Source organism: Camarhynchus parvulus, chromosome 13 (assembly GCF_901933205.1).
Source record: "Camarhynchus parvulus chromosome 13, STF_HiC, whole genome shotgun sequence".
NCBI lineage: Eukaryota > Metazoa > Chordata > Aves > Passeriformes > Thraupidae > Camarhynchus > Camarhynchus parvulus.
Window position 1 is genome coordinate 2,495,485 of NC_044583.1, and position 138,805 is coordinate 2,634,289.

At 54.0% G+C, this 138,805-nt stretch overlaps 7 protein-coding genes and 2 pseudogenes across 9 annotated transcripts; 2 read left to right on the top strand and 7 right to left on the bottom strand.

Annotated features, from left to right (window-relative positions):
- Positions 1 to 6,524: 6,524 nt before the first annotated feature.
- Positions 6,525 to 13,142, bottom strand: LOC115908832 (protocadherin alpha-8-like). The gene is made up of 3 exons (XM_030957693.1): positions 11,319 to 13,142; positions 10,640 to 11,287; positions 6,525 to 6,554 (listed from the first exon to the last, which is right to left on the bottom strand). The coding sequence occupies exons 1-3, from the start codon at positions 13,140 to 13,142 to the stop codon at positions 6,525 to 6,527; spliced, it is 2,502 nt and encodes an 833-aa protein (XP_030813553.1).
- A 3,170-nt stretch (positions 13,143 to 16,312) lies between these two features.
- LOC115908833 lies at positions 16,313 to 19,004 on the bottom strand (annotated as a pseudogene).
- A 1,936-nt stretch (positions 19,005 to 20,940) lies between these two features.
- LOC115908834 (protocadherin alpha-2-like) lies at positions 20,941 to 25,666 on the bottom strand. The gene is given in 4 exon segments (XM_030957694.1): positions 20,941 to 20,982; positions 23,167 to 23,895; positions 23,938 to 25,254; positions 25,256 to 25,666. Coding segments are annotated over 4 exon segments (2,499 nt in total).
- Positions 25,667 to 31,504: 5,838 nt separating this feature from the next.
- LOC115908836 lies at positions 31,505 to 34,224 on the bottom strand (annotated as a pseudogene).
- Positions 34,225 to 39,074: 4,850 nt separating this feature from the next.
- On the bottom strand, positions 39,075 to 41,693 carry LOC115908838 (protocadherin alpha-6-like). Its single transcript, XM_030957697.1, is given in 5 exon segments — positions 39,075 to 39,128; positions 39,188 to 39,883; positions 39,948 to 40,152; positions 40,203 to 41,167; positions 41,169 to 41,693. Coding segments are annotated over 5 exon segments (2,445 nt in total).
- Positions 41,694 to 59,658: 17,965 nt separating this feature from the next.
- LOC115908758 (protocadherin-10-like) lies at positions 59,659 to 64,141 on the bottom strand. The gene is given in 5 exon segments (XM_030957593.1): positions 59,659 to 60,065; positions 60,276 to 60,364; positions 60,468 to 60,526; positions 61,666 to 62,343; positions 62,345 to 64,141. Coding segments are annotated over 5 exon segments (2,871 nt in total). The 3' UTR covers positions 59,659 to 59,817.
- A 9,191-nt stretch (positions 64,142 to 73,332) lies between these two features.
- On the bottom strand, positions 73,333 to 83,824 carry ZMAT2 (zinc finger matrin-type 2). The gene is made up of 6 exons (XM_030957594.1): positions 83,748 to 83,824; positions 79,784 to 79,877; positions 79,201 to 79,324; positions 78,101 to 78,174; positions 76,220 to 76,365; positions 73,333 to 74,745 (listed from the first exon to the last, which is right to left on the bottom strand). Exons 1-6 carry the CDS (start codon positions 83,763 to 83,765, stop codon positions 74,668 to 74,670), a joined length of 534 nt encoding a protein of 177 aa, XP_030813454.1. The 5' UTR covers positions 83,766 to 83,824; the 3' UTR covers positions 73,333 to 74,667.
- Positions 83,825 to 83,878: 54 nt separating this feature from the next.
- LOC115908651 (histidine--tRNA ligase, cytoplasmic-like) lies at positions 83,879 to 89,544 on the top strand. Of its 3 annotated transcripts, XM_030957404.1 has the most exons (12): positions 83,879 to 84,076; positions 84,165 to 84,284; positions 84,609 to 84,704; positions 85,484 to 85,609; positions 85,754 to 85,861; positions 86,300 to 86,398; positions 86,712 to 86,805; positions 86,942 to 87,069; positions 87,153 to 87,395; positions 88,119 to 88,235; positions 88,546 to 88,692; positions 88,900 to 89,544. In XM_030957404.1, the coding sequence occupies exons 1-12, from the start codon at positions 83,885 to 83,887 to the stop codon at positions 88,954 to 88,956; spliced, it is 1,527 nt and encodes a 508-aa protein (XP_030813264.1). In that variant the 5' UTR covers positions 83,879 to 83,884; the 3' UTR covers positions 88,957 to 89,544. The 3 variants fall into 3 exon arrangements, with proteins under 3 accessions (XP_030813264.1, XP_030813263.1, XP_030813265.1); XM_030957403.1 differs by having other exon boundaries at positions 84,165 to 84,704; XM_030957405.1 differs by lacking the exons at positions 83,879 to 84,076; positions 84,165 to 84,284 and having other exon boundaries at positions 84,576 to 85,605.
- An 85-nt stretch (positions 89,545 to 89,629) lies between these two features.
- On the top strand, positions 89,630 to 102,489 carry LOC115908652 (histidine--tRNA ligase, cytoplasmic). The gene is made up of 13 exons (XM_030957407.1): positions 89,630 to 89,737; positions 90,424 to 90,513; positions 92,137 to 92,256; positions 92,434 to 92,529; positions 93,243 to 93,368; positions 95,997 to 96,104; positions 97,757 to 97,855; positions 98,886 to 98,979; positions 99,117 to 99,244; positions 99,326 to 99,568; positions 100,718 to 100,834; positions 101,199 to 101,345; positions 101,983 to 102,489. The coding sequence occupies exons 1-13, from the start codon at positions 89,660 to 89,662 to the stop codon at positions 102,040 to 102,042; spliced, it is 1,506 nt and encodes a 501-aa protein (XP_030813267.1). The 5' UTR covers positions 89,630 to 89,659; the 3' UTR covers positions 102,043 to 102,489.
- The last annotated feature ends 36,316 nt before the right edge of the window (positions 102,490 to 138,805 follow it).

A 138,805-nucleotide genomic window follows, 5' to 3' on the forward strand; every position in this document is an offset into this window, starting at 1 on the left:
TAAATCCTTCCGTCCATCATCCATCCATCCTTCCTCCCCCATTTTCTCATCTTCCTCCTCCTCTTCACTGTCCTTATGCCCACACATACTCTCTTCCTCATCTCCATTACCAATGTATTTTTCCATTACTTCACTCTCCCCAAGAAGCACAAACACACCATTGGTGACAGTTCTCATTCCTCTCTGGTGTCATCATTCATCTCTCCAGTCAAAGAGCAAACTTCTTGCTCATTTCAGGTCTGTGCCAGACTGACAGATTGCTCTTTCACCTCAGCTTCTGGAAGGAAACCACACTCTTCAGCCTCCATCCTCTCAAGGGAGAGAATTCACAGCCTCTGAAACACAGGCCCAATCCCTAGGTACTTTGACATTGGTGTAAACAGACTTCACTAAGCACAAACAAATCAGTGAATCTTCTGCAGGAACTCAAAGCCATCAAGGCCCAGCACACCAATCCATCCTGAATTCTGAACACCACTGCTTCTGAACACTTTCCATATACTCTGATGAAGAGCTGTTCTTCAGGCCTCACTTCCCACCTGCATGCTGAATACAAATTTCTGGCTTCATATTTCAGGCAGGCCACCACAGTCAGAAATACACAGCAAGAGCGTCCATCCCCAGGGGCAAATTCCCCATGAAATGCCTGCGTGCAGCCTGATCCACAGGGTAAAGGCAACAGAGTCATTTTATTTGTGTCATTTTCTCTAGGAACACACTCCCGACTCAAAACACATCATCTCTGAGAAATGTATTAGCGTCCCTCCTTCATCCGTGCTTGCTGTTATTTGTTTGAACTGTGTCTGGAGAAAGAAGTTAGGATTGGGAGGAGGCAGTGGTGCTCTGCTGATCCAGTAAAGGAATCACAAAATATTTCAAACTGGAAGGCACCCATAAGGATCATCAAGTCCAACTCCAAATCCAGGCACATTGGGTCAATCCCAAAGAAGATACTGTGACTAAAGACATATAAAGGTACAACTGTATTTCAGACTCATCTTCTTTAGGTAGCAGCAACTTACCTGAAGCATCCCTGGCTCCTTCTTCAGAAAATATTTACTATCAATTGAGAGAATTGGTTCTGAAGCATATTTTCTTTTAATGTTATCAGAGATTTCTGGGGAAAATGAATAGGAGAAAATGACCCACATTCTGCAAAAGCCTCTAAATCACTGAACAGAGCACAATTCTCCTTCGTGTACTTTTATCACATGCCAAGTAGAAGAGATCCTGCAAATCTAAGGACATTCTCCCAACCTCAACCTCAGCTTAGAAGACTGGAAAATCCATCTCTCATAGCGATGGTCAGCTACTTGAAACTCTGCTACCTGACAGCTGCCAAAGTTCAGTAGTCTGCATTTCATCCACTGTTACCAACACAAGGCCAATGCAAAAGAAGAAAAAAATTTAAAAAGATGGAATGTTTTGGTAAAAGGAGAGAAGAAAACTAGAAGGTCCCATTCCACCATATCAAAATGCCAGGTCTGGCAAATTTTTGGTTATGGACAGAAGTTTTTCCACTCCCTATCAAGACAAGAGCAGAGATATAAACAAGGAGAGCTTCAGAGAAGTCTGATCAAGAAAGACTGATATTTGGAAAAGCTGCTGTTTCACCAACATCATATTTTCAAAAGCAAGTGATCTAAGTTGTGGATACAAGATGTCTTCACATCTTGCAGGAAGAGCGCAGAGAATACCAAAGACACACAGGACTTCAGAAGGACCTGATAGGATCCCAGGAGAGCAACCCTGGGTGACAGGGGTCTTCACAAGATTTTGCAGTGGATTCCTCTATCCCAAGCTCTGGGAAATGAATTTCCAGCTCAGCAGCTGGAGCTTTTCTTCCCTACTGATAGGGCTTATGCTGCAGAGTATCTCCATTTCCAAAGTAAAGAAACTTCTCCAGTCAAAGTCACCCTCCCCATGACAGAGGACCCAAGCAGTACTCCATGCCACTTGGAGGATTACAGCTGTAGCAGCCAAACTGCCCTACCAAACCAGCTTGCCCCAGCAATAAAACCCACTCTGAGCATGATCCAGGCCTTTGCACATCCCCACCTTCCCTCACAATTCCTTCACAATAAAAAAGAAATTGTGAAAGGATGCATGGCCACAGAATGTCTGGCAGACTGTGTGAAATTCACCTTAAATGTGAAATCCTTTTCAGCAATCTCAGATGGAAACACCACAGAGGTACACATTAGAGATGTTTGAAATTCTGTCATCAGAGTGACAGCTCTGATCCTGATCCAGGTTCATTTTATTTTGAGAGAACCACACCAAATGCTGAAGCACAAGCACAGTCAAAACCGCGGGGGAGAATTCCTACAATAGAAAACCAGAGCTGGGCTGCTCTGTAGATGTGGAGGATTGGTGTGTACATCCAGACACCAGAATGAGCCATGTGTGATAACAGAACTCACCATCTCTACCCAGACTGACCATGCAAGAGCACAAGAAGGGGAAGAAAAGCACAACAACATTACACCCACCCTCTCAAATGCACTTAAATATCACGTCTCAAGAGAAGCACAGTTCCACCATGGCAAGAGCTGTGGAAGCTGCTGTAAGTACCTTACAATACACATGGAATCCAGTTTGCTCAAGTGCCACCCTCCCACAACAACACCCCAAAAACAGCAGCAAAAATGTTCATCAGTCTGCATGTTACCAGTTGTTACCCAAACACATTCCCATTTGTCAAGAAGCACAAGGAGCTGTCTCTGACGGAGATATTCACAACCTCAAAGGACTCCGTAGCTATTTCAATACCATATATTATCTCAAGGTCCAAAAGGCCTCCAACATCAGACCCTTGGAACTTGGGAAAAATCCTGGGAGAAATACTCTGTGCCAATCCTGCCTCCTGCTAGGCATGCTCCATTCCTCACTTTGTAACATTCATTCTGGAGAAAAAGGCATCATCTCACATCTCCTATTCCTCTCTTCTTATGACATGGACCGTGATTTTACAGATTATTTCCAGTTCCCTCAGACAAGTCTTCCCACTGCTCCAGAACACCATCCCACTTTTCACAATGACTCAGTTGGACCAACCAAAATGGAGAAATTACACTCTGCGATTGAAAATAGATTAGACCACAAGTCCAAATCGTCAGCTGTCCCCTCAACTCTTGTAGAGGAAAATGACAGAGGATGAGAACAGAGAAAAAGCACAACTGATCCCGTCAAAGTCAGCACTCTGCAAAGGCAAAAAGGCAGTACACAGTGCCTGGGGGCTGCTGCTAGCACAGCCCCCTTCTTTTGCGCACCTACAAAAAACTCCGGAAGAGAAAACCTTCACAGCAAAAAGTAAGAAAGTTATCTGCAAAGCTGACTCCTTAGGGAAGGGATTTCATTTTAGGGGAAAACAATTCATATCCACGTCAGGACACCTCAGCTGCGGACCGTAAGAACACAGGGGTGCAGCTACACTTTTTCAATATTAATCCTTCCCTTGCACACAGCAAGAATTCTGGGGCAAATCAGGCAAGGACAAGGCCGCGACAGATGGAAAGGCGCCTTTGATTTCCTTAAACACCCACGCCCTCAAGACTCGAGCTCGGGCCTCGGCAATTTGGCCTGGATCACAGCACCGACTGCTCAGGGCACAGAACAAAAGGGGCAGAAGCAGGAAAGAATAAGTAAGGTTGAGCAAGGAATTGCCACTGACCGTGTCGAGGAGAGCGGAGGGCTCCGGCTGCGTGTCCTTGGGCGCGGGGCCGGGGCGGCGGCGGAGGGAAGTTGGGGCTGAAAACCATGAGGTCGCTCTTGGCAGCGCCGTCGGCCACGCACAGGCTCCGGCTGTGGCGCTGCGAGTAGGACCAGCTGCCCACTTCGCTGGCGCACACGAGCGTCGTGGGCCCGGGCCCCGAGAGCACGGCCGCCCGCGGCGCCCAGCGCGACGCCCCGTACAGCACCACGGCCAGCAGGAAGAGGCTGGACACGGCGCAGATGGCCACCACCAGCCACACGTTGGTGGCCGCGCTCGCCGCCGCGGGCCCGAGCTCCACGCCCGCCGCCGAGCGCGACACCGCCGACGACGCCGCCGAGGATCCCGCGGCCAGCGCCGCCTCGTTGGGCTCGAGCAGCGACACGCTGAGCGTGGCCGTGGCCGAGCGCGCCGGCTCGCCGTGGTCGCGCACGACGATCAGCAGCCTCTGGCGAGGCCCGTCCGCCTCGTCCAGCGCCCGCGCCGTGCTGACCTCGCCGCTGTAGAGCCCCACGCGGAACGGGCCCTTGCCCCGCGGCTCCCACAGCTCGTAGCGCAGCCACGCGTTGTAGCCCGAGTCGGCGTCCACGGCGCGGATCTTGGCCACCACCTGCCCCGCCGGCGCCCCCCACGCCGCCCACGCCCACAGCGTGCCCGACTCCGAGCCCGCCCCCGCCAGCGCCGCCGCCGCCTCCGCTGCCGCCACGCCGCCCGCCTCCGGGGCCGAGCCCGCGGGCGGCAGCAGCGCCGGCGCGTTGTCGTTCTCGTCCAGCACGAACAGCTGCACCGTGGCGTTGCCGCTCAGCGGCGGCTCGCCCGCGTCCACCGCGCGCACCTCGAACTGCAGCACCTGCAGCTCCTCGTAGTCCAAGGGCTGCAGCGCCCACAGGCGCCCGCTCTCCGCGTCCACCGACACGTAGCTCGACGCCGGACGCCACCCGACCCCCGACGACGACGACGAGGAGCCCGCGGCGACACCGGCCACGCCCACGCCGCCCTCCCAGACGGAGTAGCTGACGCGCCCGTTGGCCGCCTCGTCCGGGTCCCGCGCCCACAGCCGCGCCAGCTCCGCGCCCGCCGCGTTGTTCTCCCGCGCCAGCACCGTGTACACGGCCTGCGCGAACAAGGGCGCGTTGTCGTTCACGTCCGACACCGGCACCCGCAGCCCGCGGCTGGCGCGCAGCGCCGGCGCCCCGCCGTCCTCCGCACGCACCTCCACCTCGTACTCCGACACCCGCTCCCGGTCCAGCGCCTCGCGCAGCACCAGCGAGTACGAGCCCAAGAACGTCGCCTCCAGACCGAACGGCGACGCCGGCCACACCCAGCACCGCACGCGCCCGTTCTCCCCCGAGTCCCGGTCCGACACGCTCAGCAGGGCCACCACCGTCCCCAACGACGCGTCCTCCGGCACCGGCACCGACAGCGACGTCACCCACACCTCCGGCGCGTTGTCGTTCACGTCCAGCACCTCCACTTCCACGCTGCAGTGACCCGACAGCGGGGGTGTCCCTTTATCTGTCGCTTCAATATTTAATTCATATAAACGAACTTCTTCGAAGTCCAAGGCGCCCGTCAGTCTGATGTCCCCAGTGTTCGCATCAATGGTAAAGAATTCTTTGTTACCGATAGGAGTCGAACATAATATGCTTTAATATAACACTCTCTATTACTTCCTTCGTCCAGGTCCGTGGCATTCATCCGCGTACTACGAGTGTCCCCTCCGTAGCATTCTCTGGTAAATGTACTTTATACACGGACTGGTTGAACTGGGGCGCGTTGTCGTTCGCATCCAGCACCGAGATCACCAGCTCCATGGTGCCCGTCAGAGACGGCCGGCCCCCGTCAGTCGCCGTCAGCACCAACCGGTGCACGGGAATCGTCTCGCGGTCCAGAGATTTCGTGAGTACTAGAAACAGAGACTTACTGCGAGTGTATCAGACGTTTTAACATCGAGTGTAAAATAATCGCTGGGGCTGAGTGTGTAGGTGAGCTGCGCGTTGGCTCCGATATCCGCATCCGACGCGCCCTCCAGCGGGAAACGAGACCCCGGCACAGACAGTTCCGCGATGCTGAGGTTTTTTCGGGCGGCGGGGAAGACGGGGGCATTGTCGTTGATGTCGGTGACCTCCAGCTGCACATGGAAGACGCGCAGCGGCCGCTCCAGCAGCACCTCCAGGCGCAGCGCGCACGGCGCGCTCTTGCCGCACAGCTCCTCCCGGTCGAGCCGCGAGCTCACCAGCAGCGCGCCGCTCGCCCCGCTCACCTCCACGCTCGCCCGCCGGCCCTGCGCCACCAGCCGCAGCCGCCGCGCCTCCGCCTCGCCCGCCTCCAGCCCCAGGTCCTGCGCCAGACGGCCCACCACCGTGCCGGCCTTGGCTTCCTCCGGCACCGAGTAGCGCACCTGCCCGCCCGACAGCGCCCAGGCCGCCTGCAGCACCAGCACCCGCACCACCGCCGCACAACAACGCTCGCCCATCCTTCCTCACGCCGCCGCCGCTGTCGCCGCCGCTGTGGCTGCCGGCCCCGGCCCGGGCCCCGCACGGCTCCCCGCCGCCGCCCGGACGCACCGGCTCTGCTGCCCGGCCCAAGCCGCCCCCCCGCGCTCACAGCCGGGCTCTCCGCCGCACCGGGGCGGAGCCGCCCACACCGAGCCGTTCCTGAGCCTGCAGCGACACCGTGCGCTGCTCCGCCGCCTCACACGCTCCGCGACAGCGCCTGTGCCTCCGCTCCGCCATGGGCGTCTCCTCTGCGGTTTCTTCTTACCGTTCTCCTTTTATATTTTATCCTTTGGACTTTTCCCGCTGCTCTCTTCTTACCCCTTCTGATATCTCGCCAGTCGCCTCTGGAGCCAGACAGAGCAGGAAAAATAAGCCGGATCCACCAACTCGATTTACGTGGCATTAGCGTTGGACCACGGAATATTTTAACCGAGGCGAGGGCTCTTGATAACCAGCTCCACACAGCAATTAGAGGTAAGGTCTTTACGTACTGCTCATCTACTTTGCTGTTATTTTCTTTCTCGTCTTTTTCATCTCCCATTCCTAATTATCTTCTTGTGTAATACTTTCATAGCATCTTTTGCCTTTCTCTTCTCTCATTCGTTTATGTCCTCCATTCTTGCTCTTCTCCATTTCTGTTAACAATGACAGCATCTGTGACATACCAGTAAACTCATCCGTCCATCCATCCCTTCTTCTATTTTCCCATCTTCCTCCTCCTCTTCGTTTCCCTTATGCACACACATACTCTTCTTTATCTCCATTATCAATGTATTTTTCCATTACTTCACTCTCCCCATGAAGCACAAAGACACCATTGGTGACAGTTCTCATTCCTCTCCGTTGTCATCTTTCATCTCTCCACTCAAGGAGCAAACCTCCTCCTCACTTCAAGTCTGTGCCAGACTGACAGATTGCTCTTTCACCTCAGCTTCTGGAAGGAAACCACACTCTTCAGGCTCCATCATCTCAAGGGAGAGAATTCACAGCCTCTGAAACACAGGCCCAATCCCTAGGTACTTTGACATTGGTGTAAACAGACACAAGCACAAACAACCTAGTCAATCTTCTGCAGGAACTCACGACCATCAAGGCTCAGTACATCATTCCATCCTGAATGCTGAAAAAAATATGGAGCAACCACAGCTTCTGAACACTCTTCTTATACTCTGATGAAGAGCTGTTCTTCAGGCCTCACTTCCCACCTGCATGCTGAATGCAAATTTCTGGCTTCATATTTCAGGCAGGCCAGCACAGTCAGAAACACACAGCAATAATGTCCATTCCCAGGGGCAAATACCCCATGAAATGCCTCTGTGCAGCCTGATCCACAGGGTAAAGGCAACAGAATCATTTTATCTGTGTCATTTTCCCTGGGAACACACCCCTGACTCCCAACACATCCACTCTGAGAAATGTGTTTGGGTCCCTCCTTCATCCATGCTTGCTGTTATTTGCTCATACTGTGTCTGCAGAAAGAAGTTAGGAATGGGAGGAGGCAGTGGTGCTCTGCTGATCCAGTAAAGGAATCACAAAATATTTCAAACTGGAAGGCACCCATAAGGATCATCAAGTCCAACTCCAAATCCAGGCACATTGGGTCAATCCAAAGTACAACTGAAATCAGACTCATCTTCTTTAGGTAGCAGGAACTTACCTGAAGCATCCCTGGCTCCTTCTTCAGAAAATATTTACTATCAATTGAGAGAATTGGTTCTGAAGCATATTTTCTTTTAATGTTATCAGAGATTTCTGGGGAAGATGAATAGGAGAAAATGAGACCTACATTCTGCAAAAGCCTCTAAATCACTGAACAGAGCGCAATTCTCCTTCATGTACTTTCATCACATGCTAAGTAGAAGAGATCCTGCAAATCTAAGGACATTTTCCCAACCTCAACCTCAGCTTAGAAGACTGGAAAATCCATCTCTCATAGCAATGGTCAGCTACTGGAAACTCTGCTATCTGACAGCCGCCAAAATTCAGCAGTCTGCATTTCATCCACTGTTACCAACACAAGGCCAATGCAAAAGAAGAAAAAAATTAAAAAGATGGAATGTTTTGGTAAAAGGAGAGAAGAAAACAAGAAGGTCCCATTCCACCATATCAAAATGCCAGGTCTGGCAACTTCTTGGTTATGGACAGAAGTTTTTCCACTCCCTATCAAGACAAGAGCAGAGATATAAACAAGGAGAGCTTCGGAGAAGTCTGATCAAGAAAGACTGATATTCGGAAAAGCTGTTGTTTCACCAACACCATATTTTCAAAAGCAAGTGATCTAAGTTGTGGATGGAAGATATCTTCGCATCTGGCAGGAAGAGCACAGAGAATACCAAAGACACACAGGACTTCAGAAGAACCTGAGAGGATCCCAGGAGAGCAACCCTGGGTGACAGGGGTCTTCACAAGATTTTGCAGTGGATTCCTCTATCCCAAGCTCTGGGAAATGAATTTCCAGCTCAGCAGCTGGAACTTTTCTTCCCCAGTGATAGTGCTTATGCTGCAGAGTATCTCCATTTCCAAAGTAAAAAAACTTCTCCAGTCAAAGTCACCCTCCCCATGACAGAGGACCCAAGCAGTACTCCATGCCACTTGGAGGATTACAGCTGTAGCAGCCAAACTGCCCTACCAAACCAGCTTGCCCCAGCAATAAAACCCACTCTGAGCATGATCCAGGCCTTTGCACATCCCCACCTTCCCTCACAATTCCTTCACAATAAAAAAGAAATTTTGAAAGGATGCATGGCCACAGAATGTCTGGCAGACTGTGTGAAATTCACCTTAAATGTGAAATCCTTTTTCAGCAATCTCAAATGGAAACACCACAGAGGTACACATTAGAGATGTTTGAAATTCTGTCATCAGAGTGACAGCTCTGATCCTGATCCAGGTTCATTTTATTTTGAGAGAACCACACCAAATGCTGAAGCACAAGCACAGTCAAACCGCGGGGCAGAATTCCTATGATAGCATCAGAGCTGGGCTGCTCTGCAGGGTTTGGTGTGGCCATGCAGGTATCAGGATTAAGCATGATGACTCAACACCCCATTTCTACTGAGGCTGACCCTGCAAATGCTCAGGTAGGAGATATGAGGCACACACAGATTATACTCTCTTCCTCATCACATCCTCTTGCAAATCCCACTTGACAATCAGCAGGGAACCATCCTGGCAAAATCAACAGCTGAGGAAGCTGCTATAGATGTGGACTCCTACAAAAGGACTCCAGCAAACTCAAGTCCTACCCTCCTAAAATGCCTTTCACAAAATAAGAAGGAAGTAGTTCATCAAACAACATTCATCATTGTATTTCCTCTTACCAACACATTTTATACAGTAATGATGAATCAGCAGAAATCTCTTTCTGTTCTGGGAGAACTTCATCACCTCAAAGGACATTGTAGCCATTTCAATACCACAAAGCACATTGAGGCCCACAAGGCCTCCAACTCCAGAACCATAGAGTCTTGCAAAAGATCCCAGGCAGAAGCACTTTGTGCCCATCCTGCTTCACAGTTTTCTGTAGGAATCTATCCTTCGTTAATCACTCTGGGACATGAGTTCTCAAGACAACCACATCATGACTCATTCTTGTCTTAAAACATGGTCCATGCCCTTCTCAATGAATTCCACCTTCCTCAGGCAGCTCTTCTGCTCAAGGTCACATTAAAATAAACCTGGGCCTAACCCGGCCACTGCCACACTCACTTTAGTAAACATGCTACAGTTTCCCTCCCTTACAGGAAGGAAAAAATAATACAAGGAAAAAGTGGATAGTAAAGCCCCTACTGCCTTTCCTACTTCTTAATGAGCCTGATGATGGAGCCTAACTACAGAATTGTTGTTTCCACAGGGAGTCAAATAGCTGAAGTCCAAACTATAATTTTGTGTCACATCTCAGGAAAGGAAAGATGACAGTTTTCAATAATAATGCAGACTTAATACCAACATGGTCAGAAATTAGCAAAGGCATTAAGTTAATCCAAAGTGACTGGGGGACTGTCACCACCAAGGCTTGTCTTGTATTCCTGCACCAAAATGCCATTGAAAACCTTCACGCAAAAAAAGTAAGAAAGTTGCCTGCAAAGCTGGCACCTCGGCTTACCTCTCACAGCAATAGGCAGTGATTTCATTCCTGAGTAAAACTCCTGCCCGGCACAGCAAAACTCACCTGCGGATGGTAACTACTCTGGGGTGCCATATTACCTTAATTCTGCTTGCACACACCAAGAAATCGCAAAATCACGAAAGGACAAGGCCGACCATGGAAATGTCCCTTTAACATCCTTAAACACCCACTGCCCTCAGACTGCGTGGGCGGGGCCTCGCTGCAATCAAGACCTACCCAGGGGGCTGGAGAGAGAATGAGCAGAGAAGAAAAGAGGCGGAGAAGACAACAGCGAGAGGCGAACAAGGCAGAGGCACTGACCGTGTCGAGGAGAGCGGAGGGCTCCGGCTGCGTGTCCTTGGGCGCGGGGCCCGACGGCGGCGGAGGGAAGTTGGGGCTGAAAACCATGAGGTCGCTCTTGGCAGCGCCGTCGGCCACGCACAGGCTCCGGCTGTGGCGCTGCGAGTAGGACCAGCTGCCCACTTCGCTGGCGCACACGAGCGTCGTGGGCCCGGGCCCCGAGAGCACGGCCGCCCGCGGCGCCCAGCGCGACGCCCCGTACAGCACCACGGCCAGCAGGAAGAGGCTGGACACGGCGCAGATGGCCACCACCAGCCACACGTTGGTGGCCGCGCTCGCCGCCGCGGGCCCGAGCTCCACGCCCGCCGCCGAGCGCGACACCGCCGCCGACGCCGCCGAGGATCCCGCGGCCAGCGCCGCCTCGTTGGGCTCGAGCAGCGACACGCTGAGCGTGGCCGTGGCCGAGCGCGCCGGCTCGCCGTGGTCGCGCACGACGATCAGCAGCCTCTGGCGAGGCCCGTCCGCCTCGTCCAGCGCCCGCGCCGTGCTGACCTCGCCGCTGTAGAGCCCCACGCGGAACGGGCCCTTGCCCCGCGGCTCCCACAGCTCGTAGCGCAGCCACGCGTTGTAGCCCGAGTCGGCGTCCACGGCGCGGATCTTGGCCACCACCTGCCCCGCCGGCGCCCCCCACGCCGCCCACGCCCACAGCGTGCCCGACTCCGAGCCCGCCCCCGCCAGCGCCGCCGCCGTCCGCGGCCGCCACGCCGCCCGCCTCCGGGGCCGAGCCCGCGGGCGGCAGCAGCGCCGGCGCGTTGTCGTTCTCGTCCAGCACGAACAGCTGCACCGTGGCGTTGCCGCTCAGCGGCGGCTCGCCCGCGTCCACCGCGCGCACCTCGAACTGCAGCACCTGCAGCTCCTCGTAGTCCAAGGGCTGCAGCGCCCACAGGCGCCCGCTCTCCGCGTCCACCGACACGTAGCTCGACGCCGGACGCCACCCGACCCCCGACGACGACGACGAGGACCCTGCGGCGCCACCCACGCCCACGCCGCCCTCCCAGACGGAGTAGCTGACGCGCCCGTTGGCCGCCTCGTCCGGGTCCCGCGCCCACAGCCGCGCCAGCTCCGCGCCCGCCGCGTTGTTCTCCCGCGCCAGCACCGTGTACACGGCCTGCGCGAACAAGGGCGCGTTGTCGTTCACGTCCGACACCGGCACCCGCAGCCCGCGGCTGGCGCGCAGCGCCGGCGCCCCGCCGTCCTCCGCACGCACCTCCACCTCGTACTCCGACACCCGCTCCCGGTCCAGCGCCTCGCGCAGCACCAGCGAGTACGAGCCCAAGAACGTCGCCTCCAGACCGAACGGCGACGCCGGCCACACCCAGCACCGCACGCGCCCGTTCTCCCCCGAGTCCCGGTCCGACACGCTCAGCAGGGCCACCACCGTCCCCAACGACGCGTCCTCCGGCACCGGCACCGACAGCGACGTCACCCACACCTCCGGCGCGTTGTCGTTCACGTCCAGCACCTCCACCACCACCTTGCAGTGACCTGACAGCGGAGGTGTTCCCTTATCTGTACCTTTAATGTGTAGTTCGTATAAAGTAACTGTCTCGTAGTCCAGGGCGCCCCTCACTCTTATCTCTCCATTATTTGCATCGATGCTGAATAGATCTCCTGCTGAGGGCGGTACAATAGTATCAACCTCATATACCAGTTCACCATATATTCCTGTGTCGGAATCCGTGGCATTCACCCTCGCTACAAGCATCCCCTCTGATGCATTTTCGGGCAAAACTACGTTATACACAGACTGGTTGAACTGGGGTGCGTTGTCGTTCACATCCAGCACGCAGATCATGAGTTCCATTGTCCCCGACAGAGACGGCCGGCCCCCATCAGTCGCCGTCAGCACCAACCGGTGCACAGGAATCGTCTCGCGGTCCAGGGATTTCATGAGTACCAGAAACAGCGACTTACTGCGAGAGTTACTGTTTTCTTCCTCTATTCTAAAATGCTCGCTGGGGCTGAGCGTGTAGGTGAGCTGCGCATTCGCTCCGATATCCGCATCCGACGCGCCCTCCAGCGGGAAACGAGACCCCGGCACAGATGATTCTGCGATGCTGAGGTTTTTTCGGGCGGCGGGGAAGACGGGGGCATTGTCGTTGATGTCGGTGACCTCCAGCTGCACATGGAAGACGCGCAGCGGCCGCTCCAGCAGCACCTCCAGGCGCAGCGCGCACGGCGCGCTCTTGCCGCACAGCTCCTCCCGGTCGAGCCGCGAGCTCACCAGCAGCGCGCCGCTCGCCCCGCTCACCTCCACGCTCGCCCGCCGGCCCTGCGCCACCAGCCGCAGCCGCCGCGCCTCCGCCTCGCCCGCCTCCAGCCCCAGGTCCTGCGCCAGACGGCCCACCACCGTGCCGGCCTTGGCTTCCTCCGGCACCGAGTAGCGCACCTGCCCGCCCGACAGCGCCCAGGCCGCCTGCAGCACCAGCACCCGCACCACCGCCGCACAACAACGCTCGCCCATCTTTCCTCACGCCGCCGCCGCTGTCGCCGCCGCTCTGGCCACCGCTGTGGCTGCCGGCCCCGGCCCGGGCCCCGCACGGCTCCCCGCCGCCGCCCGGACGCACCGGCTCTGCTGCCCGGCCCAAGCCGCCCCCCCCGCTCACAGCCGGGCTCTCCGCCGCACCGGGGCGGAGCCGCCCACACCGAGCCGTTCCTGAGCCTGCAGCGACACCGTGCGCTGCTCCGCCGCCTCACACGCTCCGTGACAGCGCCTGTGCCTCCGCTCCGTCATGGCCATCTCCTCTGTTTTTTCTTATTACTGGGCTTGTTTTATATTTTATCCTTTGGAGTTTTTCCGCTGGTCTCCCTTTACTCCTTCTGATATCTCGCCAGCCGCCTCCTGGGCCGCACAGGAAACAAAAGTATTCCGGATCTCCCAACTCTAATTACGTGGTATCAGAGCTGGAATGCAGATTTGTAACCAAGGCGGAGCCTGTTCACAACCAGCTCCGGCCAGCACTTTGAGTCAATATTCGTGGGTAATCCTGATTTTTAAATTTTTTCTCTTTGTCATCTCTCATTCTTAATTCTCTCCCTGTGCCATTCTTTCGTAGCATGTTCTTTCTGTTTTTCTTTCTCTCTTTCCTTCTTTTTTACTCTGTCACCTTCTTCCCTTTTCGTTTATAGTGGTAGTGTCCATGACTTGCCAGTAAACTCATTTACAGTTTGTCCCTTTCTCTCTCTCTTCTTCTACTACTTTCTTCTTTCCTTCTCTTTATCTATATCCATCTTTCCTTCCTTCAGTGCAGTGTTCTTGCTTTCAAATTTCTTCCATTTCCATCCTCTGTTCACTTTTCCCTTACCAAGAAGGGAATTGCCTTACCATCTCTTTAATATTCTTGACATGGTGTATGGACACATTCTTTGGGAAAAGTTCTCATTCCTCTTCCCTTCTGACTGCAAGGAAGTGTTCAGACAAGGCATGATAGCACGCTCCAAATTTCAAAAAGCTTCTCATTGACAAAAAATATTCCACATCAAAACCAGTTAATTAAGGGTACACAGGGCAGATGTCTTCACAAGCAGCAATACCAGAATGCACAGTGCCCTAAGAGATGCAGAACTTCTGGATGTCCTGTTAGGATTCCAGAAGAGCAGCACTGTGTTGTGGGATCGTCCTCACAATATTCTACTGTGATCCTGTATCTTACACCCTGGGAACTGGGATCTCCACAGCTAGGCAGACATTCTCTATTCCCTCCCCAAACCCCAAAGATGTATTCAAATTCTCTCCTGTCCCCCATGGCTGTCACAAATATATAGAGTGCTGCAAATCCATTCTGTGCCTCTTTGACTTTTCCCTCATGCCAGGATGCTTTGTGCCTTTTCAGCAATAGCAGATACAAACAGAGTTATTAAACGTTCTGTGATTAGAGTCTATGAACAATACTGATCCAAATCCCCACAGATCTTCTTCAAAAGATCACACAAAAACCACAAGTGCACTCAAAATGTTAACCGGATGAGAGAATTTCAAGAAAAGAAAACCAGAGCTGGGCTGCTCTGTAGACGTGGCGGTTTGGTGTGTTGATCCAGACACCAGAATGAGCCATGTGCAATAACAGGACACATCATCTCTACCCAGACTGACCATGCAAGAGCACAAGAAAGGGAAGAACAGCACCAGATTAACCCCATCTCTTCAACTGCCCTTAAAAATTATCTCTGAAGAGATGTAGCAATTATCTGCCATGTCAAGAGCTGTGGAAGCTTCTATAACTACCCTAAAATACACATGGAAAGCAGTTTGTAGTGCCACCCTCCCACAACAACACCCCCAAAACAGCAGCAAAAATATTCATCAGTCTGCATGTTACCAACTGTTACCTCACACATTCCCTGTGTCAGGCCAGAGGCAGCACAAGGAACTGTTTCTGATGGGAGATATTCATAACCTCAAAGGATTCTGTTGCCATTTCAATACCATGTATGCTCTCAAGATAGAGAAGGTTTGCAACACCACACTCTTAGAACATAGAAACGATCCTGGGCAGAAACACTCTGGGCCCATCTTTCCTCCTGCTTTCCATTAAGCATCCTCCATTCCCCAGTCTGTAACAATTATTCTCCAGACGAGGATATAATTCCCATTCCAGTCCTCCTATGATATGACCCATTGTTTTACAAATTATTTCAGGTTTCCTCAGAGGAAGCTTCCCAGTGCTCAAGGTCACCTTTCAAACCAGGACATGGTCAGGATCTGCTCAGGGTCACTGCCACATTCATCTCTGTGACAAGGCATAATTTTCTTTCCTACCTCAAGTGACTTTGCTTAAATCTAAAGCCTAATTTAGACTTAAATTAGTTTAAATTAGTCTTTAGTCTAAACTTTAGTCTAAAGGTTTCCCAGCAATGAGAGCACTGTGAAATTCCACACAGATGGCATCACATACATGGTCTGGCAGACGCTGCAGGTGCATCTTGAGCTCTGGGTTGTGAGACCTGAGACCAATATTTACTGGAGCAATCATGTTGGCACAGCTCTCATGGCAATGGACACTGATGTCATGCTGAGAGAGACCAAGCAACACGGTAATGAACTCACCAATACAGTCGCTATGTACTGTGCAGAAGAAATTTTTTGTTGTCACTGTTGTTTAGAAGAGGATTTACAGGGAACTTTTAAAGGTGTTCCAAACGTAAATATTTTAAAAAATACCAAAAAAAGGTCAGTGTTCATCAAGTCACCTGTTCATCCAGAAATGCAAATTAACAACTACACCTAACAAGAACTGTGAGGGAAAACAACCATGAAAAGGCCACGAAGCCTTCCTACTTTCCATAATGACATGAGGACAGAAGTCCAAATGATCATTTTGCCTTGGATTTCTTGTAGAGAACAAATGACAGAACATGAGGCCAGAGAAGAAACCACGTGTGCTACCACCACTGTCAGCAGTCAGCAATGGCAATGAGCAGATAAACAGCGCCTGGCAGACGGTTACCACCACAGCGTAACCTGCACACCTTCAGCAACCTCGAGTGGAAAACCTACACAAAAAGCAAGAAGGAACACTGTCTCAAAAACTGAAGACTCGAGGCATCACAGGACAGCTCTCATCACAACCAACAGAGATTTCATTCTGGGGCAGAAAAATTCATATACACAGCTGCAAATTTCAGGTGCGTACCCTAAGGGGTTACAGCGATATCCTCCCTCTCCAAGGACAAGGCAGCAAATACAAAGGTGCAATTAACACATCTAAGATCCATCGCCTTCAGGCTACGGCGACAGAGCCCGGCTAATAACAGAAAGAGTTTGGGAAATGAGAGACAAAGGACAAAGTGGGAGAGATTAGATGCGAACAAGGCAGTGGCACTGACCGTGTCGAAGAGAGCGGAGGGCTCCGGCTGCGTGTCCTTGGGCGCGGGGCCGGACGGCGGCGGAGGGAAGTTGGGGCTGAAAACCATGAGGTCGCTCTTGGCAGCGCCGTCGGCCACGCACAGGCTCCGGCTGTGGCGCTGCGAGTAGGACCAGCTGCCCACTTCGCTGGCGCACACGAGCGTCGTGGGCCCGGGCCCCGAGAGCACGGCCGCCCGCGGCGCCCAGCGCGACGCCCCGTACAGCACCACGGCCAGCAGGAAGAGGCTGGACACGGCGCAGATGGCCACCACCAGCCACACGTTGGTGGCCGCGCTCGCCGCCGCGGGCCCGAGCTCCACGCCCGCCGCCGAGCGCGACACCGCCGCCGACGCCGCCGAGGATCCCGCGGCCAGCGCCGCCTCGTTGGGCTCGAGCAGCGACACGCTGAGCGTGGCCGTGGCCGAGCGCGCCGGCTCGCCGTGGTCGCGCACGACGATCAGCAGCCTCTGGCGAGGCCCGTCCGCCTCGTCCAGCGCCCGCGCCGTGCTGACCTCGCCGCTGTAGAGCCCCACGCGGAACGGGCCCTTGCCCCGCGGCTCCCACAGCTCGTAGCGCAGCCACGCGTTGTAGCCCGAGTCGGCGTCCACGGCGCGGATCTTGGCCACCACCTGCCCCGCCGGCGCCCCCCACGCCGCCCACGCCCACAGCGTGCCCGACTCCGAGCCCGCCCCCGCCAGCGCCGCCGCCGCCTCCGCGGCCGCCACGCCGCCCGCCTCCGGGGCCGAGCCCGCGGGCGGCAGCAGCGCCGGCGCGTTGTCGTTCTCGTCCAGCACGAACAGCTGCACCGTGGCGTTGCCGCTCAGCGGCGGCTCGCCCGCGTCCACCGCGCGCACCTCGAACTGCAGCACCTGCAGCTCCTCGTAGTCCAAGGGCTGCAGCGCCCACAGACGCCCGCTCTCCGCGTCCACCGACACGTAGCTCGACGCCGGACGCCACCCGACCCCCGGACGACGATGAGGAGCCCGCGGCGCCGCCGGCCACGCCGCCCTCCCAGACGGAGTAGCTGACGCGCCCGTTGGCCGCCTCGTCCGGGTCCCGCGCCCACAGCCGCGCCAGCTCCGCGCCCGCCGCGTTGTTCTCCCGCGCCAGCACCGTGTACACGGCCTGCGCGAACAAGGGCGCGTTGTCGTTCACGTCCGACACCGGCACCCGCAGCCCGCGGCTGGCGCGCAGCGCCGGCGCCCCGCCGTCCTCCGCACGCACCTCCACCTCGTACTCCGACACCCGCTCCCGGTCCAGCGCCTCGCGCAGCACCAGCGAGTACGAGCCCAAGAACGTCGCCTCCAGACCGAACGGCGACGCCGGCCACACCCAGCACCGCACGCGCCCGTTCTCCCCCGAGTCCCGGTCCGACACGCTCAGCAGGGCCACCACCGTCCCCAACGACGCGTCCTCCGGCACCGGCACCGACAGCGACGTCACCCACACCTCCGGCGCGTTGTCGTTCACGTCCAGCACCTCCACCACCACCTTGCAGTGACCCGAAAGGGGAGGGTTTCCTTGATCTGTAGCATCCACTTGCAGGCGGTATAGACGAACATCCTCAAAGTCTAAATCATTCCTGAGACGAATCTCTCCGCTCTTTCTGTCTATTCCAAAAACATCATTTCTATCCTGAGGTAATAGTGTCTCGAGGGAATACGAGATATTTCTGTTCGACCCTTCATCTAAATCCGTGGCATTTAGTTTGATGACTAAGGTGCCGCGTTCTGCATTTTCTGGCAACTGTACTTTATACACAGACTGGTTGAACTGGGGTGCATTGTCATTCGCATCCAGCACCGAGATCACCAGCTCCATGGTGCCCGTCAGAGACGGCCGTCCCCCGTCAGTCGCCGTCAGCACCAGCCGGTGCACGGGAATCATCTCGCGGTCCAGCGGCTTCCTGAGCACCAGGAATAAGGACTCACCGTCCTCCTCGGTTTTTTGCAAATCCAGAGAGAAGTGCTCGCTGGAGCTGAGTGCATAGGAGAGCTGCGCGTTCGCTCCGATATCCGCATCCGACGCGCCCTCCAGCGGGAAACGAGACCCCGGCACAGACGATTCCGCGATGCTGAGGTTTTTTCGGGCGGCAGGGAAGATGGGGGCATTGTCGTTGATGTCGGTGACCTCCAGCTGCACATGGAAGACGCGCAGCGGCCGCTCCAGCAGCACCTCCAGGCGCAGCGCGCACGGCGCGCTCTTGCCGCACAGCTCCTCCCGGTCGAGCCGCGAGCTCACCAGCAGCGCGCCGCTCGCCCCGCTCACCTCCACGCTCGCCCGCCGGCCCTGCGCCACCAGCCGCAGCCGCCGCGCCTCCGCCTCGCCCGCCTCCAGCCCCAGGTCCTGCGCCAGACGGCCCACCACCGTGCCGGCCTTGGCTTCTTCCGGCACCGAGTAGCGCACCTGCCCGCCCGACAGCGCCCAGGCCGCCTGCAGCACCAGCACCCGCACCACCGCCGCACAACAACGCTCGCCCATCTTTCCTCACGCCGCCGCTATCGCCGCCGCTCGGGCCACCGCTGTGGCTGCCGGCCCCGGCCCGGGCCCCGCACGGCTCCCCGCCGCCGCCCGGACGCACCGGCTCTGCTGCCCGGCCCAAGCCGCCCCCCCCGCGCTCACAGCCGGGCTCTCCGCCGCACCGGGGCGGAGCCGCCCACACCGAGCCGTTCCTGAGCCTGCAGCGACACCGTGCGCTGCTCCGCCGCCTCACACGCTCCGTGACAGCGCCCGCGCCGCCGCCCCGCGGATGGCCATCTCCTCTGCTTTTTCGTGTTACGCTGCTCCTCTTTCTTTTATTGTTTTTCCTAATCGCCCACTGGGTCCTTGTAAGTATTTCTTCTTCTTACTCGTCTGAATTTCTTTCCATATATTTATTTTTTCCTCCAATTTTCTCTATTGAATAGTTTTTGTTTTCCCTTCTCTTTTCTTCCTCTTTCTGCTCTTTTATACTTTTCTTTCTTCTTTCTTCCCCGTCTCTTCTTTCTCTGTCCTTCTCTCGTCTTTACCCTCTGTGGCAGGTCTCCAGTCGCTTCCAGCCCCTCTTCTGAGACCATCAAAGTCGGAATGATCATCGATAATTACGGAGCATCAACTCCAGAACGCGCTGCTCTCACCAGGGGTGAGGCTGTTAGGGACCAGCTCCGTTCAGCGTCTAGAGACAAACTTGGTGAGTGCTGGTGCTTTATAGTGTCTTCTGTTCTTTCTTACTTGCCTGCTTACTTGGTTAGCATTTGCATGAATTCCTTCCTTTCTTTTTAATCTTCATCTCCTTATGCTGCTTTCTTTACCTCTTCCCTTTTTTGTACTTTATTCTTTCTAGTTCTCCTTCCCTGTATCTTCTCTTTCCTGCTCTTTTTACTTCACTTCCTGTTCCATTCCCATCCTTGTCACCCTGTTATTATTTTCTACCTGTACGAAAAGACTTTCCAAATTTTTAGAGCTTGTTTGAGATGATGGATGTAAATGTCTTTTTGAAAGGGCTCTCTTTCCTCTTTGCATCGATTCCACAATTTTCTTTTGGTTTTTTCCCCATCACTGTTGTACCCTCTGGAACAGAATCACCAATCCCAGACACCTGGATGTGTAATTACAAGGTGCACCAAATATTACAAACAACTCAAGAGAGTTTCTCATTTCAAAGCCACCACAGCCCAGCACACCAATGATCCAAGAAGGCTGCAAAACTATTGGCAACCACAGCACCCGAGCACTTCTTATATACCTCATGTATTCTTCCAATAAAATCAAGGGTTATTCTTCGTGATTCATGTTGCACCTGCACAGCCAACTAAAAGCTACCAGGGGAATGTCACAGCATTGTCACTGAGAAAATCTACTGTATGCCCAACACATCTAATGCAAGAAAGGCATTAAGGTAATTTCTCCATCTGTCCTTCCTTCCACATGCTCACCCTACGCCAGGTAGCAACAGGAAAAAAATGAGAGCTGGCAGTGGTGCTCCAAACCTACAGGCATTTCAATCCAGACAATATTCAGTCTGGATAGACAATATTCCAGTCTATCCAACATGAAGACACCACATCTGAACAGGAACCAAAGTACATTTGTCTCTCACATACAGCCCTTTCAGGTACAAGTGACTTACCTGTAGCATCGCTGGTGTCGTCTTCCAAAAAAAGAAACATTTTTAGAACAGGAGAATTGATTTTAAGGGACATTATACCCTAAAAATGTAATTTTGCAGCATATTGGACAGAAAAAAAAATACATTCACCAAGAGCTTTGAAAAACAGGGACAGTGAGTAGTACTTCCTTTTGCACTTCTATCACCGGGGAAGCAGGAGGGACACATAAAAGTTAGTGATATTTTCTCAACAGCAGTCTCAGCTTGAGAGAGTGGAAAACCATTCCCCAAGACCAATGCATTACTGTCTAAACATCTGCCATCTGACAGCTATTTCACCATCTGCATCTCATCCACTGTTACACATTGCCACTGTGAGAGAAGAAAAAGGAAAAAAGGGTGAGTGCTCTCTCTCAGACAAGAGAAGAAAACAAATGAACTTGCCACACTGTTCCTGAAATGCCAGGTCTGACAACATCTTGAATACAGAGACCACTTGTTGCCCTCACTAACAACACCAAGATCATAGAAATTACTCGGGCAACATTCTGAGAAGGCTGGCACAATTACACTAATTTCAAAAAGGTCTTGAAATTTTACACAAATTTCGAAAAGATTTCTGAAACATTTAGTTGCTTGTCTTTGTTGGGGAAAGTCGTTGGACTTTCCCCAACAAAGACAAGCAATTAAAGGCGTGTATTGCAGGCACTTTTACAAGCAGTAACATCACATAAAACAACAAAGCTCAAGGATGTGCAAACCTGCTGGAGGCCCTGAGAAGATCCCAGAAGAGCAGCCCTGTGTGCTGGGCTTTTTCTCCAGGTTTTCCACTGGCATCCTCTATGCTGTGCTATTGGAAATGAGACCTCTACACCTAAGCAAACATTCTCCATTTCATCCACAATGACACAGACGACGTTCTACTCAGCATCTCCGTTCCTCTCAGGCAACACTCTTCCCCACTCAAACTCCCGCTCCCCACCGTACAGGTCGAGGCCCTACTTGATGCCATTCGAGGAATCCCTGCCAACCTATCAAACATTTCTCAACTCCAGCAATATGTCCCATCTGTAAATCACACTCTGTATAGCACCTAAGCCTTGGCACCGCTTCACTTTCCCTCATGACCACCACAAAGTATATGTGAAACTCTTCTAAACGACACCTTCAGCAGGCTCTTCCCTCCTGCATGAAATTTACCATGAACATTTTGCTTCATTTTAGCAACCTCACATGAAAATACCACAGAGCTGCACATTAGAATTCTTAGAGATTCTGTGATCAGAACATGATGGGAGTCATCATACATGGATTTTGTTCTTCAAGAGAACCACAACAAATAAGGTAGCACATGCACTCAAACAAACTCAACACAGAGAATTTGTACTGCAGAAATCTTGAGCTGGGATGCTTTGCAGGGTTTGCAGGGTTTGCAGAGCCATGTGTGACAACAGGACACATCATCTCTACCAGGTCTCTAACAAGTCCACAAAAAGGAGAAGTCGAGTGCACAAAGATGGCTGTCACCCCTCATTACATGCACTGAGATAACAACCAAAACGCTGGCAAGCACAACACCATAATGGATTATACTGACTGTGTAGAAGAAATTGGTTTGGGTTTTGTTGGTAAGGGTTATTTTCTGGATAGTTTGTTTGCTTTCTTTTCATAAAAGGTTATTTCTATGGCTTTTGAAGTGATGCTGCTGTTGATATAAATGTTGATACAACATCAAAAGACTACACGGTATTTCCTACTAGTTCTCTGGCCAGAAAACTGCATTCACAACTCGGGGAATGGGAGCAAGGAAACGAAAATTCCACTTTCTAACACTTACCCTTGGAGAAAACTCTTCACTCTGAAAATAATAATTCTAAGCAAAGTAACAAGATCATTGGGAACAGATCATAGGAAAGGCTCTCCACATCTTCCCGTTTCATAAGGTCTCTAGCGTTAGAATCAAATTTGACGGTTTATCCTTCCATTGACTGACAAAAAGATAAGACCCAATTTCCACCTTGCATAAAATTGTTAGAGAGCAGAATCTGAGAGGAGGAAGCCTATTTATGCTAGGAAACAAAACCTGAACACAGGACAGTCCACCAATGCCTGGGAAATGTGAACATCACAGCCTGCATGTCTTTACACTCATGAAATAAAGTCCAGGAAAAATGCTACCCACCAGAGAGAATGCGCATATTTTGCAAAGCTGACAAATCTTATCGCAAGGGATAAGGATTTCATACTATGAGAGAACTTACACACACAACACAAAACCACACCTACGGACAATACGCTCTGCGGAGTGCGCTAATATGTCTATTTCCACTCCATCACCCTCAACATCTCAGAACAAGAGAAAGAGCCGGGTGGCTTCGGCGGGAGAACCAGAGGTAGGATTCTCATCCTGAAGCACTCGACAAGCATCAACCGCCCACGGTGAAGGGGGGCGGAGCCCGGCTCCAAAGAGCCATTGCGCACCGGCGGGAGAGACTGGGCAGAGAAGGGAACAGGCGTTCGTGAAGGGCCTAAAAAGAGCAAAGCAGTGGGACTGACCGTGTCGAGGAGAGCGGAGGGCTCCGGCTGCGTGTCCTTGGCCGCAGGAGCGGGCGGCGGCGGAGGGAAGTTGGGGCTGAAAACCATGAGGTCGCTCTTGGCAGCGCCGTCGGCCACGCACAGGCTCCGGCTGTGGCGCTGGGAGTAGGACCAGCTGCCCACTTCGCTGGCGCACACGAGCGTCGTGGGCCCGGGCCCCGAGAGCACGGCCGCCCGCGGCGCCCAGCGCGACGCCCCGTACAGCACCACGGCCAGCAGGAAGAGGCTGGACACGGCGCAGATGGCCACCACCAGCCACACGTTGGTGGCCGCGCTCGCCGCCGCGGGCCCGAGCTCCACGCCCGCCGCCGAGCGCGACACCGCCGCCGACGCCGCCGAGGATCCCGCGGCCAGCGCCGCCTCGTTGGGCTCGAGCAGCGACACGCTGAGCGTGGCCGTGGCCGAGCGCGCCGGCTCGCCGTGGTCGCGCACGACGATCAGCAGCCTCTGGCGAGGCCCGTCCGCCTCGTCCAGCGCCCGCGCCGTGCTGACCTCGCCGCTGTAGAGCCCCACGCGGAACGGGCCCTTGCCCCGCGGCTCCCACAGCTCGTAGCGCAGCCACGCGTTGTAGCCCGAGTCGGCGTCCACGGCGCGGATCTTGGCCACCACCTGCCCCGCCGGCGCCCCCCACGCCGCCCACGCCCACAGCGTGCCCGACTCCGAGCCCGCCCCCGCCAGCGCCGCCGCCGCCTCCGCTGCCGCCACGCCGCCCGCCTCCGGGGCCGAGCCCGCGGGCGGCAGCAGCGCCGGCGCGTTGTCGTTCTCGTCCAGCACGAACAGCTGCACCGTGGCGTTGCCGCTCAGCGGCGGCTCGCCCGCGTCCACCGCGCGCACCTCGAACTGCAGCACCTGCAGCTCCTCGTAGTCCAAGGGCTGCAGCGCCCACAGGCGCCCGCTCTCCGCGTCCACCGACACGTAGCTCGACGCCGGACGCCACCCGACCCCCGACGACGACCCCGCGGCCCCGCCGCCGCCGGCCACGCCGCCCTCCCAGACGGAGTAGCTGACGCGCCCGTTGGCCGCCTCGTCCGGGTCCCGCGCCCACAGCCGCGCCAGCTCCGCGCCCGCCGCGTTGTTCTCCCGCGCCAGCACCGTGTACACGGCCTGCGCGAACAAGGGCGCGTTGTCGTTCACGTCCGACACCGGCACCCGCAGCCCGCGGCTGGCGCGCAGCGCCGGCGCCCCGCCGTCCTCCGCACGCACCTCCACCTCGTACTCCGACACCCGCTCCCGGTCCAGCGCCTCGCGCAGCACCAGCGAGTACGAGCCCAAGAACGTCGCCTCCAGACCGAACGGCGACGCCGGCCACACCCAGCACCGCACGCGCCCGTTCTCCCCCGAGTCCCGGTCCGACACGCTCAGCAGGGCCACCACCGTCCCCAACGACGCGTCCTCCGGCACCGGCACCGACAGCGACGTCACCCACACCTCCGGCGCGTTGTCGTTCACGTCCACCAGCTTCACTTCCACGCTGCAGTGACCCGACAGCGGGGGTGTCCCTTTATCCGTCGCTTCGATCTCCAGGTCATATGACTGAGTGTCCTCGAAATCCATTTCACCCGTAGTCCGTATTTCCCCGGAATTTTCGTCAATTTTAAAAAGATCCTGAAATTTGGCCGAAACTGCATCGCTAAAAGAATAATATATTTTTTGATTAATTCCCTCATCCTTGTCTGTCGCTGTTAGCTGGAAAAACACAGTTCCCGGGACCGTATTTTCCGGCAGCTGCACTTTATACACAGACTGGTTGAACTGGGGTGCATTGTCGTTCACATCCAGCACCGAGATCACCAGCTCCATCGTGCCTGTCAGAGACGGCCGGCCCCCATCAGTCGCCGTCAGCACCAACCGGTGCACGGGAATCGTCTCGCGGTCCAGGGGTTTCGTTAATACGAGCAGTACAGAGATTTTATTTTCATCTTTGGATTTCACTTCCAAGCTAAAATGCTCGCTGGGGCTGAGTGTGTAGGTGAGCTGCGCATTCGCTCCGATATCCGCATCCGACGCGCCCTCCAGCGGGAAACGAAACCCAGGAGGGGAGTTCTCCGATAAAGTGAGGTTTTTTCGGGCGGCAGGGGAAGACGGGGGCATTGTCGTTGATGTCGGTGACCTCCAGCTGCACATGGAAGACGCGCAGCGGCCGCTCCAGCAGCACCTCCAGGCGCAGCGCGCACGGCGCGCTCTTGCCGCACAGCTCCTCCCGGTCGAGCCGCGAGCTCACCAGCAGCGCGCCGCTCGCCCCGCTCACCTCCACGCTCGCCCGCCGGCCCTGCGCCACCAGCCGCAGCCGCCGCGCCTCCGCCTCGCCCGCCTCCAGCCCCAGGTCCTGCGCCAGACGGCCCACCACCGTGCCGGCCTTGGCTTCCTCCGGCACCGAGTAGCGCACCTGCCCGCCCGACAGCGCCCAGGCCGCCTGCAGCACCAGCACCCGCACCACCGCCGCACAACAACGCTCGCCCATCTTTCCTCCCGCCGCCGCTATCGCCGCCGCTCTGGCCGCCGCTGTGGCTGCCGGCCCCGGCCCGGGCCCCGCACGGCTCCCCGCCGCCGCCCGGACGCACCGGCTCTGCTGCCCGGCCCAAGCCGCCCCCCCCGCGCTCACAGCCGGGCTCTCCGCCGCACCGGGGCGGAGCCGCCCACACCGAGCCGTTCCTGAGCCTGCAGCGACACCGTGCGCTGCTCCGCCGCCTCACACGCTCCGTGACAGCGCCTGTGCCTCCGCTCCGTCATGGCCATCTCCTCTGCCGTCTCTTCCTCTGTGCTCCTCATATTTTTCTTGTCTCCTTTTATTGATTGCTATTTGCTTACATAGATTCTTTTCCTTCCCTCCTCTTCTCCTTCCTTTCTTCCGTCCGTTATTTCTCTAGTTTTCATCGGTTTGCCTTTCCCTTCCCTTTCCCTACTCTTTCCTTTTTAGTCTTCCTGTTCTTTTCTATTGTTTCCTCTCCACATTGTCCTTTTGCTTTATTGCCCTGCCCTAATCTTTAAGACATTTTACCTTCATTTCTTATCTTCGCTCTTCCTTACCCCTCCGGTAATTCGCCAGTTGTCTCCTGCGCCGCGGCGGAGACCATCAAAGTCGGACATATCAGTGGTAATTATGGTTAATCAGCGCCAATTCTGGTGTATCAGCGCCGGGGCAAGGCTGTTCCGGACCAGCTCTTCTCAGCCTGTAAACATAAGGTCGGTGCCTGCTGGTCAGGTCCTTTATCTTCCTTCTTTTTGTTTCCATTCTCTTCTTTCTCTGTTACTTCCTTGCTCCCTTTCTGTCTTACTTTTTCTTGTATAGTCGTCTACCTTTATATATCCTTTTCTCCTTCATTTTCTTCTGCTATTCTTTCTCTTCTGTTTTTCTCTCTTCCCCTTCTATTTCCGGGTTCTTTTTCCCTATTTCTTCCTCATGCTCTTAACAGTCATATTTTTTACTTCCTCTTTCTCATTTTCTTTCCTTATCTCTTATGTGCTTCTATTTCCTTTACTAATATTCTTTCCAAATATTTATATAATACTAGCAAAGAACATGTCCCTTGGAAAAAGTATCATTCCTCTCCCTTTGCAACGGTTCCTTCCATTCCTTCTTTTATTCCACTTCTTCTTTGTCCTCATTCCTTTTTGTTTTCTTTGTTTCTTTTTCTTTGCTTTTTCTTTCTCTCCTCGTTGTGAAGTCTTTCCCTCCCCTCCTCTGTTGCTGCCATCCTTATATATTCTATTGTGTATTTTCCCCTTAAGGAAATGTTTTTAAAATAGCTACACCATCACACCATGAAGCACCAACATGCTTTAACAACAGGGCACTCCCCTTCTACCTCTCATTCCTCGTGACAGGGAATAGCCTTTTTGCTTTCCTCCAATACCATGCACCTGCAGCTTCCTCTCCCTTCAGGATCCATTCCACGTTTGGAGCCTTTAGCCATGCCACGGACCCAAGAAATAAATCAACAAAGCAATCATATAGTAAAGAACAGCTTTCTTACACCAGACAAGAGTCCACCCATTCAGACACCTAATACAAAAAAGGCTCCAGAGTCCAAGTTACCAAGGGAGTCTCTCATTTACAAAATCAAACCCATCAGAGTCCAGCATGATAATCCTCCAAGAACAATACAAAAAAAGCATGATGACACCACATTCCTCCTTTACCTCGATGGAGAGCAATTCTGCCTGACTCATTTTTCACCTGCAGTGCTACTAAAAAGGTCACCAGGGCATTGTCCCTGAAAGCATCCTCTGCATACCCAGCACATCTACTCCTAGAAAAGCATTAAGGTCACTTCTTCATCTGCCCTTCCTTCTCTCTTCTCACCCTGTGCCAAGAAGCAGCAGAATCAAATGAGAGCACAAAACATGCTCCAGACCTATGGGAATTTCAATTCAGGCAATATTTTGTTGATCCAATGTGAAGATGCCACAGCTGAACAGGTGATGCATTGAGAGGCTACATAGAACAAAGGCTAAACAGTGCTAAAGGAATAAAGTAGGAATTTATTAAAAGGCCTTTCACAGGATGCCCCTTGGGCAGTACAAGAACCCGCCGAGGCTGCACCCAAGATGGATGATAGGTCACCAGTTTTCACACTTCTATAAGTTTTGGTCCATTTAAATATTGGGGTTAATTGTCCAATTACAGCTCCAGGTTATGCAGTCCCATCCTCTCAGATTGCTCTCCTCAATTCACTGTTGTTTGCACTTCTTGGGCCAGATCCTGCAACAATGTCCTTGGCTCTGGGGCTGGAAAAGTATTGTTTTATCTGACTGAACTGTGAGGAGAACTTGCTAACAGTTTATACAAAGCTCAGAGTTATATACTAATGCAGTACAGAATCTGGAAAATATGAAAAATGCAGTACAGAATCTGAAAAATATGGAGAATATATCAGTAAAGCTAAAATATATGCATCACAGGAACCAAAGTACACCTGTCTCTCATACACAGCCTTTTCTGGTAGGAGTAACTCACCTGTAGCATCACTGGTTGCTTCTTCAGGAAAAGAAACTCCAGGACCAGCAGTACTTGTTTTAATGGACAGAGTCCCTTAGTGCCAGCTAGAAGACCAAGACCAGGGAGATGACTGATGCCATGTCCCAGGAAAGGCTGGCAGAATGACACAAATTTCAAAAAGTCTTCTCTTTTACCAAGAAAATTCCACATACAAGACAAATGATTCAAGGTATCGATGGCAAGTCACTTCATAAACTGTAATATCACAGGGAACAAAAGAAAACAAGAATACAGAGAACTGCTGGAGGTCCTGAGAAGATCCCAGAAGAGCAGCGCTACGTGCTGGGCATTTTCTCAAGGATTTCTATTGGCATCCTCTATCACAAGGCTGAGAAAATGAGATCTCCACAGCTTACCAGACATTCTCCAGTTCCTCCACAGCAATGCAGGCCGTGTTCCACTCAGCATCTGCCTTTCCCTGGGACAACACTCCTCCCCACTCAAATTCACCCTCCCCATCACACAGGCCCAGGCCTTATTTCGTGCCACATGCAGGATCACTGCTAACAAACATTGCTCAACCCCAGCAACATGGCCTGTCTGTAAATCCCCACTCTGCACGTAATCCAGGCCCTTCCTCATCTTCCTTTACAATCATCACAAAAGACATACAGAATGTCTAAAAGCTCTTCCCAGCTACATGATCTTCACCATGAATTCTTTGCACCTTTCCAGTAATCTTGGTTGAAACACCACAGAGGTGCATATTAGAGTTCATAAAAATTCTGTGATTAGAGCTGTGACAGCGCTGATCCCAGTCCACACAGATCTGTTTCTCCAAGAGAACACAGCAAGTGCCAAAGCACAAGAGCACTCACAGTGTCAGCCATGAGGAACAGCTTGCACAGCATGAACTGGGAATATCATGCAGGTTTTGGGATGTTCTTGCAGATATCAGAATGGTCCACATGTGACATCAGGACACACCATCTCTACTGAGGCCATTGTGCAGTGCACAAGTAAAGGAAGTTGAGCACATAAAGATTACAGCCACGTGTAATAAAATAAATCCTTGTAAATCCCACCTGAGGAGGAGGAAGGAATCATCATGGCAAAATCTACAGCTGCAGAGACTATAACACAAGGATAGCAAGTTGAAGCATTTCCCTCCCACAACATCTTGAAACCTTGAACCTGTAAAAGCTGTTTCATCAAGCAACATTCAGCACTCTCCATCTCACCAGCTCTTACTGTCACTGGCTGGGGGTCTCTGTACAAATCAGAAACAGGACGGGACTGCTGGGGAATGCATCTTGAGCTGTTTGATTTTCCAGTATCAGTCTCATTACATGGTTATGGCAATGGGAAGATGCCACCAGTTCACATTCCAGGCAGCAGACAAAGAACTTAATGTTACAACTTACTTTAAAAGTTTTTTGATCAATCACACAAAGCAAAAGCATATTGACAGTAGTTATATCCAATCAATATAAGCACAGACACCTTTGGTTAAGACAATGCTTGCTTATCTCAAGTACAATACCTGCTTGTATGCCTTAAAACACAATGCACAGAACTCCATTATTAAGCTTAGAACTTCCTAATATCTCCCTAGATATACTTTTCTGTAGCTTAGGGAGTTATTCTAGACAAGCGCTAATACACAGACCATTACTCTATTTGTCCTTACATTTCTACTTCTTCTATAATATTTCTGCTGACGAATCTCATGGCTACTGCTTAGCTCTAATCGCAGGTTTGTTGGCTCTGAGGCCTGTCTTTTGCAGCATTCTCAAAACTGTCTGATCTTAAGGATTCCCACACTTAGCAACACATGGCCTACACCAGGAGCAGAGGCTGGTGGAGGATGTAATGAAGAATGGGGATTTCAGATCAACAGGTAGACAGGGAGATTCAAAAACTTGTCATCTTGTCTCAGCCTTTCCTGTACAAATCCTTCACTCCCCACTTGAGAGCGCGCAGCAGCGGAACCTGGGAGGGACCTGCAAGGGACACTGGGGGCATTTCAGCATCACACTCTCATTACCAGGAGGGCCTCCCACTCCAGACCCTTAGGCAGGAAAGCATCCTCAACAAGAACACTCTTCTGTTCCCATCTTGTCTCAGCCTTTCCTGTACAAATCCTTCACTCCCCCACTCTGAGACGTCTTCTGAAGACAAATATTTAACCCCATGATATTTTCTTATCTGATCCATGTTCTCGCCAAGGATTTTCACTTTCCCCACACAAGTCTTTCTGCTGCTCATGGTCACCCTTCCCATCAGGAAAGGGCCAGGACCTACTCTATACAACATATCACAGTTTCATTTCCTACCACAAGGTTCAACATGACCATTGCTTATCCTTCGCAGCAATCACACACTGTAAAAATCCAGGGACAGTATCATCAACACAGTGTATAAGAGATGCTCTGCTGCTGACACCTCATATCTTGTCATGCTTCTCTACGGGAATATTATTTTCAAAGGTGATGTTGGAACCTCTAAACAGCAATGGCTTTGATTTTGTGCTCCAAGGAAGAACCAAAACTGTGGCAAGGACACTACTCTAATACATGGTACTGCCTATGTAGGAGAATGTTATTTGAGAATTGGTGGGGAAAGGTGCTTCTTGGATTTTGAGGGCTATTTGTTTGTTTGTTCATTACAGAAGTGAAGATTTCCACTGTTAAAGTCCTTTTAAGTCTTGATCATTGATGAGACATTTGATGCAAATTTTGAGAGGACATCAGAAAAGGACAATGTAGTTCACACTACATTTCTGGTCAGAAATGCAAATCCTCGGTAACATGGACATCAGGAAAACAACAAATGAATTTCCTTTTTGAAACAGGTATCTTGGGTCACACTCTTCTCCCTGAACGCTTTATACTACTAACCAGAACAACACGATACTTGCAAAAGATCATAGGAAATCTATAGCCACAACTACCATATTTTCTAAATGAGTCTCATAATAGAACGATAATAGAGAACTTTTATCCTTGAATATCCACTTTTCACCTTGCATCATACCTTCACATGACTATAACTAAAGGGCAGGATGGCAGTATTCAATTAAAAAAATTAAAAAGAATACCAGCATAGTCAACAGTCAGCAAAGGCAAGGAGGTGGTACACAGCGCCTGCGAGTCGGTCACCAACACAGCCTGGCTGTCTTGAACTCCTTTACCCAAACAGGGTGGAAATGCTGCACATAAGAAAAAGCACCCCGTTGCTGTCTGCAAATCTCTCACCGCCGGGCACCTCTTATCGCACAGAAAAGTAATTTAATTCTAGAGCAGAACAACTCACATTTAGGGGACCAAACCTCCCCTGCCTACAGTAACTCCTCGCGAATCATGCCTTATCTATATTCTGAACCCACTCAGAAGGTGCTGGGAGCTCCAGCAAGGGCGGAGAGACAGATGCAAACGTGCCATTGTCATTCTTAAAGACGGGATAAGTACCCAAGATCCCTAATCCGTGGGAACCGAGCCCAGGTTCAAACAGCAGCTTGTCAATAGAGCGGATAAAAGGAGCAGAGAAGGAAATGAAGGAAGGAAAACTGACCGTGTCGAGGAGAGCGGAGGGCTCCGGCTGCGTGTCCTTGGGCGCGGGGCCGGGCGGCGGCGGAGGGAAGTTGGGGCTGAAAACCATGAGGTCGCTCTTGGCAGCGCCGTCGGCCACGCACAGGCTCCGGCTGTGGCGCTGCGAGTAGGACCAGCTGCCCACTTCGCTGGCGCACACGAGCGTCGTGGGCCCGGGCCCCGAGAGCACGGCCGCCCGCGGCGCCCAGCGCGACGCCCCGTACAGCACCACGGCCAGCAGGAAGAGGCTGGACACGGCGCAGATGGCCACCACCAGCCACACGTTGGTGGCCGCGCTCGCCGCCGCGGGCCCGAGCTCCACGCCCGCCGCCGAGCGCGACACCGCCGACGACGCCGCCGAGGATCCCGCGGCCAGCGCCGCCTCGTTGGGCTCGAGCAGCGACACGCTGAGCGTGGCCGTGGCCGAGCGCGCCGGCTCGCCGTGGTCGCGCACGACGATCAGCAGCCTCTGGCGAGGCCCGTCCGCCTCGTCCAGCGCCCGCGCCGTGCTGACCTCGCCGCTGTAGAGCCCCACGCGGAACGGGCCCTTGCCCCGCGGCTCCCACAGCTCGTAGCGCAGCCACGCGTTGTAGCCCGAGTCGGCGTCCACGGCGCGGATCTTGGCCACCACCTGCCCCGCCGGCGCCCCCCACGCCGCCCACGCCCACAGCGTGCCCGACTCCGAGCCCGCCCCCGCCAGCGCCGCCGCCGCCTCCGCTGCCGCCACGCCGCCCGCCTCCGGGGCCGAGCCCGCGGGCGGCAGCAGCGCCGGCGCGTTGTCGTTCTCGTCCAGCACGAACAGCTGCACCGTGGCGTTGCCGCTCAGCGGCGGCTCGCCCGCGTCCACCGCGCGCACCTCGAACTGCAGCACCTGCAGCTCCTCGTAGTCCAAGGGCTGCAGCGCCCACAGGCGCCCGCTCTCCGCGTCCACCGACACGTAGCTCGACGCCGGACGCCACCCGACCCCCGACGACGACGCGAGGGCCCGCGCCGCCCCGCCCACGCCGCCCGCCCTCCCAGACGGAGTAGCTGACGCGCCCGTTGGCCGCCTCGTCCGGGTCCCGCGCCCACAGCCGCGCCAGCTCCGCGCCCGCCGCGTTGTTCTCCCGCGCCAGCACCGTGTACACGGCCTGCGCGAACAAGGGCGCGTTGTCGTTCACGTCCGACACCGGCACCCGCAGCCCGCGGCTGGCGCGCAGCGCCGGCGCCCCGCCGTCCTCCGCACGCACCTCCACCTCGTACTCCGACACCCGCTCCCGGTCCAGCGCCTCGCGCAGCACCAGCGAGTACGAGCCCAAGAACGTCGCCTCCAGACCGAACGGCGACGCCGGCCACACCCAGCACCGCACGCGCCCGTTCTCCCCCGAGTCCCGGTCCGACACGCTCAGCAGGGCCACCACCGTCCCCAACGACGCGTCCTCCGGCACCGGCACCGACAGCGACGTCACCCACACCTCCGGCGCGTTGTCGTTCACGTCCAGCACCTCCAGCTCCACATTGCAGTGACCCGACAGCGGAGGTGTCCCCTTGGTCTCTCGCTTCAATACGAAAATCAAATACACTGACTTCTTCGAAGTCCAGGGCTGCTCGTGAGGTGAATTTCCCCGGTGTTCGGATTGACGGAAATCACATCTTTTCCACTCGGGGGAATAAAGTTCGTCACGGCATATGTCACATCTCTATTAATTCCCTAATCCGGATCCGTGGCATTCACCCGCGTCACCAGCGTCCCCACTGCAGCGCTCTCTGGCAGCTGCACTTTATACACAGACTGGTTGAACTGGGGCGCGTTGTCGTTGTGCATCCAGCACCGAGATCACCAGCTCCATTGTCCCTGTCAGAGACGGCCGGCCCCCGTCAGTCGCCGTCAGCACCAACCGGTGCACGGGAATCGTCTCGCGGTCCAGAGATTTCGTTAAAACGAGTTCGGGTTCAATATTTCGCTCATTCGATTTTTGTAAATCCAGAGAGAAATGCTCGCTGGGACTGAGTGTGTACGTGAGCTGCGCGTTCGCTCCGATATCCGCATCCGACGCGCCCTCCAGCGGGAAACGAGACCCCGGTAGGCGAGTTCTCCGCGATGCTGAGGTTTTTTCGGGCGGCGGGGAAGACGGGGGCATTGTCGTTGATGTCGGTGACCTCCAGCTGCACATGGAAGACGCGCAGCGGCCGCTCCAGCAGCACCTCCAGGCGCAGCGCGCACGGCGCGCTCTTGCCGCACAGCTCCTCCCGGTCGAGCCGCGAGCTCACCAGCAGCGCGCCGCTCGCCCCGCTCACCTCCACGCTCGCCCGCCGGCCCTGCGCCACCAGCCGCAGCCGCCGCGCCTCCGCCTCGCCCGCCTCCAGCCCCAGGTCCTGCGCCAGACGGCCCACCACCGTGCCGGCCTTGGCTTCCTCCGGCACCGAGTAGCGCACCTGCCCGCCCGACAGCGCCCAGGCCGCCTGCAGCACCAGCACCCGCACCACCGCCGCACAACAACGCTCGCCCATCCTTCCTCCCGCCGCCGCCGCTGTCGCCGCTCTGGCCGCCGCCGCCGCTGTGGCTGCCGGCCCCGGCCCGGGCCCCGCACGGCTCCCCGCCGCCGCCCGGACGCACCGGCTCTGCTGCCCGGCCCAAGCCGCCCCCCCGCGCTCACAGCCGGGCTCTCCGCCGCACCGGGGCGGAGCCGCCCACACCGAGCCGTTCCTGAGCCTGCAGCGACACCGTGCGCTGCTCCGCCGCCTGACACCCTCCGCGACAGCGCCCGCGCTGCCGTCCCGCTTTGGGTATGTTTTCTGCCGTGTCTTGCTGTCGGGCTTCTCTTTTTTTTCCATTACGTTTTCCGCTTCCTTTGCACGTAATCTTTCATTTCTTCTTCTTGTTTCTTCACTGCCCTTTTCATTTGTCTTGCTCCCTTGCAATTCCTTCTTTTTAATCATTTTCGTTTCCCTTCTCTGTCCTCTTTTACCTATTTGTCTTCCTTTTCTCTTTCTTCCGTCTCTTTTCTTCTTTTTCTTCTTCGTCATTGTCCTGTCACTCTCCATTCTTTCCACTCCTTTCCCATCTCCTTTCACCCACCTGTATTCTTTAGCCACACTTGCAAGGTCGCCAGTTTTCTCTGGCGCCGCAGAGACCACCAAATGTGGAACGATCAGGGCTTATTACGGGGCATCATTGCTGGAGAGCTGTGCTGCTCCAACCAAGTTGTTCGGAACCAACTCTGCTCAATGTCTACTGATAACTTTGGTGCGTGCTGGTCAGGTCTACGGTCTTGCTTATATTTCCATTCTGTCCTTCATTTCTTACTTTCATTCTGGCTTTATTTTTATTTGCATGGGTTCATTATTTTCTTTTAAATCTTCTTCTCTACTATACGTTTTTTTATTTTTATTTGCATTATTCTTCTTTATTATTTTTTTCCTTGCGTTCCATTTTTTCCTGTCTCTTTTCTTTACTTATTCTTTTTCCTATTTTTTTCCCTCCTTATCCCTGTCCTAGGTCTTTCTATTCTTCTCCTCTTTTTCCATCTTGTCCAAAGATGTTTTTTACCTTGCTCACAACAATATTTTCCAAATCCTCGAAATGCAGTTTGGGAATATCTCTCTTTCTTCTTCTTTTACTGACTCCTTCAAGTCCATATTATTTTTTTAATCTCTTTATTTTTTTCTTCTTCCTCTTCTTTCTTCAGCTCTTCCTCCTTTATCTTCTTTCTTCCTTTCCTCCTTTCTTGCACCTTGACATTGCTTTCAATACTTTCTGCTTCCATACTTATATCTTCTGTTCATTTTTTCCTTCAACAAAATATTTTAAAAATACCTACAGTACCCCTGCCACAAATCACCGACATGCCCTTGGGGCCTGAGTCTCATTTCTCTTCCCTACACCTCCTGTTCATGCGAAGAAGGAGCAACCTGCTTGCTGTCCATGCACCTGCACACTTCCCTCCCTTCAGAACAAAGGACACACTCTTCAGCCTCCAGTGCTCTCAAGGACCCGCAATATCCACAGCAAGGCAGTCAGATGGCAAAGAACAGCTCTGCTACATCAGAACAGCTTCCACCGCCCTCTGACAGGAACGTCAGAGGAACAGCTGCTGAGACATCTAATGAAAGAGTCTCCAAAGATTCCAAACAACACTGACAAGATTCTCATTTGGGAACTCAAACCCATCACAGCCCAGCACAATGATCCACCAATGTCACAAAAGCACAATGACATCACAGCTGAGCAGTGCTCCTACACTTCTATGAAGTGCTCTTCCTCCTGACTCATGTTCTACCTGCAAATCCAACCCAAAGCCACAAATATAACACCACAGCATTGCCACTGAGAATATCTGCTGCATGCCCAACCACATCTACCCCAAAAAAGGCATTATTGTCACTTCTCCATCTGTCCTTGCTTCCATGTGCTCACCCTGTGCCAGGCAGACACAGAAAAGGAATGAGAGCAGGCAGTGGTGCTCCAAACCCACAGGCACTTCAATCCAGGCAGCATTCCGTCAATTCGACCACAGCTGAACAAGAACCAAAGTACATTTGCCTCTCACACACAGCTTCTTCAGGTACAAGCAACTCACCTGTAACATTGCTGGTTGCTTTTTCAGGAAAAGAAACGCCAGGATCAGGAATCTTGGTTTTAAGGGACCATGTTTCTTGATGTTACCAGCAATTGTCTGTCCCTAGCAAGACCAAGACCAGAGAAATAACCCAGGCAATGTTCCAAGAAGGCTGGCATGATACAAATTTGAAAAACCTTCTGTTTGACCAACAACATACCACACAAAATACAAGCATTATTAGGCATGTATGGCAGGTAACGTCACAAGCAGCAATGTCACAGGGAACAAGAGAGTGCAAGAATATGCAGAACTACTGGAGGTCCTGACAGGATCCCAGAGAAGCAGCCCTAGGAACATGGGCTTTTTCTTGAGGTTTGCTACGTATATTCTTTATCCCATGCCATGTGAAATGAAATCTCCATAACTCCTCTCCAATGACATAGATTGTGTTCTACCCAGTATCCACATTTTCCTTAGGCAACACCCTTCCCTGCTAAAATCACCCTTCCCACTACATGGGTCCAGGCTCTATTTAGTGCCACATGCAGGATCACTGCCAAAATATCAAACATTGCTAGAACCCAGCAATATGACCCAGCTGTAAACTCTGCTCCGCGTGTGATTCAATTCTTTGTACATCCTCACCTTTCCTTCCCTGTGATTGGCATAGACAACATATTGAGGGCTGCAAAGCCACACAGCAGCTGGCAGGCTCTCCCCAGCTGCCTGTTCACCACCAGTGCTTTGCTCCTTTTCAGCAACCTCAGGTGGAAATACCACAAAGCTTCATTTAGAGTTCACGAAGATTCTGTGATTGGAATTGTGACAGTTCTGTTCCCAGTCCACACATCTTTATATCATCAAGAGAACCACAGCAAATACCAAAGTACAAAAACACTCCCAAGGTCAGTTGGGTGGAAGAATTTGTAGCACATGAAACCAGAGCTGGGCTGCAGTGCAGGTTTGTACCTGCAAATACCAGAAGGAGCCCCGTGTGACATCAGGACAAATCATCTCTCCTGAGGCCACCTGGACAGGGCACAAGTAGGGGAAATTGAGCACATAAAGATTACAGCCTCATCATGTGTCCTTATAAACCCTACCTGAGGAGGAGCAAGGAACCATCATAGCAAAAGCAATGGATGTGAAAACAACTATGAATGCCCATCACTACACCAGGACAGCAGCCTGAAACGTTCCCCTTCCACAACAGCATTTCTGAAACAAGCAGCTCATCAGACAACCTTGAGCACTCTCCATCTCATCAGCTCTTACCAGCACATGGCCTACACCAGGCAGGCAGCAGGACAGGAGCCTGCCTCTGGTGAAAGATACTGAGAACCTCAAAGGAACATCTGTGAGCATTTCAGTATCACACAATGTCTCATGATCAGGAAGGTGTCCCACTCCAGACCCTTAGGGCCTGGGAAATGGTCCTTGGCAAGAGCATCTGTTCCATCCTGCCTCACACTTTCCTTTAGGGCATCCCCCACTCACCACTCTGAGAGGTGTTCTCAAGACAAACATACAATCTCATTCATGTTCTTTTCTTGCGTCATGACCAGTGGCCTCCCCATAGATTTGCTGCCTCCCAAAACCATGCTTTCTACTTCTCCAGATCACCCTCCAGATAAGGAAATGGCCAGGCCCTATTCAGTTGTCACAGACCACAGTTGCCCTTCCAATCTCAAGGCTCAACACGGTTTTTGCTTATTCTTCCCGGCAATGACAACGTCATAATAAACTCAGGGATGGCACCATCAGTGCATGGTACAGCAGAACCTCTGATGCTGATATTTCATGTTTATAATGCTTCAGCTATCTTAGATGGAAACATGGCAGACCTGGGAGCAAAACTCTTTCTAAAGGTGGTATTGGAACAACTCTACATGGTGATGCCATTGATGTCATGCTCTGAGAAAAACCCAAAATGTTGGTGAGAACACCAGTGTAACACATGATAGTTACTGTGTAGGAGGGTGTTATTTGAGACTTGTTAGGGGGAATAGTAGTTCTTTAGTTTTTTAGGGCTTGTTGCTTTGTTTCTTCATTACAGAACAGATTTCCAGGGATTTTGAAATGATGTCACTGTTGATGCAAATTTTGAAACAACATCTAAACAGGCCAGTGTATTCCATGCTATATCTCAGGCCAGGATCATAAATCCATAACCTAGGGAACAGGTGCAGCAGGAAAAGAAAAAAACTTTCTTCCTTGTTACACTTTCCTTGGGCCATACTCCTTTGGCCCTACACTTTATACTATTAATGATAGCAACGTAATACATGGAAAAAAATCATGGAAATATGGAAATGTTAATCACATCTTCCCTACTTTCTTAATGAGCCTGGTGGTAGAAGGAAAATGGAGAACTTTTGTGTATGAAAATACAATTGTCACATTGCATCACACGATCTCGTGAGCAGAATTAGAGGAGGATAACAGTTCTCCATAAGAAACCAGAATAATACCAGCATGGTCAGCAGATACCCAAGGAAATAAGGTAACAAATGGCACCCGGGGACTGCAAATATCTCAACCTATATATTTTTTGATCCTTCAGCAAGCTCGGATGGAAATGCTAAAGACAACCAGGCAAGACTGTTTCCAAACCTGACGCCTTGGGGCACCTCTCATCAAAAGCAGCAGCGATTTCATTCTAGGATAGAACAGTTTATACACAGAGGACCAAATTACAGCTGCGGACCATAACGGCTCTGGGGTGCGGCAATAATTCTAAATTCCCCCTAAGGGCAGAGGCAAACGTGACATTGATACCCTTAAGCACGCGTCAAGTACTCATCGCTCCCGGCCCGTGGGCAAGGAGCCTGGACTCCCGCAGAGCCTGCGCACCTGGAGGTACAGAAGGGTTGGATATGGGTGAGAGACGAGAGCAAGGTATTGCCACTGACCGTGTCGAGGAGAGCGGAGGGCTCCGGCTGCGTGTCCTTGGCTGCAGGAGCGGGCGGCGGCGGAGGGAAGTTGGGGCTGAAAACCATGAGGTCGCTCTTGGCAGCGCCGTCGGCCACGCACAGGCTCCGGCTGTGGCGCTGCGAGTAGGACCAGCTGCCCACTTCGCTGGCGCACACGAGCGTCGTGGGCCCGGGCCCCGAGAGCACGGCCGCCCGCGGCGCCCAGCGCGACGCCCCGTACAGCACCACGGCCAGCAGGAAGAGGCTGGACACGGCGCAGATGGCCACCACCAGCCACACGTTGGTGGCCGCGCTCGCCGCCGCGGGCCCGAGCTCCACGCCCGCCGCCGAGCGCGACACCGCGGACGACGCCGCCGAGGATCCCGCGGCCAGCGCCGCCTCGTTGGGCTCGAGCAGCGACACGCTGAGCGTGGCCGTGGCCGAGCGCGCCGGCTCGCCGTGGTCGCGCACGACGATCAGCAGCCTCTGGCGAGGCCCATCCGCCTCGTCCAGCGCCCGCGCCGTGCTGACCTCGCCGCTGTAGAGCCCCACGCGGAACGGGCCCTTGCCCCGCGGCTCCCACAGCTCGTAGCGCAGCCACGCGTTGTAGCCCGAGTCGGCGTCCACGGCGCGGATCTTGGCCACCACCTGCCCCGCCGGCGCCCCCCACGCCGCCCACGCCCACAGCGTGCCCGACTCCGAGCCCGCCCCCGCCAGCGCCCCCGCCGCCTCCGGGCCGCCCGCTACGCCCGCCGCCCGCCTCCGGGGCCGAGCCCGCGGGCGGCAGCAGCGCCGGCGCATTGTCGTTCTCGTCCAGCACGAACAGCTGCACCGTGGCGTTGCCGCTCAGCGGCGGCTCGCCCGCGTCCACCGCGCGCACCTCGAACTGCAGCACCTGCAGCTCCTCGTAGTCCAAGGGCTGCAGCGCCCACAGGCGCCCGCTCTCCGCGTCCACCGACACGTAGCTCGACGCCGGACGCCACCCGACCCCCGACGACGACGACGAGGAGCCCGCGGCCCCGCCGCCGCGCCGCCCTCCCAGACGGAGTAGCTGACGCGCCCGTTGGCCGCCTCGTCCGGGTCCCGCGCCCACAGCCGCGCCAGCTCCGCGCCCGCCGCGTTGTTCTCCCGCGCCAGCACCGTGTACACGGCCTGCGCGAACAAGGGCGCGTTGTCGTTCACGTCCGACACCGGCACCCGCAGCCCGCGGCTGGCGCGCAGCGCCGGCGCCCCGCCGTCCTCCGCACGCACCTCCACCTCGTACTCCGACACCCGCTCCCGGTCCAGCGCCTCGCGCAGCACCAGCGAGTACGAGCCCAAGAACGTCGCCTCCAGACCGAACGGCGACGCCGGCCACACCCAGCACCGCACGCGCCCGTTCTCCCCCGAGTCCCGGTCCGACACGCTCAGCAGGGCCACCACCGTCCCCAACGACGCGTCCTCCGGCACCGGCACCGACAGCGACGTCACCCACACCTCCGGCGCGTTGTCGTTCACGTCCAGCACCTCCACCACCACCTTGCAGTGACCCGACAGTGGGGGTGTCCCTTTGTCTGTCGCGTCCACTTGCAGCCGATAGAGATTAACATCCTCAAAGTCTAAGTCACCCGTAAGACGGATTTCCCCACTGGTTCTGTCAATTCGGAAAACGTCTCTTCCATCCTGCTGTGACAGCATCTGGAGCGAATAGGAGATATTACTGTTCGACCCCTCATCCAAATCGGTGGCATTTAATCTGATCACCAAAGTGCCGCGTTCTGAGTTTTCTGGCACCTGTACTTTATACACCGACTGGTTGAACTGGGGCATGTTGTCGTTCACATCCAGCACCGAGATCACCAGCTCCATTGTCCCTGTCAGAGACGGCCGGCCCCCGTCAGTGGCCGTCAGCACCAACCGGTGCACAGCAATCGTCTCGCGGTCCAGAGATTTCCTGAGCACCAGAAATAAGGACTTCCTCCTCCGTTTTTTGTAAATCCAGAGAGAAATTCTCGCTGGGGCTGAGTGTGTAGGTGAGCTGCGCGTTCATTCCAATATCCGCATCCGACGCGCCCTCCAGCGGGAAACGAGACCCCGGCAGGGTGGTGAATTCCGTGATGCTGAGGTTTTTCCGGGCGGCGGGGAAGATGGGGGCATTGTCGTTGATGTCGGTGACCTCCAGCTGCACATGGAAGACGCGCAGCGGCCGCTCCAGCAGCACCTCCAGGCGCAGCGCGCACGGCGCGCTCTTGCCGCACAGCTCCTCCCGGTCGAGCCGCGAGCTCACCAGCAGCGCGCCGCTCGCCCCGCTCACCTCCACGCTCGCCCGCCGGCCCTGCGCCACCAGCCGCAGCCGCCGCGCCTCCGCCTCGCCCGCCTCCAGCCCCAGGTCCTGCGCCAGACGGCCCACCACCGTGCCGGCCTTGGCTTCCTCCGGCACCGAGTAGCGCACCTGCCCGCCCGACAGCGCCCAGGCCGCCTGCAGCACCAGCACCCGCACCACCGCCGCACAACAACGCTCGCCCATCCTTCCTCACGCCGCCGCCGCTTTCGCCGCTCTGGCCGCCGCCGCCGATATGGCTGCCGGCCCCGGCCCGGGCCCCGCACGGCTCCCCGCCGCCGCCCGGACGCACCGGCTCTGCTGCCCGGCCCAAGCCGCCCCCCCGCGCTCACAGCCGGGCTCTCCGCCGCACCGGGGCGGAGCCGCCCACACCGAGCCGTTCCTGAGCCTGCAGCGACACCGTGCGCTGCTCCGCCGCCTGACACGCTCCGCGGCAGCGCCTCTGCCTCCTCTCCGTCAAGGCCGTCTCCTCTGCAGTTTCTTCCTACCGTGGTCGAATTTCTGTCTCTTTTGTCTTTCCTTCTTCTTCTCTATTTCTTGCCATCTCTTCCTTCCTTAGCCTTCTCTAGTTTCTCAGTTGTCTCTTCTTTTATTTCTTCTTTCCCTTTTACTTCCCTTTCTTCTTTCTTCTATTTGTTCTCTTTTTCATCCTTGCCTTATCATGCCCTATCGTTTACTCTCTTTCCCTTCTCTTTCCTTCCTTTTCTGTTCCTAACCCCTGCTCGTCGATCGTTCGCTGCCACCGGCACCGCGGTGAACATCATCAAACAGGAGCGATCAGCGCTAATTATGGACACCAGCGCCGGATGCGGTGTTCTCTGCCAACCGGATCTTTTTAGGCACCAGCTCCATTCCACATCTAGAGGTAATTTCGGTGTATGTTGGTCATCTCGTCTGCTTTTCTCTGTCCTTTCTTCTTCGCTGATTTACAGATCTATATTCCCTCTTATCTTTCTCCTTCAGTTCTGTATTCTTTGGCCATGTATTTGGCGCACTCCCGTAATGTAATTTATGGTTTTATTTTTTTTTCTTTTTTGCCTGCTTTCTTTCTTCCTTTCTCACCTTCCTTTCTTTCTGTGTGCAGTGATACCATCACTGACATGTCACTAAAATACTTTATAGTTTCTTCTGTTCTCTCTTTTTCCATTTATTTCTTCATCCTTCTCTGCTTCTCATTTATTTCCGCATTCTCTCTTTCTTTTTCTCTTCTTTCTCATAGTCTTCTGTTCCCCCGATTCCTTCTCTTCTTCTCTTTTTGCCTCTCCTTTGCCTCTAACCAAGTAATTTTTCATGTGATTACATCACACTCGACAAGGAGTGTGGACTTGTCTTTTGGCAAGAGTCCCCTTCCTCTTTCCTGCCGACTTTCATCTCTCCAGATGAGGAACAAGCTTCCTGCTTTTCTGCAATTTATGCAAGGCAGACAGACTGTCCCTTCCCCATCGTTTCCCCCCTTTTTGGAAGACAGACACACACCTGAATCCCTTATCTCAATGAAGAGAATCCACCTCACTCTGACAGAGCAGACCAAGCCCTAGATATTTTGACATCCGTCCAAAAGGCTTAAATTACACCAAAACCCCAGGGGATTGTTTGAATCTTTCCTTCGGAGATTTAAACCCATCAGAGCCCAACACAACCATCCTCCAAGAACGCTGAAAAAGCACGGGACCAGCACAGCTCCTGCACGCTATTCATACAGCTCGAGAAAGAGCTGCTCTTGCAGCCTGGTGAATGGCAAGCTCTTCTCCATTCCGGCAGACAAGCTGTGCCAGAATAGAGCAAGAACCTCTTTATGCAGGGGCAGAGATCCCCAGCTAGGCAGACGTTCTGCAGTCTGTCATCAAGGACAGCCCACGTGTTACACAGCATCTCCTTTTCTCAGGGAGGACTCTTCCCTACTCAAATTCAGCCTCCCTATGACATATCCCCAATCCCTACTCCGTGCCACTCAGAGGGAAGGATCACTGCCACAGGACGCAGACACTGCCCCACAACAACAACATTCCTCATTAATGGGAAAGAAAAGAAAAGAAAAAATTGTACACTCTCCAATTCTCTATCCCGGCAAAGCCGATTTCGTGGGAAGATTTTCTACCACTATTTGAAGCTTCAGGGCAAAATCGTTTGCATGCCCGCACAGCTCCTGCCTGCCCTCGTTAATATTCACCACCTGCCCCACAGCACCTCCCTAAGGAGCATTAAGGACAGAAATAACTTCTGCTGCCACACGTCTGTAGCTTCTGTATACAAACCACAGCTCAAAACATTACTAAATACGATTGTGTTACTGACCTGTTTATGTTCCTGCTTTATTGATCTCTGCAGTGCCGCCGGTTCATATGGAAACCTGCTGCCGAAGGCAGTCAGGCTTTCCGTGGATATACGTGATGTCTTGATTCTAGATCCATCCCTGCGCCATTTTTTTCTGGTCTACGCCATCAATGCAAATATGAATTCTTCCTACTGTGTCTTTGTAACTTACCTGTATTTTCGTATCACAAGCAGCAACAGAGTTTTCTCCTCGAGGAAGAGATTCAGACAATTTATCTTTCATATCCCAAATCCTGGTGGAACTAGGCTTTGAAGATGAAGAGTGGTCCTCCCCGCCAGCGCTTCTCTCGAGCAGCCCACGGTAAACAGTAAAAGGAGCCTCTGGAAGGCACTGCTGTCGCCGAGGACTCGGGTTTATTAAACCCATTAGAACATCCTTTTCTCATTCCTAACATCCCCACGGGTTTTCTCCTTCTCTTCCTTGGATTAGGTTTGCAGATTCACACTCTACTTACCCTAGACAACAGGTAAAGAGACACAGACAAATCCATTCTATCAAGTAGAACAGCATTTGTTAACTTTTTCCAGGTGCAGACAACAGAATGGATCTTTTTCATAACAGAGGACTGGCCAGAAAATCCTGCACAGCACAAGTTTTGTCAGGTTGATTTGGAGACATGTTCACGAACTCGTGAATTTCCTGGAGTTTTCTGGCAGTTTGTTTTAATTTCTGTAGCAAAAGGAAAAAACAGTTTGGGTAGAGATCACTGTCTTGACTCGTGGATAGGAAGAGATGCTGGGGATGATCTATCAACAGATCAATCATGTTTGCTCCATGTGAATCCAGGACAAGAGGTGTTTAAGCAGGACAGATTTTGGCTTTTGGTGTTGTCTATTTTTCGTTTGTCTTGCGTTTTTTTAGTTTGGTTATGTTTTGGGTTTTTGGTTTGTTCAGTTGGTTTTTATTTTTATGGTGAGTTTGTTTCAGTTGATTGAAGTTTTCCCCCGCTACTTGCCTGTTTCTGTTTGCTAAATTAATTCACTTACCTGGAATAAGTAGGTCTTCTCTGGAGAAATATTTCATGCCGTGTTCATGGTGGTGAAAATGTAATGCCAACGTCAGCAAATTCGATCTACAGGTATCTTAAGAGCCATACTAAATTAGGATTGCTGTATGCAAAATGTACTAGGATGTTTTAAATCAGTAAAACAGCTGTTAATGAGGTGACAAACACTGATGTCGAGGACATAGGACACGGTGTCCTTTTTATTTTGGTCTGAACACCTCTATATCATTTTCATATCCACCAAGTAGCAGCTTCACTAAATGGTTCCACAAGGCCAAATATCTGAGCTTAGCTAGAAATAAAAAATGTTTCTAAACGCGAAGACAGAGTCAAAGACTCCAAGATCACCTAAGGAAGAGGTGTTTCTTGCTTATTCAGATGCACTCCCTGCGGGATTCTCACACTGATGAAATCCAGCTACTTACCTGAGTAGCAGTGGGGTAGGGGTGACGTGGGCGAATCCTTAGGCATTGTAGCATTGCACTACTACCACAGATGCACAATTAAGTCTCTTTTATACCACCTGCACCTATAAGAGGAACCCACTAAGGTCATAAGAAAAAGCTGAAATGATCCTGCAAAAAGCACACGAGATGGTGGAAGGTTTGGTTTAGCTAATTCAACTTTGGTCAGCCTCAAAGCATTCCCAGCGCTTCTGACTAAGCAGCGAGATGTGAGGAGTAGTGATCCACAGAGAGGATCTGTAGAAAAAAATCAGTATAAACTACTAATCTTAACACCCTGAAAGCCCATGAAGTGCCTGAGCGTTACTTGAGCCTCCTTCATTAGGCAGGAATGGATGAAAGACCATTTAGAATACTGAAAAATAATAACCACCTGTTTCGACGTCCCAAGTTCAGAGCATTCATCAGAGCTCACGGACTGATCGCTGGACTCTTAGAGAAGCAAGTACAGCCCAGAGGCAAACAGAAGTCAAAAGGTTAATCTCCTATTGTTCTTTAGAGAGCGGAGAGACACACAGACTTTTCCAGGGGTGTTTGGAATGCTCTATTTAGATCCCCGCTGAATTTAGATCGTTACTCCAGTTACACTCGGAGATAAGACATGGAGAATTGGCAAGAGAAGGAAAAGCAGCAGCTCCGACAGAATCGCTCCCGTCATACAGGACACTTCCAGCCTCACCATCCCAGGATGGAAAGCACCGCACAGCAGCTCCACATCGGCCGCCTCAGGGCGACTCTCTCCGCCGGCGAGGATCCGGAAAGAAAAGCCCGTTCCCTCCAGAAGGGCAGACGAGTCCCGAACTCTCATCGTGGGATTTGCCTTTCTGTCGTTCTCACCTCCTTGGCGCAGTTTAGCGCTTAGAGCACCGCACAGAAAAGCTGGGTCCGGTTTCAAAGCCTCCTGAGGCCGAAAGCTCTTTACCATTCAAGAGTACCCTAAGTACCGAGACAAGGGCTGCTCACAGGGTCCCATCGGTCTTTCAGCGAGGCATTCCTCCCTGGACAATGCGGGAGGGGAAGGAAATGCCGCGGCGGCACAGCGGCCGGAGCACCCACGCCACGGCGTTTCGTCTTCGCTTCTGCACATCACCTGCAGCAGTCACCGAACAGAAGGGGTCAGGCTCAGAGAGCGGGGCACGGACAACAAACCCGTCCCCTTCCCCTTCTGTCTTCGGGACCTGGTAGAGCTGAAGTCCCGACCCTCTTCGGGAAGCTGCTGGCGATGCCGGTGACCGGACCCGCGGTCGGCCCTGAGCTGTCCCGCTCTCCCGGGGCACCCAGCGCCTTGTCAGGTCCTTCATTCCCCCCGCAGATGCCCAGCTCCCGGCTCGGCCGAGTTTCCACGCCTCAATCCGCAGGAAGAGAAGAGCGGCACCAGTCGGAATGCGCGTTAATAAAATATATTAAAAATTAAAATAAAATTTAATAATAATAAAACACTAACAGCCACTGCCAAGCCACTCTCCCGGCAGTGGGTCCCCCCCGGCGCGCCACGGAGCCTCTCGGCGCTGGGGCAGAACCCGCTTCCCTCCGCCTCCCTCGTCCGCCCCGCCCCGCCGGAAGCTCCCGGCAGCCTCCGTTCCACCGGCGGCGGCGGCGGCAGCTCCGGGATCGGCGTCGCTGGCGAGAGATGGAGTTGTCGCCCCAGCGGGTCCCGGCTCTCACTCATCCCCCGAGGGCTGACCCCGCTGGCAGCGGCTCTTCCCTCGCTGTCTCTCTCTCTCCTGTCGCTCGAGGTGTCGTCCTCAAGCACCCTTTATTTCGGCCGGAGTTCCGCTGTGTGGGGTTTATGGAAGCCAGGATTTTCTCACGTGCTAGGAGCTGTAGGGATATGGTGCCTGCCTGCTGGCCGCTCCTGGATTCTCCCTCTAAGGGAAGGCACGTCTCCCCCACGGACTGCGGGCAGGCGGAGATGTCCTTGAGCAAGAAGCGTTTTGGTTGTTTATTCTGCGATGAGAGCTCATGAGATAACCACTCCGCGTTCCCAGCCTTGCTCAGTTAACATAAGTGACACCCAGACATTGGCAGTGGCCCTGGGAGTCCCGGTTTTCCCGGGACACAGCGGGCACTGAGCCCTGGCCGTGGGCTGAGGGGGTTCTGCCCTGCCCGCTCCTGCGCTGCTTAGCGCGGGGAGGAGCTGAGCTGAAAATCCTCCGAGAAAACACATGAGGCACCCTTACAGGTGGAGGATAAAACGTGGAGAACAATATTTATGGGCTGCAATTAGCACTGATCCGCAGGAAAAGCGGGAGAGGTTGGGGTCCCTGCCCAGGGCTGGGGACTCAAGACAGCGCCTGGGAGCGGGGTTTCTCCGGGGTAGGACCCTTTGGAAAGGGTCTGGGAAAAGAGCCTGAGTTCCCAGGGAGCTGGCCGAGCCTACGAGGCTTGCAGAGATGATGATGATGAACACCCAGCCTTGGCCTGAATCGCCGTTCTTTGCGGATCCATGCGGGTCCTGTTCCGGGGGTGAGGGAAGCTCCGCGTTGTCCCGCCCAGGAAAAGCCGTGCGGGGACCGGGCACTCCGGGAGCCCGGCTGGCCGATCCCGTTCCTTTCCATTTGCCGAGTTCGTTCCCCAGACACCATTAGAGCTGCCGCTCGGGAGCAGATGGTTCCCCTCCGTCCCGAGCTTCATCCCGGACAGATTGCATACAATTTATTAATAACCCAACAGATGCTCGGGCACTTTCCAGCTCAGATTATATTTCCTGATTGCTCAAATCCCGGCGGGGGGAGCTGTTCGTTTATCTTCCACCGTTCTTCTTTGTGCCTTTACCAGCACCGAACCCACCAGGAGGGAAAGGGTGACATCCTAGTGTGTGCGTCCCCGTCCTAATTCAGGGTGTAAGTGTCTGATAACTAAACGTGGCCTGATGCCAGCCTTGGTTCGGGTCTCCCAGCCCCGTGTCCGGGAGAACCGTGGCTCTATGCTGCCGGGGCTGCCCCGCTTCCCCCCGGCACTGCACGGTGCTGCCGGTGTCCGGCTTGCCAGGGTCTGGCACATGTCGTGATTCCCAGTAAAACACCAGGGACTTACGCCCTTTAATTCCAAGGGTTGTGCTAATTGGGCCGCGAAGAGCGGGGTTCCCCCTCCTGGAGCTGCGGGATTGCTGCATCCAGGTGAAATTAAAACATCATAGTGAAAAAACCCTCGACACGAACTCCCCCAGCCTTGGGCAGTTCGGGCAGCGAGACAGGCAGAGCTGGGGGCCGGTAACCTCTTCTCCTTCACCAACATAGGGTTTTAAGAGAGGAATATTTGTAATTTCAGGAGGGGGATGTACAAGGAGATATACAGGGCTTATGCCCTGTGAGACCCCTCCTGGAGCAAGATAAAATGCTCCGAGCTCCAGAAAAAGCCATCACCGACCTTTCAGCAATGCTGTGTTCAATTTTAATGTATAAAATGGGCTTTTCTTTGCTCTGTAGGGAGAAGCACAAAAGCAGCAGGTTGTTTATCCTACTGAATAAACTAAATGTAGGTCTCTGAGGGATCTTATGCAAACCACTTACCTTGAAACACAACCCCACGGGAAAGCGAGCTATGGAGAGAGGCACAGTAAATGTTTTACATCTTCAAGGCAACATCCAAGTGCCTGGCTCAGCACCAGCTCCCATCAGGTATCAAGGAAGGTAGGGGCTGTGATTGTAATTAGGAATGCAGGAACCACTTTTAAGACATAGGTAACAGGATATTTGGGGCTGGAGTTTATTGGAGCCGGAGGCAGGGATTGACCCTAAAGGCTCAATGCTAAAATTAAGTCTTGAGGCTGAAGGTTAATTGCTAAAGAGAGAGTTTGGAGGGAAAATGCATTTATTATTAGGACACATGCCACAGTGTAGCTTTAAAATAAAAATAGGCAATCATTTCTGCTCAGTGGTAAAAGGCACTTCACTTTCTGTGAATGCAGGTGAGAGACACTCTCAGCAATAACAGCAGAAGAATATTAAAGTCTGTTACATTTTTCATAGCCCTTGACATTTGCAATATAATTCCACTTCCTTGCATTCACCAAGCCAAACAGATTTAGTGCAGGGGGGAGTTTTCTTCATTTCAGCCTCTGTAAATAAAGTCAGAGAATGATGTGGTTGCAGGAGAAATAGTTCCTTCCTCCTTGCTCTACAGCAAGAGGGAAGAGTGGCATGAAATGATGGAAAGGGCAATCAGGGTATAAAAGCTGAGGGGGTTGTTAAGATGGCCAGAGGAGAGGATGCAAAGGGGGGCTGTGGGCTGGCAGAGACTGAGCTCTTTGCAGTTTCAGGCAGAATCCCTCTAATACCTTGCACCCAGAACCCACAGCAATTTCATTACTTATCCAGAGGTTCCCCTAATACCTCAGGTTGCCTGAAATGTCCACCAGAAAGGAAGTGCAGGGAAATTCCCACACTGGTACAGGTTTCCTGGTCAGATAGTAGCTTTTAAATCCAGTTTTTAATGCTTTGTCCATCTTTCTTCCTTGTTTTTACAGTAACAACTACAAATATTATACAATGGCAGAAACTTTTAGAGTTGGTTAAATTAGACAAATCTTTACCCATAGTTTTTTTTCCCTTTGCTGTACACTATTTGTGCAGGTCCTGAAAGCCATCTCCTTTTTCTTTCACAGGCCTTCCAAATGCTTACATCCTCGTTGAGTTTTCCTAGGTCCCAGAATAAAGCAAAGAATGAGCAAAACCTGAGACAGCAACACATCATTTTCTGGACTGATCAATGTTCTTCAATCACTCACCACTTTCTGTCACTGACAAATTGTCACCACAGTAAGTAAATCTTCTTCAGTCACACACATATTTTAAGAGAATGATGTAATGATGTGATCTGATGCTGTTTTGCTTATTTCTAGTCCTTCTCATTAATAAACTCAAGAAAAGGGAAATACAAGCACAACCAAAATAACAGTGTTGTAAAGTAAAACCAAAATAAAATTGTAAAGATTCACTTCCTACATTTCCCCGCTTTGTTCCCATCACAATTGCCTTGTAAATGAAAGGCTCAGCTGTACTATTCATCACTTGGAGGGAAGAAACATCCATAAAGACCAAATGGAATCATCCTCTGAAAGATCAGCTGGATAAACTTGCAGGAGAGACCTCAATTGGAAACTTCAGCTGTCACCAGAGAAAGGGCACGTGGAAATGTTTGGGGAAGAGGGAAAGAGGTGGGGAACTGGGGCTCTTGCAGCACTTATTCCAAGTAGGAAAAAATGTTCATTATCTGCAGACTGCTTCTACCTGTACAGATTCCTAACAGGCACAGGTAGTGATGCAGGGCCAGGCTCTGCAGGTTGTCCTTGTACAGTTTGACAGGAAGACATTGCAGTTTTCTCTAAGGCACAAATCTGGTACAAAGCTCTGTCTATATTCTAGACAGAAATGGTTGAATTATAAGTGATTGCAGAGGCTTGGGCAGTTTGGAAAATTGCTATGACCAGTTGGCCCTCTTCCACATGTCTTAAATCACACTACAGTCTTAGCTAAAACTCCTCTCCTCTCCTCTCCTCTCCTCTCCTCTCCTCTCCTCTCCTCTCCTCTCCTCTCCTCTCCTCTCCTCTCCTCTCCTCTCCTCTCCTCTCCTCTCCTCTCCTCTCCTCTCCTCTCCTCTCCTCTCCTCTCCTCTCCTCTCTCTCCTCTCCTCTCCTCTCCTCTCCTCTCCTCTCCTCTCCTCTCCTCCTCTCCTCTCCTCTCCTCTCCTCTCCTCTCCTCTCCTCTCCTCTCCTCTCCTCTCCTCTCCTCTCCTCTCCTCTCCTCATATTCCCAAAATTTCCAGTGTTTAAACTCAGATGAATGATCCTGGCAGTGTCACAGAGACACCTGTGCTCAAGCAATACCAAAATTACAACATTGCCCTATATTTGAGGTGGGAGGCCAAAAATTTGGGTCAGTCAGCAGAGCCTGATGGATGTGCAACTAATAGGAGGCATGCTTGGTGCAGGGCACATCCAGGTTTGGGAGATTCCTGGGAAGCCTGGCTCCATATGAGACAAACAAAAACCAGGACAGGTTTGCTTGATAGTTCTGCAAAATATTGCCCTGAGCTGCACAAGTGTGTATAAATCGTACACAAATGTGATGCAAATATGGACGTGTCCAAATTGCCTCATTTCTTGCTGTGGTCACAGCAATGTGTTTGGCTCTTTTGGGTTAATGAAAGCAAAAACTGTCAGCACAGAATCCCAGAATAGCTGTGTTTAGAAGAGATCTCTGGGCAATACTTGGTGTGTCATGTTGTGTCCCCTTCATGTGCTCACAGCAGGTTCCTAGGGACTGAATCCAATCAGTGATTTTACTGTTTGTTTCTTTGGGATCAGCTTTGAGCATTTGAAAGCTGAAAAAAAAAAGGATTTATTTGAAGGGTTTTGCTTGGTTTGTTTTGGTGGAGATGTGTCCACATCATTCTTGTTTCAGAGGCCTTTCTGTGTACATGAGCTTAAAAATGTTCCCTGTCTTTGTCAAGCCTGCTGCTCTCTGCTCATCTTTAAGGCAACGACCAGCTGTATGTGTGCCAAAAGATTTTACTGGAAAAAAACCCATAAAGCAGCAAGCAATCCAGTTAAGCCAATGAATGACAGCAGCACAGCACCAGCCTAGAAAGCACTGAGAGCTGCATCCAGACTGATGCTTAATTTGCCACCAAAATAAATAAATAAATCAAGCCTTAAGCACCCTGAGGTTCATCAGGGAAACAAAAGCCAGTGCAGATTAGCAGATTCCTCACTAGTAACTGGGAGGAAGGGAAAAAAAACCCTGGAGCCTGACTCACAGGCTCAGCCCTTGCAACAAATCCAGGCCTTACTATCCCCTGTATTTTGCAAACTGCAGGATGTCAGGGGCTGCAAATTTCCATCAACCCCCTTAGTCAGACTTGCAGCATGGAAAACTGTCCTTGGTCTTTAATTTTTTTTTTCCTTTCCTCAACATTTTGGTTTCTTTTGGACAAAAGCATACTCAGGTCTGCCCCACAGGAAGATCTGCTGTCTCTTCTCTCTGTCCAGGGCTTCAGTTCCAAAGGACTCACTAGAAAGCTGTAGCCTGGGGAATTTTTTGTTTGTTGTGGACAACATCAGACAATGCTGCTTTCCCAATTTTTTTTTGCTAATACAAACTTCTTATCAGGCTTAGTCCACTGCCTTGTTTACCACTGAATCCCAGAAAGAAGCCAGACATACAATCCTAATGAAAAGCTCAGCATGTAAAGAGAGAATTTATATTTCAGTTCTTGCCTTTGCTATTGGTTTTACAAGTGATTGCTCATCAGAAACCAATTACCCCAGAAAGACTTGGGTTTGGGTCCCTACTGATGTTAGCAGGATGAATAGCCTCATTTACAGTCTCTCAACTGGAAAACAAAAAGTAATGATAATAAAAAAAAAAGTATTTTCTAATTCTCTCTGCCTCCATTGTAATTCACAAGAAAATTAAACTAATAACTCTCTCTGTGAGCGTGTTATGCAGATGCCAGGAGTCAGGGATAAATGTATGAAACTATCCCAGGGAAAGTCCCTCGGGAAGGAACCTCTGAGCAGACAACTATTATACCTTGCAACACTCAGAGCTTCTCCAGCAATGCAATCTGCGCAGAGAGGAGGCTCTTTCAATTTCCTTTCTTCTCCCTCCCCCCCTTTTCTGTTGAATTCCACTTGCAGGCAGCAAAAACTTCCATGATTTTTTTTTGCTGGGCTTATTTCCCACTCCATCTCCATTTCCCATTTGCATATAGAGGCCGTTTTTTCTTTATGAAAAAAAATTCTCCATGCCAACAGAATCAAGCTCTTCAGAAATAGCTCCCAGAGTGGTCTTGCTTCCTAAGACCTTCAGCAACCAGGCAGGAAGGCTTGGGAGGGTGGCATGTGAGTCGCCACTGTGTGAATATCCCTGCAGCTCCAAGTTTTAAATTCATTTTTTTATCATTTTAAAGAAGAGATAGCATTAAAAAAAAAAAAGAGTGTGTAATTTGTCTGCCATCTCCAAGAGAGGAGGGGCAGGAATGAACTTCTAGCTCCTCCCTTGCAAGACTGGGAGTGTCTTGCTGGTCCGTGAGATTCCCTGTGTGGATTTTGGACACCACAAGGCTGGGCACAGCAGGGCTCAGGAGGCACAAGCGCAGCAGATGGATGGTCCTGTCCCAGCTGGGTGCTGGGGGAGCTGTGCCTCATGTGGGTAACATGGAAGGGGCACCATTTCACCAGGGATTTGGGAGTTTGCAGCCAAATCCTCGTGGGTTTTTATGGATACACAGGAAAAGGGAGCAAAACTGGAAGTGGTTGGGTCAGGCTCCTGCTCAAAGCAGGGTCAGATTTGGTTGAAATGCATGGGGGAGCTACAGCAGATATGAAATTTGGACCCAAAAAGAGGCAGAAAAAAGGCCAGAGGGTGGCCTTGCAGTGACAGGAGGCTGTTCAGGTGTCAAAGGAGCACAACCATCAGGGTGTGTGACATCTGAGGGGCATTGAGGGGTTAAATGGTTCATGTCATGTGGCACAACAAGCCAAGAGGACTCTTGGGGAACATAGGGAAAGGATTCAGCCCCAGATGATCATCCTTTTGATGATCTCCTTACATTCTGGGGCAGCTGTCAGACTGTTTTGCGGGGAGAGATTAAGACAAAGAGGTGGTTTAGGTAAGCAAGTGGACTATAACATTGCATTTCCTAGAAACAGGAAAAAGATAAATTTTACTTTTAGGAACTAATTTCAGGATTACATTCCTGAAGTTTGGTCTATTAGGAGATACTCAAATGGTAAATCTTTTCCTCTGATCTCTGATAAAAAGCTAGAGTCAGAGGGGTGGTTGGCCTGTCTCCTCTAAATGATATTAAAGGAAGATCAAGAAGGAAAGTGGGGACAAGATGGAATCCTACAGGTGGGATTCAACCTCAGATTAAACTCCTTACATTTAGATCCCTGTGTGGATATGTTCCATCTGCACTCTGGGGAGCTTTGGAGATTTAGTCCATAGAGACTGAACAACTGCAGAGCAAGAGCAGCGATAAATTAATCCTAGAGTCCCCAGCCTTCACCCTCGGCAGTATGAAAAAAATTCCTGTCAGCTAAAATACCAAGAAATATGGACATGGACTTAAAAGTAAACTCATCAAACCAGTGAGGCTCCCCTGTGATGCCACAGTCTCTGCATTTCAGATATACTTGGGCTGAAAGAGTCTCTGTGTTATTGTCTGCACCATGCTGAACTCCAGTGCTTTTTAGAGGAAAATTTGGACACAGAAATTGGGTGACTCACTGCAATAGAACAGAACAAATTCAGACAGCTCATCTTTTCTCTGGGTTCATGTAACAGTTTAACCCCAATTTTTCTATTTCCCATGCAGCCTGCTGTCACAGAGTCTCTGCATCCTGGCCTATCAGAAATCCTACAAATGTTCATAATAATTTTCTTGATTGATGGTTGTTTTTCCTGCTTCTATTTCCTTTGTGTGATTTATTTTCTATGCAGGCAAAATGTATGATAAGAGACTTCTGGAGCTATTTAATGATATTTTCTCTTGTAGATATCATTGAAATGGATGGATTGGATGTGAAGACCTTAGTGAACGCTCTGGGAATCTTTGTTCTCTCTCAATTTCTTCTGATGCAGTTTTTTTCACCTGTTGTTGCAGATATTCCTAGCAATGAATTAAAATAAATATCTCATCAGGAATGCCTGCAGATCCTCTGAATGTATTTCTGATAGTTGACTGCACAAATGTTTTATTTTTCAATCCGTTTAACATGAGCTTGTTTGCCTTGTTTCCTGGCGCTGGAGGAGCACTCTGAATCCTGAATACTGAAATAAAAATCACTGCCTATTGTTTAAAACATGCAAAAATATATCATTTATTCAAATGTAAGATTTGTAAGTCATTGAATTTCATGGGAGAAGAATCATTAGTCAAAGTGCAGGCTGCACTAGGGGTCATATTTAATTTATTTTCAAAGCCTTCATTCGTACTTTTTGGTCCAGTGTGTCATAAGTTATTCAATACACAAAGGTGTCTACTTATGTCTCAAAGTAATTAAGCTGATTAAGTCATATTATCACTAACAAGAAGCATTAATTCCACTTGAGTGAACGCTGCAAAACAGAGCCAGTGACATTTCCACCACTTAAACTGAAAATACATTATAGGCTAACTGGGAAGCAAAAGCTTCCCTCAGCCCTGGCCTGTTCTTCCATCTGATCTCTGTGGAGGAGTTGGCAACTGATGTTTTCAGAGCAGAGAAAAAGGAAAAGGTGCAAAGGAGCAGAGAAAATCAGCATGTGACAATCATGCAGACATTTTTCAGTGTGGCACAAGCTAAGTTATTATGACAGAAGCTAAAGAATATTTATTTCTACACAACATTTACCAAGATCAAAAAGGAAACAGGAGGAAGGGATCCAGCTAGAAAGAGGCTGCTTTGTTGGTGGGTTCAGGGAGAAATTTAAGAGGCAATTTGAAAAGAAATCTGAATGGGTCTTGACCCAATCTTGAATAAAAGATGAGGAGAGGAGAGGAGAGGAGAGGAGAGGAGAGGAGAGGAGAGGAGAGGAGAGGAGAGGAGAGGAGAGGAGAGGAGAGGAGGAGAGGAGAGGAGAGGAGAGGAGAGGAGAGGAGAGGAGAGGAGAGGAGAGGAGAGGAGAGGAGAGGAGAGGAGAGGAGAGGAGAGGAGAGGAGAGGAGAGGAGAGGAGAGGAGAGGAGGAGAGGAGAGGAGAGGAGAGGAGAGGAGAGGAGATCCTAGCATCTTTGCAGGATCAAATTAACCATTGAGGCCACAGATTGGGCTGGATCCAAGGTCCATGCAGAGGTTCTCATGGATTTTGGCTCTGTCCTGCCATTACCACACCCTCTGGGAGTGAGACCCACCTGCACCCATGTCTGTAACCAGCCTGACCCAGCTGCATGCAGAGTGCTGTGTCCATGCTGAGGCTTTTGGGGAATTTGCTGGCTGCTTCTTGATTCTGTGTGTGGCAGATGGGAACAGAACTGAGCATCAGCCCCTCTGGGTCTTTCCCTCTGGCCTCTTTTCTCTCTACCTCTGGATTCGTTTTGTCTCTCTGGGACACATTTTCAAGTCATTCCAGAGGTACAAGTGATGTTTCCATCTGAGCAGTCTATTCAGCAGCAGCAAGAGCACAAACCCCTGTTTGTGCTGGTGCCCAGAAGTGCTGTGTGCCTGCCTTGCATGGCCTGAAGCATTTTGCAGCCAACTGCACCACATGGCAGCTTTCCCACTGTCCTAGAAGCAAATCTCAAGGTGGCTGGTGGGTCCCTGAAAGCCAAATTTGCCTCTGGATCTCTGAGAGAGCTGAAACATGTGAGAGAGGCATCCGGAGAGGGTTCTGCTGAGCAGATCTCCAAAGGAGCTCTCATGCCCAGTGCATTACCAGGCTACAGAAACCAGCGAATGCTCAGGAGTGTTAGCACAGGGAGAGTTGTAAAAATAACTAGTTGTAGGGCAAAGACCTTGCATTTTTAATGAAACCCTGTCCCTGTGGGAGATCTTCAAAGGAGATCTCATCTATTAGATGGACAATTCTGACCAGACATGCCCTTTGAAGAGGGATAGTAGTGTGGTTGAATTAGATTTATGCAAGTCCTCTCTGCCCTAAAGCATGTCCCTTTTTATTGTCCTTTTTATCAATATGGTGATTGAAATGAAAGATTGAAACTGAGCTCTTGTCAGTGCAGGTTTTCCTTCAACTGAGCAAAAGCAGATTCTGGGGGAATGTGGGGTGCTGGGGCCTGGGCTGGGTGCGTGTGTGTGTGTGTGTCTGTGTGTCTGTGTGTGTCTGTGTGTCTGTGTGTCATGGTCAGGAGTAATGGACAGGACATGGAGGCAATTCTGTGGGTATCAGTGAGCCTCGGTAGCAGGGATTAAAAAATGCCACGAAAATACTCTGCAGAGTGACAGGGGAGGTGGCAAACCTGTCCCCTTGGTTGCTTGACCCCATGAGTTTCCAAGGACAGAGATGCAAAATGCAACTTTCAAATGCCTGTGGGTTTTGGGGGTCAGCTTTGAGATCAATTTCCCTTTGGGAAAACACACCAGGGAATCTGATACAAAACACCAGTTCCATGTGCTCATTTAGCCCTTGGATGCCATGGAGCACAGGCTGTGCTGGTGCTTTTGCTGTGTGAGCACAGTGAGCAGCTGGGCCCTCCTGCAGAGGGGCTCCAGTCCTCTCCCAGTGCTGACCAGCACCACCTAAAAATGCAGCAGAGATACTGCCAGGGTTAATCCAGGAGGGGGAGAGGCTTGCTGCCCTGCAGGGACTCAGGTCCATTTGATGCTTTTATTACTTCTTGAGGCTGTTATTAATCTTATTGTATCACTTTGCATAATTCCCTTGTTCTTTTGAAGCAGTGGAACAGGCTAATACTGTGCAGAGGTCTCAGGGTAGCTGTTTGGGGTTCTTTTTTACCCTTAAAACTCTCTAGAGACCCTTGAAGAATGCACTTGGCAGCAGAAAATCCTTCATCCTACTGTCTAATTGGGACAGGGAATATTTCATCTACCCGCAGCCAGGCAGATGTGAGCTGGGACTGAAGTCACCAGCAGCAGCCAGGTCCCTTTCATGTCCAAAGCTTTGTCCTCCCGGGCCCCTGGCTCCCACGAGGGCCCTTTGAGAGCTCCCTGGCCCTGCTTCCACTGAAGAGCTCATTGCCCCCTTGCAAACAAGGACTTTTCTGGGTTAATCCCGAAAGCTGCATTGCAGCCTCCCCGAGCCAGCCACCAGCAAGTTCAGGGTATGGGAAGGACAACCATGGCTTGGCCATCTCAGAACTTCATCTGGAGGCCAAGTGCTCCCACACCAAGCCAAGAGACATCCCACCAACAGATATAGGCTTGCCTATCCCCAGGGAGCTGCCCCTACACCTGGCACAGGTCCAGGTTATCTCTGTGGCCCCTGAGGCAAGCTATGGGTGCCTATCCAGGGAAAAGGGCAAATTCACCAGAGAAATCACTGTAACAACCATGAGTTGTTCTGCCATTAGTGCCACATCCAGCCCCTCTCCCCAGCAGCTTGTGGATGCCCCCACCATGGTGCAAATTTCCCCCTGCCCGAGCTGGAGCATTGAGCAGGGGACTCAATGTGACCTCTGTGTGCTGTGTGACCTCTCCAGCTCCTTCTGGCCATGACCCCAAAGTGGTCCTGAGTCCAGGGAAGGAGGGAAGAATCCAGAATCCAGGTGAAGTGAATAAAATGAGCTCTAGGCATAAAAGGAGCTCTCTGCTCCAGAAGTCAGAAGGACAGATGTATTTTCTGGAGCTGGGAGTGCTGCTCCAGGAGCTGTGCAGCAATCCCTGCTGTTGTGTGCAACTCAGGGACAGCCAGGAGCCAGGGTGAGCTATTAAAATACAATTTATTGGTACAAATCCGACAGAGTGAAACAAACTCAGTTTAGAAAGAGCTGTCATGTTCTGCACAGATGGATTCAAAATGAACTGTCCCATGACCAGAGCAATTGGCAATGATGGCGGACAGACTGGTGGACAGGTGCAGGGTGCACAAGGCAGGGGAGAGACTGTGCTGGGGCTGGAGTCCTGCCCTTGAGGGCTCCTGAGTGCCAGCTAAAGGTTCTAAAAGAGAAACAGGGCACACTTGGAGATATTTGTCCTATGCAGGTGGGGTCCCCAGTGCACCAGAGCAGGGGTTCCTCCAGGCATTCAGGACTTGGGGAGCACAGAGATCTGAGTGAGGGCAGGGGCTGGAGGGAAGAGACCCGTGCTGGGGTCACTCCATTGGTTGGAAACTGTTTTTCATTCAGATGATGTTGCCTTGGGCTAGAGAGCTGCCCAGCAGGGCCTCACCTTGCTCATCTCTCAGGTGCTGAAGCTGGCAGCCCCTCTGGCCATGCAGTCCATGTGTGCCCATGCTGCTCCTGAGCAAGGCTGGCTCTGCCCTGGACCTGGGCTGTGTCCAGCCCTGCAAGTGCTGGGTCAGGGTTTGAAGAGAAGCACTCATGAAGGCTGGGGGTTTTGTACTCACTTCCCAGAGAAAACAGACACCAATTGCTGCTCTGGACATGCAACACATCCTGCTCGATCTCAGGGACAGAGGAATGGTCACTGCCCCAGTGGGTGAGGTCAGGCTTGGCTGAACCAGGCTTGGCCTGCACACACTTTCCATGCCTAGTGGGACAGAGATACAGGCATGCAGCTCAGTACATTCACACAGCCAGACAAGACAAAGTGACAATGTTTACAGAGATGAATGGTCCCTAAGGGGACATGGGAATGGGTAAACTCAAGGCAGATTTGCTTAAATCTGGTCATATGGACCTCAAACAGCACCTGCTGCCAGTACAGCTCTGCAAGATGAGATGGGAGAAATTCCCCTCGCCACCACCCCCCAATCCCTGTAATTTTCAGTCTCTTGCTCCTTAAATCCTTCCCACATGCTCTGTTGAGCCACTCTCCCAGCAGCCCCATAAAGTCTTGAGTGGTCCATACATGGAGGCGTGTGCTGTGTGTGGACCTGGCAGCTGAAATAATGCAGAAGATTCCAAGGACAGGGCCATCCAGGCTATTTCAGGTCGTTGTTGATAACCACACTGTCATGCATGTCACAGTAAGTTGTCATCTTCTTCCTCTTGCCAAAGGTGGAGAAGCTGTTTTTGTTCTCCCGGCCTGAGAAGAGGGGCCCATCCTTGCTGGAAAGCAGAGTGGGGGTGCCAGGGATGTAAACGTTGTGCTGATAATCCAGGGCTGGGTACAAGGGGCTGTAGTGGGGTGTCCAGATGCTGTTGGGGCCTGCTGAAGCCTTCTGAAACTCTGGAGAAAAGATGAGTGAAAGATTGGCTCGGGTCACATCCACCTCCCAGGATCCAAGTCCTGTGTCACCAACCTCCATCCTGGTGCCTGGACACCCCTTCCACCCACAAAACTTCACCACTGCAAGGAACAGGGATGTGATGCCCACATAGCACCTCCAAAAGCAACCAGAGGGTCTGGTCTTGCCAGCCCCAGTATCCCAATACTAACCAGAGACAGGGGTCACCAGTGTGCACAGCCTCTCGTGCTCCTTCTGGAGGGCTCTACGTATTTCCCCCACATCTTCCAGGCTCTGGGAGCTAAAGAGAAGAGACTGGTTCAAAGCTGTGTGGGACATAACCTCCCCATTCCCATATCCCCCTTCCACCTGCTCCCCCTGTTCCCCAGGGCTGGATTCGGTACCTTTTCAGGGCAGGTCTCTGTGTGCTTGGAGGCAGCCAGTCCGTGTTGGGCTGCTTGGCCTGGAAAACACAGGGAAGAGCAAGGCTGGTTATTGGGAGCCTCTGTCAATCAGCCCTGGGACTCTGTCAAAAAACCCAGCACAAGGCTTCAGCAGGCAGGGATGTAGGACCACATCTCCATTTTCCCTGTGTCCTTTGTGGAGAATCAAGCAGCACATTCCTGTTCTGGGGAAGCTGAGACAGCATGGAATCAGCCTGTTCCCTTCTGGACCTTCCTCACCCTCCTGAGATACAGAGGTGCTTCTGGGCTTGTCCTCTGCCTCTGGGGGTTTTATGCCTGTCATTCTGGGGAGAGACAGGTGGTTTTCCTATCCCTGCTAATTTTCAAAAGCCTTTTTTGCATGTGCAATGTTTACTTAGCCCAGGTCTGAGGTAGTAAATGGTGAGAAATGCAGAAATCAGCTGTGTGCTTGATGTCCCAGGAGGGTTGCAAAAGCTGCAGGAAAATCTAATTAAGTATTAGGGAAGAGAGTCCAGGGGAGCAAGGAGACACATGGAGAGACTCTCTTGGCAGAGAGTCCTGGGCTCTCCTCGGAAGGGCTGGTTTATTAAAAGTCAAACGTAAGTGGATTAGACGCCTCATCACTCTCCATCCTTGTAATCGTGTTTTGGAGAGTCTTTCGTCGGGAAAATTAGACATTCCTCATTTCAATACCTAACAAATGCTGACATCAAAATCCTGCCCCGCAGACCCCACTCCCTGCCTGCTGGCACAGCCTGGTGCAGAGCAGCAGCCAGGCCCGGGGCACTCCGACCCTGCCAGCACAGGGCAAGCAGAGCAGCAGCGATGCTCCCACTGTCCCAGGGTGAATTGTTTACCCGCGCCGAGGTGAAGCCACCCGCACTATCCCACCGCCCCCAGGGCACTGGAGCATCTCTGTTGCCTCTAATGGGTACAAAAGACGGTGAGAAGGGATTTCCTCTCGCCTCAGCCGAGCCCGGCGCTCCCCCGGTAATTAGACCCGTCGGGAAGCTCGGTGGAGATCCCGCTGCCTGACGGCTCCTAATTCCCGCACTGATCAAAGGCTCCGGTTGTTCTCTGGGAAAAGCCGTGCCTGGTTTCCCTCGTGGCAGAGGCTGAGGGAGGGGGCTGGGGGGACCTGCGGAGTGCTGCTAAGCACTGCTGGGCGTTGTGTTACCTCTTTGGAGACCTGGAGATGCTGCTCTGGCCGGGACCGCTTCCCGGGATCCTTCTCGTTGTTTCGGGGAGGGCTGCAGGGTTTGAGGAACATGAAGTCACTCTGAGCAGACTCAGGACCGAGGCAGACCTTGTAGCAGTAGCCTGGGGGGCCGCCCGCAGGCACATCGAGGCAGGTGGCAGCCGTGGTCCCTGCAGGGGGCTGCGCCGTCAGGTTGGAAGTCTTCAGGCCATCAGAGGAGGGTCTGGACCCGGGACAGCAGCGGCAGCGAGGTGGCGAGCAGCTGTCCCCCTGGCGGGAACGCCGCTCACCGCGGCAGCGAATGGCTGTGAGGATGAGGATGGCGAGGAGGAAGGTGAAGGAGATGGAGCCCAGGGAGACAAGGAGATAGAGGGTGAGCGGGGAGGATGAGGAGACCTCTGGAGGGAGGCTGAACTCGCTGAAGTCGGAGAGAGTCTGGGGCATGGTCTCCACCACCGAAAGCAGGAGGGACACGGTGGCAGAGAGGGCTGGCTGCCCCCCGTCCCGCACCTGCACCACCAGCTGCTGCCGGCTGGCATCCTGCTCCAGAAAGGAGCGGAGCGTGCGCAGCTCCCCCGTGTCGGGGGCCACGCTGAAGAGGGTGAAGTCAGTAGCCTGGAGGAGCTGGTAGGAGAGGCGAGAGTTCAGCCCGCGGTCCCGCATCCACTGCCGACACCGTGCCCACGAGGTAGCCGGGCCTGGCCGAGCGCGGCACCAGCTCGGTGGCAACGGAGCCGTTGCGGGGCATGGGGGAAACGATGACCGGGGCGTTGTCGTTCTGGTCCAACACAAAGATGTGCACAGTGACGTTGGCACTGAGTGGGGGAAATCCTGCATCCTGCGCTTGCACCTGGATCTGGAAGCTGCGGATCTGCTCGTAGTCGAGGGAGCGCAGGGCGTACATGTGCCCGCTGTCTGAGTTGATAGACACGTAGGTGCCCACGGGCATGCCATGGATGTGCCCATCGGCAATGGAATAGGACAGGTAGGCGTTTTGCTGGCAGTCAGGGTCTAACGCGCTGACAGAGCATATGGAGGCACCTGGTGCATTGTTCTCCATCACGTAGACGCTGTAGGAGGGCTGGAGGAAGCGCGGGGCGTTGTCGTTCACATCAGACACGGGGATGGTGAGGATGCTGCGGGTCAGCAGGGCAGGCGAGCCCATGTCCCGAGCCGTGATGCTCACATTGTACTCGGGCACGACCTCCCTGTCCAGCGCTTGCGTGGTCACCAGCGTGTAGTAGTTCCGGAAGGAGGAGCGGAGCTCGAATGGCACATTGGGGCCGACCTCACAGCTCACACGCCCGTTGTCCCCAGAGTCCCGGTCCTGAACACTGATGACAGCGATCACAGTGCCTGGGGGGGCATCCTCCAGCACGGGTGTGGACACAGAGGTGAGGGTCACCTCCGGCGCATTGTCATTGACATCAAGGAGGTGCACAAGCACCCTGCAGTGCACAGCCACAGCCGAGGGCCCGCGGTCCTTGGCTTGCACGTAGAGCTCATGCAGGCTGGCCCGCTCATAGTCCAGGCGGCCCTTCAGCAGCACCTGCCCGCTCCGGGGCTCCACGTGGAAGAGCTCCCGGACACGTGGCGGTGCGTGCCCACTGAAGGAGTACTCAATCTCCCCGTTGGGGCCCTCATCCAGGTCAGTGGCATTGAGCTGGATGACCAGAGTGCCAGCAGGAGCATCCTCAGGAAGGCTCACACCGTAGGAGGGCTGGTCAAAGGCAGGCACGTTGTCGTTGGCGTCCAGCACGGTGACGAGGATGTGCGCCGTGCCGGAGCGCTCGGGGACGCCGCCATCGAGAGCGGTGAGCAGCACCCGGTGCACGCGTTGCTGCTCACGGTCCAGGGCACGCTCCAGCACCAGCTCTGCAAACTTGCTGGCATCGCTGCGTGTCTGCACCTCCAAGGAGAAGAAGCCGTTGGGGCTGAGGCGGTAGGTGTGCACGGAGTTGGTGCCCACGTCAGGATCCTGGGCGCTCTCCAGGGGGAAGCGAGCCCCGAGCACGGCAGACTCGGCCACCTCCAGCACATATTCCTGCCAAGGGAAGGTGGGTGCGTGGTCGTTGATGTCCAGCACCTCCACCTCGACGCGGTAGAGCTCCAGTGGGCTCTCGACGAGGAGCTGCAGGTGGAGCAGGCAGGTCCCCCCTGCCTCGCACACCTCCTCCCGGTCAATGCGCTCGTTCACAAAGAGGATCCCGTTCTCCAGGTTCACCTCCAGGTGCTGCCTGGCCCCGGCCCGTGACACGATGCGGAACCTCCGCGCTGACAGGGTGGACACATCCAGTCCCAGGTCCTCACCCAGGTTGGCCACAAAGGCTCCGTGCTCCAGCTCCTCCGGCACGGCGTAGCGCAGCTGCCCCCGCGCCGGGGGTCCGGCCAACAGGAGGAAGAGGAGGGAGCGGAGGAAGAGCTGCCCCCGCCCGGAGCCTGCTCCGGCCCCCATGGCCCCGGGAACGCGGAGTCGCACCCGCGCCGCCGCCTCCGCCCTCGCCTTCGCTTGCCTCTTGCACTTTCAAAGAGTTTAGGGCTCCCGGGGGCGGCAGAGGAGGGCCTTGCCCGGAGCTGCGGGGCCGAACCGCGGCCACCGGCAGCGGCTTGCTTAACCCTTTCTTTGCTGGCCCCCGCAAGGGGCTGTAATCCGGGTCCCGGGGCCACAGCAAAATCTGTTTACCGGAGCCAGACGCACCTGAGGAGGGGACCACCTTCGGGGAGATCCCGTTAACGGCGGCGGGAGCTCCAGCAAGACCGATCGCTGCCCGGGGCACTGGTATTACCCCGCAGATGCTGCGTTCGGACCCGCGGTAGATTAAGAGGAGCCCAGATCGCGGCTGCTGCCAAATCCCCCGGCCGCGTCCCCCGCCGTGCCGGTCCTAACCTTTACCAGATGGTTAAGCCCCTCCAGACTTGATTACATTTCCCTGCACACCGTTTTCCTTGTAATGCGGAGTTTTTAATTACAGGAGCAGGGGGATTACAGCCCTGGATAAAGCTGAGCCCATCAGCGCGGAGGCACAGAGACCCCCCCTTCTTTCCCTGCCTCCTTCCTACCCCCGACACCCCGCTTGCCCACAGCCCCGCGTCCCAAATCCCGTTCCCCCACTGGGCACCCCAGTGTCAGCCCCCTCGGGCTCTGGGCGCACGATCCTGCCCAGATACCCCCGGATCTGCCTCCCCACACCCCAGTGGTGCCCCCACCGCGGGCACAAACTTTCCGCCCCCCGCGGAAGGCGAGGGGGAGGCGGGAGCAGAGCGAGCCGCGGGTCCCCCTCCGGCCCCCGAAGCGCGACAGACGGCGGCCCCTGCGCCCCCCCTTCCCCTCTCCGCCCCGGTACCGCTCACGGTTCCTCCGCCGGCCGATCCGTTCTCCCCGCAGACCGGTCTCCAGCCGCCGCCGCGCCCGGGCAGCTCCGTGAGTCGCCTCCCACCGTCGCCGTCCCCGGGGGCGCTCGGTAACGGGACGGGGCGGCCGCTGCCCCCGCCCCGCGGCTGCTCAGGGTGCGGATAATCCCCTAACGATCCAGTTAAAGGCTCGAAGGGGCTCGGAGCCGCTTTAGCCGGCCACTGATATTTCGCCGCCTTTGTCTCTGCTCACCGGTCCCCATTGGGAAGGGAACCGCGGGCCCCAACCGCTCCCCCCACCTTGCTCCCCACGGGGACCCGAGTGGGAAGCAGGATCCAGAGCCGACCGGGAGACCGGAGGAGGCAGGAGGCGGCGGAGCTGGTGGGGTTTGTCGGGCTGGGAAAAGGATTTTGGTTCTTGGGAGTGCAGCGAGACCCACGCGGGACGTGCCGCGCTCGTGGGGTCTCCGGTCGGGGAGGAGGGCAGGCGAGGCGGGCAGGTGGAAGGAGCGGAGCACCTGGGGCACGCGTGGGCTCGGGACGCTCACGGGTGGAATCGGGACGGCTCCCGGTAAGTGAAGCCCAACCCGCAGCGGCAGCGCCGGTCACTGCCAGCCTGTCCCCGCGCCATCTCCCACGCCAAGACCACCCCTGGCGGCGTCGTTGTCACCCCCGCCCCGATCTGTTTCTTTCTAATCCCCCTCCAATCCCCGATTTGCGCCCCCCCTGCCCGCCCCCCTCTCTCCCTCCATCACCGCCCAGCCCTCCCGGGGCTGAGATGCGGGAGGTGGGATGGAGCGGGGAGCGCTCCTCCGGGAGCCCCCTCGGGTGCTGCTCAGGCCAGAGGGGGATTGAGGGTGGGGGCGAGACGGGACACAGAAATTTTCGGGGGTCTTAATTCATTCCCTCCAGTCCTTACACCGTCTCCGACCAAACGCATTCTGCAAAATCATTGGAGCGGCTCCGGTCCTATTGTTTGATTTAGAGTAAAATATTCACCACCACCTCCTGCTCCCCCAGGTGAACCGGCAGGATCCGAGCCCCCCCCCGCTCCCTGTGTGGTCCTTCCCTCCCATCTCCAGCTCTGCTTGGTAAGGCACCCCCCACCCGCACATCTTCATCTCTGCTTCCTTCGGGGGGGAACTGTGTCGTGTCCCCCCTTGCTTCCCTCCCCTAAGGGAGATCACAGGATAGTCCCATCCTGTTCCTTTTCCTCATCTCCCCAGACCTTGTAGTCTCTTCTAGCTCCCCCCTCAGACCCCACGATTCCAGGGGACCAAGGTCAAACGGGGGGGGGGGGTGGGAGGGGTTAGGGAGAACAGACTTGTTCCAAGGATCCCTTTCCTGAAGGAAATGGCTCGGGCTGGGGCTGCTGCAGAGGGGTGAGGAATCCAAAGAAGAGCCTTTTTTGGGGGAATATAGCAGAGGGAGGTGAGTAGCAGGATGGGAGGGGATGGAATGGGGACAGTGCACCACTAACACCCCACTTCATACCCTACAGATTTTAAGGCTCCTCTTGTGGTGCAGAAGAGTGTTCAGCTGCCAGCCCTGTTCTCAGGGGGTAGGGAATCAGGATGCGGCTAGGAGCCTGTTTTTGGAAAATGCTGGAAGCTACAGGGGGGTCTGTCTCTCTGAGATGCCTTGGCACAGGCGGGCGGGTGGCCAGCTGCCTCAGGTCAGCACTGACGAGCCTTGGCAAGGCCAGCCGGGGAGATCAGGGTGGGATGCAGCAGGAGACGCCGCAGGTTGAGCTGCCTTGGAAAAGTCACGCAGAGAGCAAAGGACTGGGGTGGGGAGGGGGGGACAACACTCAGCTGCCTGTGGGCACTAAACCTTGCCCAGCCACCACTGCCACTCCATTTTCCTGCCTGCTGCGTTCTGGGGCAGCAGAAGGGGCTGCAAGAAACGCTGTCCCTGCCAGAGCACAGAGCTCCTCCCCCAGCTGCCCAGGGCGGCCTCTGCCCAGCCGTGCATGCGGCTGCTCCCCCCTCGCTCCGGGCAGGAGCAGCTATAGTTTGTGGTGCCCAAGAGGGCAAACACAGTGGGAAGGGGGGGTCTCCTGGTGGGAATGAGAGCAGCCCTGGCCCTGCAGCTGGGAAGTCACTCCGGGGTTGCTTCTGTAGGGTCGGGTGCTGGGGATTCGGTCTGGGAAGCCGCAATGCTCTCTGTGGCAGGATGCCCTGAGCAGAGCTCCTTCCACTTCAAAACTTTGGTTCCCTGCCTTCCCTTAGGAGGAAAACCTATGTCCTGAAGGGGATGGTGGCTGTCTTGGCATGTTTATCAGGGCTGGTGGGCACTCTGCCTGCCCTTGTGTGCCGGGGTACAAGATATGACACATGCCCATCTCCTTTCAGAAGTGCACAGGGACAGGGTGAGAAAACAGTGGCATGAGCTGGAGAAAGGAAATTCTCATTAAGGAAAAATCTTCACCATGAAGGTGTCACAGGGACCAGATGGGGCAGGGATTGTCATCCTGGAGATCCTCCTGAGCTGCCAAATCTAGCTCTGAGTAGGGATGCCCCAGGGTCCTCCAGATGTCCCAACACCACTGTGAACCTGGAAAGTCCCAGTCACTGAACAGAGGTGAGCAGGTCACCAAAGCAAGGGAAAGAGCTGCCCAGAGAGCCCAGGCTTCCAGACCACAGGTCCCAGATTTGTCAGGAGCCACTTCTGACAGGCACCATGCCCAGGGGTGGATGGAGCAATGAAGGATACTGAGACTCCATTCCCACTGGAAGTCCTTGTCCATGGGCTTTGCTCTGCAAGGTGCTGGAGTTGCTTACCACCCTCCTCTTCCACTGCAGTGGTGCAGGAAGAACTTTTGCACCAGACATGATGTGCTCATGAAGTTCCAGGGGGTTTTTATGTGAGGAGATGTCGATGAGGCGACCAACTCAAGGCTTACTACAGGTAGAGTGCACTTGACTCTCCTGGCCCACACAGACGCACGAAGGGACAGGTCCCCCAGTGTCTTTGCCAGGGACAGATGGAAATGGAAACAGGCTCAGCTCCAGACAGACCCTCCCTTGCTGTCACCTCCTTTTGAGCATTTCCAGGGCATGGGGCCCAGTCCTGCTCAGCCTCTGAGGGAACAGTTCTGACTCCCTGGAGGATACAGACTTCAATGGCAGCTCAGGAAGCCACGTTTCCCCTCCTGCTCTGGAGGTGGGGGGAATTTCTTGCAAACCCAAGCTGCCAAAGGAGCTGCTGTCATGGCTGGTGTCTTGTTCCACTTGAAGTAACAGACTTGGGACCCAAAGCAAAAGAAGGAGTGTGTCCCCATTATCCTGAGGGCTGGGACTGCTCACTTTGCTGTAGGCATCCTCTTAGAGGGTGTCCCTAAAATGTCCTGAGGGAATGTCTCCTTTCTGCTGGGAAGGAAGAAGGAACAGTGAGCAGGAAAGAAAGGTGGGCAACAGTGCAATGAGTGCCTGGGGGAAGAGCAGCTTTGTGAGAGAGGAGGACACACCTCTCCTCTGTCAGGCACCAGGGTGACTGGTGTTGGAATATTATGCACAAGTCTTGTGCCTGAAGTTCTGAAAGGTTAAAAAACTGATTTAAGGCTTGGAACAATACCTTACAGGGAGAAGTGTAAGTGAAACTGCCTGAACTCTGTGGAGAAAGAAACCAGAGGAGAAATTGTGGTAGGGCCAGAGAGGTGTTACCAGGAGGAAATGCTTTGCACAGTTAGAAGGAATGCAGAGCCATGGCTTGAGCCTGACAGCTTCATGTACTGGGCAGTGAGAGAGGGGACCAAGCTGTCAGGACTTTTGATGGTGTCTGTGTCTTTTGGTGTCCACAGATCCACGTGAAACAAAAGATTCCCAAGTTCCCCGGTGTATCATGCTGAAGTGGGAAGACTGGGCCTGGGAAGAGTGGTTCTGATTGACTTCACCTCCTCCAGCAGAGAAACCACTGCAGCTCTTCCAGTCATGTTGAAGCTGGGACCACAGTGAGGAGGCCAAGGGGCAGAAGTCAGAATGGATGTTTCCTCTCCCCACAGACACCTTGCTTCAACACCCACACAAAAACTGTGTGCCTGCAGTTCACGTTGAAGTCACACATCCCTGGGATAGGTTGGTGGTTTCAGAAGGGAAAGGCACGAAAAGGCACGTTCTCCTTTATACCCATTTCTAAAAGGTAGTCCTGGGCAGATATGGGGATGTTTCCTGCTTCCCTGTCCCTTCTTTCACTTCATTTCTCTGTCTCCATTCCTAGGGACTACCTCTACCCTCCCACTCTCCCCTGGCCCATGCCAGGGACTTTGCCTCCCTGAGACACACCCCACCATCCCCATCTTCTCCAGGGAGCTTTGCAGATCCTCCAGGCCTCCCTTTTCTCCCCCACCAGCCCTACTTCTTTCCTCTCTGTCTGAGAGATCAGTCATCGAGGGTGTCAACGCACACGCACCCGACTCCCCCGGGAGGATGGGGAGCTGCAAGCTGGGGGTGGTGTTCTGCTGCAAGAAGGCAAAGCTGCCATCAGCAGCTGCTTTGATCTGGAGACAATTACAGACGAGTGTAGGACCCTGCTCCACTCAGCCAATAAATAATGGAATTTCTGTGTTGACACAGACAGATTTCCCCCAAACTGTCAGAGAAGGGGAGACGGAGTGAGTGAACGGGAGCCCGAGAGGCTGGAGGGAAGGGGAGAGAAGCAGGAAGGGGAAGGAATGAAGTGGGCCTGTGGGAAAACTAAAAAGAAGTTTGGGAAGGCAACACTGATGGGGGGAGCTGGGCAGGGAGGAGAAGAAGCCTAAGGAACACATATTTGTAAAGGGGAAGGAAAATCAAGACAGGAACTGTGGGTGGAAACGGAGCGGGGGGAGTGCTGCATACGCAGCTGGAAGCAGAGGGAAAAAAAATCTGAAGGTGGAAAAGAAAGAGAAGGAGGAACAAAGGCATGGCAGTGTCCCCGGGGCTCCCTGGCTGCCTGGCAGATCACACGCTCCCCGAGCAGGGACCATATTCCCGCAGCCCTGCGCAGAGCGGCCCTGACCCCCCCGGGGCGCTCAGCGCTGCCGAGCCGGCATGGGAGGCACGCATGAGTTGGTGAAATGGTGCCACTGGTGTACAGCCAACAGCAGAAATTTGCTCTGAGATCACAAGTCCCTGAAAAACCTCCTGCGGATGGCCTGTCCCCATGCTCCCCCTGCTCCTCCCCATCTCCCTCTCCCTGCTCCCTCTGCAGCCTGGAGCTGTTTGTTCTCTGGCTGGTGATGGTTTTGTACTTCACTCACGACAAAGCAAAACCTCCCTTGTGCTCAGGAGCCCCACACCGAGCCCAGCAGAAACCATCCATCCTTCCAGCAACCCTCCAACCTGAGTGCAGCAACAGACCTGACAGGGATGGGGGGGCACTGGGGTTGTCTCCTTCCTCCCAGTTTGGAACACCCCAGGGCCCTACTTGTTCCCTCTTGGCCCTATCTGAGGCCTGAGCTGGCTCAGCCCCAGAAATTTTGGAGGATGGCCCAACTTCCAATACTCCAGGCCAAGGTCTCCAGGCCAAGTACCACTTCACTGTGGGTGTCCCAGCTTGATCCTTTTAGCAAAAGCTGGCATCCAAGCTTCCCACCCAAGCTCCAGATGGGATGCAAATACCTCCCAGCCCAGGGATTCTCCCCTCTATAAATCTTCACCTTACCCTATCACTGCCTCCCAACCCCTCCTCAACCAATGCCCAGAGAAGCTGTGGCTGCTCCATCTCTGAAGTGTCCACAGCCAGATTGGATGGGGCTTGGAGCAACCTGGGATAGTGGAAGGTGTCCCTGCCCATGGCAGGGGGTTGGAACTGGCTGATCTTCAGGGTTCCCTTCCAACCCAAACCATTCCAGGATCCTGTGATTCCTGTTCTCTTATGCAGCAACCCCAGCTCTAATCAGAGGCTGAACCTTTGCCCTTGCACAGATCAGATTCTCCCCCTTGCTGCCCCCACACAAGGAAGGCAGGACAGGATGCAGATTGGGCCAAGCACTGACTGATCCAGGCTCTCAGTACACAGCTCTCCACAGAGCTCGGAGGGGGCAGGAATGCTGCCTCTGGAGTTGTGTGGGATGGTGCCACAGCACTGATGGGACTGATGGCAGCGTGGGACACCCAGGAGCCTGGACAGAGCAGGGGGTGGTTGCACAGATTGCCAGCACCACTGCACCAGGTCAAAGCCAGGCAGGAGGGAGGGTTTCCAGGGATATTGCCTATGGATGTTGTTTAGCTTTAACGCTGGCAAATGGCAGGAATGCCTGCCTAACTGGGGCAGCAGTAGCTTGTGGCCTGAGCAGTGGGAGGACTGGAGCTCCTGCCAAGCACTTAAATCTTTCAGGATGTAAAACTGGTGTAAATTGCTGAAAAAACAACTCTTTCTGCTAATAAAGTCACAGGGAATGATTCAGCTAGCCCAGACAGGGTAACACACAGGGTCAGGCTGGGACCCCTTCTCCAGAATCACCTCAGGTCCCTGGTCCCACTCATCTTACTGGGATGGTGGGAATGCTGCTGCTGCTCCTCCAGTCCCAAGCAGGATGTGTAGAGAGTGAGGGGAATGTGGTTTAGCAGGAGAGGGTGGGGTTGAGGAAGTGCCCAGAAGACTCCCAGGGTGCCCAGGAAGGAAAGAAAAAGAGCAGCTGGGTATTTGTTCTCAGCCCCTCCACGAGGCCACAGCCCTTCATCCCAGGATGAGGCCAGGGAAGATGTCAGGGGGAGAGGAAGTGGAGGTGGCAAGACAGATTTATGTTTTTTCTGGGGTCTGCTGTGATGCCTGAGTACTTCTCCAAACACTGCCATCAATAGTCAGTGGGATGGAGACAAGGGAGATCAGCTCAAGCTGAGCACAGTCCCCAGCCTTCCTCCAGGTCTTCCATGCCACAGGTCACGAGGAAGCTGCACCTCTGCCCAGGCACTGGGAACAAGCACCAAGTTGGCTCCAGGCACCTCAAAGCACTTTCACATTGGGAGCAGGCAGGACATCCCAGTCTGGATGAGCAAACCATGCAAAACATCTCTCCTTACTCCACCAGATCCCAGTTTTAACTTGTGGAAGAGCTAATGAGAACCAGTAGGGACAGAGCACCCCAGCCTTGTTCACTGGTGAGGAGAAGAAGGGGAGCTGCAGAGCTGGGTCACCTCCCTCTCCAAGTAAAACCCTAAGTCCTGACCCATCCAGCACTTTAAATTCAACATGGAGATGACAAATGCTAACAAGGAGTCATGGAGACCCACTGCTCCAGACTGGGGGCTGAGAGCCAGGAGTTAACACCTCACTAAGCAGTGGCGGGAGCAAAGAGTTAACATGGCTGGTACAGGGAATGTTATCTGTCTCTTCTCTAAATATTATTTCCTCCCATGAAACCAGCTTTTCATCCTTGGCTAGAGGCAGCTCCCGCTGCTGGGAATCCAGCAGGAGCTTGTATCTGCTGCTGCACACACCACTGCTCCCAGCAAGCTGCCGAGACAAAGAGCTGCGCTCCCCCGGTGCCAGCAGCGCCAGCACAGGGAGCTGGGGCTGGGGCTTTGGGCCCCAGGGTGCAGGTGGCCTCGGGAAGGGCTTGGGGATGACAGGCTTTACACCAAAGAGGAATCTCGTTATTGAAAGCACTGCGCTGTGGAGGGATTTCCTCCGTGTCTTGCAGGGACAGGCAGGGCCCAGTGGCAGGAGGCTGTGCAAACCTCACCACCACCCCAGGAAGGTTTCTGTGGGGCTGCCCATTTCACACCTTGCCCCTTGGGTGTGCCAGGATGAATAAGACCAGGATACACTGTGGGAAAACCAAGCCAGCAGTCACTGGCTGCAAGCTCCCAAACTGGAAAAGATGGGGGATGTGGGGCAGCCTCTGCCCCTTTCTCAGCAGCATCAACTGAACAGCTGCATTGAGGGGCTGGGTGTCTGCAAAGCTGGTGGCTGGAATAAAATGGCTGCTGCTAAATCTTCTCTGAAACATCCTAAACTTTTAATGTGCATGAAAGCACGGCAGCATCCCTTTCGCACCCCGGAGGGCACAAAGGCACGCGAGCGTCTCCGCTCTCCCATTCAGCCGGAGCCACGTGCTGCAGCCTGAACAGCGCCAGGAACGTGGCTGGAATGAAAGTCGCCCTCCCAGCCCGTGTGCTCAGAGAGCCAAAGTCAAAGGATTGCCAAGTTAAAAGGGTCAAACCTCCAAGGACAGCTGTATCTGACTGGCTATATATCATTTCAATAGCATCTTCAACGGGGATTATAATCTGAATTGAAGCGGAAAGACCTGAGGCAATGAAGCTGTCAGCAGGCTAAGATTAAGGAATTAAAACAGCAGCACAACATTACAGGATTTGTTCTAGATGTATTAGAAAGAGCAGGCTAAACACTGCAGCCTTCCCCAGGCTGGAAATTTCATACGAGCACGGAGAAGGGCAAGCGCAAGGATTTCATCAATATACATAAAAAGAGAGAGGAGAGCGAGACAGAGCTACCAAAACCCAGCCATGCAAAATATAAATCCTAACTGCAGACAGAAATGAGTCACACAAGGTTTGACTGAGGTAAATAAAAGCAGAAATGAAGTGGATTTAGAGGAAGGTAGAGGTGAAAAGACACTGACAGCCAGCAGACAGGAAAAAAATGGCCCTTAATATACTAAGGCTGGTAAAATCTGGAACACAGCCCAGCCTGTCTTGGATTGCCTGATGGGAATGAAGGTCCCCAGCCCTGAACTCCCTTCTCCTTCCATATTCTTACACCCATCTCCAGAATTACTTAAAAAAGCCAAGAATGATGGCAGTGGTCTGCCTAGGGCAGCTGGGAGCTGAGCCAGGAGAGGAAGGCACACACCCTCACCTCTGCCACCACTGGGTCCCCAGAAGGCCACACCAGCTCTGTGCTCTTCAAAGCTCTCAAAATAAAGAAGGCATCAAACCCCCACCAAAGGGCCCATTAAAACATTCCATTTATTTCTGGCAAATTGTACACACCTTTCTTTCATTGGCTCTATCCTAGACCAGTCATGGGGAGGAATTTCTCCCCTACCGTAAAGATTCTGAAATTATGGGCTAAAACACAAAGAAAAGGAGGGAAGTCTCCCTTGCAGATAAAACACACAGGAAAGTTTCAGCAACCCAGACTCCATGCAGCCACCAGCTCTGCTCAGCATAAGTCATAAAGATGCACCTCTCACACTGCTTGCTGTGGCACATTTCCTTCATTATGAGCCTAAAAGCAAGTGAATCCCTCCCAGCATCTCAAACACAGCTTGGGTGACAAGTAGGGCCTGGTAGACAACTAGATTAATCCTGAACCAGGCCACCTGTGCAGAATGTGCACTTTATTGACAAAAAAATGTACCCAACAGAGCACTTCCCTGCACACACACGGTCACAGAGCAGCCAGATCTAGGACACAGAAGGAGAAGGGAAGCTAATGAGAGGCAGAGCTTGATCTGCAGCACAGGTAGAGTATGGAATTGCTTTTCAACTTTTCCAGCCAACTTCTACTGGGAGATTTACATACAAGTCCTCAATCAAGTCTTTGAAGAGTTATCCAGAGTTCCCTGGGTAAAAACAAGCTGTTTATAGAGAAAGAGGAGAGTCCAGAGCTGTTCAGTGGCTCTTTTTGGTTGAGCCAAAACCAGAGAAACCCATCACAGCTGCCATTTCATCATCCTCTTCAAAAGGTCAAATCTTCCTCTGCCCGCCTCTTCTTCTCTCTCTGCTTCTCCTTCTTGTAGGCTTTGGCCTTCTCCTCCTGCAGCAAGGGACACAACAGCAAAACAATTTGACCTCCTGAGCTGAAGGAGTTTTGAGACACCAGGTACTGCACAATTACCACAAATCCTGCCTACAGTAGCCAAGCTGTGCCTGAGGAAATAAACAGCAGAAATCCTTGGCCTGCAGTCCTCAAGGAGGAAGTTCACCAGTGAATCCAGACCACCCCATTTCCCAGGCCAAGAGCAGAGACACACGCACAAATAGACAAAATGAAGCATTATCAAACTCTCTCTTCTGAGCAAACATCCCAGGTTTTGCCTGGAATCAAGGCTGGGACAAGGAGCTGGTTTGAAAGCAGGAGGCCATTCCCTTGTCCCATGCTTAGTGCCAGTGACTGTGATGCCTGCTGGCTCTCAGCCTGGCACAGTGCCAGCTGCTCACTGGAACAGAGGCTGAAGCTCTGAGCAGCTTTCAGGGGGCGTTTTGGCATCAAAGAGTTTGCGCTGCTCTAATCAAAGTGTTCTGCTCTGTGAGGATCATGAGCCCTGGAACAGAGCCAGGTTTGTACTGGGTGACACCAAAGCATGGCTTCAGCTCCCAACTTAGCAACTGCTCCCACCATTCTCATCACTGCCCGCTGTGCTCCTGAACACAGCCGTGCCCTGGAGAAAGCTACATCAGGAGTTGCTGTTGATTTCCTTCTTGTCATTCATTGACTGGCAGCTGCTTTTCAACACACAGCACCCTCTTTGCTGCTGGGGCAGCTCCCTCCTAGCCCCCAAAGAGAGGGGGCTCAGCAGCACCACAGCCTGCCTGAGAGCAGAGCACAGGGCTGCTCTGTGAGCACCCCAAAGAGCTCCCCTGTGGTGAAGCAAAGCGCAGGGCTTGGGCAGGGAGACTCAAACAGGCAGTGATTTGTAACATTGGGTTATGTGGCTGCTGATAGAGGAGAAGCACCCATAGAAGCTTCTCAGCTGTCAGAACTTTGTTGGGTCTTCAAATAACTGATTTTCATATTTACTAACATTTAAGTGCCAGTTTGACAGAAATCTGCTGTCTTTTATCACCTCCTCACATATTTTGTGCCACAGCACACCATTCATAAAGCCCTTCTACACTCAGGGAGGCCACACAGAAGCAAGTGCCCTGTGGAAGGGGATTCCAGCAATCCTAAGAGCTGTGGAAGATAATGGATGAAGATGTAGATCTGCTACCAGACCACACAAGCTCCAACACAACTAGTGGCGGACAAAAATGGACTTGTGCTGTTCTGAGTGGAAATCTGAAGCATCAAAAGTTATTCTCACACAGAAAGAGGGGAAAAGGGTTTCTAGGGACAGCAACACAAACTCTTCAAAAGCAGAAAAACAAACTCCATTCATAGGAGCAGATGAGAAGCCCATGCTACCAAGAACAATGCTTCTGAGGAACAAGAGTAGGAACCAGGGTTGATTTCCTCCCAAAACATGTTTCTGGAGAGCTTTGCTTCCTCAGCTGTTGTCCAGACTCACCTCCTCACGGAGTTCCTTCATCCTCTCCTCAAAGTCATAATCCTTCTGCTTCTCCTCCATTTTCTTCTTGTTCACCTCAAAGCGTTTCTTCACCTGGTCCAGCGTGGAGCGCTCCACCCGCATGGACATGCCCAGATTCCTCTGGTCTGGAGAACATGAGTGGAATCAGCAGTGATCTGCACTAAGTCTCCATCCCTGATCCCAATTTAAACAGCACAGCACCACCTTCCTGCCTGTCACTCCCCTCAGAGCACCTTCCAGGGCCACACGAAGGATTTCTTAGGTTGGGGAGTGGGCTTTAGGGCCATACCATAACCCACACACCAATCCAACCACTACTTATAACAAGAACACAGACTGTTCTTTAAAGGTTCCTTATTTGGATGCTCCCTGTCATTTGCTCTGATGCCTCAGGAAATTTAATCTTGGACCAGTGGAATAAAACGGGTTGGAGTGTTGAAAAAGGAGCTAGAATAAAACTGACAGGCTGGCATCTCTCAGCTGTGGGCGATGCTAAACAAGACATGAGTGGCACTCAGAGATCCTGATTACACAGGACATTCCCAGCTAAAGGAGAGAATATAAAGTCAGGCCTCTGATTCAGCGGCTCCTCAGAGCAGATTCACAGTTTTTCACTTGTGGGTAAGCCTATGCTGACGGGGCCACCCCCAGAAATGCCTCCAACCCACATTTCTGAGTGGATCCAAACACCCTGTTTACTCCAGCAGCCCTGCACAGGTTTGTCCCAGGGATGTAGCAGCACTTGGAAGCTTAAACTACACACCAGGAATTAGTAAAAGGGCTGCCAAGAACAAGCAGGTTTGAGCCAGATTTACTGACAGGTTTAGAAGTTCCCAAACATACTCATATACTAAGGTACTGTGCAACCAGCCACTTTCCAATCCCAGCTCAACCCTACAACTCATGCCCATCCACACAGCCATGTCAGGATTTTTGATTCCAGATTCTCTCCTATGAACTTCTTGCTCATCTCCCAACATGTCAAACAAGGCACATTGGCACCTTCCTCCCATGCACATAAAAGCACAGGTTTAAAAACAGTGTTTTCTTTTCTGAGCTACAGAAAACCAGTCCTCAGGTTTCTACTGAACCTCCTGTTCTCAAACAGCCCCGTGCGCAGGTCTGGAGCACACACACCCCTGCCTTTTTGTAAAGGGGTGATTTTCTGACTTCCACAAGGAGCCAAAACTACCTTCATGAGCAGGAACAACATGCAAAGTGTGTCGGTTCTGTCCTGCTGCTACTTTACTTTCTCTACATCCCCCCCTCTCTGAACATGCCAGGAAGAAGCAATATCCACAGTTAGATCAATGAAGGTATAGTCTTGATCCATACTATGGAGCTCAGGTACCAGCCAGTTCTGAGCTCTATACTCAACTTCTAGAGAAGTTTCTGATCCAAAAATAAGCCAGTCCCAGACCTTTTCCTTATCTAAGTACTTCTTTACAGTTTCAGTGCTATAAAAAGATTCTCTCCAGATTTACAGAGGAGATATCATGATTTGGAGGGTGGACTAAATGACCTCTGAGGATCCCTTCCAACCCAAACTATTCTAGAATTTTCTGACCCTGGGTTTCTCACAACATTGACAGGATGGACATGGAAAATAAGTCCCCAAACCAGAGTACACCAATCACTGCTTCTGCTGGGCTTACTCCATGAAAATGGTCTAGCACTCTGGAACGTGTCAGGAGATCAGGACAGCATCTCCACAGCTCTCATGATGAGCTTCTACATGCTGATCTCCTAAGCTCTCTGATCCATGGATAAGTGTTCAGCCCTCAGATATGGGTGATGCACAAAAGGAACAGTCCCTCCAACTCAACCAACCCTCCAATGAGGCAAAGAAATGGTCCTTACGTTTTTTGCCATTGATGTGATCCAAGAAGTTGATGGAGTCCTTCACCACACAGTCACATACATTACAGTAATACCTGTCAGGAAAGACAGAAAAATGAGCCCCAAAGCATGACACAAAGCTCAACCCACAGAAGAGACAATCTGCATGTCACTGGGGACAGACACTTCTCCAAGACAAGAGGGCCCCAGTGAAGAGCAAGAGCACACCCAATGGACAGGGCTGCCATGGAGGTACCAACCCTGATATCAACACCCCTCTGACATGATAGAAACAAATTCTGAGCTGCTTTGCAGGACATCAGGCACAGCATCTTCCCCTTCCAGTCACACCCCGCTGGGTGGGATGGGATTTGTGACATAGACTGCCCTTCCCCAAGGCAGGGCTGGCCAGCAGCCCAGGCTTCCATTCCACAGCCCTCTCACCTGGCTGCAAGGTAAGTACAGCCATCCCTATCACCCACAGTGCAACTCCCTGATGAGCACAATTGTGCCTTCTGCCCATCTTAAGAGCTGCTGCAAAAGTCAGGGGCTGAAATGTCACCCCTGGGTGCTGGTCAGGGCTGCACATCTCCCTGGCACTACTGCCCAGGGGGACACTAACAGCTTCACTCCTGAGGTGACACAAACTCAACACATTCTTTTGATGCTTTTGATGGCTTAGGGTGAGCTCAGAACCCTTTCAGACTTTGGTGGAACACAATTCACACAAACAATGGCCAAACACCATTCCTAAGAACAGTTATCCAGATGTTTCTCCCATTGCCAGTGCACAGATACCCAAAACAGCAGCAGTCCTGGTCTCAGTGCATGCAGACCTAGTTAAAGACCCAAGCAGGCAGCAGAGATCTGCCTCTGTTGGTCCAACAGGTGGGCAACACTGACACCAAGGAATAACGTCCAAAGGGGCTCAGCCTGCTGGGTCTGTTCCATATGTTAGGCCAGGAGACACAGTTTAGGTGTAGAATAATGCAGCCCCACCATCCCAGGCTCCAAACACAGAAGGACAGCAGCTCCTGGTGCCCTCTGAGGGGTCCCTGCTGTGTCACAGCTTCCCAGTCTAACCAGCATGACTCTGAGACCCCAATAAGACCACAACCTACCCTCCCATCTCTGACTGAGGGGTAGTTTTGGTGATGACAATGGTTTTCCCCAGCTTGGATTCCAGGTCCACTTTGTAGTCCCGGTGCCGCAGAAGTTCCCTTTTGACAGGCTGAGCTGGTTTGCCTAAAACATAAACAAAAGGTCAAGCCTGACGTGCTGGATTTCATGTTCCCCTTGGTGCAGAGGGGCCTGCTGGGTATCTGGGACTCCCTGATCCATGCAGAAAATGCACCTTTGCTTTTAAATCAGTAAAGGATATAATTTCCTCTTCACCATTTCCTGGTTATTAGAACCAGGTACATCTCTGAGGTATCTCAAGCTCTGACTTGAGTCATATTCTGAGATCTTGTTTCCAGCAAATGACTGGAAACAAGAAGAGTCCTTCTTCCCCAAAGAAAGTCAGCCCCTGGAAAGGTTCTCAGTAATTTCTTTTGTCAAAAAAAAATATTCTCAGTGGCAAACAAAGGAGAAAGGGAAGGAGCAAGCCAGCTCTTTCCCTTTAGGATTCAACTTCTCACAGCTCTGTCCCTCCCAAATTCCAAGGGTTTGGGAGCCTCAGTGCCAACCCAGCACACTGCTCACCATCTTTCTTCTCCCTCTCCTCCGTGAGCCGCTTCTCTGCGAGTTTCTCATACTCATCCTTGTCCCACTTCCTGCGGAAGTCCAGGTTCTTGGTCTGGGAGGGAAACAGAGTTCATTACCATTTATTACACAGCCTGATCACCTCTGAGGGGGTAAAGAGGGGGAATCACATGGCCTGTGAGGCCAGTGCAGAAAATTAGGAGAATTATATTATATCCCCCTGTCCTCTGTTTTCCATCCAGGAATTATGGATGTGGTTTAAGATAATCACTCTCAGCATGCCTCTAGCTACTACTAGAATAATTTCAGAGCACTAAAAGAAGAAATGAGTTGATCTTAACAGCTCCTGAGATGATCATCCAGGCTTTTGCCTTGAAAATCAGACTCAAATGGAATTGAAACTGATGGATCTCAGAGCTGGGAAGTGCCCCCTGACAAACACAGCAGCAGATTACACCTCCTTCTTCCAGAAGCCAAAAGAATCCAAGCTGCAATGTCAGACAAGGAAGCTGCAAAACCCAGCCTGAGCTAAAGAGAGTTTGATTACCCTGCAGGAGCAGGGAAGGCTGTGCCTGTCTGCTCTCAGTAGTGTCTACGTGGTGCAGGCATCAAAGTGTCGAGCTTGCCATGAAATCACAGGCACCAGGGTGGGATTTCCAAGCGAGCACATGTACAAGCAAACCAGGACAAGCTCTGAAACCCTGTCAAGGCAGGGCTTGGAGGTATCAGGGAAGCACCTGTACAAAATCCACAGGTTTTGCTGTCCTGCTCCTGCAGCTTCACATAGGAAAGGGCAGAAACACCTTCAAGGCATGCTGGCCCTTTGGGAGCTTCGCAGAACTATCTGGCAGTGACAGGATACTTGAATAGAATCCTGGAATGGTGTGGGTTGAAGGGACCCTAAAGATCATCTCGTTCCACATCCCCTACCATGGGCAGGGACACCTTCCACTAACCCAGGCTGCTCCAAGCCCCATCCAACCTGGCCTTGAACACTTTCAGGGATGGGGCAGTCACAGCTTCTCTGGGCAAACCTGTGCCAGGGCCTCATCACCCACAGAGGGAAGAATTTCTTCCCAGTATTAAATCTAACCCTGTTCTCTGGCAGTGGGAAGCCATTCCCCCTTGTCCTGCCACTCCATGCCCTTGTTCCAAGTCCTTCTCCAGCTCTCTTGGAGCCCCTTTAGGCACTGGAGGGGGCTCCAAGGTCTCCCTGCACAGAGACTGGTGTTCTGTCCCCCCCAGGCTGAACACCCCCAGCTCTCTGTCTCCCGAGCAGAGGGGCAGCAGCCCTTGGAGCAGATCCATGGCCTCCTCTGGGCTCACTCCAACAGGTCCATGCCTTTCCTATGCTGGAGCACAGGAGCTGGATACAGCATGTGCATGAAGATGAATTCAGGTGAGGCTGAATTCAGGGGAAGCTGGCATTGAAGAAAACAAAGACTACTTTTTTGGGTGAATTTCACTCAGTCCCCAATGCTGAGGGCAGAAGTGATTGGGGAATTCCTATTCCACTCACATCCACTCTGACCAACCCAGCTCAAGCTCTTCCCAGCATTTGCCCCATCTGCAGCTCAGGCCCCCCTACACCTGGGATCAGTCACGGTTTCACTCAGCCAGCTCCTGAGTTTCCTGAGCAGATAACCCCCCTTTGGATAGAGCTGCATTTCCCTCAGCATGGCAGGGAGAGCCTCTCAGTTTCACATTAAAGAAAGGACAAGATGTATTTAAAAACACCTCTGGGGGAGAAGGACCCCCCTCACCCCACACCCCACTGCCTTCTCCTCTCAGCCAAATCAAGAATCCAATCACAATCCAAAGGACACAAATCCCATTTGGAGCTACAGCAGCAGCACAGCCATTTAAAGTTCTCTCCTCTGGCAATCCTTCAAATGGAATGAACAACTACTGATAGGGATGAAAATGCCTTGGGGAGGCGTAGAAAAATTCTCATTTATTCCCAGAGCTTCTTAAGCACTTTAAGGATGTCGTAACAGGTTTTATTAACCACCCTGAGCAAAAGAAAAGAAAATATCACTGAGTGTAAATTAACGTTTGGGGGTATTTTCCAGACTCTCCTGCATGCCAGGCATTATCACAAATCGTAGCTGGTGGGAGCCTGCAGAGGGGGAGGTTTATTAGCTGCTTCTCTCTCCTGTTGCAATAAAAGGAAAATAGTCTTTTGCAGCTCTTTTACCAATCTGCCTCATCCAGGCGTGGGGAAAGGAATTAAACTAAACTGCGTGACAAGATCTTGGTTGGACAATATTTGAAGGGATGTTTCTGAATTGCTCTGGTGGAGGCAAGGGGGCTGCAAGCCCCCAGAATCTTTATTTCAGAGCTGTTTTGGGTGACAGAGAATACTTCTCAAATTATAACAATGATTAATAACCAGAAGTGCCCCACAGCCTCCTGCTCCCTCTGGAGATGGACACCAATGGTGTGCCCAGTATCAGCACCAAAGCCTGTGAAACAACACAGGAATCTCAGGCCAGGCTCAATCCAACAGGAATTCTCAGCTGGCAGCTGACAACAAGCCACAGGCACCACCTCCCTCACAGGCAGGCATCCTGCTCCTGACCTCCCCCACTTCATGGAATCGATCCTGGAATGGTGTGGATTGGAAGGAACCTTGAAGACCAGGCAGTCCCACCCCCTGCCAAGGGTAGGGACACTTTCCACTATCCCAGGCTGCTGCATCATACCTGGCCTGGGACACTTCCAGGGATGGGGCAGCCACAGCTTCTCTGGGCACTGCCAATGCCTCACTTTCCAGTAAGTGACTTCAAGGAAGAAAAGATGGGCCCAAACCCCTCAAAACCACAGCCCCTGTGCTGCTGACAGCTTTGGGATGGCACTGGAGGTGTTCCAACAGCCTGGCTCTCCAGTCAGGCTACACCTGCAGCACCTACCTTACCCATCCCATTTTAACACTCACAGAATCATTTAGGTTGAAAAAACCTCCAAAATCATCAAATCCAAGCAGTGAGAGATCCCCACCTTGTCACCCAGTCCAGAGCACTGAGTGGCACATCCAGTCAGTCCCTGAACTCCGCCTGGAATGGTGACTCCATCACCTCCCTGGACAGCTCCTCCCAAGGCTGGACAGCCCTTTCTGGGAAAAAGCTTCTAATTTCCAACCTGAACCTCCCCCACTGAAACTTTTGAGGCTGTTTCCTCTCATCCTGTCGCTGGTTGTCTGGGAGCAGAGCCCAACCCACACCTGGCTGCACCCCCCTGTCAGGGAGTTGCAGAGATGTTTCTCCATCAGGACAGGGAAAAAGCGACCCTTTCCCTGGGGAGGGGAGGGAAGGGGCCACCTACACGAGCCATCGCCCAGCCCCTGGAGATTCGTGGGGGTCCCTCTGAGAGGGCTGGAGGTGGGTGAGCACCTCCACCCCGGAGGCTGAGGCAGCTCAATCAGGAGATTGTCCCGGCTGGGACAGGCGGAGCTCTGGCCCTAGGACGGGAGGATCACAGAACCAGTGCGACTGGAAAAGCGCTCCGAGATCACCGAGTCCAACCTGTGACCCAACACCACCATGTGAACCGGACCAGGGCACGGAGTGCCCCGTTCTGCCGTGTCCCAAACGCCTCCAGGGACGGTGACTCCACGACTTCACCGTGGGCGGGATCGCGCTGGGGCCGCCCCACACCCAGCCCCGAAGGTATCAAGAGAACCCCAACCTCCCACCGCCCACACACAGAACTGGAAAGGGCAGGGATGAACCCCCTCCCACACCACACACACCCGGTCACCGCGGCACCCCCGGCCCCGCCACATCCCTCATCCCGCGGCCTGGCACCGGCCCCGAGCGCAGCGCAGCGCGGCCCTGCCCCCGGCCCTGCCAAGCCCGGTAGGAGCAGCGGGGGCGGCCGAGCGGCCGGCAGCCCGCGCTCGGAGGGCAGCCCGCGCTCGGAGGGCAGCCCGCACTCGGAGGGCAGCCCCGGCGGCTGCACCTACCCCGCTGCCGGACGCCATGGCGAGCCGAGGGCACAGCACCGGGAACTGTCGCGCGGCGCCGTAAAGCGCGGCCGCCCGCGCAGTCACGTGCCCCGCCGCGGTCACGTGCGGCCGCTCCCGGTGTCCCGGTGCCGGCCATGCTGCGCCTCGGCCCCTTCGCCGCCGCCCGGTGCCTGCCGGCGGGACCCCGCCTCGGGCCTCTGTGCCTCGCTGGGAACCGCGGCAGCTTCGCCCGGTCCTGGCTGCCGGTCGGTGACCGCGGACCCCTGTCCCGGCAGGTGCGGGCGGCGGCGGGCGGCGAGCGGCCGCCGGTGCTGAAGACCCCCAAGGTAAAGGCGGCGAGCGGGGCTAGCGCCGGTGGGTACCGGCTGTTCCCCTGCGCCCTTGCCGCTGACGGCCGCTCTGTATCCCGGGCAGGGCACCCGTGACCACGCACCGGCGCAGGCGGCGCTCCGTGAGCGGCTCCTGAGCGCCGTGGTGTCCTGCTTCAAGCGGCACGGGGCGGCCGCCATCGACACCCCCGTGCTGGAGCTGCGGGTGAGGCGCGCCGGGAGCTCTCTTGGCCCTTGGTGTGGGGAGCGGGACCGCCCCGGGGCTGTGGGTTCCCTCTGCTCCCTCCCGTGGGACCGGGGAGCGCCCCTGCCCCCGGGGCTCCCTCCGAGCGGGGCACGGCCAGGCGGGGAGGGACGCTGGACATTCACTCTTGGTTCTTTTTGGAGGGGACGGGGAGGTGGGCTCAGGTCCGAGGGGGCTGGAGGTGTTTGTGTAATGCCCGGTTCGTGGGGACCGAGCTCTGTGCCCCATCTCGGGGACCCTTCAGCCCAGAGCCACCCGGTCACCAGCCACTGTGTCCCTCCCCAGGAGACGCTGGTGGGGAAATACGGGGAGGGAGCGAAGCTCATCTATGAGCTGAAGGACCAGGGAGGGGAGCTGCTGGCCCTGCGCTATGACCTCACTGTATCCTGTGCTCCCGAGGGGATGGTGGCATCCCGAGGGGATGGTGGCACCCCAAGGTAGTGGCCGCCTCTGGCTTGAGGGATTGCTCTTACCCTGGCCTGCCTGCAGGTCCCTTTGGGGTGATGGCAGCTCCCTTGGCCATCCCAGCTGGTCTAGCTGTCATTGTCATGACTCCACACCATCTCCCAGCCAGGCCCACAGCAAAGTTCCTTCCCGTTGTGAACATGCACCAGTATGCTCCACTGTACTGGTTTTATCTCCTCACACAGTCCCCACCTCTGCTGTGCCCATCCCACCTTGCTAGTGCCACCTGCAGGTGTCCATCCCAGGCCTTCTCAACCTCCACATCTCAACAAAATCGCTTTCCTTCCATGTCTGTATAGCTGTGCCACGCATTGAATTCCCACTGATCCCACTGTGAGAGGGTGGAATGATGAGAGGGTGTCCTTGGGTATGTGATGTTGTCACACAGTGGGTCTGGAGGAGGAAATGGAGCTGTCCCAGCATTGAAGGAACTCTGGTGGTTCATTGTACTCATCCTGGGGGGATGATCTCCCCAGAGGTCATAGATTTATAGGATATCACAAGTTGGGAGGGATCTGCAAGAATCGTCCAAGTCCAGCTCATGACCCTGCAGAGGACACCCCAAGAATCTCACCATGATTGTGAAAAAAATTGGGAAGCGGCTGGCAAAGGGAAGGGGCAATGGGAGGCTTTGGGGTTCAGCTTCTACAGCTCTGGGGATCTCCATGTTCCCATCCTTAACTCCTGGGGCCCAGGTGCCCTTTGCTCGCTACCTGGCCATGAACAAGATCACCAAGATGAAGCGCTACCACGTGGCCAAGGTGTACAGGAGGGACAACCCAGCCACCACCCGGGGCCGCTACCGCGAGTTCTACCAGTGCGTGAGTGTTGTGGTGGCTGCTGCTGCCACCAAGGCCACAAGGCCAGCAGGGTTTTCCCACTCCAGCTGCTGCAGAGCAGCAGGGTGTGCCTGGCTAAGGCCCCTTGGCTCTGCCAGGAGCTCCCATCACTTCTTCTGTCTCCAGGACTTTGACATTGCCGGGCAGTTTGACCCCATGATTCCCGATGCTGAGTGCCTGAAGATCGTGCATGAGATCCTCAGTGACCTGCAGCTCGGGGACTTTGTCATCAAGGTGAGACTGGGTGGGTTCTCTGTGCCATGCTGGGAAGCAGTGGTCATTATTCTGTGGTTTTACACAGTAGCACCTGCTCCCACTCTAAGGCCTGACCCAGAAGTTCATCCCACCTCTCTGTCTCCTCATGGTGTATATGCAAAGGCTGGACCTCAGCTTGGACATGCCTTAAGCTGGGAATACCAGGAGTTCTCTTGAGGCTGCAGTCAGCAGAGTTCTTTCCAGGACTAGCCACAGTCTGCAGAATTCCAGTAGCTGACTAGATCCATATAGCCACAGGGTGGTTTTCATACTTCTACACCTTCTCTTCCCATGGAATTTGGGTGCTGGAGGAAAGGCATGAGGAAATGCCAACAGCTGCAGCTTCCCACACACTAGGAAAAAAAGAAATTACATCAGAGGGTGCCCCCAAGGTAAGTGTGCCTCTCTCTTCCCCAGGTCAACGACCGTCGGATTTTGAATGGCGTGTTTGCTGTCTGTGGTGTTCCAGAGAGCCAGTTCATCCCTGCCTGCTGCACCGTGGACAAGCTGGACAAGGTCAGCATTGGGCTTACAGGGAGACACTTCTGGTCTTGGGATGGATGTCTTAGGCTGGGCAGTGTTGTAGCTGTTCTTGTTGAGAAGAGTTTCACAGCAGCTGAGATGGAGTCTGTAAAGGATATGAGGAGTTCTTTGGCCTGGTTAAGAATAAAGCTTGGTGATTTGTTAAAAATTCCTGTGAGAGAGAGAGGAGCATGGTTAGTGAGATTGCTGACTGTTATCCCACACAAGTTCTGCTCATGTGGGCTGATGGAGGCAGTGGGTGAGGAGAACATCCTGCAGCAATTGATGCCCTTCTCTCCCCTCACAGGTGCCGTGGGAAGAAGTGAGGAGTGAGATGGTGGCAGAGAAGGGGCTCTCTCCAGAGGCTGCCGATCGCATCGGGGAGTATGTCCAGCTCCATGGTGAGCACCACGGGCTGCTGCCCTTGGCATTGTTCAGGCCTGGGGATGGAAGGTGCAGGGCACAGCCCCGGCTGGCTGGGGCCACCGTGCCGGTGCTGCTGCCCTGGCACAGCTGAGGCATGGCTGGTCCCCACAGGTGGGCTGGACCTGATCGAGCAGCTTCTCCAGGACCCAAAGCTATCCCAGAACAAGGTGGCCAAGGAAGGGCTGGGGGACATGAAGCTGCTGTTTGAGTACCTGACCCTGTTTGGCATCACAGGGAAGGTGAGGAGCTATGGGGGCAGGAGGGGGAGCTGCCCCGCTGGGCCCCGAGCGGGCGGTGACGGGGCCGCCCTTGTGCCCCGCAGATCTCCTTCGACCTGAGCCTGGCGCGGGGCCTGGACTATTACACGGGGGTGATCTTTGAGGCTGTGCTGCTGCAGCAGGACAACAAGCACCTGGAGGAGCCGCTCAGCATTGGCAGCGTGGCCGGAGGTGGCCGCTATGACGGGCTGGTGGGCATGTTTGATGCCAAGGGCCGCAAGGTGCCCTGCGTGGGGGTCAGCATCGGCATCGAGCGCATCTTCTCCATCCTGGAACAGAGACTGGAGGTAGGTGATGCAGGCAGTGCATTGGGGAAGGCTCTAGGAAGCAAAATATTGTTTGTTGAAAAGGCTCTAGGAAGAATAATTGTTTATTATTCTCCAGCTCTACAGTGTTCAAGGGAAAATAATTTTGGGGTGGTGCTTCCCATGCCTAAATATTGATGCACAGAAGACAGAGTCCTTTTATGCAGCATGTTAGGACACAGGTGTGGGCAGCTGAGGGCAGCATTCCTTAGGAGATGTCAAGGAAATGTTAGAGACATTCTTGAGCTCTGGGCCTGGCTCCGAGCTTTGTGCCCCAGTCACTTTATTGTGTCTTGCCTCTGAAGTTTTCTGTCCTGGGGATTCTGAAGCAATGAATTTGGTAACAGCTGTGAACTCACTCTAATAACCCCCAGGAAAGCCTCTGTGGAGATTCATCATTCTGTGTTTGGTACCAAGCCTGTGATTCCTTGCAAGCGAAGCTTAGGCAATGTGTTTGTACCTGAAGAATCAAAGGAGACATTGGGAAGCTGTCCTGGTCCCATCCAGGAGGTTGGCCAGGGTCCCCAAGGAACAGCAGCACACATTTAAGTAGTGTGACACAGTGCAGAATCTCTGGGGGGCTCATTAAAGGTGCCCAGGTTGTCACTGACTGAGTTAAGGTCTGGAGATAGATGAGGTGAGGTGTTGTGAGCTGCAGATTCCCACAGAGTCACTCTCATCAATGTCCCATGTCTGTCCCTTCAGGCTTCTGGGGAGAAACTTCGAACAACTGAGACCCAAGTGCTGGTGGCTACACCTCAGAAACACCTGCTTGCTGCCAGAATGAAGCTCATCTCCGAGCTGTGGGATGCAGGGATCAAGGTAAAGGAATGACTTGGGCTTGGCAGTGTCACAGGTGAGGGAGGGAGAGCCTGAAGGGAGCTGTAGCACAGCAAGAGCAACTCCATTAGTTGTGTGTCTCTCCAAGATCTGGGCCTGTCTGAGCTCACAGAGTCATTCAGGTTAAAAAAGACCTCTTAAGATATCAAGTCCGACCTTTAGATCTAGGCAGGCAGAGAAGAACAGCCCAGAGGAGTGAAGTGGTTGCTGCAGGGTTTGGTTTTGGTGCTTTACTGCAGTATCCATCAGAGCAAAGTTGGGTTAGTGGTTCACCCTTCCCATTCCCTCCTAGGCAGAGATGCTGTACAAGAAGGATCCTAAATTGCTGAAGCAGCTGCAGTACTGTGAGGACACAGGGATCCCCCTTGCTGCCATTGTGGGAGAGCAGGAGCTGGCAGATGGAGTTGTCAAACTGCGAGATGTTGCAACAAGAAAGGAGGTGAGAATGTCCTTTTACACCAGGTTTTTAAGTACTTCCAAACCCAGGAGATCACTGAAGAGCTCTGGGTTTTCCCTCAGCTTTCCTTTGGGAGGCCATAGCACAGATCTATTGGGTGACTCCAAAAAACCAGTCACAAACTGCATAGGTATCCTGACTTAGTCCTTAAAAGTGCTCTTCTCTACTGCTGCTCTGTTTGCTTTGTAGGTTGATATCCCCAGAGAAAAGCTTATTGATGAGATCAGGAGAAGGCTGGAGCCCTGAGGACTTCTCTGGCTGGAGCTGCATGGCAGAACTGCACAGCTGGAACCCTGCAGCACCCTCAGCCCCTCCCTGCCAGCTCGGTCTGGGGACATCCATTGGCCTAAGGCTCATTGCCTCGGCTCAGGCAGTGAGAACTAAGGAGCAAGATGGTTTTAAACGCTGTGGACAGTGCAGGCACCAGGTTAACCTTCTGGTTAGCTTCTCTGAAGGCCAAGTTTGCGGGTTCCTAATCCTGCAGTCCCTGTACAGCCATTTCTGTCACTGGAGGTGGTGGGCGGCACTGATGGATGCGGTGAAGGTCAAGCAGGATCAGGTGTAACTCCAGATTTGGGAGGGGGAATCCGTGGTGTGTTGGGGACCTGCCAGCTCAGGGAGGGAGCAGTGGAAGGGACCCCCGCCCGTGTTCGGGCAGCGGGGCCGGTCCCAGCCCGCAGCCGGGCGCTGCCGGCTGGCGCGGAGCTGCGGGAGCGCCCTGGTGGAAGTTGTGTCCCATCACCGAGGGACACAACGGGCGGCTGGAACAGCCGCGTAGGCCAGGCCGCGCGTGGGAACACTGTATTTTTATATATTAAACAAAAACCCCGATAATAAAACCCAAACCGCGCCCTCCGACTTTCGCTTCCCGGCGGTGGCGGCGCTGCGCGTGCGCGGCGGCGGCGGCGGCGCGGGAATTGCGCGTGCGCGAGGCGGGCGCGGCCTCGCCATGGCGGAGGAGGCGGCGGTGCGGGCCCAGGCGGAGACCGTGCGGAGGCTCAAACAGGACAAGGCCGATGCTGACGAGGTGCGGGGGCTCCGGTGCTCCCGGAATGGGGTGCTGGGGGAGCAGCAGTATGGCTGGGAGCGGCGGGGAATGAGAACGGGGCGATGTTGGGATGGGCAGGAGGGGCTTGAGGGAGCTGCGGGCGCCGGTGCTGGGCTGGGAGAGGGCGGCGGGGCTGAGGGTGGGGGGAGAACTGGGAGTGCCGGTGTGTGGGGGACTCCCGGGGTAGGGGCTCCCAGGCCAGGGTTGGCGGCATTGGGAAGAGAGGAGTCGGGAAAGGTGGAAGTGCAGGGCTGGGAAATGGAAGGGCTGAGGGTGCAGGGGAGACTCGCGGTGGAAACCGGGGATAGCAGTGTTGGATTGAAGGGAAGGATGCCTGGGAGGAGGACGCTGGAAAAAGCTGGTGCTGGCGCGTGTAGCAGGAGCTGGTGGTGGTGGGGATAGGAATGGGGAGATAGTTGTGGGTGGTAATGGAGGTCGTGGGGGTGTTTGCGTTGCTGAGCTAGGGTTGCTTGTATGAGAAGTGGGAAGTGCTGGAGAGGAGCAGGGAATGTCCCTCTGGTTGCTGAGAAACTGGGAATAGTAGGTGTATTGAGGCTGTGGAGTCCAGGTGCGCTGGGAATGCTGGGGTTGAAGGTACTGGGGAAGGCAGTGGGCTGGACCTGGTGGGTAGTCTTGTCCCCATCTCCCTCCTTCTCCATCCCCAGATTGCAAAGGAAGTGGCGAAGCTGCTCGAGATGAAGGCGCAGCTGGGGACAGATGAGGGGAAGCACAAGTTTGTGCTGAAGACCCCGAAGGTAAGTCCCCTCTCCTGTGGCCCTCTGTGTGCTTGTCCTCCCCCACACACTCAGCCAGCACCCCCCACACATCTGTGAGCCAAGGTCCAGCATGGCCACACCTGTCTTTGTTCACATTTCTGTTTCCACTTTCACTTTTAGCAGCAAGGGGGAGAGGGATGAAAACATTTCCTGACAGCATTCAGCCCAGATACTCACCACCTTAGAGACTTCTGGGTGCTTCTGTGACATTCCAACCACTGCTGGTGTGGTCAGGAAATTCCCTCCTAATTATTGTAGGCCCTCAGTGTGAGAGGGCTCATATCTGTCCTTGGTCTGAGGGGCTCATTTACTGAACAGGTCTGGCCAGCTGCTGGAATTTGTGTCCTCTTGTAGAAGGACCCTTCCTTTACAAGTAGTTTTTCAGCCTCCAGGCCCCTAAGAATAATGTCCATAATGCAATTTCTGTTGATATACTTTGTAACCTGAATGTTTCACCACTGGCAGCTGATCAGAGACCACCATGCTGTGCTGTGCAGACAGTTATGAATCTGTTCACAAACAAGCCAGGCTATGGTGATGCCACTGACACAGAAAGTCATAGACACATGGAGTAGTTTGGGTTGGAAGGACCTTAAAGCTCATCTTGTTCCACTCCCTCCCATGACAGGGGCACCTGCCTTCCACTATCCCAGGTTGCTCCAAACCCCTCCAGCCTGGCCTGGGACACTTCTAGGGATAGGGCAGCCACAGCTTCTCTGGGCAACCTCACAGGGAAGAATTTATTCCCAATATTTAAAAGTCTCAAAACTGTCCCTTTGTCCATTTCCTTTATGATATGTTTTGTTGAATGTAACTGTGGTGTGATGCCTGGAAAGTGGAAGGGTATTTCACTGTTTAAAAGTGTGGAGAAGGGGATTTTGCAACTCATTTGAGTCCCAGAAAAACTCAGTTGTGTTTCCAGCCTATCTCAGGCTTGTCAAAGGCAGCTGAAGGCCACCTGGGTGATCTGTGGGTGGGGGTGCTTCCTCCTGCCTAAAGGTTTTTATAAAGTGGAAGTTGGAGGTCTAACAATAATGATTTTTATGTTACTGAGAGCATGAAGGTGGTCACTGAAATAATTCAGTGATTCTTGACAGCAAAGAAATGGAAAGGGTGCATGGCCCTGTGAATATAGACAGATATTTCACAGGTGTTGCATTTTGAGAGGTGATTTTTATCTCTGTTTGGAAATTGCAGAGCCGATGGTTGTTGCACAGTTTCGGAGCATGTCTGTCCTCTGTTTCCACCTTTGGGGTGGCTCACTGGGCAGGGGTCTGGCTAACAGGTCTGCATCAGAGTTCAGGACAGGTCCTGATTGCACTGTCAGGCTTGAAAGAACTGAATTCTGACTGCTGGATCTGTTTTATCCCCTTTGTTTCCTGTATTGTGAAACTCCTGATTTAGGTTTCATTGTGCGGACCATGGCAGACTCTATCTGAGCTGTGTCCTGATGTTTTCCAACATTTTTAGTGCTGTCAACCAATATCTGGTGTCTGGACCTGCTCTCTCTGGCTTTGTTAGCAGTATGGCAGCATCTTTCTCATGTCATACCTCTAACCCAAGGTGTGCCCTTGTAACCCTCCTTTTGTTCCCTCATCCCAGGGCACCCGGGATTTTGGCCCCAAGGAAATGGCCATCCGTGAGAGGGCCTTCAAAGCCATCATCTCCTGCTTCAAGCGCCACGGGGCCGAGGTCATCGACACGCCGGTGTTCGAGCTGAAGGTGGGTGAGGACACAGCAGGCTGGCTGAGCTGCTGAGGATCCTGCAGCTCAGAGTGCTGAGAGCTGATTTTCGTTCCCTTCCTAGGCATTCTCCCTTTCTCTCCTTGTTTTCTGTGTCCTCTAGGGCTGATCCCTGTCACTGAAGATGCTGTTTGTTCATATGTTGTTTTGTTGTAGGAGACACTGACAGGGAAATACGGTGAAGACTCGAAGCTCATCTATGATCTAAAAGATCAGGGAGGAGAGCTGCTGTCCCTGCGGTATGACCTGACAGTATCCTGCCACAGCTGGTGCTGAGGGGCCTTGGCAGCCCTCCTTTTGGGGTAGCACTGTCCTGAGGGGGAGAAGGGACCCCAAACTGACAGGAGAGCGTAATCAGGCAGTGTGGTTCAGAACCCTTGCTTGGTTATTTACTCTGCATTGCTTCTGTTTGGTGAAGGAATGCTTGGAATCATGGAATATCCTGAGTTGGAAGTGACCCCAAGGATCATTAAGTCCCACTCCTGACCCTGCACAGGACACTCCATCCAAGTGCCTGAGAGCATTTTCCAAACGTTCCTTGAGCTCTCTCAGGTCTGGTGCCACGACCACTTCCTTGGGGAGCCTGTGCCCATGCCAAACAACCCTCTGGGGAAAGAACCTTTTCCTGACATCTAGACTGACCCTCCCCTGACACAGCTTCATGCCCCACATGTGTGGAAGTACAGAAGATCTGTATGAGTGTGGTTTCTCCCTACTCAGGGTTCCCAGAGCAGGCTGCTGCAGTACACAGCCCAAGAGGCACTGAGATCCAGCCCAAGGTGCTGCTGGAATAATCCTGAAGGGACACTTGGAGGCAGCATGTGGAGACCTTGGGGAGCTGGGATAGGTCCAACTGTCTCTTAGCAGTCCTTTGCTGGGTGGGAGGCAGTGAGGACCCAGTGCTTTCTGTGACTGATAACAGGGGGGATGATCCCTTCTCGTGTCCATCCTTAGCTCTGTCTCAGGTGCCCTTTGCTCGCTACCTGGCCATGAACAAGATCACCAACATCAAGCGCTACCACATTGCCAAGGTGTACAGGAGGGACAACCCGGCCATGACCCGGGGCCGCTACCGCGAGTTCTACCAGTGTGTGAGTCTGGCTGTGGGCAGGGACACTGCTGGGACAGGCTCTGGGCTGGGCAGTGCCTGTGGACACATAGCACTGTCAAAATAACAGCTGAGTTACCCTTCCCTGTGCCTGTGGAAAGCTCTGAAGTCTCGGGGCCTTTCTGGGTCGCTGCGACCCCGAGATTGTTAAAAGTCTCTTTTCCCAGCCCGAGCGCTTGAAGAATGAGTTGGAGATCTTCAGTTCTCGGTCTTAAGGTTGTTTATTGTGTCTTACCTATAAAAAATTTCCTCCTGCCCTGCCGAGGTCCATCCAGCAGGACAGTTCCAGGCACTCTGCCTGCCCCCAGGGCGGTGTTATGTCTTTATACTAAAAACTATGTATACAATGTTTACAATTACTTTCCAATACCTATCACCTGTGTTAGACAGTGAGCTTCTACTCTAAACCAATCCAAAAGTGCCACCAGCACAGCAGAAGGTGGAGGCCAAGAAGAAGAAGGAGAAAAGCTGGACATACCCAGTTCCCTCCATCTTGCCTCCTGAACCCCCATACCAAAAAACCCTAAAATCTACTTTTTCACCCCATGATAACTTCACTAATATGCTACTTAAACTGTTGTGGCTTGCTGATCTTCATATAAGGTTGGTAATTTGCTCCACGGGTCATAATCAAACCCACAGCTGTTTTGGGCTCCATGCCAGGGCTTCTGAGCCCCCTGGCAGGGGTCTTGGCTGTCCAGGACAGCCAGAGGGATGTTCTGGATTCCCACACTGACAGATCCACCAGTGTGATCCTTCAGTGTGGGAACCCAGAACTAAAGATCCTTAGTGTGTCCTTATGAGTGTGAAAAACACCTGGAGGGTGGGAGAGTGGGTGTGGCAACTGTGACACAGTGCTGGCGTGGTGTGGAACTTTGTCATAGATCCCCCAGGTATTACCTCCTTTGCACTGTATGGGAGGGCAGCTCCTTGCTCTGTCCCACGGTGCTTGCTGGATGGGTGATGGGGAAGAATTTCCTTCTGATCCCAAATCTGGAAAACAGTTTGGCTCTGGGTGTGTTAGCAGGACATACCAACCAAGCAAGGCAGTAACATACCGTACTTCCCTTCCATGTTTAGTCAGTTTTAACTTCAAAGGACAGGAAAACCCAGAGGCCAAATTACAGAACAAGTAACAAAACAATTTCCTTCGTGGCTCTCTCGTGGTAGCCCTAAGGAACAGCTTTGCTCTGCTCTACTGACACAGTCCCCAGGGACTCATATTGCAAACAATTTATTTTGTTTGAGAATATTCCTATTTCATGATACAACCCCTAGGAATACCTTCCAGCTTTGGCTTGGTGATTCCTGTTTCCAGATGACTTGGGGTCATTGCCTCCTATCTCATCTACTCCAAGATCTCACTCCTAGGATAGCTAGAAGTGGCCTTCTAATATCCAGGCTAAATTTATTTGTATCTGTTTGTTTCCTTCCTCTAGTTTAAAGAGTTCAGCTCTTAAAATACTAGCTATCATCCCTTGACATCTGTTCTTCCCCAGGTAAACATCTGGGAAATGTTTAGAGAAATCTTCCCCTCCTTAGACCATATAAATCAAGCTCCATTACCTCTGTTACCTTCTCTCCTTGGATATGTTTTCATTCTTTTCTCAGCCTAGGACCTTTTCCTGCAGCTTTTCTTCAATATAATTCACCAGCCCCTGTTTTGTTTTGGTTTTTTTCAGTGACATTTAATCTGTGCCATTTACAGCGATATCAGCACTTTCCTGACTTCCTGTACACTTCTTGTACTTCCTCACCCAACTTTCCCAGGGATTGCATCAGCCCTTATTGCACTCAGCTGATCAGGAATTAACTGTGTGATCCCATCTCTTCCTCCAATGCCCCAGTTTATTCTGAGAGCTTGGTGAAGCCCTCTTGAAATATATCCACATAATGAAAATTATTCTTGATCCCAAAATCTCACAGAAGACTTTGCATTTGGGGATTCCTAAACAGGAATTGAAGATGGGCTCTCTTGTTGCTTCTGTGTTTCATTTCTCTCTGAGCATTGATGTTGTTTCCAGTCATGGGATACCAGCCTATTAAAGCTTCTTAATGTTGGGCTTTGGTTCTTCTATGTGCTAGTTCATCTGGTGATCTCTGGTAGGGACCACTCAGGGTTCCTGATTGCGTTTTCTGTCTTAGCAGTTGAAACTCTGGTTTTGCTTCTCTTGCCTTCCCTAATCATTAACTTGGTTGGCATTCATATTAAAGAAAGCATCCTAAGAATCAAGGCAAAACATTTGGCATTTAGATCATAGCAAATGAGAAGTAATTTTCCCTCTTCTTTCTGGTTCCTTTGTTCTATTTATTTACTGCTGCTCCTCCTTTTTGTTGTTTTTTGAGGATCTCTGTTTCAGAGTGTCACACAGCAGTGCAGTGTACAAACTCTTTGAAATGCAGTGGACATGAGAGCACTACTGCCTTCCATGGTAGAGGTCCTAACCCACATCCTGTCCCTTCTGGATTGACTCTGTAAGGGATAGTGCTCCCTGACATCCCAGTTCTGTAGGGTTTTGTACACAAACTGGTGTTCCCAACAGTTTGAAGGTGTTTTTGTGCAGCCATGCTGTGGTGCTGAATTGCTCATTACCTTTTCCTGTGCCTCCAGGACTTTGACATTGCCGGGCAGTTTGACCCCATGATTCCCGATGCCGAGTGCCTGAAGATTGTGCACGAGATCCTCAGTGACCTGCAGCTTGGGGACTTTGTCATCAAGGTGAGACTGGGTGGGTTCTCTGTGCCATGCTGGGAAGCAGTGGTCATTGTTCTGTGCTTTTACATAGTGGCACCTGCTCCCACTCTTAAGGCCTGACCCAGAAGTTTATCCCTCCTCTCTGCCTGGAAGCTTTCACTTGTGCTAAAGATTGAACCTCCTCTTGGATTTACTTTGATCTGGGAATGACAGGAGTTTTCCTGAGGCTGCAGCTGACAGTGGTCTCTCCAGAACTAACCATGGTTCCTTAGAAAATTCCAGCAACCAGCTACAGTGATAGAATGGTCTGGGTTGGAAGGGACCTTAAATATAATCCAGTTCCATTACCCTGCCATGGGCAGGGACACCTTCCACTATCCCAGGTTGCTCTAAGCCCTGTCCAGTCTGATCCTGAGCACTTGCAGGAGTGGGGCAGTCACAGCTTCTCAGGACAACCTGTGCCAGGGCCTCACCACCTCTATAATAAAACATTTATTCCTAATATCTATCTAAGCAGGTGATTGTCATTTTCACTGCCTACAGTAAAACAGGCTCTGGTCCAGGATTCCTGCCCTTATCCCAATAGGGGCATCTGCTCTGTGTGTGTGGTGTTGCCTGCAGACTCCTGCCTTTCCACCAAGTCCTTTTTGGAGCTGAAGCATTTTCTAGACCAAGAGTTGTGCCCTACTGTAGGCTGAGCCTGCTATTTGCTTCCAGACACCTCTGTTCCCTTGGGATGGCAGCAGATAGTGTTCAGTGTGTAGGTGAGGCAGGATGAGAAAGATGCACAGGTGCAGTAGAGCAATGGGTAGGAGTGCTGGATGCACAGGAAGGCAGTGAGATCTATGAGGGACCTGGAGTTGGGCCATTCCCAGGCACTGCAGGCTGGATATTGTGTTCCTGTTGCAGCCCCGTGGAGCAGGGGCCAGGTACTTCCCCTTGAACCTGTCTGGGGTGAGGTGAAGGAACTGGGTGTTCGGGCAGTGGTGAAAGTGGTGCTTTGAGGATGAAGATGCTCTTGCAGTGGGGAACAACAGAATAACCTGCTGTGGTTATTCTTGTCTCCCACAAGGCACTTTTTGGTTCATGTTGATGCTGGAGGATTCCAAATTCCTGTGCAGTTTCTTTGTTCCTAACTGTAGACATGCTCACTACCCATGGAAAAATGTTGAATCCAGCTGAGGCTTTGGCCTTAACTGTGTGCTCTTACAGAGCATAATTAAGCTATAGAATTCACTATATTATCATTAAAAAATAAATGCTAATTGAAGATTTAATATAATCAGATGTCCCTTTTCTTTTAGGCTGATAGTGTAAGGTAATACTCTGAATTCATCTCCTTGGCTGTGGTCCGTTCCTGAGCTGTTTTTACATGTCCACATGAGGGGACTCTTAAGCCCTGATGGGTTGTTTTTCTCTGAGGGGAGGTGTCTGTGGCTCTAGAAGGAAATGTGATGGCTCTGCCCAGGTTTGGTAGATGTCAGTTGTGCTATTTGCTCTGCTCTGGGAAGCTCAGCTCCCCAAGAATGGGAAACAAAAATTACAAATAGCAAGAAAACCCCTTCACATACATTTCCTATATTCTCTTCCATGCTTAAAACTACAGGGGAATGAAGCAGGGCATGGCTGAAGTATCTGTTGGAGTTCATAATTCCTGATGTCCTCCCTTTCCCCAGGTCAACGACCGGCGCATCCTTGATGGGATGTTTGCAGTGTGTGGGGTCCCGGACAGCAAATTCCGAACCATCTGCTCCAGCGTTGACAAGCTGGATAAGGTATGGGCTGGAGCCCCAGGCTGCATCTGCTGCTGCTGGAGTCTCAGTGAATGAGCCATGGTCCATGAGAATTGGCTGGAAAATGCTGATAAGCATCCAGTTGTTCCCACCTTTCTGTGCAGGGCACAGCATTCACATAGGAAGAGTGGATCCTCTGTTTTGTTATCCACTATCCCATGAGATCCTGATAAAAGGAAAGGTGGGAGGGGAAAAATGCTCTTCACGTAGGAGGTTCAATATCCCAAATCTTCACCTGCTCAAGATGTTGCCGCTTATGAACCAGGCTCATGAAAACCAGCTCCAAATTAGGCTAGGTCATGTTAAAAACAGCAGCTTGTGTGTCATCACATGTGGTCATGGTTCTTTGTTGAAGGGTGAATGACCTTTTCCTGTGGAGGACTCATCAGATGATCAAATGAAGGCAACTGGAGGGGGTCTCACTCACAGCCTGTTAGCAGAGATCCATTGCAGAGGCATGACCAGAGTTTGGAGTCTGGGGCTGTATATGTGTGGAAAAGCAATGGGAAGGGGGCACTGGGCTTCTTTCTAATGGGATCATTTCCTTGTGATTTATCTCGGGGCAGCTGGATGTGAACAAGACTCTGGTTCTATGACTCGTGGTCAGCGGGAAGATGTCAGCATATTATGCTTCCATTGGGTTTTTTCCATTACCCAAGCAATACCTCACACCTTTCCAGGTGATTCCATGACCAGCAACACTTTCCTGAGTGGTCTTTATGACTAAGTACCTAACCAGGGAAACCACAGCCGCAAGATGGATCTCAGACTTGGTGGTTATACAGTGCTGATATTTGATTCTGGCCAGAAATCAAACTAAAGGTATTTTTATAGGGTTGAGATACAAACAGGCTGTGCAGAGGTACAAGAAATAGAGTTATGCACACATGACTGTGCTCTGAGAGCTGCTACTTCTCTCGTGCACCTTCTAACCACGATGATGGGATTCTACCATGCAGAGGAGAGTCCATGTCCCTGGTGCAGTGGCTGATGCCCTTCTCTCCCCTCACAGGTGCCGTGGGAAGAAGTGAGGAGTGAGATGGTGGCAGAGAAGGGGCTCTCTCCTGAGGCTGCCGATCGCATCGGGGAGTATGTCCAGCTCCATGGTGAGCACCACGGGCTGCTGCCCTTGGCATTGTTCAGGCCTGGGGATGGAAGGTGCAGGGCACAGCCCCAGCTGGCTGGGGCCACCGTGCCGGGTGCTGCTGCCCTGGCACAGCTGAGGCATGGCTGGTCCCCACAGGTGGGCTGGACCTGATCGAGCAGCTTCTCCAGGACCCAAAGCTATCCCAGAACAAGGTGGCCAAGGAAGGGCTGGGGGACATGAAGCTGCTGTTTGAGTACCTGACCCTGTTTGGCATCACAGGGAAGGTGAGGAGCTATGGGGGCAGGAGGGGGAGCTGCCCGCTGGGCCCCCGAGGCGGTGGCACGGGCCGCCCTTGTGCCCCGCAGATCTCCTTCGACCTGAGCCTGGCGCGGGGCCTGGACTATTACACGGGGGTGATCTTTGAGGCTGTGCTGCTGCAGCAGGACAACGAGCACCTGGAGGAGCCGCTCAGCGTTGGCAGCGTGGCCGGAGGTGGCCGCTATGACGGGCTGGTGGGCATGTTTGATGCCAAGGGCCGCAAGGTGCCCTGCGTGGGGGTCAGCATCGGCATCGAGCGCATCTTCTCCATCCTGGAACAGAGACTGGAGGTAGGTGCCTTTGGTGCTGAGCTAAGCATGGTTAATCCCCCACTCCAGCAGATGCTGAAGTGAGTGTTCCTTTTCCCAGCCTTTGGGGAAGCCAGCCAGGCCAATGCTGTGCTCTGCACCAGGAGTCAGAACCAGGATATAACCTCCAGTTCTCTCTGGCCTGGCAGATGGTATCTGGGGTTCCCACTGAAAACAAGACCCAAGTTCTTCCCACAGCCCCCAGACATGGCTTCTCCAGCTGCAGCTGTTGGGGGCACTTTAATCTTCAGCAGGGGCAGGTACCTTAGTGTTCCCCACTGCGTTAGGCATCCATGTGAGCTCACATCCTCCTTGGTAAGGCAACATTGTTCTGCAAGGCAGAACAATGTGTGAGGCAGCAGCCTCACACATCTATTTGTCCTGCCTGTGGCACTGCAGAGACCAGACAGGTATCACATGTTCCAGGGCAGGAGCAGCAGTGCCTCTAGGGGTTTCCCAGATAGATTTTTCCTCATCCCTGTCCTCAAAGTTGTACTGTTCTCCGTTCCAATCAATGGGTGTTAAATAGGTCTTTGTAAGCTCCCAAAATGGGCTACATGTTCCCCTCCCCTAGAAGCCTGGTCTTGGTTCTTTCTTGGCAGCCAGACACAACTGGAATTTCTAAATAGAAACTGAATTCCTCCCCCACCACCTCCAGTCCTGGCCAGGTTTGTTCCTTTGCAGGTGACCTTTTAAAGGCTTCTCCCTTCAGCAAGGCAGCAGGGAAATGCCACATGGAGTATCCAACATCTGCCACAGGGGCTGGTGGAGCATTCAGCTTGCTGCTGTTTAACCCATAGTTTGAACCTCAGCTGAAGAGAAGGCAGCTGCCTGTGTCCACCTTCTCCTGAGCGTGTTGCTTCTGAGCTGCTTGGAGCAGATATTTAGGAGGCCCTTGGGTGTGGAGAAACTGGAAGGAGGCTGTGTAAAGCACGCATCATGGACAATTGATTCTGCTCTAGGATGGGATCTTTGGGATCTCTCTGACTCTGAGTTAAGGCTGTTGATCCCTCTGAGCCCAGTCCTTTTCACTGGTAGATCGATGGAGCTGAGTGGTGACCCATCCTGCTCGCAGAATCTCAGGTGTCTTGGTATGTCTGTGGCATCTTCTGGGTCTTGTCCCCTCTCCAGGCCTCTGAGGAAAAGATCAGGACAACAGAGACACAGGTGCTGGTGGCCTCTGCCCAAAAGAAGCTCCTTGAAGAGCGACTGAAGCTCATCTCTGAACTGTGGGATGCTGGAATCAAGGTATGATTGGCTGATGGCAAAGCCAAGAGCTGCCTGGTTCACTCTGTCTGGGAATGGAGCAGATCTGGCTTTGCTTTGGGAAGGAGTTACAGAGAGCAGGTGGGGAGCAGACACTGCCTTCCTGAATGGAGCCTTCCTCTTCTCAGTGTCCCAGATCATGGGCTCTCCAGGAAGGACTGGGCAGAAGGACTTGGTTAGCCCTGTAACTGCAAGGCCTTGTTGAAGCTCGTGCCCAGCCTTCTCCGGGAGTCCATCCTGTCCCCACCACGCAACCTCACACTCACCAGACTGGCCCAGCAGTGCCTGCTTGAAGGGTCCAGTGAAACATCCCAGTCTGATGATTTGTGCTCTGGCTTTCTCCCAGGCAGAGATGCTGTACAAGAAGAACCCCAAGCTGCTGAATCAGCTGCAGTACTGTGAGGAGACAGGCATCCCTCTCGTTGCCATTGTGGGTGAGCAGGAGCTCAAAGATGGAGTTGTCAAGCTGCGGATTGTGGCAACCAGGGAGGAGGTACGGTCTGTGGCATGGTGGGGTTGGCTACGTGACCCTGCAGCCCAGCCAAAACCAGCCCTCCAGACCCAGTGCAGTTTCCAGCAAGTTCTGTAACACCCCATATTCCAGTTCCTTGCCCCATGCAGCTTCCTGGAGTCATGAAGTGCTGTTGTGTCCAGCTCTGGGGCGTTTCCTATCATGTGGCCTCCTTGAACTGCTCAGTTCAGGAGCCTGGAGCATGCAGGGTGATTCAGTGGTGCTCTTGGAATGAGTGAGACTGAACAGAACTTGGTTAGCCCTGAACTGCAGGGCTGCTCCGTGCCTGTTACCTTAGGACAGATTCCCAAAACAGGCAGCACTGGAATCAGTGCATAGGTCACTGGCTAAGATCACTGCATAGATCAGTAACTTAGGAACCAATAGGAAAGTGTGGGAAGAGCAGCATTCTTACAACCATTATGCAGGGAAGGGTTTACTGGGGGTTGCTGGTGTGTGCCTGCTCTTACAGGTTCAGCTCTGTGGCTGCTGCAGCCCATTCAATCCCTGTAGAGAGACTGGTGACACCTTGGTGTGACCTCCTGAGACACAGGGCCATGACTGTGGTGATGTGTCAAGCTGCTGGAGTTGTATTGAAGGAATTTTTCTCCCCGTGTAGGTCAATGTTCGAAGGGAGAGCTTGGTGGAGGAGATCAGGATACGAACGAGTCAGTGTTAACCCTTTGGATGCCTCTGCTCCTTTGCTGGATTCCAGCTGACAGATCTCCTTCCATAAACGCCTTCACCAGGCTGTGCAGCAGTGGGTGGGGTGTCAGGGTGACTTTGAAAGCTGTATTTATTCTTGTCTTAAGCCCTTCCTTCCCTGGTGGGAGCCAAGAGGCTGCACTGACTCCTGTGCCATGCCCTGGCCTTTGAGGATGTTGCTGGAAAGATGTTGTGGAAGTGGCTGTGGCAGATGCTGGCTGCATGAATGCCGGAGCGACCCATGGAGCCCCACGTTGGCAGCAGATCCCGGGGGTTTGGCTGCAGCTTCTTGTTCCCATCACTTTGAATAACCATCCCAGCCCATCTTTCTGCTCTGGCTGCAGGGGGTGACCTTATCCCCAGCAACATGTAATGGCGCTGCTCCCAGAAACATAATAAATCTGTCTGTCCCCTGCTCTGACTCCTGTATCTGCTTGCTGCTTGGGGCAGAGATTTGCTCACCTGCCTCGTTAAGCCCAAGCTGTTCTTTAAAGGTCATGCTGGATGTTTCTGCACCCGTAATGTTTCCTCGTCCCTCTGGATACCCCTGGTGATGCCAACCCGTGTGACAGGTGCACAGCCAAGCCCCCACAACCAGGTGGGACTCCGTGAGCGACCTCCCAGTCACGGCTGTGAAAGAGCCCCCAACCTACTCTGGGTGGCTCAGGGTCTCCCACCACACCCCTTTGCTTCTGAGAAACACATTTTGCCTGATGTCCCTGAAATTCCGCAATACGCAGGATAGTTCCCAGACGCAAGCATGCATCAGTACACACTGTGGCTGGTTTGACAGTGTCCCCTGCAATCTGCCATCAGGATCCAGGCCTGGTGAATTTTGTTTCTTCCCAGGGAAAAGGGCCGAGGTTGGTGTTTGGGGGCCTGTGGGCGGGAGTGGCCGGCTGGCTCCTGAAATTCCGCAATACGCAGGATGCCTCCCAGAACCAAGCTGGCACCAGTGCCAACTCGGACTGGTTTGATAGTGCCAACGGAGTCCTACAATCTGCCATGACGAACTGCGGCTGGTAAGTTATTTTTCAGACGGAAAAGGGCGGAGTGTATGTTTGGAGGCCTCTGACCAGCTGGCTCCTGAAATTCCGCAATAGGCAGGATGCCTCCCAGACCCAAGATGCCACCAGTGTCAACTTGGGCCTGTGTGATATTACCAAAGGAGTCCAACAATCTACCATCAGGAAGCGGGGCGTGTGATATTTTTTTCAGAGCGAAAGAGCCAGTGTTTACAGTTAGCGGCCTGTACACGGAGTAGCGGGCTGGCTCCTGAACTTCCCGAATAGGCAGGATGCCTCCCAGACCCAAGCTGGCACCAGTGCCAACTCAGGCTGGTTTGGTAGTGCCAACGGAGTCCTACCAGCTGCCGTGAGGAACCAGGGTTGCTGAGTTTTTCTTCAGAGGGAAAGGGAAAATGTTTTTATTGGGGGGTCTTTGGCCCAGAGTGGCCGGCTGGCTCCTGAAAATCCGCAATACGCAGGATGCCTCCCAGACCCAAGCTAGCACCAGTGCCAACTTGGGCCGGTTTGATAGTGCCAACGGAGTCCTACAATCTGCCATCACGAATCGGGTCTGGGGACTTTTGTTTCCGAGGTCAAAGGCCGGAGGGTGTGTTTGGGACCACTGCCTGGCTGGCTCCTGAAATTCCGCATTAGGCAGGGTGCCTCCCAGACCCAAACTGGCACCAGTGCCAACTCAGGCTGGTTTGATAGTGCCAACGGAGTCCTACAATCTGCCATCAGGAATCGGCTCTGGTGACTTCTGTTTCCCAGGGTATAGGCTAGAGGGTGTGTTTGGGGCCTCTGCCTGGCAGGCTCCTGAAATTCGGCAATAGGAAGGATGCCTCCCAGACCCAAGCTGTCACCAGTGCCAACTCGGGCTTGTTTGATAGTGCCAACGGAGTCCTATTATCTGCAGTCAGGAATGATGTCTGATGAGTTTTTTTTCAGAGGGAAAGCGCCAGAGTTTATATTTGGGGGCCTTTGGCCCTGAGTGGCCAGCTGGGTCATGAAATTCCGCGATAGGCAGGATGCATCCCAGACCCAAGCTGGCACCAGTGCCAACTCAGGCTGGTTTGATAGTGCCAACGGAGTCCTACAATCTGCCATCAGGAACCAGGGCTGGTGAGTTTTTTTTCAGAGGAAAAGGGCCATTGATTTTATTTGGGGGCTTGTGGCGCAGTGTGGCAAGCTGGCTCCTGAAATTCCAACATAGGCAGGATGCCTCCAAGACCCTAGCTGGCACCCGTGCCAACTCGGGCTTCTTTGATACTGCCAACGGAGAACTACAATGTGCCATTAGGAACCGGGGCTGATGAGTTTTGTTTCCCCGTGAAGAGGCCGGAGTTGGTGTTTGGGCCTTCTGGCCGGCTGCCTCCTTAAATTCTGCAATAGGCAGGATGCCTCCCAGACCCAAGCTGGCGCCAGTGCCAACTCGGGCTGGTTTGATAGTGCCAACGGAGTCCTACAATCTGCCATCAGGAATCAGGCCTGGTGACTTTTTTTCAGAGGGAAAGGACCAGTGTTTCTGTTTGGGTGTCTTTGGCCCAGAGTGTCCGGCTGGCTGCTGAAATTCAGCAATAGGCATGCTGCCTCCCAGACCCAAGTGGGCACCAGTGCCAACTCGGGCTGGTTTGATAGTGCCAACAGAGTCCTACAATCTGCCATCAGCAACCGGGGCTGGTGAGTTTTGTTTCCCAGGGAAAAGGCCGGAGCTCGTGTTTGGGGGCCTCTGGCCGGCTGGCTCCTGAAATTCCGCAATAGGCAGGATGCCTCCCAGACCCAAGCTGCCACCTGTGCCAACTCAGGCTGGTTTGATAGTGCCAACGAAGTCCTACAATCTGCCATTAGGAACCGGGGCTGGTGAGTTTTCTTTAAGAGCGAATAGGCCGGTGTTTTTGTTTGGGGGCCTCTGGCCGGCTAGCTCCTGTAATTATGCATTAGGCAGGATGCCTCCCAGACCCAAGCTGGCACCAGTGCCAACTCGGGCTGCTTTGATAGTGCCAACAGAGTCCTACAATCTGCCATCAGGAAGCAGGGATGGTGATGTTTTTTTCAGAGGAAAAGGGCCGGCGTGTTTGTTTGAGGCCCTCTGGCTGGCTGGGTCCTGAAATTCTGCAATAGGCAGGATGCCTCCCAGACCCAAGTTGGCACCAGTGCCAACTCGGGCTGGTTTGATAGTGCCAACGGAGTCCTACAATCTGCCGTCTGGAACCAGGGCTGGTGAGTTTTTTTTCAGAGGGTATGGGCCAGTGTGTATGTTTAGGGGCCTGCTGCCCAGAGTGGCCGGCTGGCTCCTGAAAATCCGCAATAGGCAGGATGCCTCCCAGACCCAAGCTGGCACCAGTGCCAACTCGGGCTGGTTTGATAGTGCAAATGGAGTCCTACAATCTGCTATATTGAACTGGGACTTGTGACTTTTTTTTCAGAGGGAGAGGGCCAGTGTTTATATATAGGTGCCAGGGGCCCAGAGTGGCCGGCAGGCTCCTGAAATTCAGCAATAGGCAGGATGCCTCCCAGACCCAAGCTGGCACCAGTGCCAACTCGGGCTGGTTTGATAGTGCCAACGGAGTCCTACAATCTGCCATCAGGAACCAGTGCTGGTGAGTTTTTTCTCAGAGGAAAACGGCCACTGTTTATATTTGGGAGCCTTTGGCCCAGGGTAGCCGGCTGGCTCCTGAAATTTTGTACTAGGCAGGATGCCTCCCTGACCCAAGCTGGCCCCAGTGCCATCTTGGGCTCGTTTGATAGTGCCAGCGGAGTCCTACAATCTTCCATCAGCAACGGGGTCTGGTGTGTTGGGAGAATTGTAAGGGGGCACAGTAGTCTCCAATGAGTTGCAGCTGGGACCAATTAAGAACAAGTGGCATATACACTTGTAAGCAATTAAGTACAAGGACCATAAAAGGGTGGAGTCAGCCAAAGAGTCAGAGTAAGGGTCAGAAGCCTGCAAGGAGCAGAAAGAAGACTACTACAAGGAGAAGTCTGTAGGAGAAGACTGCCGGAGCCAGGAGAAGGCTGCACCAGAGAAGGCTGCAGCGAGGACCGGGAGAGACCCAGAGAGGGCTGCAGCGAGGACCCGGAGAGTGCCAGAGAGGGCTGCTGCGAGGGCCAGGAGAAGATGGTGAGTTCCCCTGGAGGGGATGAATAATCCCAGAAGAAGACTGACCCCAGGAGAGGGTTGGAGAAGCTTTGGACATGCCAGGGCTCTGTGGCAGTCTGGAAGCAATATCCTTCATCGGATCGCTGCTGGATTAGCTTCAGGTGCTTCTGGCTGGGTGCATCGGGAAAAGCCCCTGGAGGGGATGGACTCTGTTGTTGTAATGTTGACTGTAATATATAAGTATGGTTGTAATGTTTACTGTAATGTATAAGTATTAGTGTAAAGTGTTTAGGGCTACTGTGACCCACTGGGATGGAGTGGGGGAGGTGGCGTTGGTGAAGCAGAGAGTGGCAGGTGGAAGCCACAAAGAGGTCTAGACCTGATTATCTCAATCAAGACACCTGGGAATAGGTGAGCCACCAACAAGTAATAATTATGGGACATTTGAGGGATTTGGTTTGGGACATTTGAGGTATTTACTTTGAGTTATGACCGCCTCGACAAGTAGAGATAAATGCTGTAGTAAGGTAACTGTTATAATGTATAAGTTGTAATGTATTGTTGTCTAATATACGTATAAGTATTGTTGTGTAATGTATTGCTGTATATGTATGAGAATTGTTGTAAACGTCTTCAATACAACACTGGTGAGTTTTGTTTCAGAGAGTAAGGGCCAGTGTTTATGTTTAGGCGCCTGTTGCCCAAAGTGGCCGGCTCGCTCCTGAAATTCCACAATAGCCAGGATGCCTCCCAGACCCAAGCTGACACCAGTACCAACTCGGGCTGGTTTGATAGTGCCAACGGAGTCCTACAATCTGCCATCAGGAATCGGGCCTGGCGACCTTTATTTCAGAGGCAAAGGGCCGGTGTTTATGTGTGGGGGCCTCTGGCACGGAGGAGCCAGCTGGCTCCTGAAAATCCGCGACACGCAGGATGCATCCCAGACCAAAGCTGGCACCAGTGCCAACTCAGGCTGGTTTGATAGTGCCAACGGAGTCCTACAATCTGCCATCAGGAACCGGGGCTGGTGAGTGTTGTTTCCCAAGGAAAGGGCCGGTGTTTGTGTTTGAGGGCCTATGGCCCGGAGTGGCCGGTTGGCTCCTGAAAATCCGCCATACGCAGGATGCCTTGCAGACCCAAGCTGGCACCAGTGCCAACTCAGGCTGGTTTGATAGTGCAAACGGACTCCTACAATCTGCCATCAGGAAGCGGGGCTGGTGAGTTATCTTTCAGAGAGAAAGGGCCAGTGTTTATGTTTGGGGGTCTGTGGCCCGGAGTGGCTGGCTTGCTCCTGAAAATCCGCGATACGCAAGATGCCTCCCCGACCCAAGCTGTCACCAGTGCCAACTCCAGCTGGTTTGATAGTGCCAACGGAGTCCTACAATCTGCCATCAGGAACCGGGGCTGCTGAGTTTTGGTACAGAGGGAAAGGGCCGGGATTAGGTTTGGGGCCTGTGGCCCGGACTGGACAGCTGGCTACTGAAAATCCGCGATACGCAGGATGCCTCCCAGACGCAAGCTGGCACCAGTGCCAACTCGGGCTGGTTTGATAGTGCCAACGGAGTCCTACAACCTGCCATCAGGATCCAGGGCTGGTGAGTGTTGTTTCCCAGGGAATGGGCTGGTGTTTACGTTTGGGGGCCTCTGGCCAGAGTGGCCAGCTGGCAGCGGAAAATCCGCGACATGCAGGATGCCTCCCAGACCCAAGGGGGCAGCAGTGGCAACTCAGGCTGGTTTGGTAGTCCCAACGGAGTCTTACAATCTGCCATCAGGAACCAGGGCTGGTGAGTTGTGTTTCCCAGGGAAAGGACTGGTGTTAATATTTGGGGGCCTGTGGCCCTGAGTGGCCGGCTTGCTCCTGAAAATCCGCGATAGGCAGGATGCCTCCCAGACACAAGCTGGCACCTGTGCCAACTCAGGCTGGTTTGATAGTGCCAATGGACTCCTACAATCTGCCATCAGGAACCAGGGCTGGTGAGTTTTGCTTCTGAGGGACAGGGCTGGTGTTTATGTTTGGGGCCTATGGCCTGGGGCGGCCGGCTGGCTCCTGAAAATCCACCATAGGCACGATGCCTCCCAGACCCAAGCTGACAGCAGTGCCAACTCAGGCTAGTTTGATAGTGCCAATGAAGTCCTAGAAGTGTGCCATTAGGAACCAGGGGCTGTTGAGTTTTGTTTCCGAGGGGAAAGGGCCGTGTTTATGTGTGGGGCCTGTGGCCACGGTGGCCGGCTGGCTGCTGAAAATCAGCGTCCACAGGATGCCTCCCAGACCCAAGCTGGCACCAGTGCCAACTCAGGCTGGTTTGATAATGCCAACGGAGTCCTACAATCTGCCATCAGGAACCGGGGCTGGTGAGTTTTGTTCCGAGGGAAAGGGCTGGTGTTTATGTTTGGGGGCCTGTGGGCTGGAGTTGCGGCTGGCTCCTGAAAATCAGCGCTACACAGGATGCCTCCCAGACCCAAGCTGGCACCAGTGCCAACTCAGGCTGGTTTGATAATGCCAACGGAGTCCTACAATCTCCCATCAGGGACCGGGGCTGGTGAGTTTTGTTCGAGGGAAAGTGCAAGTGTTTATGTTTGGGGGCCTGCGGCCTGGAGTGCCCGGCTGCTCCCTAAAAATCTGCGATACGCAGGATGCTTCCCAGACCCAAGCTGGCACCACTGCCAACTCAGGCTGGTTTGGTAGTGCCAACGGAGTCCTCACAATCTGCCATCAGGAACCAGGGTTGGTGAGTTTTCTTTCAGAGGAAAGGGCTGGTGTTTACTTTGGGGGCCTGGGGGCCGGCTGGCTGCTGAAAATCTGCGATACGCAGGATGCATCCCAGACCCAAGCTGGCAACAGTGCTAACTCAGGCTGGTTTGATACTGCCAACGGACTCCTGCAATCTGCCGTCAGGAACCGGGACTGGTGAGTTTTCTTTCAGAGGGAAAGGGCCAGTGTTTATATTTGGGGGCCCATGGCCTAGAGTGACCGGCTGGCTCCTGAAAATCCACGATAGGCACGATGCCTCACAGACTCAAGCTGGCACCAGTGCCAACTCACGCTAGATTGATAGTGCCAATGGAGTCCTACAGTCTGTAATCAGGAACCAGGGCTGGTGAGTGTTGTTTCCCAGGGAAAGGGCTGGTGTTAATGTTTGGGGGCCTGTGGCCTGGAGGGGCTGGCTGCCTCCTCAAAATCCACGATAGGCCAGATGCCTCCCAGACCCAAGCTGGCACCAGTGCCAACTTGGGCTGCTTTGCTAGTGCCAACGGAGTCCTACAATCTGCCATCAGCAACCAGGGCTGGTGAGTTTTGTTTCTCAGGGAAAGGACTGGTGTTTATGTTTGGGGGCCTGTGGCCCGGGTGGCCCGGCTGGCTGCTGAAAATCCGTGTCACGCAGGATGCCTCCCAGACCCAAGCGGGCAGCAGTGCCAAATCAGCCTGTTTGATAGTGCCAATGGAGGCCTACAATCTGCCATAGGAACTGGGTCTGGTGAGTTTTGTTTGAGAGGGAAAGGGCGGTGTTTATTTGTGGGGGCCCATGGCCCAGAGTGGCCTGCTGGCTGCTGAAAATCAGCGTCACGCAGTATGTCTCCCGACCCGAGCTCCCCAGTGCCACTCAGCCTTTTGATAGTGCATGGAGTCCTACAATCTGCCATGACCGGGCTGGAGAGTTTTCTTGCAGGCAGGCGGGTTTTGTTTGTGGGCCTGTTGCCGGGTGGCCCCTGGCTCCTGAAAATCCAGCGATCGCAGGATGCCTCCCAGACCAAGCTGCACCAGCAACTCCTGTTTGATAGTGCAATGTCTAAATCTGCCTTGACCGCTGGTGAGTTTGGTTTCGGGAAGGGCCAGTGTTTTTGTTTGGGGCCGGGCCGCGCTCCTGAAAATTGAAGGGCAGGATGCCTCCCAGACCCAAGCTGCCAGGCAATCAGGTTTGTAGTGCAAGAGCACAATCTGCCATAAGGAACTGGGGCTGGTGAGTTTTTTTCAGAGGGAAAGGGCGTGTTTAGTTTCAGGGCCTGTTGGTCGGTGCTGCTAAAATCCTATAGTGGGATACCTCCCAGACCCAAGGGCACCAGTGCCAACTCAGTTGGTTTGATAGTGCCAGCGGTCTTAAATCTGCCATCAGGAACCAGGGCTGGTGAGTGTTGTTTCGTGGGGAGGCTGGTGTTATGTTGGGGCTGGCCTGGGTGGCCCGGCTGCTCCTGAAAATGCGATAGGCAGGATGCCTCCCAGACCCAAGCTGGCACCTGTGCCAACTCCGGGCTGGTTTGATAGTGCCCACGGAGTCCTAAAATCTGCCATCAGGAACCGGGCGGGCTGGTGAGTTTTCTTTCAGGCGGAAGGGGCGGTGTTTATGTGTGGGGGGCCTGTGGCCCTGAGTGGCCGGCTAGCTCCTGAAAATCCGCGATACGCAGGATGCCTCCCAGACACAAGCTGGCACCAGTGCCAACTCAGGCTCATTTGTTAGTGCCAATGGACTCCTACAATCTGCCATCAGGAGCCAGGGCTGGTGAGTGCTGCTTCTGAGGACAGGGCTGGTATTAATGTTTGGGGGCCTGTGGCCTGGGGGGCCGGGCTGGCTCCTGAAAATCCACCATAGGCACGATGCCTCCCAGACCCAAGCAGGCACCAGTGCCAACTCAGGGTAGTTTTGATAGTGCCAATGAAGTCCTAGAGTGTGCCATTAGGAACCAGGGTTGTTGAGTTTTGTTTCGAGGGAAAGGGCCGGTGTTTATGGTTCGGGGCCTGTGGCCGAGTGGCCGCGCTGGCTGCTGAAAATCCGCGATACGCATGGATGCCTCCCAGACCAAGCTGGCACCAGTGCCAACTCGGGCTGAATTGATAGTTCCAACGGACTCCTAAAATCTGCCATCCGGAACCAGGGCTGGTGAGTTTTGTTTCCGGGGAAAGGGCTGGTGTTTTATGTTTGGGGGCCTGTGGCCCTGAGTGTCGGCTGGCTCCTGAAAATCCAGCGTCATGCAGGATGCCTCCCAGACCCAAGCAGGCACCAGTGCCAACTCAGGCTGGTTTGGTAGTGCCAATGGAGTCCTACAATCTGCCATAAGGGGCCGGGTCTGGTGAGTTTTGTTTGCGAGGAAAGTGCAAGTGTTTTGGTTGGGTGACCCGCCCCCGCCGGGGCGCTCCTGAAAATCTGCGATAGGCAGGATGCCTCCCAGACCCAAGCTGGCACCACTGCCAACTGAGGCTGGTTTGGTAGTGCCAACGGAATCCTACAATCTGCCATCAGGAACCAGAACTGGTGAGTTTTCTTTCAGAGGGAAAGGGCTGGTGTTTACGTTTGGGGGCCTGTGGCCCAGAGTGCCCGGCTGGCTCCTGAAAATCCGCGATACATAGGATGCCTCCCAGACCCAAGCTGGCACCAGTGCCAACTCAGGCTGGTTTGGTAGTGCCAACGGAGTCTTACAATCTGCCATTAGGAACCGGGGCTGGTGAGTTTTCTTTCAGTGGGAAAGGACTAGTGTTTATATTTCGGGGCCCATGGCACTGAGTGGCCAGCTGGCTCCTGAAAATCCAGGGTACACAAGATGCCTCCCAGACCCAAGCTGACAGCAGTGCCAACTCAGGCTGGTTTGATAGTGCCAATGGAGACCTACAATCTGCCTTAAGAACTGGGGCGGGTGAAATTTCTTTCAGAGGGAAATGGCGGTGTTTTTGTTCGGGGTTCGTGTGGCCCTGGAGTTTCCGGCTGGCTTCTGAAAATCCGCGATACGCAGGATGCCTCCCAGACCCAAGCTGGCACCTGTGCCAACTCGGGCTGGTTTGATAGTGCCAACGGAGTCCTACAATCTGCCATCAGGAAGCGGGGCTGGTGAGTTTTTCTTTCAGAGGCAAAGGGCCGGTGTTTATGTGTGGGGGCCTGTGGCCTGGGTGGCGGCTGGCTGCTGAAAATCCGTGATACGCAGGATGCCTCCCAGACCCAAGCGGACAGCAGTGCCAAATCAGGCTAGTTTGATAGTGCCAATGGAGGCCTACAATCTGCCATAAGGAACTGGGTCTGGTGAGTTTTCTTTGAGAGGGAAAGGGCCGGTGTTTATTTGTGGGGGCCCATGGCCCAGAGTGGCCTGCTGGCTGCTGAAAATCCGCGATACGCAATATGTCTCCCAGACCCGAGCTGGCACCAGTGCCAGCTCAGCCTGGTTTGATAGTGCCAATGGAGTCCTACAATCTGCCATAAGAAACCCGGGCTGGAGAGTTTTCTTGCAGAGCGAAGGGGCCGGAGTTTATGTTTGTGGGCCTGTTGCCCGGAGTGGCCGCCTGGCTCCTGAAAATCCAGCGATCACGAGGATGCCTCCCAGATCCAAGCTGGCACCAGTGCCAACTCAAGCTGGTTTGATAGTGCCAATAGAGTCCTACAATCTGCCATCTGGAACCGGGGCTGGTGAGTTTGGTTTCCGAGGGAAAGGGCCAGTGTTTTAGTTGGGGGGCCCGGGGCCGGCTGGCTCCTGAAAATCTGAAAGAGGCAGGATGCCTCCCAGACCCAAGCTGGCACCAGTGCCAACTCAGGCTGGTTTGATAGTGCCAACGGAGTCCTACAATCTGCCATAAGGAACTGGGGCTGGTGAGTTTTCTTTCAGAGGGAAAGGGCCGGTGTTTAAGTTTCAGGGCCTGTGGCCTGGAGTGGCCGGCTGGCTGCTGAAAATCCGTGATACGCAGGATACCTCCCAGACCGAAGGGGGCACCAGTGCCAACTCAGTCTGGTTTGATAGTGCCAACGGAGTCTTAAAATCTGCCATCAGGAACCAGGGCTGGTGAGTGTTGTTTCCGTGGGAAAGGACTGGTGTTAATGTTTGGGGCCTGAGGCCTGGAGTGGCCGGCTGGCTCCTGAAAATGCACGATAGGCAGGATGCCTCCCAGACCCAAGCTGGCACCTGTGCCAACTCGGGCTGGTTTGATAGTGCCCACGGAGTCCTAAAATCTGCCATCAGGAACCGGGGCTGGTGAGTTTTCTTTCAGACGGAAGGGGCCGGTGTTTATGTGTGGGGGCCTGTGGCCTGGAGTGGCCGGCTAGCTCCTGAAAATCCGCGATACGCAGGATGCCTCCCAGACACAAGCTGGCACCAGTGCCAACTCAGGCTCATTTGGTAGTGCCAATGGACTCCTACAGTCTGCCATCAGGAGCCAGGGCTGGTGAGTGCTGCTTCTGAGGGACAGGGCTGGTATTAATGTTTGGGGGCCTGTGGCCTGGGGCGCCGGCTGGCTCCTGAAAATCCACCATAGGCACGATGCCTCCCAGACCCAAGCAGGCACCAGTGCCAACTCAGGGTAGTTTGATAGTGCCAATGAAGTCCTAGAGTGTGCCATTAGGAACCAGGGTTGTTGAGTTTTGTTTCCGAGGGAAAGGGCCGGTGTTTATGGTTGGGGCCTGTGGCCCGAGTGGCCGGCTGGCTGCTGAAAATCCGCGATACGCAGGATGCCTCCCAGACCCAAGCTGGCACCAGTGCCAACTCGGGCTGAATTGATAGTTCCAACGGACTCCTAAAATCTGCCATCCGGAACCAGGGCTGGTGAGTTTTGTTTCCGGGAAAGGGCTGGTGTTTATGTTTGGGGGCCTGTGGCCCTGAGTGTCCGGCTGGCTCCTGAAAATCCGCGATACGCAGGATGCCTCCCAGACCCAAGCAGGCACCAGTGCCAACTCAGGCTGGTTTGGTAGTGCCAATGGAGTCCTACAATCTGCCATAAGGGGCCGGGTCTGGTGAGTTTTGTTTGCGAGGGAAAGTGCAAGTGTTTTAGTTGGGTGACCCACGCCGGCGGGCTCCTGAAAATCTGCGATAGGCAGGATGCCTCCCAGACCCAAGCTGGCACCACTGCCAACTGAGGCTGGTTTGGTAGTGCCAACGGAATCCTACAATCTGCCATCAGGAACCAGAACTGGTGAGTTTTCTTTCAGAGGGAAAGGGCTGGTGTTTACGTTTGGGGGCCTGTGGCCCAGAGTGCCCGGCTGGCTCCTGAAAATCCGCGATGCGCAGGATGCCTCCCAGACCCAAGCTGGCACCAGTGCCAACTCAGGCTGGTTTGGTAGTGCCAACGGAGTCTTACAATCTGCCATTAGGAACCGGGGCTGGTGAGTTTTCTTTCAGTGGGAAAGGACTAGTGTTTATATTTCGGGGCCCATGGCACTGGTGGCCAGCTGGCTCCTGAAAATCCAGGGTACACAAGATGCCTCCCAGACCCAAGCTGACAGCAGTGCCAACTCAGGCTGGTTTGATAGTGCCAATGGAGACCTACAATCTGCCTTAAGGAACTGGGGCGGGTGAAATTTCTTTCAGAGGGAAATGGCCGGTGTTTTTGTTCGGGGTCGTTGGCCCTGAGTTTCCGGCTGGCTTCTGAAAATCCGCGCGATCGCAGGATGCCTCCCAGACCCAAGCTGGCACCTGTGCCAACTCGGGCTGGTTTGATAGTGCCAACGGAGTCCTACAATCTGCCATCAGGAAGCGGGGCTGGTGAGTTTTCTTTCAGAGGCAAAGGGCCGGTGTTTATGTGTGGGGGCCTGTGGCCTGGGTGGCCGGCTGGCTGCTGAAAATCCGTGATACGCAGGATGCCTCCCAGACCCAAGCGGACAGCAGTGCCAAATCAGGCTAGTTTGATAGTGCCAATGGAGGCCTACAATCTGCCATAAGGAACTGGGTCTGGTGAGTTTTCTTTGAGAGGGAAAGGGCCGGTGTTTATTTGTGGGGGCCCATGGCCCAGAGTGGCCTGCTGGCTGCTGAAAATCCGCGATACGCAATATGTCTCCCAGACCCGAGCTGGCACCAGTGCCAGCTCAGCCTGGTTTGATAGTGCCAATGGAGTCCTACAATCTGCCATAAGAAACCCGGGCTGGAGAGTTTTCTTGCAGAGCGAAGGGGCCGGAGTTTATGTTTGTGGGCCTGTTGCCCGGAGTGGCCGCCTGGCTCCTGAAAATCCGCGATACGCAGGATGCCTCCCAGATCCAAGCTGGCACCAGTGCCAACTCAAGCTGGTTTGATAGTGCCAATAGAGTCCTACAATCTGCCATCTGGAACCGGGGCTGGTGAGTTTGGTTTCCGAGGGAAAGGGCCAGTGTTTTAGTTGGGGGGCCCGGGGCCGGCTGGCTCCTGAAAATCTGAAAGAGGCAGGATGCCTCCCAGACCCAAGCTGGCACCAGTGCCAACTCAGGCTGGTTTGATAGTGCCAACGGAGTCCTACAATCTGCCATAAGGAACTGGGGCTGGTGAGTTTTCTTTCAGAGGGAAAGGGCCGGTGTTTAAGTTTCAGGGGCCTGTGGCCTGGAGTGGCCCGGCTGGCTGCTGAAAATCCGTGATACGCAGGATACCTCCCAGACCGAAGGGGCACCAGTGCCAACTCAGTCTGGTTTGATAGTGCCAACGGAGTCTTAAAATCTGCCATCAGGAACCAGGGCTGGTGAGTGTTGTTTCCGTGGGAAAGGACTGGTGTTAATGTTTGGGGCCTGAGGCCTGGAGTGGCCGGCTGGCTCCTGAAAATGCACGATAGGCAGGATGCCTCCCAGACCCAAGCTGGCACCAGTGCCAACTCAGGGCTGGTTTGATAGTGCCCACGGAGTCCTAAAATCTGCCATCAGGAACCGGGGCTGGTGAGTTTTCTTTCAGAGGGAAAGGGGCCGGTGTTTATGTGTGGGGCCTGTGGCCCTGAGTGGCCGGCTGGCTCCTGAAAATCCAGCGATACGCAGGATGCCTCCCAGACACAAGCTGGCACCAGTGCCAACTCAGGCTGATTTGGTAGTGCCAATGGACTCCTACAATCTGCCATCAGGAGCCAGGGCTGGTGAGTGCTGCTTCGAGGGACAGGGCTGGTGTTTATGTTTGGGGCCTGTGGCCTGGGGGGCCGGGCTGGCTCCTGAAAATCCGCCATAGGCAGGATGCCTCCCCAGACCCAAGCTGGCACCAGTGCCAACTCAGGGTGGTTTGATAGTGCCAATGAAGTCCTAGAATCTGCCATTAGGAACCAGGGTTGTTGAGTTTTCTTTCAGAGGGAAAGGGCCGGTGTTTATGGTTGGGGGCCTGTGGCCTGGAGTGGCCGGCTGGCTGCTGAAAATCCGCGTATCCGCAGGATGCCTCCCAGACCCAAGCTGGCACCAGTGCCAACTCGGGCTGGATTGATAGTTCCAACGGACTCCTAAAATCTGCCATCCGGAACCAGGGCTGGTGAGTTTTGTTTCCGGGGAAAGGGCTGGTGTTTATGTTTGGGGGCCTGTGGCCTGAGTGTCCGGCTGGCTCCTGAAAATCCGCGATACGCAGGATGCCTCCCAGACCCAAGCTGGCACCAGTGCCAACTCAGGCTGGTTTGGTAGTGCCAATGGAGTCCTACAATCTGCCATAAGGGACCGGGTCTGGTGAGTTTTGTTTCCGAGGGAAAGTGCAGGTGTTTTAGTTGGGGCTTGGCCCGAGGGCGGCGGGCTCCTGAAAATCCGCGATACGCAGGATGCCTCCCAGACCCAAGCTGGCACCAGTGCCAACTCAGGCTGGTTTGGTAGTGCCAACGGAGTCCTACAATCTGCCATCAGGAACCGGACCTGGTGAGTTTTCTTTCAGAGGGAAAGGGCTGGTGTTTACGTTTGGGGGCCTGTGGCCCAGAGTGCCCGGCTGGCTCCTGAAAATCCGCGATACGCAGGATGCCTCCCAGACCCAAGCTGGCACCAGTGCCAACTCAGGCTGGTTTGATAATGCCAACGGAGTCTTACAATCTGCCATTAGGAACCGGGGCTGGTGAGTTTTCTTTCAGTAGGGAAAGGGCTAGTGTTTATATTTGGGGCCCATGGCACTGAGTGGCCGGCTGGCTCCTGAAAATCCAGGGTACACAAGATGCCTCCCAGACCCAAGCTGACAGCAGTGCCAACTCAGGCTGGTTTGATAGTGCCAATGGAGACCTACAATCTGCCATAGGAACTGGGGCGGGTGAGATTTCTTTCAGAGGGAAATGGCCGGTGTTTTGTTGGGGGGTCTGTGGCCCTGAGTTTCCGGCTGGCTTCTGAAAATCCAGCGATCGCGGATGCCTCCCAGACCCAAGCTGGCACCTGTGCCAACTCGGGCTGGTTTGATAGTGCCGACGGAGTCCTACAATCTGCCATCAGGAACCGGGGCTGGTGAGTTTTCTTTCAGAGGCAAAGGGCCGGTGTTTATGTGTGGGGGCCTGTGGCCTGGAGTGCCCGGCTGGCTGCTGAAAATCCGTGATACGCAGGATGCCTCCCAGACCCAAGCGGGCAGCAGTGCCAAATCAGGCTAGTTTGATAGTGCCAATGGAGGCCTACAATCTGCCATAAGGAACTGGGTCTGGTGAGTTTTCTTTGAGAGGGAAAGGGCCGGTGTTTATTTTGGGGGGCCCATGGCCCAGAGTAGCCTGCTGGCTGCTGAAAATCCGCGATACGCAGTATGTCTCCCAGACCCGAGCTGGCACCAGTGCCAGCTCAGCCTGGTTTGATAGTGCCAATGGAGTCCTACAATCTGCCATAAGAAACCCGGGCTGGTGAGTTTTCTTCAGAGGGAAAGGGCCGGAGTTTATGTTTGTGGGCCTGTGGCCCGGAGTGGCCGCCTGGCTCCTGAAAATCCAGCGATACGCAGGATGCCTCCCAGATCCAAGCTGGCACCAGTGCCAACTCAGGCTGGTTTGATAGTGCCAATGGAGTCCTACAATCTGCCATCGAAACCGGGGCTGGTGAGTTTGGTTTCCGAGGGAAAGGGCCAGTGTTTTAGTTGGGGGGCCCGGGGCGGCGGGGTGGCTCCTGAAAATCTGAAAGAGGCAGGATGCCTCCCAGACCCAAGCTGGCACCAGTGCCAACTCAGGCTGGTTTGATAGTGCCAACGGAGTCCTACAATCTGCCATAAGGAACTGGGGCTGGTGAGTTTTCTTTCAGAGGGAAAGGGCCGGTGTTTATGTTTGGGGCCTGTGGCCTGGAGTGGCCGGCTGGCTGCTGAAAATCCGTGATACGCAGGATGCCTCCCAGACCCAAGCGGCACCAGTGCCAACTCAGGCTGGTTTGATAGTGCCAACGGAGTCTTAAAATCTGCCATCAGGAACCAGGGCTGGTGAGTTTTGTTTCCGTGGGAAAGGACTGGTGTTTATGTTTGGGGGCCTGAGGCCTGGAGTGGCGGCTGGCTCCTGAAAAATGCCGCGATAGGCAGGATGCCTCCCAGACCCAAGCTGGCACCTGTGCCAACTCAGGCTGGTTTGATAGTGCCAACGGAGTCCTAAAATCTGCCATCAGGAACCGGGGCTGGTGAGTTTTCTTTCAGGCGGAAAGGGCCGGTGTTTATGTGTGGGGGCCTGTGGCCCTGAGTGGCCGGCTAGCTCCTGAAAATCCGCGATACGCAGGATGCCTCCCAGACCCAAGCTGGCACCAGTGCCAACTCAGGCTCATTTGGTAGTGCCAATGGACTCCTACAATCTGCCATCAGGAACCAGGGCTGGTGAGTTTTGCTTTCAGAGGAAAGGGCCGGTATTTATGTTTGGGGGCCTGTGGCCTGGGCGCCGGGCTGGCTCCTGAAAATCCGCCATAGGCAGGATGCCTCCCAGACCCAAGCAGGCACCAGTGCCAACTCAGGGCTAGTTTGATAGTGCCAATGAAGTCCTAGAATGTGCCATTAGGAACCAGGGTTGGTGAGTTTTGTTTCAGAGGGAAAGGGCCGGTGTTTATGGTTCGGGGCCTGTGGCCACGAGTGGCCGGCTGGCTGCTGAAAATCCGCGATACGCAGGATGCCTCCCAGACCCAAGCTGGCACCAGTGCCAACTCGGGCTGGTTTGATAGTGCCAACGGACTCCTACAATCTGCCATCCGGAAACCGGGGCTGGTGAGTTTTGTTTCCGAGGGAAAGGGCTGGTGTTTATGTTTGGGGGCCTGTGGCCCTGAGTGTCCGGCTGGCTCCTGGAAATCCGCGATACGGCAGGATGCCTCCCAGACCCAAGCTGGCACCAGTGCCAACTCAGGCTGGTTTGGTAGTGCCAATGGAGTCCTACAATCTGCCATAGGAACCGGGTCTGGTGAGTTTTGTTTGCGAGGGAAGTGGCGGTTGTTTTAGTTGGGGGGCCTATGCCGGCGGGCTCCTGAAAATCTGCGATAGGCAGGATGCCTCCCAGACCCAAGCTGGCACCACTGCCAACTGAGGCTGGTTTGGTAGTGCCAACGGAATCCTACAATCTGCCATCAGGAACCAGAACTGGTGAGTTTTCTTTCAGAGGGAAAGGGCTGGTGTTTACGTTTGGGGGCCTGTGGCCCAGAGTGCCCGGCTGGCTCCTGAAAATCCGCGATACGCATGGATGCCTCCCAGACCCAAGCTGGCACCAGTGCCAACTCAGGCTGGTTTGATAGTGCCAACGGAGTCTTACAATCTGCCATTAGGAACCGGGGCTGGTGAGTTTTCTTTCAGTGGGAAAGGGCTAGTGTTTATATTTCGGGGCCCATGGCACTGAGTGGCCAGCTGGCTCCTGAAAATCCAGGGTACACAAGATGCCTCCCAGACCCAAGCTGACACCAGTGCCAACTCAGGCTGGTTTGATAGTGCCAATGGAGACCTACAATCTGCCTTAAGGAACTGGGGCGGGTGAGTTTTCTTTCAGAGGGAAAGGGGGGTGTTTTTGTTTGCGGGGGTGTGGCCTTGAGTTTCGGCTGGCTTCTGAAAATCCGCGATACGCAGGATGCCTCCCCAGACCCAAGCTGGCACCTGTGCCAACTCGGGCTGGTTTGATAATGCCAACGGAGTCCTACAATCTGCCATCAGGAACCGGGGCTGGTGAGTTTTCTTTCAGAGGCAAAGGGCCGGTGTTTATGTGTGGGGGCCTGTGGCCTGGAGTGGCCGGCTGGCTGCTGAAAATCCGTGATACGCAGGATGCCTCCCAGACCCAAGCGGACAGCAGTGCCAAATCAGGCTGGTTTGATAGTGCCAATGGAGGCCTACAATCTGCCATAAGGAACTGGGTCTGGTGAGTTTTCTTTGAGAGGGAAAGGGCCGGTGTTTATTTGTGGGGGCCCATGGCCCAGAGTGGCCTGCTGGCTGCTGAAAATCCGCGATACGCAATATGTCTCCCAGACCCAAGCTGGCACCAGTGCCAGCTCAGCCTGGTTTGATAGTGCCAATGGAGTCCTACAATCTGCCATAAGAAACCGGGCTGGTGAGTTTTCTTGCAGAGCGAAAGGGGCCGGAGTTTATGTTTGTGGGCCTGTTGCCCGGAGTGGCCGCCTGGCTCCTGAAAATCCGCGATACGCAGGATGCCTCCCAGATCCAAGCTGGCACCAGTGCCAACTCAAGCTGGTTTGATAGTGCCAATAGAGTCCTACAATCTGCCATCTGGAACCGGGGCTGGTGAGTTTGGTTTCCGAGGGAAAGGGCCAGTGTTTTAGTTGGGGGGCCCGGGGCCGGCTGGCTCCTGAAAATCTGAAAGAGGCAGGATGCCTCCCAGACCCAAGCTGGCACCAGTGCCAACTCAGGCTGGTTTGATAGTGCCAACGGAGTCCTACAATCTGCCATAAGGAACTGGGGCTGGTGAGTTTTCTTTCAGAGGGAAAGGGCCGGTGTTTAAGTTTCAGGGCCTGTGGCCTGGAGTGGCCGGCTGGCTGCTGAAAATCCGTGATACGCAGGATGCCTCCCAGACCGAAGGGGCACCAGTGCCAACTCAGTCTGGTTTGATAGTGCCAACGGAGTCTTAAAATCTGCCATCAGGAACCAGGGCTGGTGAGTGTTGTTTCCGTGGGAAAGGACTGGTGTTAATGTTTGGGGCCTGAGGCCTGGAGTGGCCGGCTGGCTCCTGAAAATGCACGATAGGCAGGATGCCTCCCAGACCCAAGCTGGCACCTGTGCCAACTCGGGCTGGTTTGATAGTGCCAACGGAGTCCTAAAATCTGCCATCAGGAACCGGGGCTGGTGAGTTTTCTTTCAGACGGAAGGGGCCGGTGTTTATGTGTGGGGGCCTGTGGCCCTGAGTGGCCGGCTAGCTCCTGAAAATCCGCGATACGCAGGATGCCTCCCAGACACAAGCTGGCACCAGTGCCAACTCAGGCTCATTTGGTAGTGCCAATGGACTCCTACAGTCTGCCATCAGGAGCCAGGGCTGGTGAGTGCTGCTTCTGAGGGACAGGGCTGGTATTAATGTTTGGGGGCCTGTGGCCTGGGGCGGCCGGCTGGCTCCTGAAAATCCACCATAGGCACGATGCCTCCCAGACCCAAGCAGGCACCAGTGCCAACTCAGGGTAGTTTGATAGTGCCAATGAAGTCCTAGAGTGTGCCATTAGGAACCAGGGTTGTTGAGTTTTGTTTCCGAGGAAAGGGCCGGTGTTTATGGTTCGGGGCCTGTGGCCACGGAGTGGCGCTGGCTGCTGAAAATCCGCGATACGCAGGGATGCCTCCCAGACCCAAGCTGGCACCAGTGCCAACTCGGGCTGAATTGATAGTTCCAACGGACTCCTAAAATCTGCCATCCGGAACCAGGGCTGGTGAGTTTTGTTTCCGAGGAAAGGGCTGGTGTTTATGTTTGGGGGCCTGTGGCCCTGAGTGTCCGGCTGGCTCCTGAAAATCCGCGATCGCAGGATGCCTCCCAGACCCAAGCAGGCACCAGTGCCAACTCAGGCTGGTTTGGTAGTGCCAATGGAGTCCTACAATCTGCCATAAGGGGCCGGGTCTGGTGAGTTTTGTTTGCGAGGAAAGTGCAAGTGTTTTAGTTGGGTGACCCGCCGCCGGGCTCCTGAAAATCTGCGATAGGCAGGATGCCTCCCAGACCCAAGCTGGCACCACTGCCAACTGAGGCTGGTTTGGTAGTGCCAACGGAATCCTACAATCTGCCATCAGGAACCAGAACTGGTGAGTTTTCTTTCAGAGGGAAAGGGCTGGTGTTTACGTTTGGGGGCCTGTGGCCCAGAGTGCCCGGCTGGCTCCTGAAAATCCGCGATACGCAGGATGCCTCCCAGACCCAAGCTGGCACCAGTGCCAACTCAGGCTGGTTTGGTAGTGCCAACGGAGTCTTACAATCTGCCATTAGGAACCGGGGCTGGTGAGTTTTCTTTCAGTGGGAAAGGACTAGTGTTTATATTTCGGGGCCCATGGCACTGGAGTGGCCAGCTGGCTCCTGAAAATCCAGGGTACACAAGATGCCTCCCAGACCCAAGCTGACAGCAGTGCCAACTCAGGCTGGTTTGATAGTGCCAATGGAGACCTACAATCTGCCTTAAGGAACTGGGGCGGGTGAAATTTCTTTCAGAGGGAAATGGCCGGTGTTTTTGTTCGGGGCGTGTGGCCCTGAGTTTCCGGCTGGCTTCTGAAAATCCGCGATACGCAGGATGCCTCCCAGACCCAAGCTGGCACCTGTGCCAACTCGGGCTGGTTTGATAGTGCCAACGGAGTCCTACAATCTGCCATCAGGAAGCGGGGCTGGTGAGTTTTCTTTCAGAGGCAAAGGGCCGGTGTTTATGTGTGGGGGCCTGTGGCCTGGAGTGGCCGGCTGGCTGCTGAAAATCCGTGATACGCAGGATGCCTCCCAGACCCAAGCGGACAGCAGTGCCAAATCAGGCTGGTTTGATAGTGCCAATGGAGGCCTACAATCTGCCATAAGGAACTGGGTCTGGTGAGTTTTCTTTGAGAGGGAAAGGGCCGGTGTTTATGTGTGGGGGCCTGTGGCCTGGAGTGGCCGCTGGCTGCTGAAAACCCGGCACGGGGGATGCCTCCCAGACCCAAGCGGACAGCAGTGCCAAATCAGGCTAGTTTGATAGTGCGAGGAGGCCTACAATCTGCCATAAGGAACTGGGTCTGGTGAGTTTTCTTTGAGGGAAAGGGCCGGTGTTTGTTGGGGGCCCATGGCCCAGAGTGGCCTGCTGGCTGCTGAAAACCATCCGTCCCAGACCCGAGCTGGCACCAGTGCCAGCTCAGCCTGGTTTGATAGTGCCAATGGAGTCCTACAATCTGCCATAAGAAACCCGGGCTGGAGAGTTTTCTTGCAGAGCGAAGGGGCCGGAGTTTATGTTTGTGGGCCTGTTGCCCGGAGTGGCCGCCTGGCTCCTGAAAATCCGCGATACGCAGGATGCCTCCCAGATCCAAGCTGGCACCAGTGCCAACTCAAGCTGGTTTGATAGTGCCAATAGAGTCCTACAATCTGCCATCTGGAACCGGGGCTGGTGAGTTTGGTTTCCGAGGGAAAGGGCCAGTGTTTTAGTTGGGGGGCCCGGGGCCGGCTGGCTCCTGAAAATCTGAAAGAGGCAGGATGCCTCCCAGACCCAAGCTGGCACCAGTGCCAACTCAGGCTGGTTTGATAGTGCCAACGGAGTCCTACAATCTGCCATAAGGACCTGGGGCTGGTGAGTTTTCTTTCAGAGGGAAAGGGCCGGTGTTTAAGTTTCAGGGCCTGTGGCCTGGAGTGGCCGGCTGGCTGCTGAAAATCCGTGATACGCAGGATACCTCCCAGACCGAAGGGGGCACCAGTGCCAACTCAGTCTGGTTTGATAGTGCCAACGGAGTCTTAAAATCTGCCATCAGGAACCAGGGCTGGTGAGTGTTGTTTCCGTGGGAAAGGACTGGTGTTAATGTTTGGGGCCTGAGGCCTGGAGTGGCCGGCTGGCTCCTGAAAATGCACGATAGGCAGGATGCCTCCCAGACCCAAGCTGGCACCTGTGCCAACTCGGGCTGGTTTGATAGTGCCCACGGAGTCCTAAAATCTGCCATCAGGAACCGGGGCTGGTGAGTTTTCTTTCAGACGGAAGGGGCCGGTGTTTATGTGTGGGGCCTGTGGCCCTGAGTGGCCGGGCTAGCTCCTGAAAATCCGCGATACGCAGGATGCCTCCCAGACACAAGCTGGCACCAGTGCCAACTCAGGCTCATTTGGTAGTGCCAATGGACTCCTACAGTCTGCCATCAGGAGCCAGGGCTGGTGAGTGCTGCTTCTGAGGGACAGGGCTGGTATTAATGTTTGGGGGCCTGTGGCCTGGGGCGGCCGGCTGGCTCCTGAAAATCCACCATAGGCACGATGCCTCCCAGACCCAAGCAGGCACCAGTGCCAACTCAGGGTAGTTTGATAGTGCCAATGAAGTCCTAGAGTGTGCCATTAGGAACCAGGGTTGTTGAGTTTTGTTTCCGAGGGAAAGGGCCGGTGTTTATGGTTCGGGGCCTGTGGCCACGAGTGGCCGGCTGGCTGCTGAAAATCCGCGATACGCAGGATGCCTCCCAGACCCAAGCTGGCACCAGTGCCAACTCGGGCTGAATTGATAGTTCCAACGGACTCCTAAAATCTGCCATCCGGAACCAGGGCTGGTGAGTTTTGTTTCCCGGGAAAGGGCTGGTGTTTATGTTTGGGGGCCTGTGGCCCTGAGTGTCCGGCTGGCTCCTGAAAATCCGCGATACGCAGGATGCCTCCCAGACCCAAGCAGGCACCAGTGCCAACTCAGGCTGGTTTGGTAGTGCCAATGGAGTCCTACAATCTGCCATAAGGGGCCGGGTCTGGTGAGTTTTGTTTGCGAGGGAAAGTGCAAGTGTTTTAGTTGGGTGACCCACGCCCGCCGGGCTCCTGAAAATCTGCGATAGGCAGGATGCCTCCCAGACCCAAGCTGGCACCACTGCCAACTGAGGCTGGTTTGGTAGTGCCAACGGAATCCTACAATCTGCCATCAGGAACCAGAACTGGTGAGTTTTCTTTCAGAGGGAAAGGGCTGGTGTTTACGTTTGGGGGCCTGTGGCCCAGAGTGCCCGGCTGGCTCCTGAAAATCCGCGATACGCAGGATGCCTCCCAGACCCAAGCTGGCACCAGTGCCAACTCAGGCTGGTTTGGTAGTGCCAACGGAGTCTTACAATCTGCCATTAGGAACCGGGGCTGGTGAGTTTTCTTTCAGTGGGAAAGGACTAGTGTTTATATTTCGGGGCCCATGGCACTGAGTGGCCAGCTGGCTCCTGAAAATCCAGGGTACACAAGATGCCTCCCAGACCCAAGCTGACAGCAGTGCCAACTCAGGCTGGTTTGATAGTGCCAATGGAGACCTACAATCTGCCTTAAGGAACTGGGGCGGGTGAAATTTCTTTCAGAGGGAAATGGCCGGTGTTTTTGTTCGGGGTCGTGTGGCCCTGAGTTTCCGGCTGGCTTCTGAAAATCCGCGATACGCAGGATGCCTCCCAGACCCAAGCTGGCACCTGTGCCAACTCGGGCTGGTTTGATAGTGCCAACGGAGTCCTACAATCTGCCATCAGGAAGCGGGGCTGGTGAGTTTTCTTTCAGAGGCAAAGGGCCGGTGTTTATGTGTGGGGGCCTGTGGCCTGGAGTGGCCGGCTGGCTGCTGAAAATCCGTGATACGCAGGATGCCTCCCAGACCCAAGCGGACAGCAGTGCCAAATCAGGCTAGTTTGATAGTGCCAATGGAGGCCTACAATCTGCCATAAGGAACTGGGTCTGGTGAGTTTTCTTTGAGAGGGAAAGGGCCGGTGTTTATTTGTGGGGGCCCATGGCCCAGAGTGGCCTGCTGGCTGCTGAAAATCCGCGATACGCAATATGTCTCCCAGACCCGAGCTGGCACCAGTGCCAGCTCAGCCTGGTTTGATAGTGCCAATGGAGTCCTACAATCTGCCATAAGAAACCCGGGCTGGAGAGTTTTCTTGCAGAGCGAAGGGGCCGGAGTTTATGTTTGTGGGCCTGTTGCCCGGAGTGGCCGCCTGGCTCCTGAAAATCCGCGATACGCAGGATGCCTCCCAGATCCAAGCTGGCACCAGTGCCAACTCAAGCTGGTTTGATAGTGCCAATAGAGTCCTACAATCTGCCATCTGGAACCGGGGCTGGTGAGTTTGGTTTCCGAGGGAAAGGGCCAGTGTTTTAGTTGGGGGCCCGGGCCCGGGCTGGCTCCTGAAAATCTGAAAGAGGCAGGATGCCTCCCAGACCCAAGCTGGCACCAGTGCCAACTCAGGCTGGTTTGATAGTGCCAACGGAGTCCTACAATCTGCCATAAGGAACTGGGGCTGGTGAGTTTTCTTTCAGAGGGAAAGGGCCGGTGTTTAAGTTTCAGGGCCTGTGGCCTGGAGTGGCCGGCTGGCTGCTGAAAATCCGTGATACGCAGGATACCTCCCAGACCGAAGGGGGCACCAGTGCCAACTCAGTCTGGTTTGATAGTGCCAACGGAGTCTTAAAATCTGCCATCAGGAACCGGGGCTGGTGAGTGTTGTTTCCGTGGGAAAGGACTGGTGTTAATGTTTGGGGCCTGAGGCCTGGAGTGGCCGGCTGGCTCCTGAAAATGCACGATAGGCAGGATGCCTCCCAGACCCAAGCTGGCACCTGTGCCAACTCGGGCTGGTTTGATAGTGCCCACGGAGTCCTAAAATCTGCCATCAGGAACCGGGGCTGGTGAGTTTTCTTTCAGACGGAAGGGGCCGGTGTTTATGTGTGGGGGCCTGTGGCCCTGAGTGGCCGGCTAGCTCCTGAAAATCCGCGATACGCAGGATGCCTCCCAGACACAAGCTGGCACCAGTGCCAACTCAGGCTGATTTGATAGTGCCAATGGACTCCTACAGTCTGCCATCAGGAGCCAGGGCTGGTGAGTGCTGCTTCTGAGGGACAGGGCTGGTATTAATGTTTGGGGGCCTGTGGCCTGGGGCGGCCGGCTGGCTCCTGAAAATCCACCATAGGCACGATGCCTCCCAGACCCAAGCAGGCACCAGTGCCAACTCAGGGTAGTTTGATAGTGCCAATGAAGTCCTAGAGTGTGCCATTAGGAACCAGGGTTGTTGAGTTTTGTTTCCGAGGGAAAGGGCCGGTGTTTATGGTTCGGGGCCTGTGGCCACGAGTGGCCGGCTGGCTGCTGAAAATCCGCGATACGCAGGATGCCTCCCAGACCCAAGCTGGCACCAGTGCCAACTCGGGCTGAATTGATAGTTCCAACGGACTCCTAAAATCTGCCATCCGGAACCAGGGCTGGTGAGTTTTGTTTCCGAGGGAAAGGGCTGGTGTTTATGTTTGGGGGCCTGTGGCCCTGAGTGTCCGGCTGGCTCCTGAAAATCCGCGATACGCAGGATGCCTCCCAGACCCAAGCAGGCACCAGTGCCAACTCAGGCTGGTTTGGTAGTGCCAATGGAGTCCTACAATCTGCCATAAGGGGCCGGGTCTGGTGAGTTTTGTTTGCCGAGGGAAAGTGCAAGTGTTTTGGTTGGGTGACCCGGCGCCCGCCCGGGCTCCTGAAAATCTGCGATAGGCAGGATGCCTCCCAGACCCAAGCTGGCACCACTGCCAACTGAGGCTGGTTTGGTAGTGCCAACGGAATCCTACAATCTGCCATCAGGAACCAGAACTGGTGAGTTTTCTTTCAGAGGGAAAGGGCTGGTGTTTACGTTTGGGGGCCTGTGGCCCAGAGTGCCCGGCTGGCTCCTGAAAATCCGCGATACGCAGGATGCCTCCCAGACCCAAGCTGGCACCAGTGCCAACTCAGGCTGGTTTGGTAGTGCCAACGGAGTCTTACAATCTGCCATTAGGAACCGGGGCTGGTGAGTTTTCTTTCAGTGGGAAAGGACTAGTGTTTATATTTCGGGGCCCATGGCACTGAGTGGCCAGCTGGCTCCTGAAAATCCAGGGTACACAAGATGCCTCCCAGACCCAAGCTGACAGCAGTGCCAACTCAGGCTGGTTTGATAGTGCCAATGGAGACCTACAATCTGCCTTAAGGAACTGGGGCGGGTGAAATTTCTTTCAGAGGCAAAGGGCCGGTGTTTAGGTGTGGGGGCCTATGGCCTGGAGTGGCCGGCTTGCTCCTGAAAATCCGTGATACGCAGGATGCCTCCCAGACCCAAGGTGACAGCAGTGCCAGCTCAGGCTAGTTTGATAGTGCCAATGGAGAGCTACAATCTGCCTTAAGGAACTGGGGTGGGTGAGTTTTCTTTCTGAGGGAAATGGCCGGTGTTTTTGTTCGGGGTCGTGTGGCCCTGAGTTTCCGGCTGGCTTCTGAAAATCCGCGATACGCAGGATGCCTCCCAGACCCAAGCTGGCACCTATGCCAACTTGGGCTGGTTTGATAGTGCCAACGGAGTCCTACAATCTGCCATCAGGAACCGGGGCCGGTGAGTTTTCTTTCAGAGGGAAGGGGCCGGTGTTTTTGTGTGGGGGCCTATGACCTGGAGTGGCCGGCTGGCTGCTGAAAATCTGCGATACGCAGGATGCCTCCCAGACCCAAACTGGCACCAGCGCCAACTCAGGCTGGTTTGATAGTGCCAATGGAGGCCTACAATCTGAAATAAGGAACTGGGGCGGGTGAGTTTTCTTTCAGAGGGAAAGGGCCGGTGATTTTTTTTGGGGGCCTGTGGCCCAGAGTTGCCTGCTGTCTCCAGAAAATCTGCGATACGCAGGATGCCTCCCAGACCCAAGCTGGCACCAGTGCCAACTCAGGCTGGTTTGATAGTGCCAACGGAGTCTTACAATCTGCCATCAGGAAGCAGGGCTGGTGAGTGTTGTTTCCCAGGGAAAAAGACTGGTGTTTATGTTTGGGTGCCTGTGGCCTGGAGTGGCCGGCTGGCTGCTGAAAATCCGCGATACGCAGGATGCCTCCCAGACCCAAGCTGGCACCAGTGCCAACTCAGGCTGGTTTGATAGTGCCAACGGAGTCCTACAATCTGCCATCAGGAACCGGGGCTGGTGAGTTTTCTTTCAGAGGGAAAGGGCCGGTGTTTTTGTGTGGGGGCCTATGGCCTGGAGTGGCCGGCTGGCTCCTGAAAATCCGCGATACGCAGGATGCCTCCCAGACCCAAGCTGGCACCAGCGCCAACTCAGGCTGGTTTGATAGTGCCAATGGAGGCCTACAATCTGCCATCAGGAACTGGGGCTGGTGAGTTTTCTTTCAGAGGGAAAGGGCCGGTGTTTTTTTTGGGGGCCTGTGGCCCAGGAGTGGCCTGCTGGCTGCTGAAAATCTGCGATACGCAGGATGCCTCCCAGACCCAAGCTGGCACCAGTGCCAACTCAGGCTAGTTTGATAGTGCCAATGGAGGCCTACAATCTGCCATCAGGATCCGGGGTTGGTGAGCTTTCTTTCAGAGGGAAGGGGCCGGTGTTTATATTTGGGAGCCTCTGGCCCAGAGTGGCCGGCTGGCTCCTGAAAATCCGCGATACGCAGGATGCCTCCCAGACCCAAGCTGGCACCAGTGCCAACTCAGCCTGGTTTGATACTGCCAGTGGAGTCCTACAATCTGCCATCAGAAACTGGGGCTGGTGAGTTTGGTTTCCGGGGGAAAGGGCCAGTGTTTTAGTTGGGGGCCCCGGGGTCGGCTGGCTCCTGAAAATCTGCGATAGGCAGGATGCCTCCCAGACCCAAGCTGGCACCAGTGCCAACTCAGGCTGGTTTGATAGTGCCAACGGAGTCCCACATCTGCCATCAGGAACCGGGGCTGGTGAGTTTTCTTTCAGAGGGAACGGGCCGGTAATTTTGCTGGGGGACTGTGCCCGGATTGTCCGGCTGGCTCCTGAAAATCTGCGATAGGCAGGATGCCTCCCTGACCCAAGCTGGCACCAGTGCTCACTCGGGCTGGTTTGATAGTGCCCACGGAGTCCTACAATCTGCCAAAAGGAACTGGGGCTGGTGAGTTTTCTTTGAGAGGGAAAGGGCCGGTGTTTATGTTTGGGGGCCTGTGGCCCGGAGTGGCCGGCTGGCTCCTGAAAATCCGCGATACGCAGGATGCCTCCCAGACCCAAGCTGGCACCAGTGCCAACTCAGGCTAGTTTGATAGTGCCAATGGAGAGCTAAAATCTGCCATAAGGAATTGGGGCGGGTGAGTTTTCTTTCAGAGGGAAATGGCCGGTGTTTTTGTTCGGGGTCGTGTGGTCCTGAGTTTCCGGCTGGCTCCTGAAAATCCGCGATACGCAGGATAGCTCCCAGACCCAAGCTGGCACCAGTGCCAACTCAGCCTGGTTTGATACTGCCAGTGGAGTCCTACAATCTGCCATCAGAAACTGGGGCTGGTGAGTTTGGTTTCCGTGGGAAAGGGCCAGTGTTTTAGTTGGGGGACTTGGGGCCGGCTGGCTCCTGAAAATCTGCGATAGGCAGGATGCCTCCCAGACCCAAGCGGGTCCCAGTGCCAACTGAGGCTGGTTTGATAGTGCCAACGGACTCCTGCAATCTGCCAAAAGGAACCGGGGCTTGTGAGTTTTCTTTCACAGGGAAAGTGCCAGTGATTATGTTTTGGGGGCCTGTGGCCGGGAGTGGCCGGATGGCTGCTTAAAATCCACGATACGCAGGATGCCTCCCAGACCCAAGCTGGCACCAGTGCCAACTGAGGCTGGTTTGATAGTGCCAACGGATTCCCACAATCTGCCATCAGGAACCAGGGTTGGTGAGTTTTGTTTCCCAGGAAAGTGCTGGTGTTTATGTTTGCGGGCCTGTGGCCTGGAGTGGCCGGCTGGCTCCTGAAAATCCGTGATACGCAGGATGCCTCCCAGACCGAAGGGGGCACCAGTGCCAACTCAGGCTGGTTTGGTAGTGCCAACGGAGTCTTACAATCTGCCATCAGGAAGCAGGGATGGTGAGTGTTGTTTCCCAGGGAAAGGACTGGTGTATATGTTTGGGGCCTGTGGCCTGGCGTGGCCGGCTGGCTCCTGAAAATGAACGAGAGGCAGGATGCCTCCCAGACCCAAGCTGGCACCTGTGCCAACTCGGGCTGGTTTGATAGTGCCAACGGAGTCCTACAATCTGCCATCAGGAACCGGGGCTTGTGAGTTATCTTTCAGAGGTAAAGGGACCGGTGTTTTTGTGTGGGGGCCTGTGGCCTGGAGTGGCCGGCTTGCTCTGAAAATCCGTGATACGCAGGATGCCTCCCAGACCCAAGCTGACAGCAGTGCCAACTCAGGCTAGTTTGATAGTGCCAATGGAGGCCTACAATCTGCCATAAGGAACTGGGTCTGGTGAGTTTTCTTTGAGAGGGAAAGGGCCGGTGTTTATGTGTGGGGGCCCATGGCCTGGAGTGGCCTGCTGGCTGCTGAAAGTCTGCGATATTCAAGATGTCTCGTAGACCCGACATGGCACCAGTGCCAACTCAGGTTGGTTTGATAGTGCCAACGGACTCCTATGATCTTCCATCAGACACCGGTTACGGTGAGTTTTGTTTCCGAGGGAAAATGCCAATGTTTTAATAGGGGGACATGGGCCCGGCTGGCTCCTGAAAATCCACTATAGGCAGGATGCCTCCCAGACGCAAGCTGGCGCCAGTGCCAACTCAGGCTAGTTTGATAGTGCCAACGGAGTCCCACATCCGCCATCAGGAACCGGGGCTGGTGAGTTTTCTTTCAGAGGGAAGGGGCCGGTGATTTTCCTGGGGGACTATGCCCGGATTGTCCGGCTGGCTCCTGAAAATCTGCGATAGGCAGGATGCCTCCCTGACCCAAGCTGGCACCAGTGCTCACTCGGGCTGGTTTGATAGTGCCCACGGAATCGTACAATCTGCCATCAGGAACTGGGGCTGGGGAGTTTTCTTTCAGAGGGAAAGGGCAAGTGATTTTGTTTGTTGTCCTGTGACCCGGAGTGGTCGGCTGGCTCCTGAAAATCCGCGATACGCAGGATGCCTCCCAGACCCAAGCTGGCACCAGTGCCAACTCAGGCTAGTTTGATAGTGCCAATGGAGTTCTACAATCTGCCAAAAGGAAGTGGGGCTGGTGAGTTTTCTTTGAGAGGGAAAGGGCCGGTGTTTATGTTTGGGGGCCTGTGGCCAGGAGTGGCCGGCTGGCTCCTGAAAATCCGCGATACGCAGGATGCCTCCCAGACCCAAGCTGGCACCAGTGCCAGCTCAGGCTGGTTTGATAGTGCCAATGGAGTCCTACAATCTGCCATCAGCAACCGGGGCTGGTGATTTTTCTTTCAGAGGGAACGGGCCGGTGATTTTGCTTGGGGCCTGTGGCCCGGATTGGCCGGCTGGCTCCTGACAATCTGCGATAGGCAGGATGCCTCCCAGACCCAAGCTGGCACCAGTGCCAACTCAGGCTGGTTTGATAGTGCCAACGGAGTCCCACAATCTGCCATCAGGAACCAGGGCTGGTGAGTTTTGTTTCCCGGGACAGGGCTGGTGTTTACATTTGGGTGCCTGTGGCCTGGAGTGGCCGGCTGGCTGCTGAAAATCCGCGATACGCAGGATGCCTCCCAGACCCAAGCTGGCAGCAGTGCCAACTCAGGCTAGTTTGATAGTGCCAATGGAGGCCTACAATCTGCCATCAGGAACTGGGTCTGGTGAGTTTTCTTTGAGAGGAAAGGGCCGGTGTTTATGTGTGGGGCCCATGGCCGGAGTGGCCGGCTGGCTGCTGAAAATCCGCGATACGCAGGATGCCTCCGAGACCCAAGCTGGCACCAGTGCCAACTCAGGTTGGTTTGATAGTGCCAATGGAGTCCTACAATCTGCCATCAGAAACTGGGGCTGGTGAGTTTTGTTTCCGAGGGAAAATGCCAATGTTTAAGTAGGGGGACATGGGCCCGGCTGGCTCCTGAAAACTCTGGATAGGCAGGATGCCTCCCTGACCCAAGCTGGCACCAGTGCCAACTCAGGCTGGTTTGATAGTGCCAACGGAGTCCTACAATCTGTCATCAGGAACCGGAGCTGGGGAGTTTTCTTTCAGAGGGAAAGGGCCGGTGATTTTGTTTGGGGTCCTGTGGCCCGGAGTGGCCGGCTGGCTCCTGAAAATCTGCGATACGCAGGATGCCTCCCAGACCCAAGCTGGCACCAGTGCCAACTCAGGCTAGTTTGATAGTGCCAATGGACTCCTGCCATCTGCCATAAGGAACTGGGGCGGGTGAGTTTTCTTTTCAGAGGAAAGGGCCGGTGTTTATGTTTGGGGGCCTGTGGCCGAGAGTGGCCGGCTGGCTCCTGAAAATCCGCGATAGGCAGGATGCTTCCCAGACCCAAGCTGGCACCAGTGCCAACTCAGGCTGGTTTGATAGTGCCAACGGAGTCCTACAATCTGCCATCAGGAACCGGGGCTGGTGAGTTTTCTTTCAGAGGGAAGGGGCCGGTGATTTTGTGTGGGGGCCTATGGCCTGAAGTGGCCGCCTGGCTGCTGAAAACCTGCGATACACAGGATGCCTCCCAGACCCAAGCTGGCACCAGTGCCAACTCAGGCTGGTTTGATAGTGCCAACGGAGTCCTACAATCTGTCATCAGGAACCAGGGCTGGTGAGTTTTGTTTCCCGGGACAGGGCTGGTGTTTACGTTTGGGTGCCTGTGGCCTGGAGTGGCCGGCTGGCTGCTGAAAATCCGTGATACGCAGGATGCCTCCCAGACCGAAGGGGGCACCAGTGCCAACTCAGGCTGGTTTGGTAGTGCCAACGGAGTCTTACAATCTGCCATCTGGAAGCAGGGCTGGTGAGTGTTTTTTCCCAGGGAAAGGACTGGTGTTTATGTTTCGGGCCTGTGGCCTGGCGTGGCCGGCTCGCTCCTGAAAATGCACGCCAGGCAGGATGCCTCCCAGACCCAAGCTGACAGCAGTGCCAACTCAGGCTAGTTTGATAGTGCCAACGGAGATCTACAATCTGCCTTAAGGAACTGGGGCGGGTGAGTTTTCTTTCAGAGGGAAATGGCCGGTGTTTTTGTTCGGGGTCGTGTGGCCCTGAGTTTCCGGCTGGCTCCTGAAAATCGGCGATACGCAGGATACCTCCCAGACCCAAGCTGGCACCAGTGCCAACTCAGGCTGGTTTGATAGTGCCAACGGCATCTTACAATCTGCCATTAGGAAGCAGGGCTGGTGAGTGTTGTTTCCCATGGAAAGGACTGGTGTATATGTTTGGCGGCCTGTGGCCTGGAGTGGCCGGCTGGCTCCTGAAAATCCGCGATACGCAGGATGCCTCCCAGACCCAAGCTGACAGCAGAGCCAACTCAGGCTAGTTTTATAGTGCCAATGGAGAGCTACAATCTGCCTTAAGGCACTGGGGCGGGTGAGTTTTCTTTCAGAGTGAAATGGCCGGTGTTTTTGTTCGGGGTCGTGTGGCCCTGAGTTTCTGGCTGGCTGCTGAAAGTCGGCGATACGCAGGATACCTCCCAGACCCAAGCTGGCACCAGTGCCAACTCAGGCTAGTTTGATAGTGCCAATGGAGGCCTACAATCTGCCATAAGGAACTGGGTCTTGTGAGTTTTCTTTGAGAGGAAAAGGGCCGGTGTTTATGTGTGGGAGCCCATGGACTGGAGTGGCCTGCTGGCTGCTGAAAGTCCGCGATACGCAAGATGTCTCGTAGACCCGACATGGCACCAGTGCCAACTCAGGTTGGTTTGATAGTGCCAACGGACTCCTATGATCTGCTGTCAGACACCGGGGCTGGTGAGTTTTGTTTCCGAGGGAAAATGCCAATGTTTTAGTTGGGGGACATGGGCCCGGCTGGCTCCGGAAAATCTGCGATAGGCAGGATGCCTCCCTGACCCAAGCTGGCAACAGTGCCAACTCAGGCTGGTTTGATAGTGCAAACGGAGTCCTACAATCTGTCATCAGGAAACGGAGCTGGGGAGTTTTCTTTCAGAGGGAAAGGGCCGGTGATTTTGTTCGGGGTCCTGTGACCCGGAGTGGTCGGCTGGCTCCTGAAAATCTTTGAGACGCAGGATGCCTCCCAGACCCAAGCTGGCACCAGTGCCAACTCAGCCTGGTTTGATACTGCCAGTGGAGTCCTACAATCTGCCATCAGAGACTGGGGCTGGTGAGTTTGGTTTCCGAGGGAAATGGCCAGTGTTTTAGTTGGGGGACCCGGGGCCGGCTGTCTCCTGAAAATCTGCGATAGGCAGGATGCCTCCCAGACCCAAGAGGGCCCCAGTGCCAGCTGAGGCTGGTTTGATAGTGCCAACGGACTCCTGCGATCTGCCAAAAGGAACCGGGGCTTGTGAGTTTTCTTTCACATGGAAAGTGCCAGTGTTTATGTTTGGGGGCCTGTGGCCGGGAGTGGCTGGCTGGCTGCTTAAAATCCACGATACGCAGGATGCCTCCCAGACCCGAGCTGGCACCAGTGCCAACTCAGGCTGGTTTGATAGTGACAACGGTGTCCCAGAATGTGCCATCAGGAACCGGGGCTGGTGAGTTTTCTTTCAGAGGGAACGAGCCGGTGATTTTGCTGCGGGACTGTGCCCGGATTGTCCTGCTGGCTCCTGAAAATCCGCGATATGCAGGATGCCTCCCAGACCCAAGCTGGCACCAGTGCCAACTCAGGCTGGTTTGATAGTGCCAATGGAGTCCTAAAATCTGCCATCAGGAACAGGGGCTGCTGAGTTTTCTTTCAGAGTTAAAGGGCCAGTGTTTGGCTTTGGGGACCCGGGGCCGACTGGCTGCTGAAAATCCGCGATACGCAAGATGCCTCCCAGACCCAAGCTGGCACCAGTGCCAACCCAGGCTGGTTTGATAGTGCTAACGGACGCGTACAATCTGCCATCAGGATCCGGGGTTGGTGAGTTTTCTTTCAGAGGGAAGGGGTCGGTGTTTATGTTTGAGGGCCTGTGGCCCGGAGTGGCCGGGCTGGCTCCTGAAAATCCAGCGATACGCAGGATGCCCCCCAGACCCAAGCAGGCACCAGTGCCAACTCAGGCTGGTTTGGTAGTGCCAATGGAGTTCCACAATCTACCATCAGGAACCGGGGCTGGTGAGTTTTCTTTCACAGGGAAAGGGCAGGTGATTATATTTTGGGGCCTGTTGCCTGGAGTTGCCGGCTGGCTCCTGAAAATCCGCGATACGCAGGATGCCTCCCAGACCCAAGCTGGCACCAGTGCCAACTCAGGCTGGTTTGATAGTGGCAACGGAGTCCTACAATCTGCCATCAGGAAGCGGAGCTGGTGAGTTTTCTTTCAGAGGGAAAGGGCTGGTGTTACGTTTGCGGGGCCTGTGGCCCAGATTGGCCGGCTGGCTGCTGAAAATCCGCGATACGGGATGCCTCCCAGACCCAAGCTGGCACCAGTGCCAACTCAGGCTGGTTTGATAGTGCCAATGGAGTCTTACAATCTGCCATCAGGAACTGGGGCTGGTGAGTTTTATTTCCAGAGGGAAAGGGGCGGTGATTTTGTTTTGGGGACCTGTGGCCCGGAGTGGCCGGGCTGTCTCCGGAAAATCTGCGATACGCAGGATGCCTCCCAGACCCGAGCTGGCACCAGTGCCAACTCAGGCTACTTTGATAGTGCCAATGGAGGCCTACAATCTGCCATAAGGAACTGGGTCTGGTGAGTTTTCTTTGAGAGGGAAAGGGCCGGTGTTTATGTGTGGGGGCCCATGGCCTGGAGTGGCCGCCTGGCTGCTGAAAATCCGCGATACGCAAGATGTCTCCCACCCCCGAGCTGGCACCAGTGCCAACTCAGGCTACTTTGATAGTGCCAATGGAGGCCTACAATGTGCCATCAGGAACTGGGTCTGGTGAGTTTTCTTTCCGAGGGAAAGGGCCAGTGTTTGGCTTTGGGGACCCGAGGCCGGCTGGCTGCTGAAAATCCGCGAAACGCAAGATGCCTCCCAGACCCAAGCTGGCACCAGTGCCAACTCAGGCTGGTTTGATAGTGCTAACGGACGCCTACAGTCTGGCATCAGGATCCTGGGTTGGTGAGTTTTCTTTCAGAGGCTAGGGGTCGGTGTTTATGTTTGAGGGCCTGTAGCCCGGAGTGGCCGGCTGGCTCCTGAAAATCTGCGATACGCGGATGCCCCCCAGACCCAAGCAGGCACCAGTGCCAACTCAGGCTGGTTTGGTAGTGCCAATGGAGTCCCACAATCTACCATCAGGAACCGGGGCTGGTGAGTTTTCTTTCACAGGGAAAGGGCCAGTGATTATATTTTGGGGCCTGTTGCCTGGAGTTGCCGGCTGGCTGCTGAAAATCCACGATACGCAGGATGCTTCCCAGACCCAAGCTGGCACCAGTGCCAACTCAGGTTGGTTTGATAGTGGCAACGGAGTCTTACAATCTGCCATCAGGAAGCGGAGCTGGTGAGTTTTCTTTGAGAGGGAAAGGGCTGGTGTTCACGTTTGGGGGCCTGTGGCCCAGATTAGCCGGCTGGCTGCTGAAAATCCGCGATACGCAAGATGTCTCCCAGACCCGAGCTGGCACCAGTGCCAACTCAGGCTGGTTTGATAGTGCCAACGGAGTCCTAAAATCTGCCATCAGGAACCGGGGCTGGTGAGTTTTCTTTCAGAGGGAATGGGCCGTTGATTTTGTTTGGGGTCCTGTGACCCGGAGAGGTCGGCTGGCTCCTGAAAATCTGTAATGCGCAGGATGCCTCCCAGACCCAAGCTGGCACCAGTGCCAACTCAGGCTAGTTTGATAGTGCCAATGGACTCCTGCAATATGCCATAAGGAACTGGGGCTGGGGAGTTTTCTTTCTGAGGGAAAGGGCCGGTGTTTTTGTTTGGGGGCCTATGGCCTGGAGTGGCCGGCTGGCTCCTGAAAATCTACGATACGCAGGTTGCCTCCCAGACCCAAGCTGGCACCAGTGCCAACTCAGGCTGGTTTGATAGTGCCAACGGAGTCCTACAATCTGCCATCAGGAACCGGGTTTGGTGAGTTTTCTTTCAGAGGGAAGGGGCCGGTGTTTTTGTGTGGGGGCCTATGGCCTGGAGTGGGCGGCTGGCTCCTGAAAATCTGCGATACGCAGGATGCCTCCCAGACCCAAGCTGGCACCAGTGCCAACTGAGGCTGGTTTGATAGTGCTAATGGAGTCTTACAATCTGCCATCAGAAACTGGTGCGGGTGAGTTTTATTTCCGAGGAAAAGGCCGGTGATTTTTTTGGGGTCAGTGGCCGGACTGGCCGGGCTCCTCCGGAAAAATCTGCGATACGCAGGATGCCTCCCAGACCCAAGCTGGCACCAGTGCCAACTCAGGTTGGTTTGATAGTGCCAACGGACTCCTGCAATCTGCCATCAGGATCCGGGGTTGGTGAGTTTTCTTTCAGAGGGAAGGGGCCGGTGTTTATGTTTGGGGCCCTCTGGCCCAGAGTGTCCGGCTGGCTCCTGAAAATCCGCGATACGCAGGATGCCTCCCAGACCCAAGCTGGCACCAGTGCCAACTCAGCCTGGTTTGATACTGCCAGTGGAGTCCTACAATCTGCCATCAGAAACTGGGGCTGGTGAGTTTGGTTTCCGAGGAAATGGCCAGTGTTTTAGTTGGGGGACCCGGGCCGGCGTGTCTGCCCTGAAAATCTGCGATAGGCAGGATGCCTCCCAGACCCGAGCTGGCACCCAGTGCCAACTCAGGCTGGTTTGATAGTGCCAACGGACTCCTGCAATCTGCCATTAGGAACCGGGGCTGGTGAGTTTTCTTTCAGAAGGAAAGTGCCAGTGTTTGTGTTTGGGGCCTGTGGCCGGGAGTGGCTGGCTTGCTGCTTAAAAATCCCTGATACGCAGGATGCCTCCCAGACCCAAGCTGGCACCAGTGCCAACTCAGGCTGGTTTGATAGTGCCAACGGAGTCCACATAATGTGCCATCAGGAACCGGGGCTGGTGAGTTTTCTTTCAGAGGGAACGGGCCGGTGTTTTTGCTTGGGGGCCTGTGCCCGGATTGTCCGGCTGGCTCCTGAAAAATCTGCGATATGCAGGATGCCTCCCAGACCCAAGCTGGCACCAGTGCCAACTCCGGTTGGTTTGATACCGCCGATGGAGTCCTACAATCTGCCATCAGGAACCGGGGCTGGTGAGTTTTCTTTCAGAGGGAAAGGGCCAGTGTTTGGCTTTGGGGACCCGGGGCCGGCTGGCTGCTGAAAATCCGCGATACGCAAGATGCCTCCCAG

What these genes read in the sequence shown, in the direction of transcription:
- LOC115908651 (XM_030957403.1), top strand. Translation starts at nt 83,885, where the DNA reads ATGCTGCGCCTCGGCCCCTTCGCCGCCGCCCGGTGCCTGCCGGCGGGA. An exon ending in TCGGGGACTTTGTCATCAAG is followed by an intron (nt 85,862 to 86,299) that starts GTGAGACTGGGT and finishes TCTCTTCCCCAG; the next exon opens with GTCAACGACCGTCGGATTTT. An exon ending in TGTTTGGCATCACAGGGAAG is followed by an intron (nt 87,070 to 87,152) that starts GTGAGGAGCTAT and finishes TGTGCCCCGCAG; the next exon opens with ATCTCCTTCGACCTGAGCCT.
- ZMAT2 (XM_030957594.1), bottom strand. An exon ending in CCTCAGTCAGAGATGGGAGG is followed by an intron (nt 78,175 to 79,200) that starts GTAGGTTGTGGT and finishes CTTTCCTGACAG; the next exon opens with GTATTACTGTAATGTATGTG. An exon ending in TGAAGGAACTCCGTGAGGAG is followed by an intron (nt 74,746 to 76,219) that starts GTGAGTCTGGAC and finishes CCCTTGCTGCAG; the next exon opens with GAGGAGAAGGCCAAAGCCTA.
- LOC115908652 (XM_030957407.1), top strand. Translation starts at nt 89,660, where the DNA reads ATGGCGGAGGAGGCGGCGGTGCGGGCCCAGGCGGAGACCGTGCGGAGG. An exon ending in CCCTGCGGTATGACCTGACA is followed by an intron (nt 92,530 to 93,242) that starts GTATCCTGCCAC and finishes GCTCTGTCTCAG; the next exon opens with GTGCCCTTTGCTCGCTACCT. An exon ending in ACCGCGAGTTCTACCAGTGT is followed by an intron (nt 93,369 to 95,996) that starts GTGAGTCTGGCT and finishes CTGTGCCTCCAG; the next exon opens with GACTTTGACATTGCCGGGCA.
- LOC115908832 (XM_030957693.1), bottom strand. Translation starts at nt 13,142, where the DNA reads ATGGGCGAGCGTTGTTGTGCGGCGGTGGTGCGGGTGCTGGTGCTGCAG. An exon ending in GAGTCGGGCACGCTGTGGGC is followed by an intron (nt 11,288 to 11,318) that starts GTGGGCGGCGTG and finishes CCGGCGGGGCAG; the next exon opens with GTGGTGGCCAAGATCCGCGC. An exon ending in CCTCCGCTCTCCTCGACACG is followed by an intron (nt 6,555 to 10,639) that starts GTCAGTGCCTCT and finishes GTCTGGCTCCAG; the next exon opens with AGGCGACTGGCGAGATATCA.